Source organism: Symphalangus syndactylus, chromosome 1 (assembly GCF_028878055.3).
Source record: "Symphalangus syndactylus isolate Jambi chromosome 1, NHGRI_mSymSyn1-v2.1_pri, whole genome shotgun sequence".
Classification (NCBI taxonomy): domain Eukaryota; kingdom Metazoa; phylum Chordata; class Mammalia; order Primates; family Hylobatidae; genus Symphalangus; species Symphalangus syndactylus.
Genome location: NC_072423.2, coordinates 152,366,552 through 152,510,730, shown reverse-complemented (window position 1 = coordinate 152,510,730; position 144,179 = coordinate 152,366,552). Strand labels below are relative to the sequence as shown.

At 42.8% G+C, this 144,179-nt stretch overlaps 1 protein-coding gene and 1 long non-coding RNA gene across 2 annotated transcripts; one reads left to right on the top strand and one right to left on the bottom strand.

The window, feature by feature from the left end:
* Window positions 1-67,604: 67,604 nt before the first annotated feature.
* Window positions 67,605-70,005, top strand: CLDN23 (claudin 23). Its single transcript, XM_055288881.2, has 2 exons — window positions 67,605-68,995; window positions 69,850-70,005. The coding sequence occupies exon 1, from the start codon at window positions 67,926-67,928 to the stop codon at window positions 68,835-68,837; it is 912 nt and encodes a 303-aa protein (XP_055144856.2). The 5' UTR covers window positions 67,605-67,925; the 3' UTR covers window positions 68,838-68,995; window positions 69,850-70,005.
* A 7,678-nt stretch (window positions 70,006-77,683) lies between these two features.
* LOC134731947 (uncharacterized) lies at window positions 77,684-123,713 on the bottom strand. The gene is made up of 3 exons (XR_010114677.1): window positions 123,578-123,713; window positions 89,841-90,045; window positions 77,684-77,744 (listed from the first exon to the last, which is right to left on the bottom strand). It is a non-coding gene; the product is annotated as an uncharacterized lncRNA (long non-coding RNA).
* Between the last annotated feature and the right edge of the window lie 20,466 nt (window positions 123,714-144,179).

Below are 144,179 nucleotides of genomic sequence, written 5' to 3'. Positions count from 1 at the left end.
AAAAAATGTCACAGATCTAGGGATGCTTAAGTCTTACCCAGTGACCTGCAAGTTCTTCAACAGACAGACGGGAAATTGAGAACCAGGATTATAGCGCTTAGACCCCTATGGACTGAAAAACTGGCTAGTTTGACTTCTTTCTCAATTCTTTTCACAAAATAGTAAATGACAAATAAAAATCAGAATCTGTTAATCTAAGAGGCGTGTCCCTCTGTGATGTCATATAATAAATGGTGAGAGATGGAGAAGTTGGGAAGGAGTGTGGAGGCTTCTATCTTAGGCCTGAGAAAAGTTTCAAAACTATTATGCACTCAGGAGCAGGAGTCATTGTTGACTGGCAAGTGGTAAAAAAAAAAAAAAAAAAAGAAGATAGATAGATAGACAGATGCATAGATAGATATATAGACAGACAAATGGATAGAGTTGTTTTCATTGGCTCTTACAGGTTATGAGTTCTTGAAGAAGGGGTGGAAGTTAATAAAACCTATACGTATCCATGAGGGTTTTTCCTCCTTTACTTTTATAGGCAGGAGATTCTCTAGAATTGTGTCCACCATGGCTCTAATTAATGAGAACCAAAGATGTCCGATGTAATCTGTTTGAGCAATCATAATAGAACTTTTAAACCATCTTTCCTTTTACGATTCCATCAGCAGCCCTTGCTTGAATATCAGACTGATGCGCTTGCTAATCAATAACTCATTAATAATGATAATGACCACAAAGACTTAAGCTGTCCCTTAAAGTAGGAGCTGGATGCCAATGTGGAATCCTGAGGACTTTGTGGATTGGTTAGGTAGGTAGTTAAGTGAAGAATTAGTGAAGAAAATTGTGATCAAATCCTTCCTCACATTTTTTACCAAGATCATAAAACGGAAGAAAACTAAATTGGAATTAAAATAAGGCAGTGATTTTCTCATGTGCTCTCATTGAAAAGGAATGTTTGTCATCTGCGTGCTCCTAATAACAAACATTCATTGAGCACCTATGGGCAAGACACTGTGGGCCTTAGGATCAGGATGAGTCTGCTGGTGGCTCCATGCAGGAGGCAGATGGCCATCCAAACCATGCTGAAAGAACAGAACGAAGACACCATCACGGAGGCAAATGGTAGAGACCAGTGTCGTACCACTGAACAGTGGGCTACAGGGAGTCCAAAGATGAGGATGCTACACTTCTTACTCTCAGAGAGCTTATGGGACTATGTGACCTAAGAGAATTTAGGTCAGCTTTTTAGCATCACAGGAACAGAAAACTAGATGAAACTCACTGTCCCTATGACTGCTGTAACTTTTGTGGCACCTACAGGAGGTCAGCTTGAAAAAGGAAATTGCCAAATCAGGAAGGAAAAAGGGCTGCTTGCTGATACAGGAGGTAGAAAGAAATTATTAGACAGATAGTAGGGGCAACAGAGTCCCCATTGAAATGTCCCTTTTAACAAAAAGCAGCCTCCAAATCATTTCCTTTCTAACAGCAGCCTGAAAAATTGAGCTGCAGACAAATAAGCAAGCTGACAACTGGCACGGGTAAATGCCAGCAGCTGTGGCAATAGAAAAGGGTTACCTGGGGGCCAGGTATGTCCAACACGGAGGCTTCATCTTCTCTTTTTTTTTTGTCACCACGTGTACAGTAAAGGAACAGGCAACATGGCACCGGCCAGGTAGAGAATCATCTGCAATGGCACACCAAGTCCTAACCAGTTTTTCGCACCTTATGCAAATGAAACACCTGGTCTGACCAATCTTTCGTGCCCTATGTAAATCAGACACCACCTCCTCAAGCTCATCTATAAAAACTCTTGCATTCCACTGTGGAACCGTCAACTCACTTCTCCAGCAAGCCTCTCTGCTGCAGAGATCTCCTCTCTTTCTTTTGCGTATTAAACTTCCATTCTGAACCTCACTCTTGTATGCCTGCGTCCTAGCTTTCCATGGCCATGAGACAATGAATCTCGGGTATTTACCCCAGATTATTACCCCAACAATGCCACTTCATTGTTAGTATATATATATATATGGTAATAAAATAGCTAGCACTGACTACTTACCTTGAGCTGTATATCATACTAAATTCTTTATTACATATTACATTTTTTAATGTAGTAACTCATTATTACATTTAACCCCTATAGTAGTCTTACGAGATAGATATTATTGTCATTTCCAGTATATAGATGAGACAACTGAGCCTCGGATATAGTACTTTATGTACCAAACGTGGCACAGCTTCCTTCAAAATCTGCTCTCTTGCCCCTTCTGCTGTTCTGAATATTATTAAGAATCACAAATATGTTATACAACTAAAATAAAACCATCATAAAGCAGCTTATATAACCAAAGGCTTCTCGGCCTCCATGTACTAGCTGCTTTTTTTAAGCAATATTAAATGAAAGAATGTTCTAATAAAATCAGAAATGTCATATAATCTTCCGATGCTCCTAAAAATGGAATTTGAATTATGGCCAAACTATTAATAATATATTAAACTATCCAGAGAAAGAAGGCAAAGATAGAAGTGTGACTTGCTTTTTGTCTGGATAGATAAGATCATCAGACCAAATGAAACCGTACAAACCACACATCAAGATGTTTGACAAGCTCTTCCTGACTCCTCCAAAATGTAATTTTGGCAGCAACTTTGGACAGAACATCAATTCAAATACACAAATAAAAAGACATGGATTATCACAAAGAGGACAGCCCAGAACTCAAATATTTTCTATTGACATTGAAAATAACTTAAAAATTGGTGATTACTCTGGAAACGTTTGCATTGTGGACCTTACTTTCTCTGTGTAATTCCCTCTGTGAGGAAGCAACTAGCAAGGGACCTAACTGGGTGTAGAAATCAGGAAGCTGTGCTGAGGAGGTGACATTCAAGTTTCTCATCTTAAAGGAGGATTAGGAGTTGGGGAGGGAGGGTCTGGGAGAAGGAAGAGTATACACAAAAGGCTGAAGGCAAGAGAGTGCGCGTGAGGTGAAATCTGCAATCGTTTGGTGTAACTGGAGGTTAGTGTCTGAGAAAGGGCGAACTGTGGAGGAATTTATCCCTATGGTGGCAAGAAGCTATTGAAGAGTTTTGGTAAATGTTAAGTGTATCTACTGTTTCCCAGGCTTTATTTAAGGATTCATGAAGTCATGTTGGTAAAATCCACTTGCAGCCCTTAAAAACTAGTACTAAAGAAATACCAGGGTGTTTACATGTTTTCTTGCAGATGACAAATGCAAAACACCATCCATAAGGTTTTTAGGAAAAAAACTCAAGGATTTCATTCTAATTGTGAGGAGACTCCCAGACATGTCCTCATGGCTAATCCCATGAAGCCCAAGTCATAGATCAAAAATCTACTACTTTAAATGGCAAATATGCACTTATTTATAAACAGCTTTGACAGAATCACACTTCCAAACATGCATGTGCTTATTATTCCCTGTAAAATGACAAAACTATCACCTGATTGTAAATTAATTCTTCCGGAACATTCCAAACCTACCCAGGTAACAACTACTAAGGGTTCACAAAACATTTTCAGCTATTGATTTCCCAGGCACACCACAAGCAGTGAACAACAGCAATGATCTACGAAGCCACTGCAATGAAGCAAAGCTACAGCAACTACTAAGTGCTTGAGTGAAGTATGGAAAAATTCACTGTTGGATAAAAAAATTAAACCTAGTTTCTGGACCCAGTAGGTCATACTGAGTTACATGTTACATGATTAAGTAATCATGACTTTGCCAAAAAGTTACAAAACAGGAACAAATGGCTCTCATCCCTCCTTATCCTCTTCTAGTCTGAGGACAGTGATGAATGGTTCTGACCACCTCTCTCTGGAAATTATCACTGCTATGCCTTGTTAAAGCAAACTAAATATGGCCTGAGAAGGACTCCATACTTCTGTATTTGAGTCCTTGTGGACGAACTGCAACCTACCTTAGTGGGCAGACAGCATCGAAACCCTAACTTAGGATTATGCCCTGTACCAATAGCTGAGTCTTGGCCAATCTCAGCAGCCACACTTCAACCATGCATACGCTGCTGAGTGTTCAAACTGTGTTCAAATAAGGCAAATGCCAAGCTGTAACCAACCCAGTTGTTTCTGCACCTCACCTCTGATTTCTATACGTCACTTCCCTTTTTTCTTCTGACCATGAGGTATCCCTGGAGCGTCTCTGAATCTGCTGTAATTCTGGGGGCTGCCTGATTCGTGAATTGTTCATTCCTCAATTTAATTCCTTTAAATTTAATTCGGCTAAAGTTTTTCTCTTAACAGCCCATTTATCTATTCAACACATTTTATTGAGCTCTGTTCTGGTCACTATGCTGGGCAACGGAAGAGAGAAATTAATAAGACTTAATTCCTGCCTTTGAATTTCTCACAGTGAGATAGTACAGGCATGTAGATTTTTTAAAAAATGCAATAGAGAGTAAGGACTAAGAGAGCCATTGGAATATACAAGGCCTTATTTGTAACTGTGAGATATATGTTGTCCCCAGAACCAGGGTCACAATAAAAAATAAACAGGAATTCCCAGCTGCAAGCTCTCACTGAACAGTCTCTTACCCAGGACAACAGTTAATCTTTAATAGGAAAAACAGGAAGCATCCTATTCAAAATCCTGCTTGAAGGATGCAGGCTGAATATTCATTAGGGTGGGGGTGAAGGCTGAGGGGAGCAGGAGTGAGAAAATAGCAGGAAGCCAGGAACACCCGTGGTATGAGAATTTCTTGAATTGTTGAGATGTGTTTCCTAGACAGCTTCCACGGAGTAGGAGGGCTGTTGAAGATTTTCTCTTGTTAGACGTACTGTAACAATGGCGACTAGTTTAGATCATAAAATATTCTTTAGTTCCTGACGATTTTCAGTTCACAAACTCCATATACACTTTACCATTAAGGCATATGAGAGTAAAAGCATCACTGGCTTTCTGTACTATCACCTACAGTCAGATTTTTAAAAATACAGAGGCTGTATGAAACCATAATTATGATGTAGTGTGCAGCCAGGGGAGCTAACAAAGAAGAACATGCTTTCTTCTTGCTCTTTTTGTTGCTGTTGTTATTAATCCACTGCTTTTCTGCTATTGACATTGGGCCTGGCTAAATGGTTGGTGGACAGGTAAACCTAGAGGCAAGCTTTCAGAGAGGGGATCATATATATACAGTAGTGCTAAAATACAGGACAAGAAAATAGTTCTAGAAAATGAGGGTTTGTCTTTTCTTCTCTATTTCTCTGAAAGAGGAAGGAAGAAATGCATATTAGCAGTGTAATTAACAGTCAGATGTCTTGCTGAATTAAGACATTATCCCTGAATGCAGCCCCTCTAAGGGACAGTCAGGAAATTTGCAAGGTGATCTAAAAAAAGGATTTTATTAAAAGAACTGAAAAATACTTGCTGGCAACATTTAAGTAGAAGTTAAATGCATTTGGCTGAGCTGCATAAAGGAAATCGATGTTCTCTATTAGCTAAATTTGAGGACATTCACGTCTGCTTTCCCAGCCCTTGAGAATGTATGAGGTCCAACAACCCAATTCTTTCAGAGTGAGTCACAGCTTCTCGCTTTCCTTCTTCCCCTCCCTCCTCCTGCCCACTCCGCCTCCAGCCTTCATCCTCCTAACTCCCAGACAAATGCACAACCATCTGTGTTCAGGCTCCTTCCCTCACATCTTCCTAGGAGAATGGGAGCGGCAGTCTGCCTGCCTCACAGTACCACTCTGACACTGGTCACTCCTTCAGAGTCTCTTATGGGTGTACAGAGGACATACAACTCCAAGTAAGGGGACCGGGGGGTACACATGACGCAGATGACACTTCCTATTCTAGTATCACCTCCTACTCCTCCCCAGAAAACAAAGGTGAAGCCTTGAGGGGGAAAATTAGTCATAGAGAGTGAGCAGGAGAGGCATTGTGGGTGCTGAGTAAGGTGGAGAAAGTGAGAAGAGGGGGCTGGGCACAGTGGCTCATGCCTGTAATCTCAGCATTTTGGGAGGCTGAGGTGGGCTGATCACTTGAGGTCAGGAGTTCAAGACCAGCCTGGCCAACATGGCAAAACCCCGTCTCTAATAAAAATACAAAAATTAGGGCTGGGTGTGGTGGCTCATGCCTGTAATCCCAGCATTTTGGGAGCTCAAGGCAAGTGGATCACCTGAGGTCAGGAGTTTGAGACCAGCCTGGCCATCATGGTGAAACCTTGTTGCCACTAAAAATACAAAAATTAGCTAGGCATGGTGGCAGGTGCCTGTAATCTCAGCTATTTGGGAGGCTGAGGCAGGAGAATCGCTTGAACCCAGGAGGCAGAAGTTGTGGTGAGCCAAGAGACAGTTACTGCACTCCAGCCTGGGCCACAGAGTGAGACTCTATCTCAAAAAAAAAAAAAAAACTTAGGTGGATGTGGTGTAACACGCCTGTAATCCCAGCTACTGGGGAGACTGAGGCAGGAGAATCACTTGAACCTGGCAGGCGGAGGTTGCAGTAAGCCGAGATCACACCACTGCACTCCAGCCTGAGTAACAGAGTGAGACTCGGTCTCAAAAAAAAAAAAAATTAGCTGGGCATGGTAGCATGCACCTGTAATTCCAGCTACTGGGGAGGCTGAGGCAAGAGAATTGCTTGAGCCTGGGAGGCAGAGGTTGCTGTGAGTCAAGATGGTGCCACTGCACTCCACACTAGGCAACAGAGCAAGACTCCATCTCAAAAAAAAGAAAGTGGGAAGAGGGCATTATTCATTAGATTTGATGAATGCAGATCTCAAAGTGTGTCACGTGCACATCTTTCAAGGCACTCCAGCTCATTGCCCCCTTACCATTCTATGTGACTCCCCTTCGCACCTTTTCTAAACAAGAGGCACCTAACTCTTTGGAGGGAGAATGGATTGGTCATAGACCCCTATCGCCATTAAAATAAACATACATGACACATTTCGAAAAAAAAAAAAATTCAGTGTTGGCCCCCCATAAATGCTTTCCATTTTCATTATCCTCTTCACCAAGTCAGAAATCCATCTTAGAGCGTCTGACCAAGTTACCGTCCAGCCCGTCTTCCATTTGAACTCAAGGGTTGACACTGGGGTGCTCCCTGGTGCCACACTACCTCGAAATTCTGAGCTATCCTCTTTTCATCCTAAAACCCAAACACCTGTGCTGCTTAGTGACTTTGCCCTTTATACAGCACTTCCATAGACATTATTCTATTGGAACCCTCTAGAACTAGGTGTGATTGGTCACCCCATTTTTGAGATAAGACCTAAAACATTAATGCACCTTGCCCAGGGCCATGCCCTTAGGGAGAACAGAGCTGGAACCCCAAAGGCATCTCTTGACTCCAAAGCCCTGCTCTGTCTTCTGTTCTTTGCAGCTTGTTTTTCTGGAGTCTTAAAAGTTTAACCCCTCTTGACTGGGCTCTAAAAATGTGATTCTGATCCAGGTATTTACATGTGAATTTAGGAGCCCAGAGAGTTCCTTCTTCAGGGTGAAAACTACGTAAGAAAAAAAAATCAAAGCATTCTTTGGCATTTCGTGGCATAAAAATAAATACTTTAGGTGTACACACCCTTCCCTTTTGGCAGGTTTTACATAAATGGATTATTCATGGATTCTTCAGCATTCTAGTGAGTCCTGGCTTGGTGCACTGTTCAACACCCCATGATGGGCTACTCATCTGTGGCCACTCCATCTCTAAAAACAGGGATCCCAAAGACCTAATCTTAAAGTGGTCAGGAGCGTTGGATATGAGCTTAACAGTTGGCAGACAATTTGTATGTTGCCCTAGGTAATATTTCTCTGTTTTTTTCTTTTAAAGCATTTTGTAAGAAAGTAATTTCAAATAAATCATTTCATGTATCTGGGATGCAGTTTCCCCATCTATAAAATGGGTATGACTCTGGCCTGCCTTTCTGTATAAAACAGAGGTATTCAAAGATCTACCAAGTTTCTCAGCTATTGGTGTATCAGGGTCCTAGGGCTGCCATCGCAAGATATTGCAAACAACAGGAATGTATTGTCTCACAGTCCTGGAGGCTAGACATCTGAGATCAAGGTATTGGCAGAACCGTGCTCCCTGTGAGGGCACTAGGGAAAGATCTGTTCCCCGCCTCTCTCCTCACCTCTGGTCGTTCCTTGACTTGAGGCACCCTAACTCCAGTCTTCACATGGAGTTGTCCCTGGGTACTATGCCCCCTCACTTGCCATTCCTTTTATAAGCACACCAGTCATAATGAACTAGGGGCACACCCTACTTCAGTGTGAACTCATCTTAACTAATTATATCTGTGGTGACCCTATTTCCAAATAAGGTCATGTTCTGACATATTGGGGGTTAGGACTTTTTTTGAGACTGAGTCTCTCTTTGTCACCCAGGCTGGAGTGCAGTGGCTCAATCTCAGTTCACTGCAACCTCCACCTTCAGGACTCAAGCAATTTTGTGCCTCAGCCTTCCAAGTAGCTGAGGATACAGGTGCATGCCACCATGCCCAGATAATTTTTTTACTTTTAGTAGAGACAGGGTTTTGCCATGTTGGCAAGGCTGGTCTCGAACTCCTGACCTCAAGTGATCCATGCGCCTAGGCCTCCCAAAGTGTTGGGATTACAGGCATGAGCCATCATAACTGGCCAAGACTTTAATATGTAAATTTTAAAGGGGATAGAATTCAACAGTTCCGTATTTACATATACAGATGCTCCTAGACTTACTCTGGGGTTATGTCTGGATAAACCCACTGTAAATGGAAAATATTAAAAATTGAAAGCATGGGCTGAGCATGTGACACCTGCAATCGCAGCACTTTGGAAGGTCGAGGCAAGAGGATAGCTTGAGGCCAAGAGTTCAAGACCAGATTGGGCAACATTGTAAGACCCCCCCACCACCTCTACAAAATTTAAAAAAATTTTAAACAATTACCCAGGTGTAGTGGCACACATCTGTAGTCCCAGCTACATGAGAGGCTAAGGTGAGAGGATTGCTTGGGCCCAGGAGTTGAGGTTACATTGAGCTATGATTGTGCCACTGCACTCCAGCCTGGGCAACAGAAAAAAAAAAAAAAGAAAGAAAGAAACAGAAAATGTGTGTTTGACTCAAAGTGTTTTCAACTTTTGTTAGGTTTATCCAGATATAACCCAATCATAAGTTGAAGGCTGAACTAAATGCATGTCATTTTCACACTGTTGTAAATCAAAAATTTTAAGTCAAAACAATTATAAGTCAGGAACTGTTTGTACCTATCTGAGGACAGAAGCAACTCTACAGCTGTCAGTAACTCAGGTTCCATAGCAGGAGGAATAATGACAGCTTTCGTGTGTGTATAGATGATGCATATATGTGGACCAGCCAGGGTTACAGCTGGAGTCAGAGGACTGTGATGTCAGTTCCAAATCACCAAAGAGGTGAGCCAATGCCTCTGTGGCCTGAGAAACACATCTCTGTGGGCTGGTAGCCAGCACGAGAGAAGCACAAGCTGTAACAGCAAGAGGTTTACGGAGTCCCCGTGAGATGGTGGGAGAAGCTCCTCAGGGCTCTCACAGGGGCCCCAGTGCCTCTACCACCATCAAAGCTGACTCTAGCCCTGCAGTGCCCTTGGTGGACACAGACGCAGGGAGGCTGACTCACTCACACTCCAGTATGCAAATCCAAGTGCCAATGTATTCACTTCTACCAAGGGATGTTTCTTTCCAGCAACGAAAATGCCTCATTCCTTACCAAGGGTCCAGAGCCACTGCCTCCTGACATTAATCAGAAGGATGCGTCATGAGCATGGAGTGAAGCCAGATGCAGCACGACACAGTGGCCTCATTTACCCCACTGTGGTCAAGGCTTCTCAGTGGGTGGCCCACATGAGGGTGTTGCTCTCCCCGGACATTGGTGGGGAACTGCCACCCTCTACCTTCCCTCACCTAGCCCCCAGGCTCGACACCCATTTATGTTCATATAGCCTTTCACACAAAGGCCATAGTGAGATCTCAAAGCTCTCATTCAAATATGCCAAGGGAGCCAGGGAAGAAAGGGGAATGGTGGTCTCTGATAGTCCCCAGCGAACTAAGAAGAAGCCTCCCATTTGCCTGAGAAAATTAGGAAACCCTGCCCCTTCCCCTCTTCCATATCCCCCAGCAATCCCAGGCCATACCCCAAATCCACCCCTTGTGTCACACCTCAGGGGTTCACACCTCAGGGATCACACTGCAGGGGTTAACACCTCAGGGAATCACACCACAGGGGTTTGCACCTCAGAGGATCACACTGCAGGAGTTAACGCCTCAGGGAATCACACCACAGGGGTTTGCACCTCAGTGGATCACACCTCAGGGAATCACACCTCAGGGGTTCACACCCCAGGGGAATCACACCACAGGGGTTCGAACCTCAGGGGATCACACCGCAGGGGTTAACACCTCAGGGAATCACACCACAGGGGTTCACACCTCAGGGGATGACAGCTCAGGGATCACACCTCAGGGGTTCACACCCCAGGGGAATCACACCACAGGGGTTCGCACCCCAGGAGATCACACTTCAGGGTTCATACCTCAGGTGATAACACCGCAAGGATTCACAACTCAGGGATTCACACCTCAGGGGAATCATATCACAGGGGTTCACACCTCAGGGGATCATACCTCAGGGGATCACACCACAAGGGTTCAAACCTCAGAGGATCACACCACAGGGGTTCACACCTCAGGGGATCACACCTCAGAAGTTCACACCTCAGGGGATCACACCACAGGGGTTCGCACCTCAGGAGATCAAACCTCAAGGGTTTGCACCTCAGGGGATCACGCCTAAGGGGTTCACACCTCAGGTGATCACACCTCAGAGGATCACACCTAAGGGGTTCACACCTTAGGGGATCACACCTCAGAGGATCACACTGCAGGAGTTCACACAGCAGGGGTCCACATTTCAGGGAGGGTCACATTTTGGGGATGTGGGTCACACCTCAGGGGATCATCCACTCACTCTAAGGAGGAGCACAGCTGTGGGAGATTTCTTCTCGAATCCAGGCAAGTCGGAGGTCACAGAAATTCAAGGACCACCTAATGCAAGGCTACAGCACCTTCTTCTTTCCTACCCAAACACACCCAAGCACACACACAATAAACATACATATGCACCACATACACACATATCAAACACAAATATCACACGCACCACACACACCACACACATCAAACACAAATATCACATGCACCACACACAAACCACACACACCACACACAAATACACATATACCACACACACCACACAGCAACACAAATGCACACATACCACACACACCACACACCAGACACACCATATACACATACCACACACACATACACACCACACACAGTACACACACACCACATACACATATGATATACACACATCACACCCACATAAACACACACACCGCATACACTACATACTGCACACACTACATACACACACCACAAACACACCTTGCATACCAGACACACCAAATACACACACCACACACACACACAAATCACACACACCACACAAACACACCATGCACACACATACACCACACATCACACACAACATCATACACACATACCATAAGCACACAGCACACACACAAAACACACAGCACACACAAACACACAGCACACACACACATCTGCACTCAGGTGAGCCTGAGAAGCACATGAGATGCCCTCTGTTCCAAAGCTGAGCTGTTAGAGCCCCTCTGGGTAATGCTAAGGCTGTCCTCCAAAACACTTCTGCCTGCTAGGATTTGGAAGAGAATCAAGAATTAGTTTAATAATTCTTCTAAGAACACATTTTCAAAAAATAATTATGTATTTGCACAAACACAATGTGTGTACAAAGGTGTACATTGGAGCTTTTCTTATGTAACGGGAAAGAAAGCGGCCTTAGCGCCCAGCATTCGGAAATGCTTAAATAACTTATATTTTATCCGTCAGTGAAGTACTAATCAACTGCTTTTTAAAAAAACGTGATTTTGCAGATTTTGCAACGTCCTTGGAAGATTCCCACAAAATACTTACTAGGAGAAAAAAAAAAGCAGCATATAAAACTGTAATAAAATGATGAGATCCTCCTAAAGGTTAATAGTCTTTTTATTAGGCCATTATTGCATTGCTATAAAGAAACACCAGTGAATACTGGGTAATTTATAAGGAAAAGAGGTTCAATTGGCTCATAGTTCTGTAGGCTGTACGGGTATGGCGCTAGCATCTGGTCAGCTTCTGGGGAGGCCTCAAGGAGGTTTTATTCTTGGTAGAAAGTGAAGTGGGAACGGGTACATCACATGGTTAGTGCAAGAACAAAAGAGAGAGTAAGAAGAGGTGCCTCACAGTCTTAAACAACCAGATCTCACAATAACTCACTCACTACCTCAAAGACAACAACCAGATCTCATGAGAATTCACTCACTATCTCAAAGGCAGCACCAAACGACGAGAAATTCGCCTTCACAACCCAAACACCTCCCACTAGGCCCTCCTTCTAGAATTGGGGATTTCAATTCAACACCAGATTTGGGCAGGGACAAATATCCAAACTATATCAGTATTTATCCTTTAATGTTGCTGTTATGAGCATCTTAAATTCCTTCCTTGGACTCTTCTATATCTTATAATTTCTCTATAATATTCTCTACATTTATAATCAGAAAAAAATAACAATAATCAAAGCATAAGGAAAGACCCACTGCTTCCTCTTTTCTTTATACCTCCCCATCCCTACCCTAGTCCTCCAGTGGTGGAATTTTCGAACTTCTTTTTCCCATGCTTAAACAAAAAGTAAGCAATCGTGGATCTGAAACCAAAGCCAGGTCAAATGTATTTTTCCTCAGTAAAAGAAGATGCTCTGGCTAAATTTCTCTCCTCTTTTCTTGTCCCACCACCCTACTCATTCTTAACTCCAACACACAGAATCTTGAAAGAAGCTGCAAACAGCAACCTGGTCTTTGACTGCACAGTAATCCTCTAAGGTTCAGATCGTCTCATCCAGAGTTAAATTCTAACAGAGAGAGAGAGAGAGAGAGAGAGACTGATCCAGATTCAGGCTTCCTAGATGCAGTCTAACCAACTGAGGCAGCAATGAACAAGGAATACAGGCTCTTTCCCACATGTTTGGAACCCTGGCCCAGAGCCCTGAGCAGTGCATTCCATTTATCCTCTTTGTGGGCTGAACAGATGAAATTGCTTTAGCTGAAGGAAGTGGCACGAATTTACTTATTTATTAGATCTGCAGGATACATCCATCACACCGACCTCTGGATCAGCTCAAATCATGAGACAAGCACACACTGGAGCAGACAAAACAGCACAGACGTGTTCATGCACCCAGACCAACAGGATGGCAGGGTCACCCTCTGTTAGTGCACGTGGCAGTGGGGGAGTCTGACCAGGGTGGGGCAACTCCCCATTCCTAGAGATGTGATTGATTGTTTCACAACTTAAAAGGGATCACACAACTAGAAAGAGGAAATGCTGGTTATTAGAACTCCAATTTCCATCTTCCCAGTCCCTTCTTCCCCGCACTGCAAGACTGTAACTGAGGCTACTGCTGAGAATTTAGCAGCCTGCTGGCTCTAGCCAAGTACACAGTGCGAAATTCATCCAATACATCGTTCCTAGGACAAGTTATCTTTATTCCTCTTCCCCTTGGCCTCTCCCTGAAACCCTGCACTGCTCCCTGCCCCTCCTCTCACAGACAATAAACCATTTAACAAAGAATGTAGCTTTGTTCCATCTCACCTTTTCTGATAAGTCTCAGGCTGCAATGCCAAGGGGCTCATCTCTGATGAATATTAACATTAAGCTTCTCTGTCTCCCAGCACCAATCTCTTCTTTCAGATCTCAGAAGTCAGCCTCCCCTCCCTGCCTCGCTGCTCCCCTCTTCCCCTTTCTCACACCCCCATAATAGTCTCTTTCCTCCCTTGCTCGCCTCCTTTCCCAGACAGAGGCAATGTGCTAACATGTCCCCACCTGAGACAAAGAAAGGAGGCTTTGTTATACCGGCAGGAGCCTAAATATTAGCATCATTTAATTACTGCCATTCTCCCAAGCCAACTTCTTGGCAGCAGGCTCCTCTTGTTAAATAGGCTTTTAAGTTTTCCCAGGGAGGCTGCATTGGAGATAATTTGTGAATGGAGACTGGGGTGTTGCTGCTGGTATAAAGAGGTGACTTCAAGGTAACTGGGTCTTCAAAGACAAGCAGGGAGAAAGGTTGTGTAGTTCCTTTAGGCTCAGATCATCTTTTGGAAATGGCCACTACTCTCAGATTCAACGTCTTGGGCACAAACCAGTGGACTGCATTATTAACGGGCCCAGATTCAATTCTTTTTTTTTTTTTTCCAAACACAAGGAAAGCTGTGTCACATTCATGATGCCAGGACTTGTTCTCTTGGTTGTGTGCTCAGGCGAAAGACAACTTGACTTTAGTCTGCTGGAATGTGCCTCAGCCAGGGGTGCCCAGTTGACCCTAAAAAGCATCAGGACATTTCAAGTCCTGAAAGGTCACTTCATCTGTAGAAAAGAGCAAAGTGATGACTGGGCGAGGTGGCTCACACCTGTAATCCCAGCACTTTGGGAGGCCGAAGCGGGTGGATCACCTGAGGTCAGGAGTTCGAGACCAGCCTGGCCAACATGGTGAAACCCCATCTCTATTAAAAATACAAAAATTAGCCGGGCATGGTGGTGGGCATCTGTAATCCCAGCTACTCAGGAGGCTGAGACAGGACAATTGTTTGAACCCAGGAAGCAGAGGTTGCAGTGAGCAGAGATCACACCACTGCACTCCAGCCTGGGCAACAGAGCAAGACACAGTCTCAAAAAGAAAAAAATGATAAAGGGTTCCCCACCTGATGTGACAGCATTTCTGGCAAAAGTGGCTGGTTCCCACTCGGTGCAGCAATTCTGAATTGCTGCATTTGTTAGTGCATCTCACAATGCATTCAAGGCATCTCATCATAGCTCTAACTTCACCTGGCCCAATCACGACCCTCTCATTTGCTTACGATAGTCTCATGAAAAGTGTCTGATTGTGGATTTCTTTGTTTTTGTTTCATTTATTTATTACACTATTCTTAATAGAGTCAATTTATGACTGATAGCTGGATTATTTATGCATGGTGCAGAAATTCCTCAAGAATCTCAAATACAATAACTGGTCCTGAAGCAAGAAATCCTGTTCCACATTATCAGTATACTTTCCTTGTCTTTAAAGTCGGCTTGTGGGCCAGATGCAGTAGCTCATGCCTGTAATCCCACCACTTTGGGAGGCCGAGGTGGGTGAAGCACTTGAGGCCAGGAGTTCGAGACCAGCCTAGCCAACATGGTGAAACCCGATCTCTGCTGAAAATACAAATATTAGCTTGGCCTGGTGACGTGTGCCTGTAATCCCAGCTACTCAGGAGGCCGAGGCTGGAGAATCACTTCAACTCAGGAGGTGGAGGTTGCAGTGAACTGAGATTGTGCCACTGCACTCCAGCCTGACCAGAGAATGAAACTACGTCTTGAAAACCAAAACAAAACAAAAAAAATTACTAAGTTTATTTCGCATTGTCAAAACTGTAAAGATCACACTATTAATATTAATTGCTTGCCTTGATTATGCAATTCTGCAGTACTTCCAGCTCATTTTTTAGTTGTTCTGTCGTGCTCAATTTTGGCCACTGGGATTGGGGGAAAAAAATCAACTCATTCTATTTGCCATTCCCAGTATTATAGGACAGGAAAGAATGAGCACCTGCATGCCTGCCTTCTCTACATAGATACTAATTTTTATAGAAAGTTAAAGGTAGTTGTATCTTACAAGCCCCAGCATCAGAAATCACTTTTACAGCATCAACTGGTTCTAAACTCTACAATAGCTAATGAAATCATGGCAACAACCAAGAAAACATGTGGCAGGATCAGAGCGATGTGTTCAAATTTGCATTTAAGGTGAACTCTGCAGAAAGAAATTAATGATCATGTGGCCAAAAGAGAGAGAGAGAGAGAGACAGAGTACATTTCACCACAATGACAAAACATTCTAATCTTTTTAAATCTTTTTAAAACATGAAACAGCTCATCTGTTAGCCTACTTTTTTTTTTTTTTTTTTGAGATGGAGTTTCACTGTTTCCCAGGCTGGAGTGCAATGGCATGATCTCAGCTCGCTGCAACCTCTGCCTCCCTGGTTCAAGCGATTCTCCTGCCTCAGTCTCCCGAGGAGCTGGGATTACAGGCGTGAGCCACCATGCCCAGCCTAAACTATAAACTATAAACTAAGTTTCTCCCAAAGTTAGTTCAGCCTACACCCAGGAATGAACAAGGACAGCTTGGAGGTTAGAAGCAAGATGGAGTCACTGAAATTAAATCTCTTTCACTGTCTCAGTCATAACTTTGCAAAGGCGGTTTCAGTACCAAAGTTGAGTTTCTCCAGCCTTCTTCTCCCAGTTGGCTCTCAAACTGGGAGAAGATTACAACTTGGCTTAAAAGTTTATTGCCTGAGTAATACAATTAGCTCAAGAGAGGGAGAAAAAATTAAAGATACCAACACTAAGGATGTCTTCCAAGAAAATGATGTAGTCAGATCACCCTACAAATGAAGGCCACAGTTAGAGACCCACTCATGAGCACAGAGCTCTAGCAATCAACTTTTTAGAGCCTCAAGCATAAATAAAAGCAGAAAGCCAAGGATTACCAGACATTTGAGGAAACCACAGACAAAGACTTAAACCAGTTTTTAGAAGTAACTTAGCAAATAAAGACTACACAGGAAATAAGAAAAACATCATCTAATTTTTTTGTTGTTGTTCAAGACGGGTCTCACTCTGTCACCCAGGCTGGAAAGCAGTGGCGTTATCATAGCTCACTGCAGGCTGGAACCCCTTGGCTCAAGCGATCCTCCCACCTCAGGCCCTCTGAATAGCTGGGACTACATTTATTTACCACTATGCCTGGCTAATTTATTTTCATTTTTGTAGAGATGGAGTCTTACTTTGTTGCCCAGGCTGGTCTTGAACTTCTGGCTCCAAACTATCCTGCTGCCTCGGCCTCCCAAAGTATTGGGATTATAGGCATGAGCTACCATGCCTGGCTTAATTAATATTAATATTCTCAGAGAGACAAGACAATATATTGAATCTGTAAAACAAAAATAAGATGATACACACAATGGACATTTGGAATGCATACATTGTACTTTATTCTACAATTGCTTTTTTTTTTTTTGAGATGTAGTCTTGCTCTGTCTGTCGCCCAGGCTGGGGTACAATGGTGTGATCTCGGCTCACTGCAAAACTCCGCCTCGCCGGCTCAAGGGATTTTCCTGCCTCACCATCCTGAGTAGCTGGGATTACAGGCACCCACCACCATGCCCGGCTAATTTTTGTATTTGGTAAAGATGGGGTTTCACCATGTTGGCCAGGCTGGTCTCGAACTCTTGACCTTGTGGTCCACCCACCTCGGCCTCCCAAAGTGCTGGGATTACAGGGTGAGCCACCGTGCCCAGCCTACAATAGATTTTCATACCACAATGACACTGAGTAGTCACTGCTGTGCACTGTGATGCATCTCACAAATAGGATGATAAGTGAAGGAAGCCAGGCACAAAAGGGCACATACCCTGTGATTCCACCATAAAACATTCACCTAGGGCCAGAGGTGTAAGAAGTCAGCATGGTGGTTACTCTTTGGAGGCAAGGTATGGAAAACATCTGACAAATTTCCAACATAAAAAGAGAAATAAAAGAGGTTTTATACAAAGGATCAAGAATCAGAATGGCCTCAATTTCCTCAACAACAACTACAAGCTAGAAGAGAAGGGAGCAATGCCTTCAAATTTCTAAGGGAAAATGATTTCCATATCCAGCCTAATTATTAATTAACTGTGAAAAAACACCAAAGTTTTTTTTTTCAAATGTACAAAGTCTTTAAGGATTTACCTTCTATGTAGAGAAAAACTCATACCACATTTCCCCTCTACCCACACTACCACAACAATCATCAACACAGAAGAAGACTTCTGTAACAAATATGTGCACACCAGCTGGGTGTCCTCCAATTTAGTTCCCACACTGTCTACCCAGAGATAACGTCAGATCCCACAGGTTGGGGGCTCAGTCCACAAGACTGCCCCTCCTCCAGCTGCAAATCCAGGTCTCTGCAAATTCTTTTTATTTTTATTTTTTTATTTTTTGAGATGGAGTCTCCCTCTGTCACCCAGGCTGCAGTGCAGTGGCATGATCTCCGCTCACTGCAACGTCCATCTCCCAGGCTCGAGTGATTCTCTTGCCTCAGCCTCCGTCCCAGCTACTTGGGACTACAGATGCCCACCACCACACCCAGCTAATTTTTGTATTTTTAGTACAGACAGGGTTTCACCATGTTGGCCAGGCTGGTCTCAAACTCCGGACCTCAAGTGATCCACCCACCTCAGCCTCCCAAAGTGCTGGGATTACAAATGTGAGCCACCACGCCTGGCCTCTGGAATTTCTCATCAATGGGCTTCAAGTTGGTGTTCCCACCACCTCCTCTTTGGGTTGGATTAATTTGCAGGAGCAAATCACAGGACTGAAAGAAACACTTACTTACATTTACTGGTTTATTATAAAAGGTATTACAAAGGATACAGATGAAGAGATGAGTAGGGTGAGGTATGACAGAAGAGGTGCAGAGCTTCCATGCCCTCCCTGGGTGCCACCCTCCAGAAAATTCCCTGTGTTCAGCCACCCAGGAGCTCACTGAACCCTGACTTCTTGGATTTTTCTGCAAACTTCATGTCAGCAGGCCTTCCCCAGGGTATTGGATGGGACCCTTTCTGGGGAGAATCTTAAGACCCACATCAGAAAGGTGGGGAAGATTAGAGTCTTGCCTTGGGGCACGTGAAAGGAGGGCAGGAGAAGGTTGGAGAGATTCTGTTTCCTGAGGCCTAACACAAACCAGAATTATAACAGATGACTAACAAGGGTTATGGGAGTTATGAGCCAGGAACGGGGGAGAAAAACCGATATAGATCATAACACCACACCTTCCTTTTACTCTTTTCTCAGGAAGCTGTTGAAAGCTAGATATGCCAGAAATATACCCAGAGAAAGGAAGATACGAGATCCACACAACTAAAGAGAGAAAGAAGCAATGATCATTCCCAAATGTTGGCCAACAGACAGCATAAGGCGACAGGTATACGGCAAACCCAGAGAGCCAGAAACCCAGATTGGCACAGGTTCGGAGGCTCTGACAGAGCTGTCTTCAAGAAGACAAATTGGCCAGGTGTGGCGGCTCACACCTGTAATCCCAGCACTTTCAGAGGCCGAGGTGGGCGGATCACCTGAGGTCAGGAGTTCAAGACCAGGCTGGCCAACATGGTGAAATCCCATCTCTACTAAAAATACAAAAATTGGCTGGGCATGGTGGCATGCACCTGTAATCCCAGCTACTTGGGAGGCTGAGGCAGGAGAATTGCTTGAACTCAGGAGGCAGGGGTTGCAATGAGCCAAGGTGGCACCATTGCACTCCAGCCTGGACAACAGAGTGAGACTCTGTCTCAAAAAAAAAAAAAAAAAAAAAAAAAGAAGACAAATTGATAGAATACCTAGAAAGGAGAATTACACAATTAGGACAAGTTTAGGGTTAACTGTGTATAAATTAGATGGGTGTATTATTGTACGTATATATGTTTGAATCACATGTTCATATTACTATATCTAATATATTATAAACATTATAAAATATAAATAAGAAAAGAATGAAATAAAAATAAATATAAATAAGAGCTCTATGATTTTCTTCCCTCTCCTTGCAGGTGCGCTGGGCGGGACACAGGCTGGAAGCGCTCAGGGGGCATCTTGTGCATTTCCTGTGTGTGCCCCACATTGTACCCACAATACAAGCAGTGCCTTCCTTGTATTCATTGATCAGATAAACCAAGAAGAACCATCAGGACTTAAAGACATGGACCACAGAAACTGGGAGAGAAGGTCACACGTTGGTAGACGCCAGCCTCCATTGTAATAAGTCCTGCTGGGTACCCCAAGGTGGGCCCTGGGAAGCTCATGCCAGCATGAGGTCCTGGAGCCTGGAGTTGGTGATCAGAAAATTATCAACTCCTGGAAAAAGCAAAGGCCCTCAAGACCATCTCAATTAAAGTTCTCCTTTTACCAATGAGAAACATTTACACTTTACAATCTTGCCTGTCTAGTTCTACATCCATTTAACATATCTGCTTTTGATGGACTCCCAGATAAATGCATGAAATGTAAATATAAAGAGATCGTGTGTGTGTTTAATTTCCTGTCCCAATTGTCTTCCACTGCCTACACAGGCTGCCAAGTCTCTTATTTGCTGCCATTTGGGATGTGAGGTTTCTCTTCATCAATTCCTCTACAGTTCCTGTAAGAGCTCTGAGCCAGAGCTGGGCAGTTTGTTCAGAAAACTTTCTCTCAAATATTTTTAAAGTACTTCACAGAGCCCTTGTTATCTAATAGACAGGCCAAAACATTGACTCCAGGCATATTTTCCTTTCTGTTTCATCAAAGGAAAGAAAAGATGAAAAGCCTTTTTGTAAGTACTTATTCCCTATTAGGAAATTGTTTAAGTAAATCACTTTATTCAAAAATATTAGAGGCGGTCTGCCTAAGAAAGTATATTTCAGTGGCTAACTTTAATAAATGCTAACTTACAAATTGAGCTCATTGGCCATAATTGCTTCCAACAGTAGGCACTAAACACAGACATTAGCATAATTGTGATTATAACTCCCATTAGCATTTGTAATGTAATTATAGCCAACTAAAGTGCCAGGATGGAAAGATTCTACTAAAACTTCTCTCGCAAAAAAATGAAAAGTGCATGCCCTTCCTCCAGGAGGTAGCATCACGGGGAGAGGATGGACTGGCTCTGTGGCGAGGCCCTTAATCTCCCAGCATCTCACTTTTGCAACAGCAAAACATTTTGTGATTATGCAATATACGTGGCAAGGATACACTGCTGGAAGAAAACTGTTTCTGCTTAAGATGGAGTCAGATTTTGACTTAAGGTGGACACATTTTGCTACCTGCCTGAAACCAGTATGAACACACAAACAAGAACAGCAAAATGTAAGGCCAGGCGTGGTGGCTCACGCTTATAATCCCAGCACTTTGGGACGCCGAGGCGGGCGGATCACGAGGTCAGGAGATTGAGACCACGGTGAAACCCCGTCTCTACTAAAAATACAAAAAAAAATTAGCCAGGCGTGGTGGCGGGCGCCTGTAGTCCCAGCTACTGGGAGAGGCTGAGGCAGGAGAATTGCTTGAACCCGGGAGGCAGAGCTTGCAGTGAGCCGAGATTGCGCCACTGCACTACAGCCTGGGCCACAGAGCAAGACTCCGTCTCAAAGAAAAAAAAAAAAAGAATAGCAAAATGTATTAAATGACAGTTTGCAAGACGTTGGTTATCAGGCAATGAAGGACAGTGACCTCGAAGAGATGGGAAACAAATTAGGGGAGCCCTATTCTTGCCCCAGCTCAGTGTCTTGAGAGAGTTTCCAGACTGTGGCACAGGAAGGGAGAACCCTTTAGAAGCTGGTGGACTCCTTTAGGTAAGAAGATGGAAATGAGAGTTCAGGGATAGCAAGGTAGCTGGAGTTTACAGGACAGAGAACAAGTAGAGACAGCTGTACAGACAGAGAATCCTGGGATCTGGACGGGGTTCTGTCAATATTCAGCACAGTATTGATCACGACAGCATGTGAAGATACTACTCAATGCCAGAGGGGTGAAAACATCTGAAAGGATTAGAGAATAGCACCCAGCGTTCACCAAGTGTCAAGACTATTAGCTGTTCCCTCCCACTAGCCAGCTAGGGAGAAAACAAATTTTTGAACACTGGGTAGAATACTCATGAACATAGTGTCTTAGTGGTGGGAAATAATTAGCCCCAGACCAAATACTGCTCCAGATCCACCTTACAAATTATGAAATCTAAACCTGAAGGGCTCAAACTATACCCAAGCAATTTAATTGCATCCCAGAGAAAAGCTTAAGAACAGCTATAGGAAAGCAAAGTATCACGTATCCAAAACCGGTAGTAACCACAATGGGTGGTATCTGATAAGGATTATCAAACACTGAAAGTATAAGGAAAATATAACCCACGATGGGGGAAATAATTTAAAACTGACTTGGAACTGACACATATGTTATCATTAGTAGACGAGGACATTGAGCAGATATTATAACCATATTCCATATATTCAAAAAGTTAAGTAGAGAAAAATGATTTAACAAAAATACTCAAATTGAACTTCTGTGAATAAAAAACTATAATATCTAAAATTAAAAAAATTGATGGGATTAATAGTAGATTAGACACAGCAAAAAAATAGTTTTGCAAATTTGAAACCATGGCAATGGAAACTACCCAAAATAAAAACACTGAGAGGAAAAACAATTTTTTTTTTTTTTTGAGATGGAATCTCACTCTGTTGCCCATGCTGGAGTACAGTGGTGCAACCTTGGCTCACTGCAACCTCTGGCTCCCAGGTTCAAGCAATTATCCTGCCTCAGCCTCCTGAGTAGGTGGGATTACAGCTGTGTGCCATCACACCTGGCTAATTTTTTTTTTTGTATTTTTTTAGTAGAGAAGGGGTTTCGCCATGTTGACCAGGCTGGTCTTGAACTCCTGAACTCATGTGATCCACCTGCCTCGGCCTCCCAAAGTCTGGGATTACATGTGTGAGCCACCACGCCCATCTGAAAAAGAATTTTTAATTAAAAGATGATTAGTGAATTGTGAGACAACTTCAAGTGGCCTAATATACGTGCAGTGGAGTTGCCAAAGGACAGGAGAGGCAACAGAACAAATATTTGAAGAAATGACAGGTGAAAACATTGCAAACTTAATTGAAACTAAAAACTCACAGATCCAAGAAGTTCAACAAACCCCCAAGCAAAAGAAACATGAAACAAAAAGACACCAAGATATATCATAATCAAATTGTTAAAGAAATCAATAATAAACACAAAATATTACAGCAGCCAGAGGAAAATAATAAGATGTTACATAAAGAGGAAACAAAAATAAAGATGAGAATAGATTTTTTTATAGAAAACAATGTAAGCAAAAGACATCCTTAAAACATTGAAAGATAAAAACTATCAAGCTAGAATTTTACACCAAGCAAGAATATCTCTCAGAAACAAACATGAAATAAAGATGTTTCCAAACATAGAAAAACTGAAAGAATTCACTAGCAAATCCACACTGCAAGACATTTTAGAGTCTTTAAGGCAGAAAGAAGTAAGCAGATTCACAAATAAGGAACACCAGAAATTGTAACCATATGTGATTTTTCTTATTAAATCTATTTACAAGATAACTGAATATTTAAACAAAAATAAGAACAATGTAGTTAAACTTTATATGTGTAAGTAAAATATATTGCAGTGCTAGCAGAGCAACCAGGAGGGGGAAATAGACATATTCTATTGTACGATTCTTTTTATTTTATTTTTATTTTTATTTTTTTTGAGATGGATTCTCGCTCTGTCACCCAGGCTGGAGTGCAGTGGTGCGATCTCAGCTCACTGCAAGCTCTGCCTCCCAGGTTCACACTATTCTCCTGCCTCAACCTCCTGAGTAGCTGGGACTACAGGCGCCTGCCACCATGCCTGGCTAATTTTTTGTGTTTTTAGTAGAGACGGGGTTTCACCATGTTAGCCAGGATGGTCTCAATCTCCTGACCTCAGCTCTGTCACCCAGGCTGGAGTGCAGTGGCACGATCTCAGCTCTGCAACCTCCACCTCCTGGGTTCAAGCGATTCTCCCGCTTCAGCCTCCCAAGTAGCAGGGATTACAGGTGCCCCCCACCATGCCCAGCTAATTTTCTTTGTATTTTTAGTAGAGATGGGGTTTCACTGTGTTGCCCAGGCTGGTCTCAAACTCCTGACCTCATGATCCACCCACCTTGACCTCCTAAAGTGCTGGGATTACAAGCGTGAGCCACCATGACCAGCCTCTACTGTATGATTCTTACACTTAAAGTGGTAGATCACATAAAAGAAGACAGTGAAAATTAGAATTATATGCTCTATACTATAAACTATATACACTATATTTTAATACTAAAATGACAAAAAGATTTATAGCTAGTAAGCCAATAATAAAAAAATAAAATTATTTTAAGAATCAGTTAATTCAAAAGATGGCAAAAATAGAAAAAATTGAATAAAGAACAGATAGGACATCTAGAAAACAAACAGCAAGATGGCAGATTTAAACCTAATCATATCAATAATCATATTAAATGTAAATGAGCTAAACATTCTTGATTAACTGCAGAAATGGTCAGATTGGATTAAAAATCTAGACCCAAAAAATGCTGTCTATAAGACATGCTCTTCTTGCTCTCCTGGCCCCCATCCACACTGGCACCAGGGAAAGGCCATGTAAGCACATAGTGAGAAGGCGGCTGTTGGCAAGCCAGAAAGAGAGACCTCACCAGAACCCAAACATGCTGGCACCCTGATCTCAGACTTCCAGCCTCCAGAACTGTGAAAAAATAAATTTCTGTTGTTAAGTCAAAAGAAGAAGAAGAAGAAGAAGAAGAAGAAGAGGAGGAGGAGGAGGAGGAGGAGGAGGAGGAGGAGGAGGAGGGGGAGGAGGAGGAGGAGGAGGAGGAGGAGGAGGAGGAGGAGGAGGAGGAAATGTTCTTTATATATTAAAACATGGGTAAAGTAAAATAATTTAAAAATTATTTTTAATGATACACCATACTAATACAATCAAAAGAAAATTGGAGTGGCAAATTAGTAACAGTGGCACATAAAAACAGAGCTTCAAACTACATAAAGCAAAAATTGTTAGAACTACAAAGAGAATAAAATAAATCCAAAATTATACTTGGCGATTTCAATAATTAGCTCTCTGACTGACAGAAGTAAAAAGAAAGTCATCAAGCTTATCAAAGATTTGAAAGTCACTATTAAGCAACTTGACATAATTGACATTTATAAAACACTCCACCTAGCAACAGCAAAATGCACATTATTTTCAAGGGCACCCAGAGCATTTGCCAAAATAGACAATATTCTGGGCTATAAAACAAGTTACAATAAATTTGAAAGTGTTCATGTCATACAAAGTATGTTCTCTGACCACAGTGGAAGTAAATTCAAAATAGATTATGAAAAGATCTCTGGAAAATCCCAATTATTTGCATGACAGAAACTAAGTAATACTAAATTATATACTTGTAAATACTAAATGGATTAAAGAAGAAATCAAAAGAGAAATTAGAAAGTATTTTCAGTTAAATGAAAACGAACATATCGAAATTTTCAGGACGCTGTTAAAGCAGTTCTTAGGGTAAATGTGTAACACTATATGCCTACACCAGAAAGAACAACGTTCTGAAATCAATTACCTCATCTTCAACCTGAAGAAACTAGAAAAAGGAAGACCAAATTAAATCCAAAGTTACAAGTGTTTGGACTTGCTCGTTAATAATAGCTTCTTTAACCTCCTTCTGGAATATTCTATCATCTGTGCCATCTAATCATTGGTGTCTGTTGATTTTCTTTTCCCATGCAAATGATACAGGAGCCAGAGATAAATTATTTAGGCAAATAGTGAGGGTAAAGGGTCTGCGGTAAGGCTTCCCTTCTAACACAAAGTAGCCCAAGAAAATCTTTTTTCTATCAAGGAGCAGCCTGAAAAATTAAGCTGCAAAAATAGATAATCAAGCTGGTGGCTTGCATGCGTGAATGCCAGCAGGGTACCAACAGAAAAGGGCTACCCGGGGGCCAGGCACATCCAACATGGAGGCTCCATCTTCCCTTCTCTTTATTACCACGTGTACAGCAAAGAAAGAGGCGACATGGCTGCGGCCAGGTAAAGAACCCATTCAGGGGTGGGAGAAGCCAGCTTTTCACACCCTATGCAAATGGCACACCTAGTCCTAACCAGTTTTTTTGTGCCTTATGCAAATGGCACACCTGGTCCAACCAATCTTTCGTGACCTGTGTAAATCAGACACCACCTCCTCAAGCTCTGCATTTCGCCGTAGACTGGCGACCCGTTCAGGACCCCTCTCTCTGAAGGAGAGAGCTCTTCTCTTTCACCTATTAAACTTCTGCTCTTAAGCTCACTCTTTATGTCTTAATGCCCTAGTTTTCTGTGGCTGTGAGACAACGAACCTTGAGTGTTTACCCCAGACAACGATGCCACTTCACAATTAGAGGTTTTTTATATCACAAGTAATTTTGGCTTGTATCCTGAACATTTTCAGTATTATGCTGGGTCTTGTTTCTATCTGCCGGTTCTATGGCTCTTAGAATTCTGGTGTTGCTCCCTGATTTCCTACTGATATTTATTTTGCAGGGTTTTCAAATAGCTGTTCTTGCACTCTGTCCAGGTTTCAGAGTTGGGCTTAGTGGGAGGTAAACGGAGGTGTGTATTCATTTCATATGGCAGGCAGAATTCTAAGCTGGGTCCCAAGAGTCCTATCCCCTGGTTACATGTTCATTATGAGCCCTTTCCCTTGAATGTGAGCAGGATTTGTGGGTACACTGGAATACCACTCCCATAATTATTTTGCTTTATATGGCAGAAGAGATCTTGCAGATGTAATTAATATCACTAATCAGTTGACTTTGAATTAATAAAAAAAAATTATTCTAGATGAACCTAATCTAATCAGATGAACCTTTAAAAGAAGTCAGAGAAATTCAAAGCCAGATAGATGTCAGCCTTGAAGATGCAGCCTCTGTGAGTTCTCCAGTTCCAAGGAAATGGATTCTGCCAACAGCCACACGAGCTTGGAAGAGAACCCTGAGCCTCAAATGTGACCCCAATTGATGCCGGATTGCAGACTTGTAAGAACTGGGGCAGAAAATCAAGCCAGGTGTGGTGGCTCACACCTATAATCCCAGCACTTTGGAAGGCCGAGGCAGGCGGATCACTTGAGGTCAGGAGCTCTAGGCCAGCCTAGCCAACATGGTGAAACTCCATCTCTACCAAAAACAAAAATTAGCCAGGCATGGTGGTGCATGCCTGTAATCCCAGTTACTTGGGAGGCTGAGGCAGGAGAATTGCTCAAACCTGGGAGGTGGAGGTTGCAGTAAGCCGGGATCGCACCACTGCACTCCAGCCTGGGTGACAGAGCAAGACTCTGTCTCAAAAAAAAAAAAAAAGCAATAAAAGAGAACTGAGGCAGAAAAGCCCCTGAAGCCTGCCAGGACTTCTGACTTACAGAAACTGTGGCTCAAGCAATGATGTTGTATTAAACTTTTTATTTTTTTTTTTTTTTAAAGACAGGATCTCACTCTGTTTTATCCAGGCTGAAGTGCAGTGGTACAATCTCAGCTCACTGCAACCTCCCAGGTTCCACCTGGAATAGCTGGGACTACAGGTGCACCCGATCCCAACCAGCTATTTTTTGTATTTTTTGGTAGACGCAGGGTTTCACTCTTTTGGCTAGGCTGGTCTCGAACTACTGACCTCAAGTGATCCACCTGCCTTGGCCTCCCAAAGTGCTGGGATTACAGGTGTGAGCCACCTTGCCCAGCCAGTATTCTATTTTTATAGCAGTTTATTACAGTGCAAAATTTAATAGACTTTATCCTACGTGAAACTGTGTCTTAAAAAAGAAATTCTAGGTACTCTATGTATGAGCAAATGTTATCCTCTAGGTGTTGATTAATACTCAATATGCTTTCTAATAAAGCTCTTTGTTGATTTTCCTTCCTCTGTATTCCCAATATAGAATTAGGGAAATAACTCAAAGATTCAGATCTCCTCAGCATCAACTTTCCAGCAGTGTTGGATCTAGCACCTCGTCTCCCTGCAATTACAAGCTGCTTCATTACTTCTTTTCCTTTGCCCTCTTGGTTCATCAAGCTCACTGAGTTTTATGAAAGAAAAGCTAATCTTGCTATATAATTGCATTAATTATTGCCACATGAGCCACTCAGCAGGGACAAATAGCAAGCCTGGTATAATGAGTAAACTAGAAGAAGTAACCATTTATAGCCACTCATCAGATAGGCCAAGGCAAAGTCACCATGAACCGATAGGTTGTTTTCTCCAAAACATGACAGCTATCAAAAGAAAGTGTAACTTTCATTTAAGATACGCAAGGTGGCCAGGCGTGGTGGCTCCTGCCTATAATCCTGGCACTTTGGGAGGCCAAGGCAGGAGGATCACTTGAGCCTAGCAGTTCAAGGCCAGCCTGGGCAACGTAGTGAGACCCTTGTCTCTACAAAAAATACAAAAATTAGCCAGGCATGGTGGCACATGCCTGTGGTCCCAGCTACTCGGGAGGCTGAGGTCGGAGAATCACCTGAGCCCAGGAAGTCGAGACTGCAGTGAGCTGTGATCACAACACTGTATTCCAGCCTGCGCAACAAAGTGAGATTCTGTCTAAACATATATATATATATATATATATATATATATACATATATATGCAAGGTGTCATATCCATTGAATCTGCACGTAGGGACATAGACAACATTGAAACAATGCAGCCTTTTTTTTTTTTTTTTTTTTTAGATGGAGTCTCGCTTTGTCGCCCAGGCTGGAGTGCAGGGGCACAATCTCGGCTCGCTGCAACCTCTGCCTCCCAGGTTCAAGTGATTCTTCTGCCTCAGCCTTCCAAGTAGGAGGGATTACAGGCACCTGCCATCATGCTGGGCCAAGTTTTGTATTTTTGTAGAGATGGGGTTTCACCATGTTCGCCAGGGTGGTCTTGAACTCCTGACCTCAGGTGATCCACCAGCCTCGGCCTCCCAAAGTGCTGGGATTACAAACGTGAGCCACCATGCCTGGCCACAAAGCAGCATATCTCTTGCGATGCTTCTTGAGGGAAAAAACAATCTGTAATCAAATTGTTTAAGAAATATTAATTACAAATAAACCCCTTCTTAGAGATGCACAGTTAATAAAGACGACCCAGGTGTATGCAGGAAAGAAAACTGTTTCACTTGAATTTCAGTATCATTCCAGAATTTCCCAATCTTATTTGATACATATTCTGTTCAGGTTTTAGAGTTGAGTTCAATGGAAGACAAGAGAAGATGTGTGCTTCCTTCACACAGTAGGCAGAGTCATTTTGGAAGCAAGCCTATCAAAATGCCTGGAAACTCAAATGTTTCTTCCTAGAAAATATTTTGGGAAATGTAGAGCTAGAGATTTAAATTATTTCCATGTTTGTTTATCCTGTCCCCTCTTTCGGGTGATATTCCACTCCAGGTCAAGGGTTGATAATATGTCAAGTGGTGAGAAAAATTCCAAACATAGCTAATGGAAATTGCCACCCCAACTTCATCCCCAGCTGATGTCAAGCACTGATGCAGTCCGTGGTCTCTGCAGATAAAAATGCATCCTCAGTGACTCAAGAATTCCAGGCATTCTGATCAGTTGTGTACTGTCTCCCCAAAGCATTCAACAGACATTCTCCAAGCACCTATCTTGCGCTATGCTCAGTGCATTACCAGCAAGTATCCCAGGCAGGGCACTCATTTTGCAAGCTCACAAAAAGTGTGGTCATGCCAAGTAAGTGTCCAGGAGGGATTATAACTAGTGCACTTCTGGGGAAGAAGATGAGCAGCCAGCCTGGAAGGTGACAGACAGTCCCAGCACAAAAACCCTTCAACAAGGTCATGAGGTAAGAGGTGCCATCTCCCAGGCAGGGCTCTGGATGGGCCCGGACGGATGGCGTAGCAAACTCACTCCCTAAAAGCAAAGGAAATTTGTGACAGGCATCAGCCCCTGAAAAAAAATGTCTTCAAGTTGACAGCAGAGCAGGAAGTAGGAAAGGGAGAAATGGAAGAAACTGAAAGAATAAATAACTTTCCACTTTGCATTGATTCTAAGATGTAGATTTTTTTTCACCTTTGAACAGCTCTGAATTCTCTGACATTGGAATAGATCGAAAGCATCCTACAATCACGGCTTGCCAGGCGCCCACGTGACCTCATTGTCATTGCGGCATGTGCAAACTTGTTCACAGCTGTGGCTGTTGTCATCACTTCAGCAGGATTATGTGCACTGTTGGCACTTCATGTGCCGAGTTTAATTGCCATGTAAAATGCCTCCGGAAAGATTATAGTATGATTCAGCATTGAAAGGAAAACTTACAATGTATTCAGAAAGGTGAGGAGACAGAGCGGGTGGGGCAGGGGGGTGCACACATTTGTTATTTGTGAAGTGAATATTCATGACGGGAGGAATGCTTGCAATTCCATATTCTCTTGCAGAACAAACCAAGTGCTTTACAATCTTGCTACTCAAAGTGTGGTCCACAGACCAGCAGCATCACCTGGGAGATTGATCGAAATTCTGAATTTCAGGCTCTGCCCCAAACCTACTGAATCAGGATCTGCATTTTAACAAAGTCCCATTGATTTGCACGCACATTAAAGTCTGAGTGCCCTGCTTTAGTGAACACAAAGTGAAGCTAATTCACACCGAATTATCGAGCTATAAAAAGGGAATGCCCAGCAGAAGCCAAGCAGTGCAGCTGAAGGCAGAGGAAATTGTCAAGCCCTTTAGAATCCATGAAAGAAATTCCAATGCAACAAGAGGTTGGTGTGGCCAATTCACTCATCAGGCAGGCCTGTCATTAAGACACCGTGTCATAGTCTCACTGACAATGATTTTTCCTCTCTTTGTGGCACATCACCTAATGATGGAGCTTAAAATGAAGGACATTTTAGATTCAATTAAATATGGCAAGTGGTATTTCTCCAGGGCACTGTAAGAGATTAAAATAAAGGCATCTCCATCAGTGAGGCAGAGGTGGGAGGCAGCAGAAGAGGGACAGTGCCACTGCAGTCCAAGCGGGAGAAGGAAGGACACTAGGAAAGTTCAAGAGTCACCCAAGACCTGGCCAGGGCAAGGGAGGTACACATGGGGGCTGAGGTCCCTGTGACATTGCTGGTTGTGAACCATCTTGCCTGCATACTGCAGGTTCTAGAACTACCTAAGACCTCCAACTAAAAATAATAATGTTAATACTCAATTCCTTATTCTTTTCAAATAATTGTTAAAATTATTATTATTATTTTGAGGCACAGTCTCACTCCGTCGCCCATGCTGGAGTGCAGTGGCACTATCTCGGCTCACTGCAACCTCCACCTCCCGTTCAGTAATTCTCGTGCCTCAGCCTCCCGAGAAGCTGGAACTACAGGCCTGTGCCACCACACTCGACTAATTTTTGCAATGTTAGTAGAGACGGCATTTCCCCATGCTGGCCAGGCTGGTCTCAAACTCCTGACCTCAAGTGATATGCCCGCCTCGGGCTCCCAAAGTGCTGGGATTACTAGCATGAGCCACTGTGCCCACCCTCAAATAATTTTATAGCCATTACTTTGTACTTCTTTATTCAATAACTCTCATTGTGTTTTAACCCCTCATCATCTCATTGAGCCCCAAAACAAACCTTAGGGAGAAGCAGCGTGAACTGAAGTCTGAAGTGTGGGCAATGCTGTCGTTTTCCCTGTAGAGATGGGGAAATATGTCTGGGATTATCCTGTTGGTAAATGGTGGAATTGGGATTAGAATTCCAGAATTCTGACAACACTTTCATTTTTTATTTTATTAATTAATTAATTTTTTGAGATGGAGTCTCACTCTGTCACCCAGGCGGGCATGCAGTGGTGCGTTCTCGGCTCCCCGCCTCCCGGTTTCAGGTGATTCTCCTGCCTCACCCTCCTGAGTAGCTGGGACCACAGGAGCGCGCCACCACTCCAGGATAAATTTGTATTTTTAGTAGAGTCCGGTTTTCGCCATGTTGGCCAGGCTGGTCTTGAACTCTTAATCTCAGGTGATCGGCCTGCCTTGGCTTCCCAAAGTCCTAGGATTATAGGCGTGAGCCACTGTGCCCAGGCTGTGACTATACTTTTGAAGTTCTAACTAGGAAAACATCTGGAGCAACTTCATTACCACCAGGTAATGGCAGAAGACCTGACTCTTCCCTGGACCTCTTCTGATACCATCCTAGTGGGGAAGTAGCGGGACATGTCATTTCTTCCCGTAGAGGCAGGAAGCTGGGCTCCCTATGTGGCCTCTGCTGACACTGCAGGGATGGAGTTCATCACGGGAGGGGAGATAATGTCCCTGTTCCCTACTTAAACTTCTGTGACCCCATCCTGGCTGGGAGGTCAGGATGCCTCATTCCAGTGTCATCAGGATGGAAGCCAAGCCTCCCCATTCAGCCTTGCAAGGAGAGAGTTTTTGGTGGGGTTTGTCTGGAAAAGAGCAGTGATTTTCCAAAGTTTTCCATCTTACTAGCTTGTCTCTTTCCTTGTCCTTTAGCTACAGGGAGCAGGGTTTTGTTGGTGCCTTCTTGCCTCTACCACTTGGGACTTCTGGGTTACTGGCCTCATCAGCTCCAAATCTGAGATATATGAGGCAGCGAGAGAGAGAGAAAGAAAGAGAAGAGAGAAATCAGGGCATCCTGGCTAACACAGTGAAACCCCGTCTCTACCAAAAAATACAAAACATTAGCCAGGCGTGGTGGTGGCCGCCTGTACTCCCAGCTACTTGGGAGGCTGAGGCAGGAGAACGGCATGAACTCGGGAGGCGGAGGTTGCAGTGAGCTGAGATCACGCCACTGCACTCCAGCCTGGGCAACAGAGAGAGACTCCGTCTCAAAAAAAAAAAAAAAGAGAAACCAGGGCATTCACCACTGTGTTGTTCCTCGGATCCTGGGGTTTCAAGCTGGTCTGCCTTCTTTTCTTTACCTCTCAGAGTTTTACTGTCTTTGACATGCAATACCCATGATGTCCAGTTCTTTTTAGTGGGAGGTATAGGAAACAGTGTGTCTACTCCATCTGCCCAGAAGCAGAAATCCTGTTTTCACAAAAGAAGTTTAATTGGAGCAGAGCCTTGGCCGTTTCTTTACGTGTTGTCTGCAGCTGTTTCCCTGCTACAACGCAGAGGTGAGCAACTGAAGGAAATCTGCGTAGAGTCCTCCTCCACAGCCTACTTCTTTACAAATTGCAGATTTTGGTTGCCTCTATGTAAAGCTATTCCATTACAGCAATTCTCCGTACTTTTAACACTTCTGCTAATTTCACATCTGCTGAGACGGAAAGTTTCTCACAGCTCCTTGAACATATCCTGTCTTGGAGGACAGGAGAGATTACAGCAGGATCTCTGCTCAAATAACCTCGTTTCCTGACCCCTGGGTTCCATCCTTAGCAACAAATGGCAGACTCTCTAAGTCCCTCTGTGGTGGGTAGAAAATGGTTGCCCAAAGACATCAGGTCCATGAAACCTGTAAATGATACCTTACAAAGAAAAGTCTTTGCAGATATGAATGAGTGAAGGATCTTAAAATTTGGAGATTATCTTGGATTATCTGAGTGTGTCCTAAATGCCATCATGGTGGTTTTTGCTGTTGTTGTTGTTGCTATTTTTGAGATGGAGTCTCGCTCTGTCGCCCAGGCTGGAGTGCAGTGCTGCTATCTCGGCTCACTGCAACCTCCAGGGTTTAAGCAATTCTCCTATCTCAGCCTCCCGAGTAGCTGGAATTACAGGTGCCCGCCACCACGCCCAGCTAATTTTTGTATTTTTGGGTAGAAATGGGGGTTTGCACGTTGGCCAGGCTGGTCTCGAACTCCTGACCTCCGGTGATACACCCACTTCAGCCTCCCAAAGTACTAGGATTACAGACGTGAACCACAGTGCCCTGCCAAGTTGTGTGTTTTTTGTTTTGTTTTTGTTCGTTTTTTGTTTTTTTAAAAGAGAGAGATTCGACACACAGAAGAGGAAGAACAGCTCTACCAGATTTCAAACTTTCTACCTCTAGAACTGTGAAATACGTTTCTGTTGTTTTTAAGCCTCTGAATTTGTGTAAAATTACTAAGAAATTAACCAAATTAACCACCAACCCTCTGTTCATTTTGACACCAGTAGAGCAGACGCTTTCATAGAACTCCCACATCCCACACAAGACGCAAGTCAGAAAAAACAAATCTCTACTCAATTGTCCTGCTTCTGTTACCTGGGGTAAGAGACTGTCTGAGGGATGAGTTGGGTCTCTTGCAACTGCAACAAAGTCAATGTCCCCAGATGCTCTGAAAGACTCTTCTCAGAGGCCCCAGGAACCTTCCTGCAAACCAAGGCTTCCTTCTAGGCACCTTGTTTACGCCGATATGACCAATTCTATCTGTGCAAAAGCTGCCTATCCAGTTTTTAATACAAGTTGCGCTGATGTCAGCTCAAGAAGAAGCAATGACGGGAGGCACTCAAAGGCGACTCTCAGCAAAAACGATTTCTTAGTATTGTGACTTCCAGAGTACAGTTGCTGTCTATGAAAAGTAAGTTAGTATGTTTTATCACGCTTCATCCTAGGAGGTGGATGCAGTATGGTTCTCAGTTTTGCATATGAGGACATTGTGGCTTGGAGAGCTTAGGGCATTTAAACAGCAAAAATGGCAGAGGCCCTGAAAGATGTGCCCTGGTATTTACACCACATCTTAAGGGATTTCTTAAAGATCACACTGCCTTCCTAAAGGAAGCCTAGGCAAACCCTGTTGGAGGCATTGCTTGTAAATCACTGTCCATTTTCTTTATTCCCCTCTCCTGCCCATCTCTGCCACAATGCAGTGACAAAAGACCGTGTCTTGGTACACTGCATGTCACTCCCTGAGATTTGCTGACACCTGGAGACAAATGAGAGGATTGCACTGACTTTGCATTAAAAGGTAATAGAGGCCAAGCGCCGTGGCTCACGCCTGTAATCCCAGCAATTTGGGAGGCCAAGGTGAGTAGATCACTTGAGCTCAGGGGTTTGAGACCAGCCTGGCCAACATGGTGAAACCCCATCTCTACTAACAATACAAAAATTAGCCAGGCGTGGTAGCGCGTGCCTGTAGTCCCAGCTACTTGGGAGGCTGAGGCAGAAGAATCGCTTGAACCTAGGAGGTGGAGGTTGCAGTGAGCCGAGATTGCACCACTGCATTCCAGCTTGGGCAATAACACAGCGAGACTCTGTCTGGAAAAAAAAAAAAAAAAAAAAAAGTATTAGAGCTGCTTGCAGGAAACCCCAGACCCAGGAAAGGCCATATCACCCCTGGAGAAGGCGATGAAGACCAGGACATAGAGCACTAGGAGGAGGTCTGCAGAGATCCCAGCAGCCCCTCTGGTCCAGGCCATGTGGTCAGGTGCACCGACTCCTATTGCACCTTATTGCCCTGAGGGGTAGGCTGATGAGAGGCCTCAGGTGTTCTTTGTTCTGGGCAACGTGTAATCGGTGATTATTTCTAACAATGCAAATAGTAAAACTACCTTAGCCACTCACTGGGTAACCCTGAGCAACTCCTTTAGTTACGAGTCACCCTAACTAAATTCTTATTGATATAATGCATATTTATATTAATTTTTTAAAAACCATAAAACCATACGCAAAACCAAAATCTCTTTGGTAACAATTGGGCCTGAAGTCGACTATGAGGTATGGGCTTTTAAGAGATTGAAGTACCAACTCTTTCCGGTAGGTGGAGCCAAAAGATCAGACCTGAAGTGCATTTCAGTTCAGCCCTCCCAGGCTAGGGGGTACCAGCATTTTCTAGCTCTTAATAAGCTTTACATTGTCGGGGGATCAGTGAAGAAGGTTATAAAGAGCCTGTATTCATCCACCCCATTCATATGTCCCCCACATTAGCAGTCCTTTTATTCATAACGTACTCTCCGACCACGACCACCACATTATGAATAAATGAGACCTACCACCTGCAACGCCTGGCCTTTCTCCCTGTAGCCATCACCTCTCCAATCTTTCTCCAATCTCAGGCCTAAAATCGTCAAATCGGGGTATCCAAATGCCATAATGTTCCCCCTCACAGATGCTACTTCTCTCTCAACCTTGCTTATGAAAAAGGAAAGAAACTAATGTCCGTTGAGAATCGACTATATTTCAGGCATTTCCACATGTCACTTGATCCCAATAATAATGGTAATCATCGTAATAGCTGCTGTTTTGGGACATTTACTATGAGCCAAGTGCCATGTTAAGTACTTTTATATATTATCTCATTTAATTCTCTTACGATCACTGTAAAATGGCATTATCATACCCATTTCACAGGTCTGGAAACTGAAATTCAGACAGCTTGGTAAGCACAGGATAGCGCATGTTGGAAGGCATATCAGGATTAATTTACATTTCATGAGCATCTCGCCCCTAATTCTGTTGTTTTATAGTCTCTCACTTACACCAGGGCTTTCTCTCTGGGAACACAGGGGCAAGAGGGGGAGGGCAGCTGTTGAGGAAGAGGAGAAAGGGAAGAGGACTGGCGCTCCTTCCACTATGAAGGGGAGATATGCTCAGGGTACCCTGTTCTAGATCCTATCTAGATGATACCTCTGACCTGCATCACCTTATCTCCCTCCTCCTTACCAAAATAACCTAAAACTTTTCCCATAGAAACAAATAGTTTTGGGTTTTTTTGTTTTGTTTTATTTTGTTTTGTTTTGCTATAGCCCTACTAATACCATTATTCAACTACTTAATAGGTTAAATAGGATTTTTCAACTACACTGGGAGTTGATCTTCACTAATAAAACTATTTTTACAGGAATGCCATTTAGGCTCCAAGTAAATGTCTTGCAATATTTTAGATTATTAAATGGCATGTACTTTGAATATTTGCATCCCAGAGTCAACAGATTTTGCAATTATTTTCCCTTAGAACGTAAATGGATGGTTATGTGAATGGATGGGTGGATGGATGGATAGACGGGTGGATGAATGGATAGATCGGTGGGTGGATGGATGGATGGATGGATGGATGGATGGATGGATGGATGGATAGATGAGTGGATGGATGGATGGACGCATGGATGGATGGATGGATGGATAGATGGATGGATGGATGGATGGATGGATGGATGATGGATACATAGGTGGATGGATGGATGGATGGATGGATTGATGGATGGATGGATAGATGGGTGGATGGATGGACAGATGGGTGGATGGATGGATGGATGGATGGATGGATGGATTGACGGGTGGATGGATGGGTGGATGGATGGACAGATGGGTGGATGGATGGATGGATGAATGGATGGATGATGGATAGATGGGTGGATGGATGAATGGATGGGTGGGAATCTGGGCAATAAATAGAGTCAGTTAAGATATGGTGCTTATGAGACTAATGATTTGTTCCCATGTAGACCAATCAATTTTCATTCATTCCTGGAGCAATTTACATGTATTCCTATTCTACTAACCCACCTCAGAAATGTATACTATCATTTACAAAGGGAATTATGTGAGAGTATACAGATAGAGTAAAACAACTCATCTGTACTACTATAAAAGTAACTGAAAATTTATACCTTATTATGATGGATCAGTAGCATCTGTTTACATTCTAGTTTTCAGAACTTCCATAGCATCCAGTTCACTCCTCTATTAGTTCATCTACAGCACAAAATGAATTGTAAACATCTACTGATCCACTGTACACCAACTAGAATGGCTATTATTTTTTAAAATGGGAAACAACAAGTGTGGGTGAGGAAGTGGAAAAACTGGAACCTTTGAACATGGCTGGTAGAAATGTAAAATGGTGTTACTGCTCTGGAAAATAGTTTGGTTCCTCAAAAAGTTAAACATAGAATTGCCATATGACCTAGCAATTCCAATCCTTGATACATATCCAAAAGAAATTGAAGCAGGGTCTAAACAGATACATGTATAACAATATTCACAGCAGCTTATTTACAATAGCCAAAAGACAGAAGCAACTCAAGTGCCCATCAACACATAAATGGATAAACAAAATGTGGTATACACATACAATGGAATATTATACAGCCACAAAAATGGATGAAATTTTATATATGCCATGGGGCCCTTGAGAACATTATGCTGAGTGAAATAAGCCAGATACAGAAGGACAGAAGGAACTGTATGATTCCACTTATATGAGGTACTAATAAATAGTATACTTACAAATGGCTAAAATGATAAATTTTACAGTATGTACATTTTATAATACTACAATTTAAAAAAATCTATTTATGTGCCTAACTTCCTCACTGGATTGTAATTTCCCAAAGTATTGGATCTCATTCATTTTTGTATCCTCAACTTCAAACACAGAACCTAACACATAGCAACTAAAATAAATGACATTGGCCGGGTGCGGTGGTTCATGCCTGTAATCCCAGCACTTTGGGAGGCAGAGGCGGGCAGATCACCTGAGGTCAGGAGTTCGAGACCAGCCTGGCCAACATAGTGAAACCCCATCTCTACTAAAAATACAAAACTTAGCCAGGCATGGTGGCAGGTGCCTGTAATCCCAGCTACTCGGGAGGCTGAGGCAGAAGAATCGCTTGAACCTGGAAGGGAGAGGTTGCAGTGAGCCGAGATCGTGCCATTGTACTCCAGCCTGGGCAACAAGAGTGAAACACTGTCTCAAAATAAAGAAATAAATGACATCAAATTAAAAATATAAAAATACACAGAGAAAATCGTCAATTTAAAATTCCTTATAAACACATGAATATGCACACGCAAACAAGAACTGGAGAAACCCAATCTATTGGATGTCTTACTGTCCGCATTTGTAAAATTTCATTCGCTCCACACATACATAATGAGCATGCCCGCTCTGCCATGCTCTGAGATGTATCACTGAAGAAGACAAAGCTTCTATCCTTACAGAGCACACATCGTACAGACAGGAAACATGCTAAATGACATAAATCATAAATATAGGCCAGGCATGGTGGCTCACGCCTGTAATCCCTGTGAAACTGCCTCTGCAAAAATTGTAACTCAGGAAATTATGACAGTGAAAGAGATCAGACCTAACCGACTCCATCTTGCTTCTAACCTTTAAGCTGTGCTTGTTCATTCCTGGACGTAGGGTCAACTAACTTTGGGAAGCAATTCAGTTCGTGGGTTGACTCTGAAACAAAATTGATAACAGCCCTTTCCCGAAAAGACTCCCTTCTTGCCTGGGAACCAGTCTGCCTTTGCAGCACTAACAAATTAGCGACAAGATTAGAAATAACGGTTTAGGGATCATGCAGTGTCTGGCTTCAAGAGTCTGAACCTGCACAAATTGCTCCTAGCGATAACATCACTATTGTAAAACCTAAGATCAGTGCTGGAGATATTTAGCGGACCCTACGCTAGATGGATCAGCTGATATCACCCAGACTGGTAATCTAGCCCAACCAGTCCTGCCATCCCACCCAGGAACAGAAGACAGCAAAAAACACTCACTTCGACCCCCTGTGATTCCATCTCCAACATGCCCAATCAGCACTCCCCACTTCCCAAGTCCTTACCCACCAAATTATCTTTAAAAACGCTGATCTTTGGGTAATAATAAAACTGCTATCTCCTGCACAGCCGTCTCTGCATGAATTACTATTTCCCCATTGCAATTCCTATGTCTTTTTTTTTTTTTCTTCGAGAAAGAGTTTCACTCTTGTTGCCCAGGCTGGAGTGCAGTGGCGCCATCTCGACTCACTGCAACCTCCACCTCCCAGGTTCAAGTGATTCTCCCGCCTCAACCTCCCAAGTAGCTGGGATTACAGGCACACACCACCGCACCCGGCTAATTTTGTATTTTTAGTAGAGACAGGGTTTCACCATGTTGGCCAGGCTGGTCTCAAACTCCTGACCTCAGGTGAATCACCTGCCTTGGCCTCCCAAAGTGCAGAGATGACAGGCATGAACCACCATGCCCAACGTCCCCATCTTGATAAATCGGCTCTGTCTAGGCAGCAAGCAAGGTGAACCCATTGGGCTGTTACACCAGCGCTTTGGAAGGCTGAGGCAGGCAGATGGCTTGAGCTCCGGCATTCAAGACCAGCCTGGGAAACGTGGCAAAACTCCGTCTCTATTAAAAAAACAACAAAAAAGTAGCCAGGCTTGGTAGTGTGTGCCCGTGGTCCCAGCTACTCAGGAGGCTGTGGTGGGAGGATCACTTGAACTTGGGAGGTGGAAGGTGCAGTGAACTGCACTCCAGCCTAGGTGACACAGCAAGACCATGTCTCAAATGAAAAAAGAAAAAAAAGTAAATATAACCCCAGGTTCTGGAGGGCCATAGGGAAGTGCTGGAATGGTATGAGGGACTCCTTTTGCACAGCCCAACAGGGAAAGTCTCTGAGAAGATAACATCTGAGCTCTAAATGATGAGACAGGACCACAGGGTTACAACCTCAGGGAGCAAATTCCTAGAAGAGGGATGAGGGTTTGCAACGCTCTAAGGGAAGAAGCAGCACAGCATGTAAGAGAGATAGAAAAACCGTCACTGAGGCCAGACCATGGTGGGTGAGGAGGAAAATGAGAAAGACTTATGTGCAGAACAAGTCAGGGGGCCAGGTCATGTTGGACCGCAGGCCAGGTCAAAGAGTTGGTATACTATTCTAAGGGTAATAAGAGCTTTCGGGCTTTTCAAGCCTGATCTGACTTATGCTTTCAGGAAATAACTGTAGCTTCTGTATGGCTACTGGGCCATCAAGGTACAAGATACTGGCAGGAACCCAGATGAACGGTGATGGTGGTTTGGATTACAGCTTCAGTCACGGAGATGATAAAGAGTGGCTGGGTTCAAGATACATTTTGGAAGCTGCCCAGATAGAACCTGTTGATACACCGGACATGAAAAGAAAAAGAAAGAAGTCAAGGGTGACTTCTAGGCCAGGTGCGGCGGCTCACACCTGTAATCCCAGCACTTTGGGAGGCCAAGGTGGGCGGATTACCTGAGGTCAGGAGTTCAAGACCAGCCTAGTCAATATGACGAAGCTCCATCTCTACTAAAAATAGAAAAATTAGCCAGGTATGATGGTGGGCGCCCGTAATCCCAGCTACTCGGGAAGCTGTGGCAGGAGAATCACTTGAACCCAAGAGATGAAGCTTGCAGTGAGCCGAAATCGCACCATTGCACTCCAGCCTGGGCAGCAAGACTGAAACTCCATCACAAAAAAAAAACAAAAAAAAAAAAACAAGGGATGACTTCTAGTTTTTTGTCTGAGCAGCTAAATAAAAGAGAGGTCCATGGAGGAAGAAAAGGAAGACTAGGGAAGAAGTGGGTGGGATGAAGACAGGGGAGAAGTTCAGACGGACGGTTTGCTTTGGATCATGTTAAGTTTGAGGTGCCTCTTACAAATCCAAGTGGACAATTCCATATGCAATTCTGGAGCTCAGATGAGAGGATAAGGGTCTTCAACATACGTATAAGATGACTTGATGGACTGAGCAGCAGGGAGAGAAAGAGGAGAAGATATCCCAGATCAAAATCCTGGAGCACCCCCACATTTAGAAATCCACCAAGGAGAAGTGAACTAAGGAGATAAGTAAAAGAGTTGCATCAGTGGAGGAATTCCAGGCAACAGTGCAATCCTGGAAGCCTGGAGAAAACTACATTTCCAGAAAAGCAGGGTGTTCAGCTGTGTCAAATGCTACTCTGAGGACAGGAAATTGACAGGAATTGACCATGAGATTTAACAGATATGGAGGTCATTGTGGAACTTGATGGGCTAGAGCCAAAGAACTAATTGGAACAGGATGATGACAAGAGTCTGTGAGAACGGAGGCCTAATATCAAGTCTTTTCAGAGGACATGCTTTGTTCAGACGCAGAGCCCTACAGCAGTAGCAGAAAGGGGATGTGCGATCCACAGATGAAATTTTAAAGATGGCACCGTGCACAATATTGTATTATCTCAATTTTTACAATCGCACCATGCTACAGTTATTATTGTCCTCATTTTATGCATGAGAAACCTGAAACAGAAGACTGAATTCCCCAGGCATCAAAATTTTTAAAACCTAAAGAACAGCAAATCCTATTATTACCTGAGACCTGAACTGTTTCCATGAGACCCTCTTGTCTCCTGATAAAATACAAAAGCAAAGGTTAAGTAGTTTTGTCTTCCTGTTTAACAGAATGATGCAGTCGTATGCCAAGCAGCCTAAGCGGCCTTATTTTTATCTTTCTGTTACTTGTTGACTTCGAAACTCTGATTAAATACAGGAAGCTTCCTGTCACTTTTGAGTCACTGGTCAGTATCTGCCTTGATCAAGCTTGAATTTGGCTTCCAAGCTGGCAGTCTTTCTTCTAGCTATACCTCTCAAATCTTTCATCCGACATGATGCAACAAGTTTTTAGGTCATCAAAAGGTATTTTGCTGTTATTGTTGCTTTAACTCTTAAAATTGGTAACCTTAGTAGTACTCAAGATTTCAAGATTTATCAAGGCTGGCACAGTCTAAAATAAAGTCCTATTTTGTCTTAAACCATGACAGATTACCCTTAAAAGGAATAAACTCAATCATTTATTTTAGTGAGATTAAAAGACATATATTTACTAAGTGTCTGCTCTGTGCCAGGAATGGTGTTAGAGGGAGGCTGGTAGAAAACACAAAATAAGCTGGGCACAGTGTCTCATGCCTGTAATCCCAGCACTTTGGGAGGCTGACGCACGTGGATCACCTGAGGTCAGGAGTTTGAGACCAGCCTGGCCAACATAGCAAAACCCCGTCTCTACTAAAAATACAAAAATTAGCCAGGTGTGGTGGTGCACACCTGTAGTCCCAGCTACTCGGGAGGCTGAAGCAGGAGAATCGCTTGAACCCAGGAGGCGGAGGTTGCAGTGACCTGAGAGCGTGCCACTGCACCCCAGCCTGGATGACAGCCCAAGACTCTGTCTCAAAAAAAAAAAAGAAAAAAGAAATGAAAAGAAAACACAAAGTTGCCAGTGCCCTTGCAGTGGTGTGACGGAGCAACCACGGGAGACCCTGGGAAAACCAGCCCAGAGAAATCTGCCAAGGGGTGAATAGTACCTATTTTGTATGAGCTGAGAAAACTCTATCCTTGAATTTATATGCAAACAATCGATTCATTACATGCACTGAAGGCAATAGCATTTTTATTTATTTGCAATTGTCCTAGAATTAGTTTTTAAAAAGCATGTTGAAAGTTCTTATAACTTTTTATATTAAATAATATAGAGTTATTTAGAATAAAATATACACATATGCTATGAATACAACTAGTTATAGTAAATTGTTTTAAATTCAGATAAAATTATTATGTAAATTATATAACACATTAGCATACATAATCATACTACATGTAATATTCTATTTATATTAAAGTTTTAATTTTAGATAATAAACCTAATCTGTTATTCTTAGAAAAATATACTATGCCACAAACTGTTCATGCTAGAACTGCAGCTGACCACCACTGCCAAATTCAGGTCCCTCTCAGGTGGTATCTGGCTGAGGAGGGCAGTTGTTTTTTGGGGAGGGAGTCTCGATCTGTTTGCCCAGGCTGGAGTGCAATGGCACAATCTTGGCTCACTGCAACCTCCACCTCCCAGGCTCAAGCGATTCTCCTGCCTCAGCCTCTTGAGTAGCTGGGATTACAGGCACCCACCACGACGCCTGACTAATTTTTGTATTTTTTTTTAAATAGAGACAGGGTTTCACCATGTTGGCCAGGATGGTCTCAAACTCCTGACCTCAAGTGATCCACCTGCCTCCGTCTCCCAAAGTGCTGGGATTACAGGTGCCTGGCTGAGAAGGGCAGTTCTTAATTGCTCTGCACAACTTGCTGGTGTGCACTCAGAAATAGTCAACAGAGGTAGAGTATGACAGCCAGGAGGCGTTTTACACAGCTTGTGTTGCAGAGTGGTTGGGCCCAGTGTCTACTTTGCTGGTTCTGTAAGAAGCAGTGTACAGAGAGCTGAAGTCATTGACTCCACGTTTCTGATTTTTCTTATGGCATATTCATACCCAAGGAAGATTCCTCGAGGCCACCTTCTTTCTCCCTTTCTCTGTCTCTGCTTTAACCAGAAATTCTTTTCCTTTAGCTCAAATTACCAACATTTAAAAGGGAAAGATTCTAGGAGGAATAACCATAAAATAATTTAGGGCTAGCAATGTATGTATGTATTAGTCTGCTTTCACACTGCTGACAAAGACATACCAGAGACTGAATAATTTATAAAGAAAAAGAGGTTTAATGGACTCACAATTTCACGCAGCTGGGAAGGCCTCACAATCATGGTGGAAAGGGAAAGGCTAGTCTTACATAGAGGCAAACAAGAGAGAAAGAGAACCAAGTGAAAGGGGTTTCCCCTTATAAAACCAAAAGATATTGACAGATTTACTACCACGAGAACATGGGAGAAACCGCCGCCAGGATTCAATTATCTCCCACTGGGTCCTTCCCACAACACATGGGAATTACGGAAGCTACAATTCAAGATGAGATGTGAGTGGGGACACAGCCAAACCAATGTACATTGGATGTGTGAATGTATAAAATTCCTTGTGTCCCAAATGGAGGGCTTTGAGAATGCTAGGATGCTGAGTGGTGGAAGTTTTCCTCTGCCCTTGGGAAAAGAAGGCAGGCTTCAAAGGCAACCTTAGCTTCTTCACAAAAATGCCCTTTGCAGCTCCTGTTTCCATGGGGATGGAAATATGTAACTGAGAGTTGTGATGGGTTGAATTGTGGCCCCCTACAAAGGTATGCTGAAGTTCTAACTCCCAGTACCGCTGAATGTGACTTGACTTGGAAATAGTGTCCTTGCAGATGTAATTAGTTAAGTGAAGATGAAGTCAGACTGGAGTGGCGGGTCCTTACTCAAATATCACTGGTGTTCTTCTACGAACAGGGAAATTTGGACCCAGACACATAAGGAAAAGGCCATGTAACGAAGGAGGCAGAGACTGGAGTTATGCCGCTGCAAACCAAAGATTGCCTGAGGCCAAACGAGGCTGGAAGACACAAGGAAGGATCCTCCCTTAGAGGCTCAGAGGAAGCACAGCCCTGCTGACACCTTGATTTCAGACCACAGCCTCCAGAACTGCGGGATAATGCATTTCTGTTGTTCTAAGCCACTCTGTGCTACTCTGCAACAGCAGCCCTAGGAAACAAACATGGATGTTTGAATGCCAACATTACACAAAAGCAATGTGAGAAGTCAAAGGGAAATAAAAGTCCTGAGCTGTTATACAATATCCTTGTGTTTCTTATTCTAGAGGGATGTTAAAAGTGTTCTTATTTTCCACCACCTTATCGGACCCTATTTATCTGTTCAGATGGAAAAATGGATTTTGGAGATTGTGGGGTCAGTCTCCTGACTCTGTTCTAAACTCTGGGAACCAAAAAGGACTCACCTACAGTCCACACAGCCTCAGTTTTTGTAAGAAATAAAATTTTAGCTAAACTCGGGACCACACAACAGATCGGTTGGGCTTGTAAAGTTGTCTTTTAGAATATGGTTTTCCATTACGTGAATAGCAATGAAACTGCTGAGTCAGAAACTCAAGCAACCTCTCCTAAACCCTATCCCGGGTTTTGTAAGCACTCACTGGATTCTGGGAAATCACGAGACAGCAGTAAGCAGAATTCCATTTTACCATTTCTTAGTCATGCAAACTTGGGCAACTTATTTAACCTTTCTGAGTCTTAGTTTCAACATTTGTAAAAAGGACATTTGTAAACTCCTAATCCACAGATTAAGTGTCAGCAGAGTTTGGACCAAGGACCCAAAACTGAAAACAAGAAGTGTCAAGCGCCCCCACGTTTTCAGGCAGGCTTTTGGCCATTTCCACAAGACTTGCAGAGTTATCTCCAAACCCATTTGCTGCCATTGCCAAATGAGCCAATTACTCCTCTCAAGATATAAAAGAGAATATTAAAGATGTATTAGAGAGCCTGCCAGGGAGAGTGTCCTTGTGGAGGGTTGCTGGGGTGCCATGCAATTCACCTAAATGGGAGGAGGGAGGTAGGGAAAGGGGTGCCCTTCCACAACCCACCTGCTTCAGATCAGAGAGAAACCAGAAAATATTAGAAAATGTTGGAAAACTTAAAGTGTGGAGAGTATGCATGGACTGGTGTCTCATTCGTGGTTTTTGTTTTGCTTTGTTTTTTAGAGACAGGGTGTCACTCTGTCACCCAGGCTGGAGTGCAGTGGCATGATCATAACTGACTGCAGCCTTGAACTTCTGGGCTCAAGCAATCCTCCTACCTCAGTTTCCTGAGGAACTAGGACCACAGGTGTGCACCACCATGCCTGACTAATTAAAAAAATAAATTGTAGAGAGGGGATTTGCCATGTTGCCCAGGCTGGTCTCAAACTCCTGGCCTCAAGCGATCCTCCCACTTCAACCTCCCAAAATGCTGGGATTATAGGTGTAAGCCACCATGCCCAGCCTCACTTGTGTTTTATAAAAAGTCTGAAAGCCAGAGGCTGTGGCTGAGCTTCCCTGGAGGCAGAGGGAGGAGTGGGCTCTAGGAGGAGCTATAAGCACCACACCAGGGGCATCGCAGGGGCTATGACTCCATGGGCCAGATGGCCTTGATCTGGGCCAAAGAAAGAAAGAAGGAGACTCCATCTGAGAAGACCATCTTGGGAGGAGGGGAGGTGGCAGCAGTAATCCCCACCTACAGGGAGTCAGAGTGGATAGAAGTTGAAGAGGCCAACCCAGGAATGATCATTGGTTGGGCCCAATGGGGCTGTCGAAGATCCCCACAAGAGGGACCCAGGAGACACACCGTCCATATGTGGCCATGTGCCACACTTGCGTGGGCAGAATAGCACTGCCCCAGTCAGAGACAGCCTTTTCAGCCCCTCAACGCTTCTCCTCTCTTCCCTTGAACCCCAAAGGAGCACAGTAAGTTTGGGGAAAGGACTAGCAGAAGACAGATGAGGGGACAGGAAGGAAGTTAACTGTGGCCTGGCCATACTGTAGACCTCCTGGCTGGAGGCAGGATGCGTCTAAGGAGAGGAAACACTGTGGTGAATTGGATGTGGGTTGGGGCTTGGTGCGGTGTCTCATGCCCATAATCCCAACAATTCGGGAAGCCAAAGCAAGAGGATCGCTCAGGGCTGAGAATTTGAGACCAGTATGGCCAACATAGCAAGACCCTGTCTTTATATGTTTACTTTTAAAATACGTTTTAAAATAAAAATAAAAAATAAAAGGGTGTTGGCATTTCAACTACGTATTAGATTGTTTAATATCTGAAGGTGATAGGTAAATCAATGAACTCAGAAATTCATCCAAGAACAGAGAAGAGCAATTATTGGAAAAATACATGCCATGGTATTGAGGAAGAATCAGGCTGGTTTTCACTGTCTCTCTGCAGAGCCCACCTTGTACATATGGCCCTGGGACATAGTGGGAAAACCGGGAGGCCACGCCATGGCAGAAGACTGTAGAGGGATGTCTCTGCCCTGCTCTTCCTAAGGAATTTTTGCACTTTTTCTTATGGAGCCTGGAGGTGGATGATGAGTGATGGTGGCCAAACTGGTTGCGCAGAGTTGATCTGGCACCTGCTGTTGTTGAGCTTTGAAGCCTCTGCCAAATACAAGGAGGGCATAGGAAAAGTCACATTTCACGCCGCGTTGCAAAAGAATAGGATGAGTTGATGTGAGCTAAGTACTATGCACAATGCCTGGCACCCAGGAAACAGTATATGGAAGGTACAGCATCTTCATTTTACTATAGACAGAATGGACGCTAAAATTCATCCAAATCTTTTATTGTCTCTATAATCTGGAATTCCACTCTCTGATTAATAAAGTTGTCTTTAAGAAAGTGGTTTTTCGGGCCGGGCGCGGTGGCTCACGCTTGTAATCCCAGCACTTTGGGAGGCCGAGGCGGGCGGATCATGAGGTCAGGAGATCGAGACCACGGTGAAACCCCGTCTCTACTAAAAATACAAAAAATTAGCCGGGCGTGGTGGCGGGCGCCTGTAGTCCCAGCTACTCGGAGAGGCTGAGGCAGGAGAATGGCGTGAACGCGGGAGGCGGAGCTTGCAGTGAGCCGAGATTGCGCCACTGCACTCCAGCCTGGGCCACAGAGCGAGACTCTGTCTCAAGAAAAAAAAAAAAAAAAAAAAAAAAAAAAAAAAAAAAAAAAAAAAGAAAGTGGTTTTTCATTACGGAAATGAAAATTGTGACTAACAAACTGAAGTCCAGCCTCAGTCTCAGGAAGATCCGTTATGCAAAGGGACCCTGCCTTTTGCAACATACAACACACAAACCCACAGCGGGTTCCAGTCTCAATGGCTCACTTGTCTGACAGGACCTTCGCTCAGAAAGAAACAGTTGTCAGGTTCATGTTGTGGCCTAGCAAGAATTTGGAAAGTTCCGTAAAGGAAAATAATGTAGACAAATTTTGAACCTGCCCCAGGTGTGTTGATTTGATGCCAAACCATGGATAGGTAACTTGATTCAGCTGAACCTCACCAAAATAATGCTGGAAAACATTACTGCATCATCCTATTTATTTATTTATTTATTTTTGAGAGAGAGTCTTGCCCTGTTGCCCAGGCTGGAGTGCAGTGGCACGATCTTGGCTCACTACAACTTCTGCCTCCTGGGTTCAAGCGATTATCCCACTTCAGCCTCCTGAGCAGCTGAGATTACAGGTGTGCACCACTATGCCTGGCTAATTTTTGTATTTTTAGTAGAGATGGGGTTTCACCATGTTGGCCAGGCGGGTCTCAAACTCCTGACCTCAGGTGATCCACCAGCCACGGCCTCCCAAAGTGCTGGGATTACAGGCATGAACCACCACGCTCGGCCCATTACTACAACACTCTAAGAAATCACTAATAACCATGTCACTACGGAGAAGCCGAAACCTTCCTATTCTATTTGACGTGTACTAATTGAAAAAAGGCACTTTGATTGTTGTAACATAAGCCTATCATCCACTGAATGTAGAGTCCATAATTATTAGAATCTATTTTGATGAGCACCTGCTTTGGGGGATGAAATACTCTATATGAGGCCTCTTTCTATCTAATATAGGGCTCTATCTTTTCAAATGGTGATTTGGTGGCAGATGACAGTCAACATGTCTCTGAATCATCATGAGTTTTTAGCATTTTACAAAACTGGTTTGCAGATCAAAACTAACATCACTTTGTTACAACAGTGGTGCTGTATAATAAAAAGGAGGAGTCATTTGTAGAGTTGAGAAAACTTTTTTTAATAATTTAGATTTTAGGGTGGGCACAGTGGCTCATTCCTGTATTCCCAGCACCTTGGGAGGCCAAGGTGGGCAGATCACCTGAGGTCAGGAGTTTGAGACTAGCCTGACCAATATGGTGAAACCCCGTCTCTACTAAAAATAAAAAATTTGCTGGGCATGGTGGCACGCACCTGTAGTCCCAGCTACTCCGGAGGCTGAAGCAGGAGAATTGCTTGAACCCAGGAGGCGGAGGCTGCAGTGAGCCGATATCACACCACTGCACTCCAGCCTGGGAGGTTGCAGTGAGCTGAGATTGTGCCACTGCACTCCAGCCTGGGCGACAGAGTGAGACTACATCTCAAAAATAATAATAATAATAATAAAGTAAATGATTTAGATTTTAATTCATTCGACAACTATTCAGTGACGGCTATTACATGCCCATAGATAAGTGTTGCAATAAAAAGCAGCAATTTTTACATTGCTATTTTTTAAGGAAGGCATTTTCTGACATTTATAAGGATATTCCAAGAATATTTTCATGTATCTTGTTGTTTCACAGCTCAAGCTATGGGAATGAAAATTTTAATCTGAGTTTCTAATTATTTTCCCAAGACAGCTTGAGAGAGGGGGAGGTAACTTCCACCATCTCCTAGGTAGGTGGTAGGTAACTAACCCTGCAGTGCAGAACCAATGCTCTGAAAATGACCAGGAAAAACGCCCCAATATCTACTGCCTCTTTCTAAGTGGGAAGATGGGAAAAGAATATTAGAAGAAAAAAATCAAAGTGGATAATCATGAGAAAATTATAACAGTAAAAATAAAACATGAGAGAGAGGAAAAGCAGCAGCTCTATATGATTATTTTTTAAGTTTTCTTATGGCAGTTGGTTGCTTTTATTTTCAAATGGGTTAACCTGACATTCTATTCACTTTGAATTTAAATGCTAGAAGAGTACATTTCAGCCAAAAAAAAAAAAAAAAGCAACGTGAAATTTTCATTGTTATAAATGAAAAGTTGGCCAGGCATGGTGGCTTATGCCTGTAATTCCAGAACTTTGGGAGGCTGAGGTAGGAGGATCACCTGAGGTCAGGAGTTCGAGACCAGCCTGGCCAACATGGTAAAACTCCGTCTCTACTAAAAATACAAAAATTAGCTGGGTGTGGTGGCACGTGCCTATAATCTCAGCTACTCAGGAGGCTGAGGCAGGAGAATCATTTGAACCTGGGAGGCAGAGGTTGCAGTGAACCGAGATCATGCCACTGCACTCCAGCCTGGGCAACAAAGCAAGAGTCTGTCGCAAAAAAAAAAAAAACAAAAAACAAAACAAAACATATATATATGAAAAGTGACCATAAACATCTAGGGAGCTGCAGGTGGAAAGAGAGAACACCCAAACAGATAAACAAGTGTCTAAAAATGCTGGCAACTGAGCAACCAAACAAAAGGCATCAGACCTCACCCTGATCCATTATCAGATCTCAGAGTCATCTATGGAATCTTTCTCCCTGAACTTTCTAAATATCCAAAGCCAAATTCCTCCCCTCCCATGTCCCCGTCCCTGCCCTCCCCATTCACACACACCCTCTTTTCCCTGTCTAGCTGAGAAACTTGGCTTTCGCCATGCACCCAGTCCCCATGCTAACCACCACCCCCAATACCACATTACTTTTGCTCTTTTCTTCTGGAATACTGACGTCCAAGTCTAACATCTGTCACGTGATACGCCGCAATTAAATAGTCTCCTAACTGCCACCCTTTCTCTCTGTTCTGCTACAGAGTGATGGCTCAAAACTAAATCAGGGTATGGCATCACCTGGCTTTAAAACCACTCATAGTTCTCTCACCTGCACAATAAAGACCACACCCTCCAGCGTGACATTCCAGTTTTTTCTGAACCTGCCTCGGCAGCATCACAGTGATGGCGATGGTGAGATCACACACGCACATTTATACATTTATACTAGGACACACTTCATGATCCTCAGGAGTTACTCTTCCATGTTTTAGCTCCCACTGTTTCCTCTGCCTGGATCGCTTTTCTCCTTTATCTGCCTGGCGAAATCTCGTCCTTCAAGGACCAGCTCCCCAGCTCCGTTACTTCCTGGAAGAGAGCTCATATCGAGCTAGAGTTAAGAGTGGTTCCTCCTGACGGCCCAGCATAACAAGGCAGAACAAGTGTGTGTGTCTAAGGGCAGGAGTGGCTTATGCTACTTAAGAAAATCAAAGAAATAAGAGGACATATTTTTAAAATAACAGAAATGGAAGCAAACTGAATGGATTTTTTAAAAGTTTGCTGGAATGAGAAGAATGAAACGTGTCACAAAATAAAGAGACAAGATGATTTCAGGTCCTTTTTTATTTTCAGATGGCTTCACTTGACATTCAATTTCACTTTAAGGACTGGAACAGCACAAGCCAGGCTTTTATTAAAAAGAGAGAGACAGTGCGCCATGTATTTCCATATTAACTAGAAACAAGTAATAAGTCAGGGGTTTAAAAAGAACCTGATTGCCTTAATATCATCAACAGTGCAACCTCTGAATGAGGATGTGGGCTAGTAAAAATAAAAATAATGAGTAATACTTTTTTTTCTATTTACTTATCTACAGGGATTAAAAGGATTAGATAGATGATGGATTGGAATGTTAAAACTCTCAGGAAACATATTTCCCTAGTTACAGATACAAACAATGAAGAACACTTGTCTTTGTGTCAAATTCTAATAAATGATATTCAGGTATATTACAAAGAAGTTGAAAGGCTTATTTCAATGCCAAAGGGGAGCTGGTGAAGTAAACTGGTTGTAATCTATTAGAGTTCTCCTTTCCCATCTTCTGCAGGGAAGAAAATACATCAGTTCATTTTCCAAGTGCAGATCATCTCCAAATGTCATGTGCAAAATTATGCTTACCTGTCTGTTAAGATAAAATGAATCGGCAGTGAAACTTACATTACGTTAAAGAGACAACAGCAAAGATGAGACAAGGTATAAATTCTGAACCGTCTAGCTAAATATTATAGGAGGTGTCCTTTTCACTTTGTAGGTCCTAGCTGAAACCTGTTGCAAAAAGGGTGGTGGAGAGTTAGCTGAAATCAAGATTCCTTGAAAGGCAATCCAAAATGGATTTGCAGAATGAGGTCTGCAAGGACAAAAGTCAAATTGAATCATGTCCTTTTATCACCTGGCTGGAGACTGGTCCATACCCCCTACCATTTCCTTGATTTTGTTTACACTACGACATTTCTGGGCCTTTGCTACTCCTGTCTCTGCCTGAAATGTCCTTCCCCAACTTTCTCTGACTCATAAAATCTTATTGATCCTTTATGACCCAGTCCAAATGTCACTTCAGTGACCCTCCCACTTTGGCCCCATGTCCCTGGAAACAGCCCTCTGCATATACTTTTATTACACTGTTTATCTCTTGATATCATGGCTGTTTCCTCCTATGCCTGTCTCTCCCTCTGAACTCAGCCTGTTCCATTTTTCTGAGCACCAAGCTCAGTGAGCATTCAAAGAATGCTTGATGAAAGAATTACTAAATTAATGCATAAATGGAGATGAGATTGCTGGCCTCAGACCTGCCCATGTCACCCCCTCTCTTAAACTCTCTAGTCCCAGTTTCCAGCACCCCTTTGTTATAAGGCAAGGCCATTAGATGATTTCTAAAATAACTACAACTCTGGGATTCTAAAGCAGTTTTCTTCTGTATCAGTTAATTATTGCTGCATGACAGTCCATCCCCAAAGTTAATGATTGACTATTTATTATTTCTCTATCATTTGATGCTCTTGTGTGGGCTCACTCATGAGACTACATTCAGCTGGCTGCAGTGCATGGACCAAAATGGACTTGTCATGAGCCTTGGATAGAGCTGGCAGCTGGGTACCTTGGTCCTCTTCTAAGCATCCTTTCATCCTCCACACACTAGACTAGCTTTTTTACTTGGACAAGCTCCAATGTGTAAGCAACTATCAAGCCTCTGCTACGCCATACTTGCTGGTGTCCCACTGACCAAGGCAAGTCACATGGCCAAGCCTAGTCATTGAGGGGTGAATTAGATTCAACCTCTTTCTAAGCAAAGTGGCAAATAATTTGTAGTCATTTTTAATCTACCATGACTTCATTGAAATCCTATTAATTTTCTTGTCACCACCATTGTAAACAGGATCTTTTTTCCATTTTGCCTCTTCCTGTCAATATTTTTACCCTTCAATGTAGGCCCTTATCTAATTTCATTGGTTAGCCCTTCCACCTAAATGCTTAAAAAATAGTTCTGAACTTGCTGGGAATGCTTCTGCTATTAAACCACTTATAAAGTTGATCATTGATTTAAGTAAATATTCTCTACCACTGAGGGAAATATTCCTTTATTTTATTTCACCACAGGTTTTTGTTGTTGTGGTTGTTGTTGTTTTAATTAGTCATTCATGCTGAATGTTAACAAAATAGAATCTTAGAAGATCGAAAAACTATCTATCAGGTACTATGCTTATTACCCAGGTGATTAAATAACCTGTACACCAAACCCCCATGACATGCAATTTACACATATAAAAACCTCCACATGTATCCCTGAACCTAAATAAAAGCTTAAAAATTGATTTTAAATTTCACAAAAAGAATCTGTTAGTATTTTTTAATTTATTAACATAACGGGTTATATGAATAGATTTCTCACTACTGAGCATTTATTCTGTTTTTTATACAGATCCTCCCTCTCCTGCCTCCCACCCTCAGCTGTCAAGAGATGACTATTCTGCATACAGACTGTCAATGGATTTCAGTCTTCCAGTTCCACTTCTTCCTCTTCCCCAGCTGTTAGCATCTAGTTCTGTGCTGTCCAAACCAATGACAACATGCCACCTGACGCTACTGAACACTCCGAATATGGTGAGCCTGAATTGAGGTGTGACACAGTGTAAAATACATAGACTTTGAAGGCTTAGTACCAAAAAAGAATGTAGATCTCTCACTAATAATTTTAATATTGAGTACATGTTGAAATGAAACCATTTTAGATATATTGGATTAAATAAAATATAGTATGAAAATTAATTTCACTTTTTTACCTTTTTTAATGTCACTACTAGAAAATTTTAAATTATATTACATACATAACTACATATATCTCTATTGGACATCACTGATCTAGAGGAATTATACTCTTTGGTTGTAGATATTCCTAAGATATTTTGATATTCCTATTTAAAGACAGTTGACCAGGGACATTGGCTAACGCCTATAATCCCAACACTTTGGGAGGCCAAGACGGGTGGATTGCTTGAGGCCAGCAGTTCAAGACCAGCCTGGCCAACATGGTGAAACCCCTTCTCTACTAAAAATGCAAAAAAATTAGCTGAGCATGGTGGCGTGGTGGCATATGCCTGTAGTCCCAGCTACACGGGAGGCTGAGGCACAAGAATTGCTTAAAGCCCAGACGCAGAGACTGCAGTGAGCTGTGCCACTGTGCCCAGTCTGGGCAACCGAGCAAGACTGTCTCAAAAAAAAAACAAAATAAAATGGAGATAGTTGAACTTACTTGTGATCCATAGTCAGAGTTGTGACCTGGCTTTGTTCTCACCTCTCTCTATACATGCCCTAGATAATCCCCTCTCCTCTGGGTTTGACCACATGACTTAGCAAATGCAAGCAGAGGGTTAAAAACTGTTTGTGTATTAGGGTTGCCCTCTCTTGTTGCTGGAACCCCGAACTGCCAAGCGAAGCAGCCAGGCCAGCCTTTTAGAGGATGAGAGACCACAAAGAAAGAGAGGCCATGCTGTCTGACACATCTATTCCAGCCAACCCTAGATCCCAGCTGACATCAGACCCATGACTAACCCCAGGCAAGACCAGGAGAAGTGTTACCCAGCCCAGCCAGAGAATCGAAAGAAATAACAAACCATTGTTGCTATGTCACAAAATTTGGATATAATTTTTATACAGAACAGGCCAACTGACTCAATGCTCTATGTCTTTAAGATGGAAATCATGCTATGTGTATGGTGAGCACTGGCCATCCTCAATCTAATTAGTGAAATTGATTGCCAACTTCTCTAGAGTCTCTTGCAATTTTATTTTAAACTAGCCAAACCTGTCACTGGTATGTCATTTCTTACCAATGTCCTCTCCCTTACTTTCTATCTTCCTTATCATGCAGTTCAAAATTCACATACTTTACGGGTTTCTCTCAAGCAACTTCCTTCTTTGCCAACCAGTGACAGATAGGCACTCTTGCCTCCACGAGGTAACTTTTATTGCCTGCACAATAAGTAACTTTTCACAGGTAACATGACTAACAGGTCATTACCTCTCCCACGTATCTTTCAGCTGACGCATCCTCTAAATCCAGCCCACCTCCTCCTAATGGGATCAGCAGGTATTCCCCAGGCAAGAGAGGGAGCACGTATCTTCCAATTAATCTGGTATTTAGAGCAGAGTCGGCAAGCAAGCAACATCATCACTAGAATTTACTGTTCATGAACTGCTCTCTAATAGAATCAATCATCTAAGAGATTTAAAACCTATTTAAATCAAAACACAAATAACATGTGACTGGGGGCTGATAACAGAACAGGGCGTTGACTGGCCACTGTACGTTTCTTAAAGAAGGCTGCCAATTCCTAATGTGTTTGCTTTCTTTTGATTTTCTATCTTCCCCATTCTATCCACTGTAATTTGTATCTTTTTCACAGCTTCGTTTTATCATTCCAGTTTGAAACTTCACTTCATATCGTCCAATTACATGTAAATATTCTGCGGGGTGCAGTAGCATGCACCTGCAGTCCTAGCTACTCAGGAAGTGGAGGTGGAAAAATCCCTTGAGCCCAGGAGTTTGAGCCTAGCCAGGGCAACATAGCAAGATCCCATCTCTAAAATACGTAAGTAAAATTAAAATTAAAAAATTCTACTTTCAGAAATATTCAGTTACAATTTCAATGACTGAGAAAAATATTTTTGGCTTGGTGCAGTGGCTTATGCCTGTAATCCCAGCACTTTGGGAGGCAGAGGTGGGCAGATCACTTGAGGCCAAGAGTTCAAGACCAGCCTGGCCAACATGGTGAAACCCCATCTCTACTAAAAATACAATAATTAGCCAGGTGTGGTGGCACACGCCTGTCATCCCAGCTGCTCAGGAGGCTTAGGCACGAGAATCACTAGAACTTGGGAAAAGATTGCAGTGAGCTGAGATGGTGCCACTTCATTCCAACCTAGGCGATAGAGCGAGACTGTGCCTCAAATAAAAATGTTGCATTGTATGTTGACTCTTTAGCTTATATTCCATAGGTACAGAAAACTAGATATACCTAAATATTGCCTTCTCACATCACTAACAATGTCATCAATACAAATGTACTGCTCTCTGCTATACTCTTGAAGATTCCCATTTTTATTATAAATTTCAGAAACACTAGATGATGAGTATAAGGAGTTTGAAACTCAATATTACTCAAATATACATTAATCCAGCTCTGTTAGTATTAATAAAAAATGTGATTTTTGGCCGGGTGTGGTGGCTCATGCTTGTAATCCCAACATTTTGGGAGGCCAAGGCGAGCAGATCACAAGGTCAGGAGATCGAGACCATCCTGGCAAACAAGGTGAAACCCCGTCTCTAGTAAAATACAAAAAATTAACTGGGCGTGGTGGCACGTGACTATAGTCCCAGCTACTCCGGAGGCTGAGGCAGGAGAATCGCTTGAACTTGGGAGGCTGAGGTTGCAGTGATCCGAGATCATGCCACTGCACTCCAGCCTGGGTGACAGAGCAAGACTCCATCTCAAAAAAAAAAAAAAAAGATTTTTATATGTTATGTATTTTATAAAGGTTTTCTTACCCATCCTTATGGAAATCCTACTGAGTAGAAACTAACCACTTCATTTTACTTTGTTTTTTGAGACACAGTCTTGCTCTGCTACCCAGGCTGGCACACAGTGGCGCCACCTCAGCTCCCTGCAGCCTTGGCCTTCTGGGCTCAAGCAATCCTCCTTTCTCAGCCTCACAAGTAACTGAGACTACAGGCGCCCAACATCAGACCCAGCTATTTTTTTTAATTTTTGATACAGACAGCTTCTCACTTTGCTGCCCAGGCTGCTCTCGAACTCTTAGGCTGAAGGGATCCTCCCATCTTGGCTTCCCAAAGTGCTGGAATTACAGGTGTGAGCTACCACACCTGGCTTTCATTTTACTGTTGAAGAAAAAAGGCTCCCAGAGTTGGTGCTAATTACCTTCACATCATCAGTTCAAAAGTCACTTCTGTCTGCACCAGGGTACTTACATTAGGAAAGTAAGACGTTAGACTACATGCTCTCTAACGTCCTTCCAGCCTCAACATTGGCTTATTTGCACATACTATAGTAGGTGTGCCCAGTTCCCTATCGTTGGGCGTTTTTCCCAGGTCTCTCTGACACGTAACAGGGTCAGGAATGAAAGTATACCTGTGCAATTGTTAACATCATATGTTGTTATTGATCCAAATGAACTGAAAACCTGATAAAATGCCTAACCCATGGCATCAAGCTTTGCAAACAAATGACAAGTTTGGCAAGTTTAACAGGTTCCGTTTTGAATGGTATCTACAAGGTAGAGGTGGCAGAGAAGGCTGAGCTGAGGACAAAATGGTCTTTCTCAAAAGCATATGCATAGAAAGTCTCATTTTATGAGGTTCATTTTATATCTACTAGACTTTAAACAACTCTTACATCAACCATAAAGCAAGCAATATGCATTTCTTCATGTGTCTACATGATGTACTTTTGAAATCAGTATGTATTAATCAATGTTAATAATGAGTAACTCCTCTATTTCTCATATTGTAGCTGTTTCAGTGGAATTTATCCCATTTCTGTCTGGGTAAAACATAACTGAGAGCAGCAGTGAGACAGGATAAAGAACTTTCCAGTTCAGGTTTATAGTGCATTACACTCTTAGCAATGACTGGTGAAAAATCACATGTCCATCCTGCTAGTCAGAGTATGACAATGTATTACCGTTCAGGGAAGGGGAGACTATTATGCCCTGAAAATATGGAAGGAGACACTTGCTTTTATACTCCTTTTTCTTTCCCAAGTCCAGGGGATTCATCAGTCAAAATGGCTTGTTAAATTAATTAGTTTTTACTTTCTCCAACATAGTAAGTCCTGTGGGATGGGGCAGTACTTCTCTTACAAACCACCACAGTTTTATTTGACATCTTTCGGCTAAAGTTTTCCCTTTTATATAATTTAAACTTTCTTTTATTTATTTAGTATCATTATTACTACTATTATTATTTTGGAGACAGAGTTTCGCTCTTGTCACCCAGGCTGGAGTGCAGCGGTGCAATCTCGGCTCACTGCAACCTCTGCCTCGCAGGTTCAAATGATTCTCGCGCCTCAGCCTCCCATGTAGCTGGGACTACAGGGATGCACCAACCATGCCCGGCTAATTTTTTTGTATTTTTAGTAGAGACAGGGTTTTGCCGTGTTGGCCAGGCTAGTCTCGAACTCCTGACCTCAGGTGATCCACCTGCCTCAGCACCCCAAAGTGCTGGGATTATAGGCGTGAGCCACCGTGCCCAGCCTAAACATTGTAATTGAAGTTTATGAACTAGAAATATACGATGTTTCCCTGTGTTACTAGGTTCAACATATTTTGGACAGAAGTTCAGAATTCCAATAGCATAATATTGTAAACATAAAATTAGGCCATTCATAGAGTTGCCTTATTTGCTTAGTGACCACAGAAAAGAAGAGTATTCAGCCGGGCGACAGAGAGAGACTCTGTCTCAAAAAAATAAATAAAAATAAAAAAAAAGAAGGGTATTCAGAGTTCCAGGAAAAAAATAAGAAAATCTGTTTGTTAATACTTCTAAGGATGCTATGCTCACCAGTATTAGTATGATAATATTTAAAATGACCTTTGGAAAGAAGAAATAATATAAAGATGAAAAATCAGGCTGTCTGGTTTTTCTCTTTACCAATATACAGCATATTTGCTGAATGTATTCTTCAAGTTCAAAGTCAATGCCATGTGTGAATTTTGTTATGACTGATTTGTATGTTGAATTTCGTCATTGCTATTTGTTTCCATGTAAAGACTGTTTCTATATCATGTTTAAACATAAAAAATACTTACAAATGTGGAAATATACCACTCCATTTTTTCCTGGAATATGTGCACATCATTTATTCTGCATGTATTTCTGTGAATGGCCTGTCATTATATCAAAATAGGATTTAGCTCTGTTCACATAAGACTAGAGCTAGTTATGGCCATAAAAGACTAGAGCTAGTTATGGCACATTCACAATTATGGGAGAAAAAATGCGTGCCATAGGAATGCGAGATTTTACTTCAAAATTAGAAAAACGGAGACACTTAACTGATCATGATTTTTTTAAATAATCTTTTTCATATGTTTAAAATTATAGAGAAATAAAATGTGTAAACTGTCAAAATAAAAATCAATTGTACATTCCATTTTTCCTTCTAGTATTTTTGTATACACAGATATTCTTGTTAACATTTAATTGGTTTCATACTGCCCCACTACTTTATAATCAGCTTATTATAAAGGGTACTCTAGGCTGGGAGCGGTGGCTCACACCTGTAATCCCAGCACTTTGGGAGGCTGAGGTGGGTGGGTCACGAGGTCAAGAGATTGAGACCATCCCGGTCAACATTGTGAAACCCTGTCTCTACTAAAAATACAAAAAATTAGCTGGGTGTGGTGGGGCACACCTGTAGTCCCAGCTACTGGGGAGGCTGAGGCAGGAGAATCACTCGAACCCTGGAGGTGGAGGTTGCAGTGAGCCGAGATCACACCACTGTACTGCAGCCTGGCAACAGAGCGAGACTCTGTCTCAACAACAACAAAGGTACTCTAGTGGATATCTTTACACTAAGTCTTTCTACGTACTCTGTTTATTTCCTTGAAGCCAACGCCTAGAAAGTTAATTCAGAAGCCAAAGTGAAGGTTCATATTTAAGATTTTTAAAAACAAATTGCAACATCATGCCTGAAATAAATGTTTATCTACTTTACCTCTAGTAGTGATTTTTTTCCGCAACTCTGGCCAAATTTGGGTAGTATTTTTCCCCCTACATGATTCCAATTTAAGAAGAAAAAAATGGTTTCTCTTTGTTCTATTTGGCATTTTTGTGAATAAAAGGGTCATTTAATTGATCACCTTGGAACTTGATTAAAGTCTATTTTCTTTTTCTCTGTGCATATTCATCGACCAATTTTCACTGCAATACTAAGATTTCCTATTGATTTGCCAGATAGATGAAACATCAACTTCTTTTCCACAACGTAAACTAATAAAGATTTGTCTTAATTTTGTGTGAGGCATGTTGAAATCAAAATATTTTAAACTGTCATGTAGCTAAATCTGTCAACCTTTTTCTCTATCATTGCCATCTTGGATGTTTTGCTTAGAAAACCTTTTCACTCCTGCAGCTTTATCTCCACCTCCACTTCCTTCTAATTCTTTTACTATTAGTTTTTGTTTTGTTGTGTTTTGTTCGTGGTTTGTTTTGTTTCGTTTTTGTTTTTGTTTTTAGAGACGGAGTTTCCCTCTTTTGCCCAGGCTGGAGTGAAGTGGCACGATCTCGGCTCACTGCAACCTCCAACCCCCATGTTCAAGCAATTCTCCTGCCTCATCCTCCTGAGTAGCTGGGATTATAGGCACCCGCCACAAGCCCGGCTAATTTTTGTATTTTTAGTAGAGACGGGGTTTCACCATGTTGGCCAGGCTGGTCTCGAACTCCTGACCTCAAGTGATCCACCTGCCTCGGCCTCCCAGAACGCTGAATTACAGGCATAAGCCATCGCACCCGGCCAGTATTACTTTTTACATGTAACTAGGTAATCCACCTAGACTTTGTTTTTACATATTTTGTGATTGTATATGGATGAACTTAGGTTTTTTTCTTCTTCCAAAGCTAACCAATTGCCACAATACTATTGAGTTTTCATGCCTTTCTCTATGATTTGAAATCTCACTTTTCTCGTATTATAAATATATAACTAAGGTCTACTTTTTGGCTTCAACTGATGATACTTTTATTATCTACCTTCATATTCTAGTGCTAACATAGAATTTAAGTTATTATAGCTTTAAACTACATTTAACAGCTGCAGTGTGCAGACCCTTTCACAACTGCTGTTTAAAAGTTTCTTGATGTGTTTCATTCATTTATTTATTTATTTTTGAATGAACTTTGAAATCACCTGTCCAGTTCCTGTCTGACACTTTATTGGGATTGGATTGGGCCTGTACATTAATGTGGAAAGCGTTACCATCACGGCAGTACTCAGTTTTTACAATTAGGACTTTGCCCATTGGCCATGTGGTTTTCTCAAAAGATAAATTTTGCTAAAAACAAAACAAACCCCTTGTGACTAAAAATAAATAAATAACAACACAAACTGAAAATTATCTCAAAGACCTCAATGAATTTAGTCCACGGTACGGTAAATATGTTTGCCCTGCAGTAGACAGGAAGGGCCAGGGTTGAAGAGAAGCAAGCACGGCAAGACAGAGGCAGCTGCTGATTCCTAGAACAGCCCCACCCCAACGCCCACCCAGCATTTCCCTCTTCTCAAGGGAGGCCACTGTGAATCTACGCCAAGAAGGATTTGAAGCCACCAGAAGATAAAACAGAAGCATATTTTTTGAAACAGTGGCATAGTATCACAGGATGCCTTCTGATTTTTGTGAGAGGGTGGTAAGTTGATTCCTGTTTTAGTGGCCATCTAAAGTCGCCACACAGGAAATGAAATAAGACAAATTCAAAATGTTGTATACTCTCACGCCTGTAATCCCAGCACTTTGGGAGGCCAAGGCGGGCAGATCACTTGAGGTCAGGAGTTTCAGCCCAGCCTGGCCAACATGGCAAAACCCTGTCTCTGCTAAAAATACAAAAATTAGCCAGGCATGGTGGTGTGCACCTGTAATCCTAGCTACCGGGAGGCTGAGGCAGGAGAATCACTTGAACCCGAGAGGCGGAAGTTGTAGCGAGCCCAGATTGCTCCACTGCACTTCAGCCTGGACAACAGAGTAAGATTCCATCTCAAAAAAAAAAAAAATGTATACATCACAGCAGCATTCACAATAACCAAAAAAGGTAAAAGCGACCCAAGGGTTCACTGATGGATGACTGGATAAACAAAATCTGGAATTTATCGACAATAGGATATTATTTATTGCCATAATAAGAAGGAAGGAAATTCTGACATATGCTACAACATAGATGAATCTCGAGCACACTATGCTAAGTGAAATAAGCCAGTCACAAGATAACAAATATTGTATGAATCAATTTATATGAGCTGTCTAGAGTAGTCAAATTCAGAGTGACAGAAAATAGAGAGGTGATTGCTAGGGGCTTGGGGGATAGCAAGGATGGAGAACTGATGAATGCGTATAGAATTCCAGCTGTGGAAAATGGAAAGAGTTCTGCAGGTTGGTTGCACAACAAGGTGAATGAACCTAACACTACTGACCTGTACCTAGGTGACCTGTACATGTAACATGGTTAAGATGGTAAATTTTATGTGTATGTTACTATAATTTTTTAAAAAGTGATGTGTGCTATATTCTTCTATTGCGTTACTATGTAGGAACTTTACAAAAATTCTTTCATTTATTTAATAGATATGTATTGAGTACCACTAAGACCTAGGCACTATTCCAGCAGCTGAGATATAGCCACAAGCAACATCTCTGGTCTTTGAAACTTACAATGCAGGGTAGGAAACAATATAGATAAGTCAGTACACAAATATTAGAAAACGCCTGGCAGTGATAAATTCTATAAAGAGAACAAATTAGAGGGAAGTGATACGGAGCTAAGAAGAGTGCTATTTTATACTGGATGTGAAAAGTTATTGATTTATTTTCTACAATATTAGGCACTCACAGTTGGTAAAACAGCTGTTGGACTACTCGCCAACAAGAAAAACTAACACAATATTAAAGGGGCTTTGTTCAACTCAGGCTGTTTTAATCCTATTTAAAAATAAAGATCATAGTTTTTTTCTTTTTTTTTTGAGATGGAGTCTCGCTCTGTCGCCCAGGCTGGAGTGCAGTGGCGCAATCTCGGCTCATGCAAGCTCCGCCTCCCGGGTTCACGCCATTCTCCTGCCTCAGCCTCTCTGAGTAGCTGGGACTACAGGCGCCCGCCACCATGCCCGGCTAATTTTTTTTTTTTTTTTGTATTTTTAGTAGAGACGGGGTTTCACCATGGTCTCGATCTCCTGACCTCGTGATCCGCCCGCCTCGGCCTCCCAAAGTGCTGGGATTACAAGCGTGAGCCACCCCGCCCGGCAGTTTAAGTTTCTTCACAGTTTAATTTTTATTCTATAACCCACTGAAGTCGATTTACCATAGGATGGTCATCAGTGGAGTTCATTTCTCACTCCTATTCACAATTCTCATAGTACAACATTGTAAACAAAACTGTCTTATCGCTTAGCAAACACAGGAAAGGGTGTTCAGAGTTCCAGGAAGAAAAAGAGAAAATAGCCTTTGGAGAAAGTAAAATAAAGACCTGGCAGAGGGAATCTGAGGATATCTTATCATGGCAAAGTGATCTAGTGCAGGGGTCCCCAACCCCTGGGCCACCAACCAGTACCAGTCCATGGCCTGTTAAGAACTGCGCCGCACAGTAGGAGGTGAGCCGCCGGCCAGTGAGCATTACTGCCTGAGCTCCACCTCCTGTCAGATCAGTGGTGGCATTAGATTCTCAGGGGAGTGTGAACCCCATTGTAACCCGCACATGCGAGGGATCTAGGTTGCCTGATCATCCGAGGTGGAACAGTTTCATCCCGAAACCATCTTTACCCCCACAACCCCATGGAAAAATTACCTTCCATGAAAACTGTCCCTGGTGCCAAAGAGTTTGGGGACTGATGATCTAGTGGACCCTCTGTCCTGGCCAAATTTGCTAATGTGACTCTCCAAGATGAAGCTGTTGCAGAAGGTTGCACCTTTGTGCGAGGTGGTAGCAGGGGCCTAGCGTGCAGGCAAACAGGGGACTCAGCATCAGTCCCTTCAGGATTCATTGCTGGGGGCTCACTATTCATTTCAAAACCTGCAGCATAGTCAACAGATTCTTGCATTACCACCGGGCCCTTCTTCAAAAAAGAAATCTGTGGTAGAACCTGGGTATCCGCTTACACAGCCAGGTCCTAATCTCAGCAATCATTCATTCAGTCACTGCCACACAGTGACTCATGCTTTATTTCTCCCTCAGACTTCAGATAAACTCAGAAGGCCAGGGAAGAGAGATCAGCTCTATCCCCAGATGCTATGCTTAACACGGTCACTTTTTTCTCTATTTCCGCAGAAAGTGACCCCCACAGGCCTACGCTTATTTGTCATAAATATCTGAAGCGATCCCATACCCGTATGGGATAGATTGTTTTCTATGCTAAGGAAAAAGAAACATTCAAACAAATCAACCTGCTTACTGAGATGTATGTCACAATCTGTTTTGGCCAGATGGTCATTTGTTGGAAAATTCTGTAGGTACTATGTGGAAGAACACAGGGCAGACAGACATAAAATTGATTTGTTGAGTGGCTGCAGTGGCCTAGGCACCAAGATGTGTTTGGAGGACAGGACAGAACAAGATCTATGTGGTCCCTGCCCTCAGAGAACTCCCAGACCAGCTAGAAAACAAGATGATCCAAGGACTAAGGGACCGTGGTAAGTGCTGTGAAAGAAGGGGGGGTCATGGAAGTACATGAAAGGAAAAATTAACTTAATCTAGGGGATGAGGAAACCGTCCCAGAGAAAACAGCACTTCCGCAAAGATCTAAGGATGCACTGGAGTGGGGAAGTGATAGGCAGGGCACTAGGAAAAGAGAAGGGCATTTGCAAAGGTCTAGAAGCAAAAGGGCACACAATGCTTGGGGAAAATGTGGGGGGAAATACAGTTTCTTTGGGTTATAATGTGAGGAGATGAGGGGGAAGGGAGGGAGAGACGGGGCTGGAATGCAGGGCTGGGTGGGACGGGAATGGTCTTGTAAATGGTTAATGCAGGCCAGCTGTAAGGGTGGTGTGGCTAATAAAAAGGGAGCCACAAAGCCCGGTGCAGGAGACCAGTTAGCAGCTTAAGGAGAAAGATGGGAGAATGGCCTGTACTGGGAAGAGGCAGTAGAGAAGAAAGAGACATGGAAAGATGAAAGACAGATTTAGGAGGTAGAACACCCAGGACTCCCTTCCTTCACACAGGTAAATAACACCTGGGCTTCAGTCATTCCACAGAGATCTAAGCAAAAACGAAACTATTTTGGAAGAGGATTCAAATCACATGATGCATTTATGAAGTGGCAGTGTCGCACATGATACCTTTGATATTTATGAGGGATGGCAAATTGATTCCTGCTTTAGATAGTCAATCACCACACAGTCAATGAAACAAGACAAATTTTAAATGATGCATAGGCCAGGCACGGTGGCTCACACCTGTAATCCCAGCACTTTGGGAAGCCAAGGTTGGCAGATGACTTGACGTCAGGAGTTCAAGACCAGCCTGGGCAACAAGGTAAACTCCCGTCTCTACTAAAAATACAAAAATTATCTGGGTGTGGTGGTGGGTGCCTATAATCCCAGCTACTAGGGAGGCTGAGGCAGGAGAACTGCTTGCTTGAACCTGGGAACCGGAGGTTGCAGTGGGCCGAGATTTCACCATCGCCACTCTAGGCTGGGCAGCAGAGCAAGACTCCATCTCAAAAAAAAATTTTTTTAATTAAAAAAATTAAAAGTGATGCATATATCACTATTTCATGAATCATGCAACAGTATTATTCACAATAGCCAAAAGATAAAAGCAATCTAAGTGTCCTTGGATGGATGACTGGATAAACAAAATGTGGTATTTATGTACAATGGAATATCATTCAACCTTCAAAGGGAAGGACATTCTGACACATGCTACAATATGGATGAACCTGGAGGACATTATGCTCAGTGAAATAAGCCAGTCACAAAAGGATAAATACTGTCCGATTCCAGTTATATGAGGTACCTAAAGTAGTTAAATTTATAGAGAGAAAAAAGTAGAATGGTGATCACCAGGGCCTGCGGGGGAGGGAGGAAAGGGGAGTTAGTGTTTAGGGGGTACAGTGTCAGTATGGGAAGAGGAAAACATCCCAGGGGTGGATGGTGGTGAGGGTATCACAACAACGTGAATACGTAATACCAATGAGCTGTACACTTAAAGATGCTTACAGCAGTCAACTGTATGTTACATGTATGTTACCACAGGTTTTTTTTTCTTAATTTAAAAATATTCTTTTTAAAAAAGCAGTCACTGTCATTCCTAGTGTTGTCCATTCTGGAATATTCAAAATTGTTTAAAACCAATGCTAAATTAACTTGAATTTTAGAAATAGTTTTAATTTTAAACAATTATAAAGGTAATACATTTTCACTGTAAAAATAATAGCAAATACAAAAAAGTGTTATTAAAGGATAATTTTTAGGAAAAATGTGAACATCATGACTTTCACACAAATATAAAATGAATATGTGTGAAAGATGTTATATAACTCATTATTGAATAAGGAAACCAGTATGATGTTAAAACCAAAGAAGCTAGCCACTTGCCTGCAGTCCTATCTACTCCAGAGGCTGAGGCGGGAGGCTCACCTGAGCCCAGGAGTTTGCAACCAGCCTGGGCAACACAGTGAAACTCCCCACCCGTTTAAAATAAATAAATAAATAAATAAATAAATAAAAGAAAAAGGAAAAAAAAAGCAAAGAACAAAAGGACACACATATACAGGCAAACAGGAATGCTAAAATGGATTTACAAATCAATGCCATACTGGTCAGTATCCACTGGACAATAATCATTCCACTGGGACAAACTCATTAGCCTTGATGTTGACAAAAGTCATCTGCAATACTACAGGCTTTCTATAATTTATAGAGTTGTAAAATAACCTACAGAGGAGGAAAGACCACAGGACACTGTAAAATTAAATAAACCTGCAGAAAACGCCAAGCAGGACATCCAGGAACACTCGTCCCTCTTTCTAGTCCCCTTGAAAGTCTCACAAGGCTGAAAAAGGAAAGTAAAACCCTCGTGTAACCCTTCTGCCCAGAAATACACTGGCACGGACTCCTTAGAGACGAATTTAATCCAGAGTGTGGAGACTTTATTAAGGAAATAATCAGGTGCAACGTTCTGGGACACGCTCCTGGACTGGGTGAGCTTCTGCACACTCACCCAGCGCACCTCCAAACCCCCGGGAGCGCTCGGCACCGCCCACTTCTCTGCGAGTGGCTGCAAGTTGCAGAGCAAACCTGGGGGCCATCGGGAACCCTCCGGGAGTAGAGGGCGAAGCTAGCTATAAGAGAAGGGTCGACGGGCAGGGACCGGAAAAAAATTCTAGGAACCGAGATCCGCAGAGCAGCAGGGAAGCTGCGCAGTCACCGGGTCCCGCCAGCGCCGCCTCTTTCCCTCCCCGCCCACCGCCCGCCTGGCCCCGCGGGGCGGCGCGAGGAGCCAGGGGCGGGGCGACCTTTGCTCCGGCCCAGAGCAGTCCAGGTCAGGCGTGGCCCAGCAGCCCGGCTGCAAGGTGCGGTGTCCCCGCCGCCGCTCGGATCCCCATCGCGCCTGCCGCGGGCGAGGTGGCCCCGCCGCTTCCTGCGCGCACCTCGGGTCCCTCCCTCCTGGGCCGGGTTTGGCCACGGCGGCCGCCCCTGGGCGCCCGCGCCCGGACCCGCGGTTTCGGTCAGACCCGCCCGCGGGCTGGTTTCGATTAGGGCCAGTAGGAGGGCGGAGCGGCTGGGACGCGAGGAGGGAACTAGCCTAAGTGGGGAGGGTCCCCGCGCAGGAGACAAAGAGCGTCCCTGGAGCCATCAGGACGCAGGAGCCCGACCCGGAGCCCCAGGCGCCCGCGCTGACTTCGCGTCCCCGGAGCCCGGGGCACGGCAGGGAGAAGACGACGGCGGAGAAGGCGACAGCGGAGAAGGCAGGCAGGCTGCAGGGGCGCCGTCGGCGCGGCGGGCCGGGATGCGGACGCCGGTGGTCATGACGCTGGGCATGGTGTTCGCGCCCTGTGGGCTGCTGCTCAACCTGACCAGCACCCTGGCGCCCGGCTGGCGGCTGGTGAAGGGCTTCCTGAACCAGCCAGTGGACGTGAAGTTGTATCAGGGCCTGTGGGACATGTGTCGCGAGCAAAGCAGCAGCGAGCGCGAGTGCGGCCAGACGGACGAGTGGGGCTACTTCGAAGCCCAGCCCGTGCTGGTGGCGCGGGCACTCATGGTCACCTCGCTGGCCGCCACGGTCCTGGGGCTGCTGCTGGCGTCGCTGGGCGTGCGCTGCTGGCAGGACCAGCCCAACTTCGTGCTGGCAGGGCTCTCGGGCGTCGTGCTCTTCGTCGCTGGCCTCCTCAGCCTCATCCCGGTGTCCTGGTACAACCACTTCTTGGGGGACCGCAACGTCCTGCCCGCTCCGGCCAGCCCGGTCACGGTGCAGGTCAGCTACAGCCTGGTCCTGGGCTACCTGGGCAGCTGCCTGCTGCTGCTGGGCGGCTTCTCGCTGGCGCTCAGCTTCGCGCCCTGGTGTGAAGAGCGTTGTCGCCGCCGCCGCAAGACGCCCTCCGCCGGGCCTCGCCGCAGCAGCGTCAGCACCATCCGAGTGGAGTGGCCCGAGCTGGCGCCCGCCATCAAGTACTACAGCGACGGCCAGCACCGACCGCCGCCTGCCCAGCACCGCAAGCCCAAGGTCGGCTTCCCCATGCCGCGGCCGAGGCCCAAGGCCTACACCAACTCGGTGGACGTCCTCGACGGGGAGGGGTGGGAGGCGGCCGAGTCCCAGGACGCTCCCTCGTGCAGCACCCACCCCTGCGACACCTCGCTGTCCGCTCCCTCGTGCAGCACCCACCCCTGCGACAGCTCGCTGCCCTGCGACTCCGACCTCTAGACGCCTGTAGAGCCTGGGGGGCGCCAGGTGGCAAAGGACTCACCCCCGCAGAGGCCCGCCTGGCTTCGAGTTGGAACCCGGACACTTGCCCCTCACTGGTGTGGATGGAAATCTTCCTTTCGTGGGACCAAACAGGACTCCTTGGATGATTAGTTCAGGTTGGGTTTGGTTTTCTTCTTAAAGAGTTTAGTTTTCCTCTCCAGAGGGATCAGGGTCCTCTTAGGGAGTGACAGGCTTTTCATATTTTTTTGCTGAAGAATATATGGAAAGGGTGGCATTTGCCTCACGTGGACCAGGGACAGTGTTGAAATCAACAGTGCTCAAACAATTTCACATGTTGAAACGACAATATTCTAAAACACTGATGAATCTTGCATCAATATAATTATTGGGTTTTTTTTCTTTTTCCTGCCGTGTAACTCCTTGCCATGCAAACTCTCAAGAGGCCAATATATTCCTGACCATGTTTGAATGAGCCTCTTAAAGTAAACTTAGAGCCATGCAAATGCCAGCAGCTTAATGGATTTCATGGAATGAAGTAACGTGATTAACTCATAGCTACATATCATTGCATAAATGGGATTTATCTTTTTTCTCACTTATTTTTGCTGTGAAAGTCGAGGGCACGCAAGCGTTTCTCCTCCAGAAGCCAGGAGGAGAATGAGGGTCCAAATGCTGTATTATTCCACCCTTTGGACACCTCATCCAGCACGCAGAGGACTGTAGGTTTAACATTTTGTACAAAATGGAAGCTGTTAATCACATTAAAGCACATATGTATATATCTTTTATTTATAAATAAAATTTTAAAACAATAGTTTCAGTATATCCACAAAAGCTCTTTTGTCTTCAGTACAACCTTTGGGAGTTTAAACATTCATTACTAACAATTTCCTGGCTGCCTCGGCACTTGTGTCTGAAATCTAGCACTCAAATCATTGTACTTCTTAGCATAAGGTTACTAAAAAAAGCCAACAGGCCCCACTTAAGTCCTTGATTGCTTTGTTTTCAGGTTCATGCCGTTTCTGTGCAAAGCCAAGTCTATTCTTGAGAAAACGAGAAGCACCAGTTTCCACTTGAGGTGAGACTGGAAATCTTTTCCTTTGTAGCAGCGGTGCTTAGAATCACAGGAAGGCAGCTATGTGTTCCATGAAGGGGACTGGGTCTCCAGCAGGGCTGGCTTCAACTCCAAGTGGTTGATTGAAGGGTGCCTTTAACTGAACTGAATCTCATCTTTAAAACCTGCCGTTCAGAGGTAGGAACATTCATTCAGTTCAGCAAGCACTGATAATAGCTATGATGGGACTAACAATAGCACATGCTGCCTGTTAGAGTGGAAGGGATGATAGAGATCCACTTCCCTTGCCATTTGGTACTGGCATGACTTGTTTCTCTCTTTCTGAAGCCAGGCTTTAACGTGTAGGCTGTATCACTTTGGAATCTCTTTCAAATGCAGATTCTGATTCAGTACATCTGGAGTGAGGTCCTGAAATGATTTCCTAACTGGCTCCCAGGAGATGCCAATGCTGCCGTCTCAGGGACCACACTTAGAGCTGCAAGGCTTTCGCTGGGAATGTCTCACTCGAATTTCAATCCCAACTGGTGGCTCATATTCAGACCTTTGAGTGCCTGCTACCGAGATGAGCTTGGGGACTTGCTCAAGGGTACAGAGCCAGAAAGGAGAAAGTGCAGCAGGGCTCTTTTCCACTAACACCTCCGAAGGCAGCAATTAGGGACCTGAGAAGTTAGCACCTAGCAGACACCATACAGGTGCTGGGCTCCTGGCAAATGCTGAGTCTGGGCTGCATCATAATTCTATCTCCAGGGAAGCTTTGGCAAAAACACACAAAACTGATGTTTTGTGTGTTTTGCTTTTCTACCCATCCCAATGATTCTCCACTGCCTCATATGCAAAACATTTCCTGCCTGAGGATTAGGATTCGGTTGCTGAGAGTTAAAACTCTACTTTTCCCCTATCAAGAGAACAAAGCCAAAACTCCTCCTTTAAAAATACAAACTCCTTTTCACTATAGAAATGTTCAAGACAGCCTGTAATCCCAGTGCTTTGGGAGGCGAAGTGGAAGGAATGCTTTGAGGCCAGGAGTTCGAGACCAGCTTGAGCAACATAGCTAGACCCCGTCTACAAAAAAAAATTTTTAAATTAGGCATAGTGACAACATGCCTAGAGTCCTAGCTACTTAGGAGGCTGAGGCAGCAGGATCACTTGAGCCCAGGGGTTCAAGGCAGTAGTGAACTAAAAGCACACCACTGCATTCCAGCCTGGGCAACAAAGTGAGACTGTCTCTTAAAGAAAAAAAAAAAAAACCGGGCACGGTGGCTCATGCCTGTAATCCCAACACTTTGGGAGGCCGAGGCAGGCAGATCACAAGGTCAGGAAATCAAGACCATCCTGGCTAACACAGTGAAACCCCGTCTCTACTAAAAATACAAAAAATTAGCCGGGCGTGGTGGCGGGCGCCTGTAGTCCCAGCTACTCGGGAGGCTGAGGCAGGAGAATGGCGTGAATCTGGGAGGCGGACCTTGCAGTGAGCCGAGATGGCGCCACTGCACTCCAGCCTGGGTGACAGAGCAAGACTCCGTCTCAAAAAAAAAAAAAGGTTCAGGACAGCATGGAAAGAGACTCCTGCATCAGTCTAGGATCCACGTTTGCCCTGTGGGTCATTCTCTGCCACAGCAAGTCTCAGGAGTTGCTGCTGTGGGCAAGAATTTATCCTAAACTTGTCCTAAACTTACCACTGACCAGCCCAGCAACTGCACCACAGAGAACACACTCAAAGTACTTCTATCTTGCAACAAGCCCTTCTGACCAGACTCATGTTTAATCCTCCCAATCCCCAAAGGAAGTATGAGTCCCCATTGAATGGATGAAGTCTTTTCTAGATTACTCAAGTGATGCTAGGAGGATGGTGAGATCTGTGAAGGTAGGGCAGAAACTGCTTTAACACACCCCTGCTCTACCTGTTTGCCAGTCTGGCTCTTATCTGGACACATGCCCTCACCAAGGAGGGGTGTGGCTTTGAGCATACAGCTGGTTCTCCACAGTGGAGGCTGTGGGAGGTGCTGTCAGGGTGCTTTGGCAACCATCCTCCCCTTCATTTTGTAGATCGTTCACGCAGTATGTTTTTGCGCATCTGACATTTTGCCAGCATATTTGTGGGCACCACGGAAAACAATACCATCCAGGCCCACTCTGTGTGGAACTTCAATACTCTCCAGTGATCATCATGTACAAATAAAATGAAAAAGATTAAGCCAAAAAGCAAGGGATGGAGGAAGAAAGGTGTTTTTTGTTTTTGTTTTGTTTTTTTGGAGACAGGGTCTCACTCTGTCACCCAGGCTGAAGTCCAGTGACATGATCAGGGCTCACTGCAGCCTCACCCTCCCAACCTCAATGGATCCTCCAGCCTCAGCCTTCCAAGTAGCTGGGACCACAGATATGCATCACATCATCACCCAGCTAATTTTTTTTTTTTTTAACAGAATCTCACTATTTCACCCAGGCTGGTCTCGAACTCCTGAGCTCAAGTGATCCTCTCACCTTGGCCTCCCAAAGTGCTGGAATTAGAGGTGAAAGCTCCCACACCTGGCCAAAGGTGATATTTTGGGAAAAGTGGTCAAGAAGAAGGAGGTACTTGGGCAGATAACTGAAAGGAGAGAGAGAGGAGCCTTTTAGGCAGAAGGAACAACTTCAAGTTTCCACTAGAGAAAATGTGAAAACAGGCGGGCATTGCAGTCTCACTACCAGCTAGTTTTGCTTCTCTTTCTAGAATCGGGTGTAAGGCCAAGAAGCAGCTGGTGTTACAACGGAGTAACCCTGAGTCAATCTTGTCATCTACTCTTTGCCAGGCTAACAGATTCTTTCAGAGAGAATACCATCTGGAAGAAATTCACCCTGTCTTCTAGAATATTTCTGTAAGCAGACAGGGAGGGTCTCTGGGGATTCTAGGAATTTAATCAACTTGAGCAACTTGAGCAATCAGCCTGTTTGCAGCCTCGTGCCCTGCAGTCTGTTTCTTCCTAGACCCTGCGTGGTCACCCAGCAAGTTAAAAGCAGCTCCTGACAGGCCCCAGCAACTTTTAGATGAACTCGGTGAACTTTCCTCATGGCCATTCTATAGTCTCCACCCCGGGGGAGCAGCAGCTTCACCAGCAACCACATGCGACCTATGTGCTGGCATGAGGACTCACTGCATTGGTGCCACTGGGACCCCTCCTCTGCATGCGACACACCCCCTCCTCTCTCCATTACCCCTTAAAACCCTCCTGTCACTTTCCCTCTGGGAAACACTGCTTTGAAGAATAATCCCAGTGCCCTTCTTCCTTGTGCCAAGTAATAAAACTCCTATTGATCACACACCTGTGTTCTCAAGGAGCATGGTTTGTTATTCATCGGACAAACAAACCCTGATTTTTGGGGGGGTAACATTTCCAGAATCAAAAATAAGCAATTTCTTTTTTTTCCTTTTTTTTTTTTTTGACAGGGTCTCCCTCTGTCACCCATGCTGGAGTGCAGTGGCATGATCTTGGCTCACTGCAGCTTTAATCTCCCCGGTTCAAGTGATTCTCCCACCTCAGCCTCCCAAGTGGCTGGGACCACAGGCACACACCACCATGCCTGGCTAATTTTTTGCATTTTTTGTAGAGAGGGGGTTTCTCCATGTTGCCCAGACTAGTCTCGAACTCCTAAGCTCAGGAGATCCACCTGCTTCAGCCTCCCAAAATGCTGGGATTACAGGCATGAGCCACCATGTAAGCAAAAAATAAGCAACTTCATGTGTGAATAATCCTCCACTAAGCAGGACTGAACACGAAAATGAGGTTTCATTTGTTCAAATCAAGGAAAATATAGACAGAGCTTAGCAGGGGGGACAGTGCTGACAAGGGGACTTGATTCTTCAGTGGCATGTGGAGAGAATGGCTTAAGACTTGATTGAACCCATTTAACTCTTGTCCTACTGGTGGCCCAAGTTATACTGAGGCTCTGACATGGTGAGCCAGCAGCCCCTCTTGTAAAGCAACATGGCCAATAATCTGGGTTGAGAGCCTGGGAGGGCAGGAGATGCCTTTCACAGGTACCAAATGCCTCTCCATTGTTTTGCATAGAGAAAGTGACATGGAGCCTGAGGCCACTGACGCTTTTCCCCCACCACCATGTTTGCTGTTCACAGTGGCTCCCAAAGAGCTGCCTCTCACCACTGGGCTGAGGGAGGCTAGACAAGGTCACTGCAATTTTTCTAGAACTTTGATGATACCAGTCTCCCAAGAGGTAAGCCTTGCCCTTGCTGGGCTTCTTCTGTTTCCTCATCCGCAAAACTGGGAAGAATGAGTTAGATATTTTCAAAGGGACTCTCTAACTTTATTCTGAGGGTGACAGTTAAAAATTAAAGGAGGCTGAGAGGAGAGAAATAAAATTTGAACAGTGGAGCCTGAGGAAGCTGACTGTAATATTTTTTTAATAATAATTTTTTGTAAGTTCCAGGGTACATGTGCAAGATGTGCAGGTTTGTTACATAGGTAAACGTGTGCCATGGTGGTTTGCTGCACAAATCAACCCATCACCTAGGTATTAAGCCCAGGATGCATTAGCTCTTTTCCCTAATGCTCTCCTCCCACCATCCTCCTCCAACACATCCCAGGGAGTGTTCCCCTCCCTGTGTCCAGGTGTTCTCATTGTTCAGCTCCCACTTATGAGTGAGAATATGCGGTACTTGGTTTTCTGTTCCTGTGTTAGTTTGCTGAAAATAATGGCTTCCAGCTTCATCCATGTCCCTGCAAAGGACATGATCTCATTCCTCTTTATGCCTGCATAGTATTCCATGTTGTATATGTACCACATTTTCTTTATCCAGCCTATCATGGGCTTTGGGTTGATTCCATGTCTTTGCTATTGTGAATAGTGCTGCAATGAACATACATGTGTATGTATCTTTAAAATAGAATGATTTATATTCCTTTGAGTATACACCCAGTAATGGAATTGCTGGGTCAAATGGTATTTCCAGTTCTAAATTTCTGAGGAATCACATACTGTCTTCCACAATGGTTGAACTAATTTACATTCCCACCAACAGTGTGAAGGTGTTCCTATTTCTATGCAACTTCACCAGCATCTGTTGTTTCTTGGACTTTTTTTTTTTTTTTTTTTTTTGAGACAGAGTCTCACTCTGTCACCCAGGCTGTAGTGCAGTGGCCGCTTCTCAGCTCACTGCAACCTCTGCCTCCCAGGTTCAAGCAATTCTCCTGCCTCAGCCTCCTGAGTAGCTAGGATTATAGGCACCTGCCACCACACCTGGCTAATTTTTGTATTTTTTAAGTAGAGATGGAGTTTCACCATGTTGGCCAGGCCAGCCTCGAACTCTTCACCTCAGGTGATCCACCCGCCTCGGTCTCCCAAAGTGCTGGGATTACAGGTGTGAGCCACAGTACCCAGCTTTGTTTCTTGACGTTTTAATCATCACCATTCTGACTGGCATGAGATGGTATCTCATTGTGGTTTTGATTTGCATTTCTCTAATGATCAGTGATGCTGAGCTATTTTTCGTGTGTTTATTGACCACATATATGCCTTTTTTTGAGAAGTGTCTGTTCATATCCTTTAAATTAGCTGGGTGTGGTGGCTCATACCTGTAGTCCCAACTACTCAGGAGGCTGAGGGGCAATTTGAGGGCAAACTACTCAAGGATTGCCTGAGCCCAGGAGGTCAAAGCTGCAGACAGTCATGACTGCACCACTGCACTCCATCCTGAGCTGGACCAAGTGAAACCCTGTCTCAAAAACAAAACATAACAAAAACAAACAAAAGCTAATTATTAGTCTGAACCCAACAAACTCTATATTCTAGTTCCTGGTTTCTCTGAATTCCATCGGTATTCCTCGGTAGTTAAAATAGTAGAAACAGTACTTCCCCCTCACCATCCAGGACCATCACCCACTTGCTTCCTAAAGAGAATGAATGTAAAGTGCTTAATCTAACTCTTAATTGCTAGAGACACAAAAAGTCAAGCGTTGTGTGGAGCTCTTTCAGCTTAATGCACGAACCAATTAACTCTTCTAAAGCGTCTTGTTTTTCCAGAAGAAAACTCAAACCTATTACTATATTACAGAAGTTGAGTTTCTAGAAGGAAATTCAGATTTTACATCTGCCACAGGCTCACTGCTCCATCTATTGGGTGTAGAGAAATTAAGTGAGAAACCAACACGTAATGTAGAGATGATCACAATAGAAGAATCTTAGAGTTAATAACAAGACATTTCTACAAATAGATACAGTTACAAAATTGATGTATGAAAATCTATTTGGGGACAGGGATGGCTAGGAATTATTAAATATAAAATCTTGAGTATCCATCTACAAGATCAAGTATTTCTGATAAAACAGACATTTGGATGTGTTTTCTAAATTCTTGAATGGAGAAAGCATAACAGGATATATTAAACTAGGTTCTGGTACGGTAACGCCTAGGCATACATTTACAGGAGACCAAAGATAGGGAAAAAAAAGGTGTAGTATAAATAAGCCAGGGATGGAGCAAGGGGAAGAGGGTACATATCTGTTATACAGGGATGTGGCTGCATATAGTCAGCAACCTTCCCAGGAAGAGGAAATGGCAGGTGTTTCTTGGATCCAAGTAGGAAATGAGACCTGCAGAGCAGAAGAGTGGGGCTGAGGGTAACATTTCTCACAGAGCCTGGGGAAGTCAGCTGAGCTAGCTGGAACACAAGCCCTGAAAGGCTGGTGGAAGGCTTAAGGTCGAAAGGAGGCCAAGGCACTAACTTAAACCTGTCCAGAGAAAGTGGGCATCCTGTAGTACATCATTTGTACATGCTTTTGAGCCTGATTCTTTCATGTCATTTTATGCATTTTGTGCATAGGGAGAGATTTACTTACAGCAAAATTATCAGTGAGCTTGGCTCTTGGGAGAAGATAGTAAGATTCATTCCGTGCATGACAAGTTGAGAGTTCTGTGAGGCTGACATGGTTTCTCTGAGATACAGCTGAGCCTCTGGGGCAACTTAATGATGCTTGCTCTGTCCACCAGCCACAGAGGCAGTGATGGACTTAAGTGATGGACAAGGTACATACAAACACAAGTAGTGAGGTGTGGATATATATGCATACATATTTGTTAGTTAAGAACCATTTCAGGCCAGGTGCAGTGGCTCATGCCTATAATTCCAGCACTTTGGGTGGCTGAGGCAGGCAGATCACTTGAGGTCAGGAGTTAGAGACCAGCCTGGCCAACATGGTGAAACCCCATTTCTACTAAAAATACAAAAAAATTAGCCAGACGTGGTGGTATGTGCCTGTAATCCCAGCTACTCAGGAGGCTAAGGCAGGAGAATTGCTTTAACCCAGGAGGCAGAGGTTGCAGTGAGCTGAGATCACCCCACTGCACTGCAGTCTGGGCAACAGAGCAAGATACTGTCTCAAAAAAAAAAGAACCATTTCAGAACAAGAATTCTAGTAAGCTTAACTAGATAAGTTTGAATTTATGAAATCATTATCACTACCATTACTTTTGGTCAAACAGAAAAACAATCAAAAGTTTATATATATTTTTAAAACTATGTAACTTAAAACACTTAAAATGTTTGGCTTCAGGACCACTGCAGTCTATTTATCATACCAAACTATTTTTAAATAGCCATATGCATAGTTTTAACCAAAGTTATATTCTATAAGGATTCATGTGGTAGATCAAAGTGGTGAGTAAATGGACTAGAAATATTTTCCCATGTAAGTAGGTGTATCTGGAATTATTTTAATATTTTGAGTCCAACTAAATTGTAGGTTCAGCAAACCTACAAGTTGCAGATATGGAAATGGATCTGGTGGAAGTGGTAGAAGGTGCACACATAAGGCAGGAAGTAGCCAACAGGGTGCTTCTAACAAAAGAGAAACACAAAAATTAAAGCTGTTTAAGTGATTTCACCATATTCTTTTTTTTTTTTCTTTTTTTTTTTTTATTATACTTTAGGGTTTTAGGGTACATGTGCACAATGTGCAGGTTTGTTACATATGTATCCATGTGCCATGTTGATTTCCTGCACCCATTAACTCGTCATTTAGCATTAGGTGTATCTCCTAATGCTGTCCCTCCCCCCTCCCCCCACCCCACAACAGTCCCCGGAGCGTGATGTTCCCCTTCCTGTGTCCATGAGTTCTCATTGTTCAATTCCCACCTATGAGTGAGAACATGCGGTGTTTGGTTTTTTGTCCTTGCGATAGTTTACTGAGAATGATGTTTTCCAGTTTCATCCATGTCCCTACAAAGGACACGAACTCATCATTTTTTATGGCTGCATAGTATTCCATGGTGTATATGTGCCACATTTTCTTAATCCAGTCTATCGTTGGACATTTGGGTTGGTTCCAACTCTTTGCTATTGTGAATATTCTTTATTATTATTGGCACAAGAATTACTCCCCCTCGTGAACGCTAAAGGCAAAACGACTGGGTAGGAAGACAGCAGTATTAGCAATAAAACCACATCCTGCCTCTGCCTTAAGCTGGTACCACAGGGCTATTTCCACTCCTGTGCAGCTGGGGGACCTCTATGTCAGGGTATATCCAGAGGAAGCCAGCCTAACTTTATACACCTGCTACCCTTCCCCTCTACCCACTCAAAGCTTTACGTAAAACTCAGGGTGACCTAATTATTAAGGAGCAGAGCCAATTCTTTGGCCTAGGCCATCAGGAATGAAAAAGCAAGTGGAAGTACATCAGATTTCTGGTTTAGTTTTAAAACCAAGTGGTGAAGGTAACAAATTCCCCCACTCAATGACCCCCCATCGGGAGACAGCAACACAGGGTCTTCAAAAAAAGCACCTTCATTTGCTAGTGTCTAGATTCAACTCTGGGAGTCAAAATTCATTTTCTTTTCCTATTTAAGATGATGCGACTAGGGGTCATAACTGCTTGGTCTTCTAGCTACTGAAGTTTTAGGAAGAAGAGATTTTAAATTGTGAAGTCAGTGAGAACTACTGACTATAAGATTCCCGTTCCAAATCTTTTTCTTTACTAGTTGTGACCAGATTCAATACTGAGCTCACTGTCTCTTCTATTCTTTTTTTTTTTTTTTGAGACAGTGTCTCGCTGTCGCCCAGGCTGGAGTGCAGTGGTGCGATCTCGGCTCACTGCAGGCTCCGCCCCACCGGGGTTCACGCCATTCTCCTGCCTCAGCCTCCAGAGTAGCTGGGACCACAGGCGCCCGCCACCTCGCCCGGCTAATTTTTTGTATTTTTAGTAGAGACGGGGTTTCACTGTGTTAGCCAGGATGGTCTGGATCTCCTGACCTCGTGATCCGCCCGCCTCGGCCTCCCAAAGTGCTGGGATTACAGACGTGAGCCACCGCGCCCGGCCTGTCTCTTCTATTCTATAGCTTATAAATCTTAGATACCATTGGAGCTGGAGCTGTAGAATTAGAGGAGGGTGGTTACAGAAGAATTGGATATTACAGTTGCTCAACTGACTGCCCGTGACAACACCTTTCCATGAAGACCCTATTTGACAGGGTATTTCTTTTTTGTTTGTTTGTTTGTTTTTGAGACGGAGTCTCGCTCTGTCACCAAGCAGGCTGGAGTGCAGTGGCGCAATGTCAGCTCATTGACACCTCCGACTCCCTGGTTCAAGCGATTTGCCTTGGCAGGATATTTCTGTAACCAGCTGCAGCTAGTATTCGAGTACGAACATGACAGTATCAAGTTGTAACAGGACAGCTTTCTCCATATTCTTTGTGTTCCCTAACAACCCTACGAGGCAGAAAGTGCTGTTTCCACTTTTAAAAGGGGGAACACCAAGGCAGGTCATATAGTTTGTCCAACCTCCTTCACCCCTGGCTATCGTCACAACGTGATCTATTTAAATTGACGGAATCAAATCTAGATCTAAAGCATCAAATCTAGATCTAAAGCATGTTCTCTGAGACAACACACAAATAGTCTAGCCCTTTGGAGCTCACTATCCTACTGTCTGTTCTAAAATAGAATCAGGGCCGGGCACAGTGGCTCATTTCTCTAATCCCAGAACTTCGGGAGGCCAAGGCAGGCAGATCACTTTTGAGGTCAAGAGTTCAAGACCAGCCTGGCCAACATGGTGAAACCCCGTCATTACGAAAAATACAAAAATTAGCCGGGTGTGGTGGCACGTGCCTGTAATCCCAGCTGCTCTGGAGGCTGAGGCAAGAGAATCACTTGAACTCAGGACGTGGAGGTTGTGGTGAGCAAAGACTGCACCACTGCACTCCAGCCTGAGCCAAAGAGTGAGACCCTGTCTCAAAAAATAAATTAATTAATTTAATTAAATAGAATCAGAGAGCACATGAATTTTCTGGAGTCCTCATAGTCTATATCTGTTGCTGATAGTTAGATATTTCATATTGTTCAGTTTAAAGAACCCACAGTGATAATAAGGTAATAATTTATAGGATGAAAACTTGAGGAATATTGCAGAATTAGATATTAGTAAAAATAAGTCAAGTGTGGTGATGAATAAATTACTCCAGCCCATGTTACCAGATGCATCCAGACAGTCAGCAGGACCATCATAAACTTGCCCCATGGAAATGCATGTCTGAGCATCCTTACAGGATGTAATGGTGCCAAGCAGACAACAGCTCCAGTGCATGTGTTTGCATCAGCCTCGTAGGACTCCCTGGGACATCTAAGAATCTGTCCTTCAGGGTCTGGGATACAAATATGGCCACATCCTCCATGGTCTTTTGAGCACCTGTTACTACCTGTGGAATATTCCCACCACCCCCCTGAAAAGCATACTGAGTTATTAGGTTTCTTAAAGGTCTTCTGCAAACTTCCTGCAAATACATTATCAGAGTTATGGAACCCAAATGTTTTCCCCAAATGAGATTGCTCTTCAATTTAATTCCTTTTACTCAACTAGATACTGAATGACTGGAGATTCTTTCTTCATGGATAAGGATGGTTTTAGAAGCCTAGGAGTTCAGACGTTGGATGGCTTAAGAAAAACTGAGGGGAACTCTGACTCATTCAGGGCCGCATTGTGAGTTCTCTTTGCCCCTCAAGTTATACCTGGTAAAACACTTAATTGTGGTAAACACTCACAGATTCAGTATTCTGACATGCGATGGCTTTCATCCACATGAATTTGTCTAGGGACAGTTAGTATGATCATAGTAAACACTAAGGAAATTCATACCAAGCACTCAAAGCTGAGTCAGCGTGCCTGGACAGAAGCCTGAGAAGAGAAGATGGTGGCAGACCTGGTCTGTGGCAGGACTGGGAGGATCACTCTTTATCTGAGCCATCCTGACAGGTGCATGTGCCATCATGGAGGTGCTCCCAAGAAACACGTTCCTCCCCATTCCCACAGGCAACAGAGCATGGATGCAAAGCAGATGTGGCGGAGGAGGAGCGGGAGGAGCAGGAGTGGTGGTTGGGGCTGCTCCTTCAACCCCGGGATCCAAAGCAAACAGCTGCTTCAGCAAGTCAGTCCAGTAGGTTCCAGCAATGGGCATGTGCCCCTACTGTCCCCCTCCTTCAGAAAATCACGTCATGGCTGTGTACATACCTTTTTCTATCTCACAGGAAGAAAATGTGCAAATGACTCAAAGCCTAGATCCTTAGGTTAAGTGTGGTACGTTAGCCTATCATCAACTCACAGTGAATTTGGGCAAGGAGTTTTTTCCTTTCCAGCCTACTAAATTTAGCCATTGGGAAATTTCTAGAACATAGACAACTTAGAGAGAAGGCCTGAAGAATTGTGGGTTGGGACCACTTGCCAGTGCAAACATAAAGATGCCCAGGATTTTATCCTAGAAAAACACACTGAAAAGAGTCAGGTAAAGTGGATCTCAAAGAATAACCCCATAGAGGAAGGCTAGCTGGCCACCCCCTGGTTCTCTGCCAAGATGATCATTTTCTTTATACATGGCTCTTTCAACACCGAGGAGGCTGCTGCGTCCTCTTGTTCCACAGCACATGAGCGGCTTTGTCCATAGTCACCAGGTAGGACTCGTAGGCTCCTCTAATCCCGTTGGTCCAGGATTTGTTTAAAGAGTGTGTTCTATTTCTATTTCTTAGAAGACTCAGACTACCTGGGCGTGGTGGCTCACGCCTGTAATCTCAACATTTTGGGAGGCCGAGGTGGGCAGAACACAAGGTCAAGAGATCGAGACCATCCTGGCCAACATGGTGAAACCCCATCTCTACTAAAAATACAAAAATTAGCTGGGCATGGTGGTGGGTGCCTATAGTCCCAGCTACTCAGGAGGTTGAGGCAGGAGAATCACTTGAACCCAGGAGGTGGAGACTGCAGTGAGCCAAGATCACGCCACTGCACTCCAGCATGGGCGATAGAGTGAGACTCCATCTCAAAAAAAAGAAAAAAGAAGAAGACTCAAATTTTGCAACCCTAAGAAAGAGTCAAGTTCTTATTAACTGATACTGAACAATCACCTACGATGGGGGAAAGCATAGGTACCATTTAATTGTGTCTTTTGTGTGCATATGGTGGAAATGCCATGTAAAGGTTTGCTACTGCGCATTCCTTCCCAATTGTATGTTTAATGATGTTACATTGGTAGGTTGAAATCTGGCATCGTGGGAGTATTTGCACCCTGATAATTGGCAAACACTACAAATGGGGATTTCATTTTTGTTTTTTGTTTTTTCATTTTGATTTCTAGACCAGGAACTGGCAAACAACGCCCCTTGAGCCAAACTCAGCCTAATGCCTGTTTTGTAAAGTTTTAGCAGAGTAAAGCTATGGCCATTCACTCACATGTTATCAATGGCTAATTCTGTGAAACAATGGCAGAGAATCCACCAAACCTAAAATATTCACTATCTGGCCTTTTGGAGAAAAAGTTGGCCAGTCCCTAGTCTAGACTTAAAGGAAGTGGTGAAGTATTAATGAGGCAGACTAAATATATGTGTATTGTGTCTATAACCATTAAATTTTAAATACCATAAAAAATTTAGGAAATATCTCCATAGTATTTGAAATCTATTATCCAGTTCAGCAAAGAAGTCATTTATGTCACTGATGGACTAATTCCCACAAGTCTTCATTGCTTCACTTTCATCTCACTTGTTTATGGAAGTAAAATCATCAAAAAACTTCATGTCAAGAACATTCACACACTGACTTCATGCACTGCCTAATCAGATAGTAATCAAGCACTTATTCATCGCTTCTGTTAAATCTTGAATTGTAATCATAGATTGGCTTCTGATCTAAGAATCCAAATAAAAAAGCAGTCTGTGAAAATCAGTTAGCTATATTAAATTTGTAATAACAAATACAATGGCCAGGTGTAGTGGCTCACACTTGTAAACCCAGTACTTTGGGAGGTTGAGGCAGGAGAATTGCTTGAGCCTAGGATGTGGAGATCAGACTGGGCAATACAGTGAGGCCTCATCTCTACAAAAAATTAAAAAATTAGCCACGCATGGTGGCGTGTACCTGTGGTCCCAGCTACTCGGGAGGCTAAGGTGGGAGGATTGCTTGAGCCCAGGAGGTCAAGGCTGCAGTGAGCTATGATTGTGCCACTGCACTCTAGCCTGGGCAACAGACTCAGACCCTGTCTCAAAAGAAAAACAAAACAGGCCGGGCATGGTGGCTCATGCCTGTAATCCCATCACTTTGGGAGGCCAAGGCGGGCAGATCACCTGAGGCCAGGAGTTCGAGACGAGCCTGGCCAACATGCTGAAACCCCATCTCTACAAAAATACAAAAATTGGCTGGGCATAGTGGTGTGTGTCTGTAATCCCAGCTACTCAGGAGGCTGAGGCAGGAGAATTGCTTGAATTTGGATGGTGGAGGTTGCAGTGAGTTGAGATTGCGCCATTGCACTCCAGCCTGGGCGTCTCAAAAAAAAAAAAAAATGAAAGAAAGAAAACAAAACAAAACAAAAAGCAAAGAAAATAATATTGTGTATTTTCTTATTTGTACATTGTGTTACATATCCTTTATATCAGTAAGCTTAATTATAAACAGTTGTGGGTATATATGTGCACACATTTTTTTCCCAGAGAGCTGACTGTTAAACATTTTCCAGCACATCACTAGGTATTATAGTAAGAACTCAAATATTAACTACCAGGGATGTTGACAAACAGGCAAAGCATGAAAGCGGGGCTGGAGTAGCAGAATGAGGATGCTGATACCCCCGGGTCTTGATGTGCTATAAAATTCTTCCGACATACTGGGTGTTAGAGTGGGAGAATTTCTTTAGTATTTCCTCACACTTGCATATGGAGGAACTTCCATAAAATTACACTTCTGTATACTCCCACATCCATGAAGTTACTCCTACCCAGGAAAGGAGAAGTGACTTAGAAATTATTGGAAATTATTAAGATGGGGCTGGCCATATTTGACCCCTCTGTTGGGCTCTGCCACCTGCAGAGAATGTGCGCCTTCCTCTGGAGTTATAAATTTAGCCTTGGCACCGCACAGATTCAAGGTTGAAAGCTCAGGGTCACAGAATGTTCCCTGAGCAATGCTACACTGGTTCTTAAAGGCATGCACTCTAGTTCTGAAACAGAATTTTGGAAGCTTCCCATTTTTCACTAGAAATTTCATCTGTATTTTCTAGCCTCAATTTTCAATATGAAGACAAGATTAACATGCTCAAGGAAAAACAACACTGACACTGGCACACTCGATGTCAAGATGAGCTGAAAACTACATGCTGATGGCTTGGCAGAAACCCTGCCATCTATAAACAGGCCTGGATAGCAGAGAGCACAACTTTTCTACATTTTCTAATTTCACATACTACAGTGAGGGAAATAGGACAAAAGGAGTAATGGCCAGAGATGTGCTAAGGTGTTTCCAACATACAGAGGTCCATTAGGAAGGAGGAGGACCTTAGCAGAAACATAACCAAGGAATCCAAGAGAATGTGACCTCAGTTTTAGACAATATTTATTGTAAAAGTCTCAAATCAAAATTATATATACATTTATGCTTCAGGACAGGTGAGTCACAGAAGATCATCTGGATAAATACATATGCTTCTTAGACTATGGTTATGTGGCCTGAAGAAGGTAAGGCTCTTCCTACCAAGAAATATACTTGGATAGAGCAGAAGAGAGTTCAACTTCCCAAGGACAAACACATTTAAGACTTCATCCACCCAAAAGTACATACATGCTTCTCTCAGGATCATATGCAATCAACCTTGGCCTTGAATTTAAAGGTACAAGAATCTCACAGATGCCTGTTTGTTGATCCAAGACACCAAGCTTTCAATCTGCTGCTGTAAGAATTTTAACATTATCAGCTGTACTAGAAGTAGAAGAAAAGTAGTGACACATTACTTTGAAGCTTTACTTCACACTTTCTCCTTTAACTAAAGGTGTTTTCCCATCTCCTATGTCAAAATCTACTTATCCCTAAAGTCTGGACTGTGTATGCAGAAGAAAGCTAGTTGATCACCTTAGTTCCCCCTCCTTCCTCTGAACCCCAACACCCTAAAACTCATCTTTGGAACTTTATTGCCTTACTTGGTTTCAGAGTCAGCTCCTCTCCCACCTCAACCGAAGTCCTCTCCATGCTTCATACACAGTAGCTGAATGTAATTAAGTGTCCCAGTGGTAAAGAAACACAGGAGAAGGTGAGATTATATGGATTGGGTCTCTGGAGCACCTAGTTCTATAGTTTATAGATGACGTCATTTTAAAGACATTTAATAGCAACTGACCCTCAAACAGAACAAGGAACATTATAACAGCAGCTTCCTTATGGACAGAATAGTCGCTTCTATACTAGACTTTCACATGAATCATCTACATCACTTTTATCTGTTACTGCTAAGAATAGAGCAGGAGCTAGGCTTTGCCTCGGGTATTGAAACTTACTTGTAACTTGACAGTTGGTGCCACTGTAGAGCTGGTGACCTTGAATACAGTCACAGGAGTAACAGCCTGGGGTATTATGACATAGTAGGTTGCTAGGACCACATGACAGAGAGCACTCGTCTACATCTGATTATAGAGAGCCCTAAGTTAGAGAGGACCCAGGAACAATCTTTTCAGTATTTTTGTTCTCTGGAGCCACTTCCCAGATGCTCATTGAATATGTACTATGTGGAAGTCACTGAGCTAGGGACCGGAAGAGAGTCTCTTTCTCTGTAGAGTTCCCACTCACATGAATATAATTTAACAGACACATCAGTATAGGGACCCCAGATGTTTGACTGGTACAGAATAATGATTTATGTTACTTTAGCAACATTTATTGGGGCGTGTCACATGTCAAGCTGGCCAGAGTGTAACTCAGAATGACAAATGTTACTGCCTGGACTTCACTACTGGTGCCATGGGACAACGTGTCCAAGATGATGGAAACAACTTAAGCTTCCCAGGTATAACTGGTAAAATTTAGATCGAGTGTTGTCATTTCTCAAAGCTCGATGGCAGGGACCCTTTAGAATATGAGTCACAGGACCAGGAATGATTTATTTTGGTGTTTGTTGTTTGGCAGAAAGAAATGTGGTTCCTTGGGGCACTGCCAGAAAAACATCATTTCTCCAAAACCATGGGGTTCTAGAATAGAACGATGCCTTCCATCCCAGAAGAATAATCAATGTATGGCTACAAGTCAAGTTCAGTGGCCAGTCAAGTCCTGCAGTGGGCCAGGAATGCTGCAGGATGCCTGCGGAAAGATGCCGCAGGAGCCTGGGCGTATGTATAATACAAAACCCAGACCTCTCCAGGGTCAGGACCAGAAACCAACTTCAGACTCCTAATAGAGAATGAATAAATAAGTTGTTTTATCCAAAATAGGCTTCAATAATTATTCATAATATGACGAAAACTTATTGATGAATTCTCAATATAAAAATCATCACTGAGCATAACTCTCATGTTAATAAACAAGGACCTTTTCTCTTGTATCCTTCTGATATGGTTTGGCTGCATTCCCACCCAAATCTCATCTTGAATTGTAGCTCCCATAATTCCCATGTGTCATGAGAGGGACCCTGTGGGAGGTAACTGAATCATGAAGGACTGAACAGTCTTTCCCACGCTGTTCTGGAGATAGTGAATAAATCATGAGATCGGATGGTTTTAAAAAGGGGATTTCCCCTGCACACGCTCTCTTGCCTGCCACCATGTAAAATGTGACTTTGCTCCTTTGCCTTCTGCCATGATTGTAAGGCCTCCCCAGCCATGTGGAACTGTGAGTCCATTAAACCTCTTTTACTTTATAAATTACCCAGTCTTGGGTATGTCTTCATTAGCAGCATGAGAACAGACTAATACACCTTCCCACCTAAATGGGTAAGACTGTAGGTAGAGCCCATGTGGAGAGAGGGAACTACTGATTAAGGGTAACTGATATGAAGGCTCAGGGTGGCAAGACTTATCTACCCAACAGGCCGAAGCATCAAGACAAGAAATCCTTTAACCACCTAATCACATTTTAACCTAATCACATATTTAACCACATTTAAAATACCTTCCTGTATTTTTATGGATAAGTGCTACAATAGCAGCCATAACCTTTACAAATTATTAATGAATGGTGAAGATATATGAGATTTACTTCAATCATTCCGGCACAAGAATCCCATTTTACAAAGAGGAGAAATGAGACTCGAAGATTTGGAGAAGCTCAGCCAGCAGAAACACGAAAGGATAAACATACAATAGGTTCTAATTTCAGAATCTGTTCTGATGCCCAGTAGTGGACCTTAGACATGGCCATGAAGTAACAAACATCTATTTTTTCCATGACAGAAACCTTCAATTCCATAAGAGAAATATGCTAAATTTAATGTTTTCTCATTAGGCTACATTTGACCAACAGTCCCCACAAAAGAGGATGATAACAGGCATTGGTGAGGATGTGGAGACACTGGAACCCTTAAGTATTGCTGGTGAGACTCAATGGTACAAGCACTACAGAAAACAGTTTGGCGGCTCCTCAAAAAGTTAAACACAGAATTACCATATGACTTAGCAGTTCCACTTCTGGTTTATATCTAGAGAATTGAAAGCAGAAATTCAAACATTAATGAACACCAACGTTGAAGTATCTTGGTAAAGGGATCATGTCTTAGTTGTACTTAGTTGTACTTGTACTAAATACTTAGTGGTACTTAGTGCAGTACCACTAAGTACTTAGTACTTAGTACTTACTAAGTTGTACTTAGTATAGTTACTCATTTGATTTTAAAAGTCTGGCTTATAAAAAACTAGTACTTCGTACTTACTAAGTTGTACTTAGTGTAGATACTCATTTGATTTTAAAAGTCTGGCTTATAAAAACCATTAAAAATAAAATACTTAGGCAATATTAGTTTTTAATGGACAGCTAACAATTTTGCTCTCTACTCACATTCAGTCTGTACCTCACATGACTTGAAGAAAACTATTAAATTGAGAGCAGTCAATCTCAGTAACTAACATGGGAGCTCAGGTTCAGTCAACAGGCTACTTGGGTGCAAGTTTCAGTTGGATCACTCACTAGAAACATGACCTTGGGAGAATTCCTTCCTCTCTCTGAACTTCAGTTTTCTTGTTTATAAAATGCTGCTAGTAAATAAGTGACGCTAAGAAGATTCAGGAATTAAGTGAGCACAAAACCACTTGGCACAATACCCACCACATAAATGCTCATAAACTATTAACTCTTTTGCTCCCTCCTCCCACAGTTTCTTCCAGAAGGATCACAAGGTTGCAGTCAGCCCTCAAAGACTCACACCAAGTGAGTGACAACTTGAACAATGATGATTCTTGGTCCAGGGACCAAAAGTGCATGTGGATTCTACACATTATCTGCGGAAGAGTCTCAAACCTTACTTTCCAAATTTAGGTAAATGCCTGCTGTGAATACATAAGCAATTTATTTATGAATGTATTTATTTTCATATTAAATTCCTGGTAGCTTTCTCATAGTCTGTCAATACACCAAGTACAATGACTATGTGCCGTTCTAAAACAGGCATCATAAAGGTGTCTTCACACTAGAAGGTGTTAGAAATCACTGCTTAGTAGACGCAAGAAAGATAGTAACTTTGATTCCTGTATCAGAACTGATGTGGGCAGATCAGCTTCAACAGAGAGGCTGGATCAGATTAGGCAAAAATTCTGAAGCAAAATCGGAGGGTTAGACTCCTTCCTGAAAGAGATGCAACTCAGCTGCTAAGTGGCGCCCCCTCCAAACTAGTTCACAGTATCTTCACCAAGAAAGAGTCTGCATAAGTTAAAATGGCTTAAAATCGGCTTTCCAATCATAGGGGGCTAACCAAGAGCACCTGCCTGGCCAGGTGGTTTAAGAAGTGCTGGGCGCCGGGCTATATCTTCAGGCACCGCCTTCACCCTTCGCTAACTGTGCGTGTCTGGGTCACCCTGGAACCAGCACTCAGCTCACGCCTGCTTTGGGGTCTGCCTACACCTGAATGGTGTCAATAAGTGCCTCCAGAAAGTGGCTTCCTAAATGCACCTCAAGCCCCCAACACCCTTTCCTGTGGGCTGTTTCTGGAGTTGGGCACCTGTCTGCGAGGTCCGGCGTCTCCAAAAGGCTAAACCTGCTGCCTGTAAAACCCGGCGCGCGGGGCCCGACCCACCGAAATCTAGGCGAAAGCGAATCCCACTCCACCCCGACATTAGAAGGAAGAGCCCAGGTGGGAGGGTGCGCCCCGCTCTCAGGTTTGGAGAGGGCCTCTTCTCCCACCTGCTTGAGGATGCAAAAACGGAAAGACACTGAATTTGTCCGCTGAGCCCACCTCCCCTCCCAGCCACCGGGAGGTCTGTAAAGGGCCGAGAAGCAGGTGGTCTGAGCCCCAGCCATGGATGGCGGTCCCTGCAGAAAGCCCAGCCACGCCCTCCTAGATCCTGGACAACCCGACGCTGCAGCATGGGACAGTAAACACGCCGCGAGGGGGCCCCAGCCGCCGGCCCCTGCCGCGCCCCTCGGCGACACGCGACGCCTGCGCCCTGCAGAGCGCTCCTCTCCCTGGGCGCCCTTGGCAGCCCGACCTACTCACCTGACCTGGACACCGCGACGCTGCCAGCGTGGCCAATCCCGGAGAAAGGAGGAGGACGGGTGTCCAGCGCCCCAGACCCCGGAGGAGTCGGGCGTGGAAGACCTGGCGCTGGTTACCGGCGTCTCCGGGCTGCAGCGGCGCTCGCGGGGAGGAGCAGAGAGGCGCTCCAGGTGCGGGCTCAGTTTCCCTAGGAGCTCTGGGTAATCTGAAAGTAGTTACGAAAATAAATTCAAAATGTTTAAAAGATGAATTAAGATGTTCTAACTCATAAGTGGCAGTTGAACAATGAGAACACATGGACACAGGGAGGGGAACATCACCCACCAGGGCCTGTTAGGGGGTGAAGGGGAATGGGGAGAGAGAGCATTAGGACAAATACCTAATGCATGCAGGGCTTAAAAGCTAGATGACGGGTTGATAGGTGCAGCAAACCACCATGGCACATGTACACCTATGTAACAAGCCTGCGTGTTCTGCACATGTACCCCAGAACTTAAAAAAAAAAAGATGAATTAAGAGCTGTTGTTATAAAAGGCATAGGGTCACGGGTATGACAGAGGAACTGGCAGGGAAGCAACTCTCTCCCTCTAAATAAACACCTAGAAAACTGGTCAACTTCCCATGAAAAAATTGTTTTCAAGGAGATTAATCCCGCAAAGAAAGAAAATAATCACCGTGAGTTTCCACCTGGAGGCATTTACCAAACCTGGCAATAGAGGAGGAACACAGCGGTCTCATATAATTAAGGAGACAGAGATACACAGAGATCAGAATTCAGGCAGCCTGAAGCAGCTGGAACTTGAGAGGCAGAGCACTAAAGAGAAGAGAGCTGGCTGGGTATGGTGGCTCATGCCTGTAATCCCAGCACTTTGGGAGGCCGAGGCAGGCGGATCACCTCAGGGTTGGGAGTTTGAGACCAGCCTGGCCAACATGGAGAAACCCCGTCTCTACTAAAAATACAAAATTAGCCCAGTCTGGTGGCGCATGCCTGTAATCCCAGCTACTTGGGAGGCTGAGGCAGGAGAATCGCTTGAACCCAGGAGACAGACGTTGTAGTGAGCAGAGATCACATCATTGCACTCCAGCATGGGCAACAAGAACAAAACTCCATCTCAAAAAAAAAAAAAAAAAGAAAAAAGAAAGCTACATAAAAGAGTTTAGAAAATCTTTACAGGAGTTTGTTTGTATCTTTGGCTAAATCCCAAGCTGTGCACGTATAAGGTGAGATTTCACGAGACCAGGCAAAGGATGACTACTGAGGAGTTATAAACAACTCACAGATTTTGACACGTTTCACACATTTAAGTTCTGAGCCGTTATCGAACACCTGGGATATTTCATAGCGGCCCAAAAGGCTTCTGGCTCTAAAGTGTTCAGCTGTAGTCACAGCTACTTGAGAGGGTGAGACAGGAAGATGGCTTGAGCCCTGTAGTTCTAGGCTGTAGTGAGCTATGATCATGCCTGGGAATAGTCACTGCACTCCAGCCTGAGCAACATAGACTGTCTCTAAAAAAAAAAAAAAAAAAAAAAAATTTTTAGGACCCCCCCCTCTACCAAGAAGTTTTGTTTATGAATATCTACCTATATCTATCAATATTTACTGTATCCTAAATTAAAGCTAAGAATGTTAAAGAATATTTATTAATTCAATTAAAATAGCAATAATAAGCTGATTACATATTAACATATATAACACATTTTTATGAGTAATCACATTTTCCAAAATAAACTAATGAGAACAGTAGTATTGTTTTACATTTTGAAAGCCTCTTTAATGACATTAATAGAAGACAGCTGCGCTCTCCTGTGCGTTTGCATTCCATCTATTGTGTTGTTTTGGTTCCAGTATACAAAGAAAATCTGGCCTTACACAGATACGCAGTTGGCCGTGGAAAAAGTATTTCAATAGCCCTTTCAGATAATTGCTGATATTCTTCTTTGGTGCCGTTATGGGTTGATTTATGTCCCCTAAAAAGGATATGTTAAAATCCTAACTCCCAGTAGCTCAACACATGACCTTATTTGGAAATACGGTCTTTGCAAATTTAACCAAATTCATAGAATGTGGCCTAATCTGAGATGTCCAATGTCCTTATGAAAAGGGGAAATTTGGGCCGGGCACGTTGGCTCACGCCTGTAATCCTGGCACTTTGGGAGGCCGAGGTGGGCAGATTACCTGAGGTTGGGATTTTGAGACCAGCCTGGCTGACATGGAGAAACCCCATCTCTACTAAAAATACAAAACTTAGCTGGGCATGGTGGTGCATGCCTGTAATCCCAGGTACTTGGGAGGCTCAGGCAGCAGAATCACTTGAACCCAGGAGGCAGAGGTTGTGGTGAGCCAAGATCGACCCACTGCACTCCAGCCTGGCCAGTAAGAGTGAAACTCTGCCTCAAAAAATAAAAAAGAAAAGGGGAAATGTGGATACAGACACATACCTATCTGTGAAGGAAACCAATGTGAGGAGACATAGAGAGAAGGCCATGGAAAGATGGAGGGAGGTTGAGGGCAGAATTATCCAGAAGCCAAAGAAGGTGTGGGGCTACCGGGAGCTGCGGTGGCAAAAAGGAACATCCTTCCCTAGAGGATTCCCAGAGAGTCCAGTCTCACTGACACCTGGATTTCAAACGTCTAACCTCCAGAACTGTAAGCCAATACGTTTCTGTCCTGCCAAGCCGTCCAATTTGTGATAGTTCGTTATGCTGGCCCTAGGAAATTAATGTAGATAATAACACCAAAATCCAAGAAGTGGTAATTTTCTAATGATTAGTTGCAATGCACGATTATAGCTCACTACAGCCTAGAACTACAGGGCTCATGCTGTCCTCCGGCCTCAGCCTCTCAAGCAGCTGACACTACAGGCATACGCCAATGGGCCCAGCCCTTAATAATTCTTAAGCCTTTATTCTAGAGCCAGTAGCCTTCCAGGAACCTACAAAATATCCCAGGTGTTCAGTAATGGCACAGAACTCAAATGTCTCTGAAACCTGTTAAGATCCATGAGTTGTTTATCTTATAGCTCTTCAGTAGTCATTCTTTGCCTAGCCTCATGAAATCCCACCCCATACATGTACAGCTTGGAATTTAGCGCAGGACACATATGAACCTCTGAAACCATATCAATGAACATTTCACAAATGTCGTGTGTTCTCATTCATATGTGGGGGTTAAAAACTAGATCCTATGAAGATATAGAGTAGATTGGTCGTTTCCAGAGGCCAGGAAGAGGAGGGGGCATGAAAAGAGGTTGATTAACGGATACATTACTACAGTTAGACAGAAGTAGGCCAGGCGCGGTGGCTCACGCTTGTAATCCCAGCACTTTGGGAGGCCAAGGCAGGCGGATCACGAGGGCAGGAGATCGAGACCACGGTGAAACCCCGTCTCCACTAAAAATACAAAAAAAAAAATTAGCCGGGCGTGGTGGCGGGCACCTGTAGTCCCAGCTACTCAGAGAGGCTGAGGCAGGAGAATGGCGTGAACCCGGGAGGCGGAGCTTGCAGTGAGCCGAGATTGCGCCACTGCACTCCAGCCTGGGCGACAGAGCGAGACTCCGTCTCAAAAAAAAGTACAGTTAGATAGAAGTAATAACAGTTGATGTTTAATACATCGGTAGGGTGACTATAGTTAACACTAATCTAGTGCATATTTCAAAACAGCTAGAAGACAATAATTCAAATGTTCCTAGCATTAAAAAAAGATAAACACTTGAGATGATGGATAACCCAATTACCCTGATTTGATCTTTTACATTGAATGAATGTATCAAAATATCACACATACCGTGAAAATATGTACATCTACTATGTATCAATAAAATGAAAAGCAAATAGCAGGGCCAGGCGCAGTGGCTCATACCAGTAATCCCAGCATTTTGGGAGGCCAAGGCAGGTGGATCACCTGAGGTCGGGGGTTCGAGACCAGCCTGACCAACATAGAGAAACCCCGTCTCTACTAAAAATACAAAATTAGCCGGGTGTGGTGGTGCATGCCTGTAATCCTAGCTACTTCGGAGCCTGAGGCAGGAGAATTGCTTGAACACAGGAGGCAGAGGTTGTGATGAGCCAAGATCGCGCCATTGCACTCCAGCCTGAGCAACAAGAACAAAACTGTCAAAAAAAAAAAAAAAAAAAAGCAAATAGCAAACAAAAATAAAATAAAATGGATGAGGCAAATTGCTATAAAGCTTTAACCAAATGATAGATATAATTTTTTTATTTGGTGTTATATTTTGTTTTCTAACTGAAATTTGCTGATTTACGTTATGTTCAGTATATTAATCTCCATCTATGAGTCGATTCACCAATACTTTATACTCTTTCATTCTGGACAGCAGAGAGCTGTGTGGGTGTGTGCCTCAAACAACTAAAGAGAATAAATGTTGAACGATGATGTGCCAGGAGATACTAGCCTGAAAAGATTTCACGAACAAGATGAAATTTAAGCAGCAATTTGAAAGAAAAAAGAAGCATGCCACAGAGGATTGTTTATGAAGTAAGTCAAATCTGTGTGAATTTTCCCAGCTATTTGTTTGGCAATATGGCAAACTGAGTCACTTTGAAAGCATCCATCTGTTCTATACATGTAAACCATGGAATACTATGCAGCCATTAAAAAGAATGAGATCATGTCCTTTGCAGGGACATGGATGGAGCTAGAGACTATTATCCTTTGCAAATTAACAGAAACTGCCTTTATCTTTTGCAGAAACAGAAAACCAAATACTGCATGTTCTCACTTATAAGTGGGGGCCAAATGATGAGAACATATGGATGTAAGTAGGGGAACAACAGACACTGGAGCCTGGTTGAGGGTGGAGGGTGGGAGGAGGGAGAGGATCAGGAAAAACAACTAATGGGAACTAGGCTTAATACCTGGGTGACGAAATAATCTGTACAACAAACTGCCATGACACGAGTTCACCTATTTAGCAAACCTGCACATCTACCCCTGAACTGAAAATAAAAGTTAAATTTACGAAGTGTAGCTTACTACTTCGTTTAACAGATTCCCTCTCCTCTTTCTCCTCATTTTTTTTGTGATTGTTGCTGTTTTTGTTTTTTCTAATTTGGTTCTTATTTAGCTTTCTCCTGCTAATATTTGAAGATTAATGTTCAGTTGTTTATGGAACAACAGAAATTATTCCCCAATAAGATCTAGGCAATGAAATGGGAAAAGAAAGCAGCAACCAAGAAATTTAGGGACTGAAATTCTATTTCTTGCTCTGCTCCTTGTTAGCTGTATGATTTTTGTTACGTTTCTTAGACCCTCTGGCATTCTTATGTAAAATCAGAGGGTAGAAATTGGCCCTCTCTTAGTTTTTGTTTTTGTTGTTGTTGTTGTTGTTTGTTTTGTTTTGAGACAGTCTTGCTCTGTCACCCAGGCTGGAGTGCAGTGGCGCAATCCTGGCTCACTGCAACTTCCATCTCCCAAATTCAAAGGATTCTTCTACCTCAGCCTCCTGAGTAGCTGGGATTACAGGCACTCACCACCATGCTTGGCTAATTTTTGCATTTTTAGTAAAGACAGGGTTTTGTCATGTTGGCCAGGCTGGTCTCTAGCTCCTGACCTCAGCCTCCCAAAGTGCTGGGATTACAGGCATGAGCCACCACACCCAGTCATCTCAGATATTTTCAAATGTCAATATTCTGTACATCCCAAACCATATTGTTACAAACATCTAAAAACATGCTTGAAAATCTGTATGGAAGGGATTCAGAGAAAATGCTAGGTTAAGCATGCAATTTCCTGACCTTTCATCCTCCCACCTTTTTGCAAGCACTACCCAACAATTGAGATAAGGGTGACATGCCAGCAGGTGCCCATGGCTGCGGGCAGTGGCCAAGGGCATGCATTTGTTACGCTTTAAGGTGCACACAAATTATCTGGGGATCTTGTTACTATGTACATTCCTTTGAATAGATCTGGGGTGAGGCATGAGTTTCTGCATTTCTAACAAACTCCCAGGTAAGGCTAGTGTCATTGACCCATGTCCCCTCTTTGAGCAGCACAGATCTCCAAAGGGATTCTTGAGTGCACCTGAGGACTGAATTATCCAGAGGATGGGCAGGTGCGGAGACTCACTGCTTAACGTGCTATGTGGAAAGAAGAAAGCCTAGGCTAATGAGATGGTTTTTGCCCCCAGGGAGCCTCCAAGGTACAGGCTGCAAATGCTGAAGTCCAACTGAGAGACTCTGTTGGGTCTCTTTTTTGGTACTCTGAACGTGATCTTTTGGGAGACTGAAGAACCTGGGCTGAGCGGCAGCTGAGAAATGAATTGTTCCAAGGCTCTATCGTTGTAAGGGCCTTTTCTTCTCTCCCCTGAGCTTCGCCCCACAAGCTGCACCTCTCTTCACCCTCAAAATAATAAGGCCCCCTCTCGTCCACCATAAAACCAGTCTGCCATCTCACTCATCATTTCCTACCAGTCCAGCATTTGCCATGGTTCTTCAAAATCCTGACTTTTGTGGTGGCTGAGGGAGCCCACCTTCACGAACACGCAGACACTGAAGAAGTAGCTGCCTCACAGGTAGGAAGCCTGGCCAGGGTAGACAGGTGGTTTCTATGAGGCAGAACTCACTGATAAGACAGGAGAGAAAGTTGATAAAAAACATTACAGAACGCTTAGGAGATGTAATGGAGCAAAAACAAGATGTCCAGAAATTCAAAGTATGATTTACAGATTTATACATTTAATGGAAAGGACAGGAAAAATCTTGATAAATGAACTGTGATTTGGGGAGGAGAAATATAAGAGCTGAGAACACCAAATAAAATACAAGGAAATAGAAAATATGAAAGAAGAGATAAGAATGGAGAACCTAGCCTGGAGTTTAATTTTGTGAATAATAGGAGTTTCAGGGGGACAAAAAGCACTTAATAAGGAAATGGTAATGTTCACATATGTATATATAAGAAAATTTCCCTGGGGCCGGGTGTGGTGGCTGATGCCTGTAATCCCAGCAATTTGGGAGGACGAGGCGGGCGGATCACCTGAGGTCAGGAGTTTGAAACTAGCCTGGCCAGTATAACAAACCCCGTCTCTACTAAAAAATAAAAAAATTAGATGGGTTTGGTGGCAGGCGCCTGTAATCCCAGCTACTCAGGAAGCTGAGGCATGAGAATCGCTTAAGCCCAGGAGGCAGAGGTTGCAGTGAGCCAAGATCATGCCACTGCACTCCAGCTTGGGTGACAAAGCAAGATTCCATCTCAAAAAAAAAAAAAAAAAAAAAGCCATTTGCAGTGGCTCACACCTGTAATCCCGGCACTTTGGAGGCCAAGGTGGGTGGATCACCTGAGGTCAGGAGTTCAAGACCAGCCTGGGCAACATGGTGAAGACCCATCTCTACTAAAAATACAAAAATTAGCTGGGCATGGTGGCAGGTGCCTGTAATCCCAGCTACTCAGGAGGCTGAGGCAAGAGAATTACTTGAACCAGGGAGGTGGAGGTTGTAGTGAGCTGAGATCCCGCCATTGCACTGCAGCCTGGGTGACAAGAGCAAAACTCCATCTCAAAAAAAAAAAAAAAGGAAAAGAAAAGAAAAAGAAAACTTCCCTGAGCTGAAGAGACGTGTTTCCTGTTAGAAAGTGTTCATTAATTCCCAGGCAAAATGAATGAGACTGGATATCCTCGGCCACATGTCACTGAAATTTCTGAACCCCGAGGATGGAGAAAATACAGGCTAAGTATCTCTAATCCGAATTGCTTGGACCAGAAATGTTTCAGATCTCTGATCTTTTCTGATTTTGGAATATTTGCATATGCATAATGAGATATCCTGGAGATGGTACCAAGTCTAAACATGAAATTCATTTATGTTTCATATACACCTGATACACACAGCCCGAAGGTAATTTTCTACATTATTTTCACAACTTTGTGCATGAAACAAAGTTTCTGTACATGAGGTCAGGTGTGGAATTTTTCACTCGTGGAGTCATGTTGGTATTCAAAAAGTTTCAGATATTGGAGCCTTTCAGATTTTGCATACTCGGATTAGGGACCCTCAAGCTGTACAAATGTTAGACAGAGAAAACGAGTTGTTGAATAGGAAGAGAATCCAGGCTAGCACCAAACTTCTCATTTCAGACTTTCAATAGATAGAAACATGGAAGTTTCTATTGATAGTCTTATTTCCCATGAGCTGGGAATCCTGTACAGATGCATCATGTTCAAATATAAGTGCAAAAGAAGAATATTTTTAGGCCAGCTGCAGTGGCTGACACCTGTAATCCCAGCACTTCCGAAGGCCAAGGCAGGTGGATCACTTGAGGTCAGGAGTTCAAGACCAGCCTGGGCTACATGGTGAAAACCCATCTGTACTAAAAATACAAAAATTAGCTGGGGGTGGTGGCACATGCTTGTAATCCCAACTGCTTTGGAGGCTGAGGTGGGAGGATTGCTTGAGCCCAGGAGCTGGAGGTTTCAGTGAGCTGAGATGATGGCACTGCATTCCAGCCTGGACAACAGAGTGAGACTCTGTCTCATAAAAAAAAAAAAAGGAAGGATATTTTTAGACTTTCAAGAATTCAGAAGTTGATCATTCTTGTACCACTACAAAGAAAATCACAAAATGCTCAAAAAGAAAGTAAAGATTAATTCAATTCTAAGATTTAATGACAGGGAAGCAAAATAAAAGTACAGAATACTGGGAACGGAATATATATTCTTGTAAAATGTACAATTTCAATAGATACTGCAAAAGAGTGTGAAGGTCACCTTCTGTCTTCCCCGCCCTGCCTGGGAGACTGACAGGCACGGACTCTTCAATGGGGCCGGGTGTCCTCTGGCTACCATTGGGTACACACACTGAGGAGCCCCACCAGGAGTTTCAAGGAAGGGAAGAGTGAAGTCAGAGTCTTCATTCCCCACCTGGCAAAGTCTCCCAGGCTGGCCATGTGCCTCTCAAGAAGGCCATTGATCCTCTTAAGTAGCCTACTCTCCACTACTCTCTCCTTCCCAATTTTGGCAGCCTCTCCCACACTCTGTTCAATCACACTCTGGAGTGAAGTCTCTGCTGTGGCACATCTAGGCGTCTGTACTCTCCCTGTGGGTCCTACCTCATCACACAAGTGTTAACTGTTCTTTTTTGGGAGGTTAAGGTGGGTGGATCACTTGTGGCCGGGAGTTTGAGACCAGCCTGGCCAACATGGTGAAACCCCGTCTCTACAAAAAATACAAAAATTAGCCGGTGTGGTGGCGTGCACCTGTAGTTCCAGCTACTTGGGAAGCTGAGGCACGAGGCTTGAGCTTGGGAAGTGGAGGTTGCAGTGAGCCAGGGTCATGCCACTGTACTTCAGCTTTGGCAATAGAGTGAGACCCTATCTCAAAAAAAAAAAGAAAAAAGAAACAATTTTCCTATCTGACACTTTCCTACAATTATAGCCCGAATAATATAACTGTAAACTCTGAGTGGTAATAAATGCTTTTGAAACAGAAAAATAAATATAAGGAAAAAATTTTAATGACCTGGAATTGGTGACATTATTACTGTAAGTGAAAAATAATCAAAATGCAAACAAACATATATTTATGTTACCTTCGTGTAAGAAGAAAGAAAAATAAGAACACATACATTTCTCTACTAATCTTTATAAAAAGAAATGCAGGAAAGATAAAACAGGTATCAAAGAAGTGGATTGCCTGCAAGCAGTGAAGGGGAGCAGGAAATGGATAGGAGGAACCTGGGAGGGAATGATACTTTCTCTATGTGCACCTTTCGCTATGGTCATGACATGAAAGCATGTTGGTGGTGAAGGGTGGGAAGAGGGTAAGGATCAGGAAAAATAACCATTGGGTACTATGCTTAGTACCTGGGTGACAAAATAATCTGTACCCCAAACCCCCGTGACATGAGTTTACCTATGTAACAAACCTGCACATATACCCTTGAATCTAAAATACAAGTTTAAAGAAATGTAAAAAGATGCATCAGCTGTTAATATCCATTCTTCGCTATGTGGTATTAGAAGGTAGAGATGCCTAATATTTTTGTATACTCCAAGACTGACTTGAAAAAAGGGTATGTTCTAATCTTGTAATATTTTTAAGCCATACAATAAAAATGAATGAAAATTTAAAAATGAATGAGAAGAAAAACTGTTGCTCAAGTTGACCTTTGAGAGCACTCCTGCAGTCTTCTGACATATCTCCATTAATGTTCTTGTTATTGCTGTGCTTTGAGCATTTCCTCACTTTCTGATGCTACAAGATACGCCACTCTCATCTTGTTTTTTTCTTTTTCTTTTTTCTTTTTTTTTTTTTTTTTAGACGGAGTCTCACTCTGTCACCCAGGCTGAAGTGCAGTGGCATGATCTCGGGTCACCGCAACCTCTGCCTCCCAGGTTCAAGCAATTCTCCTGCCTCAGCCTCCTGAGTGGCTGAGATTACAAGCACGCACCACCATGCCCAGCTATTTTTTTTTTTTTTTTGTATTTTTAGTAGAGATGGGGTTTCACCATGTTGTCCAGGCTGGTCTTGAACTCCTAACCTCAGGTGATCCACACACCTCAGCTTCCCAAAGTGCTGGGGTTACAGGCATGAGCCACCACATCCAGCCTCCAGGCTCGTCTTGTATATTTCCTGCTCAAGCCCTAGAATCAGCCATTTCTCAGGAAGCCCTAGTTCCTTTTATTGGAGAATGGGATTAGAAATCAAGATCTGGATGCAACATATGCCCATTGCACTGGCAGGTTACAGGCCTTCTCAGCTGATAGATCAAAGAAACATATGTGTGTATACTAACCCCTATATATACACATATCTATCAATGTTTCCATCTACAACCATCTGTATCTGTATTAAACTAAATGAATTCATACTAATGTCATGTCTGCAACTCTAATCCATTACCATATGGATCATCCTAGCATTTTCCCCTTGCTTATCTGTAACATCTCACTCCAACAGTGAGAAAACTAGCTCCCACCATCTGCCATGCATTTACTTAATTGCTCAATTCCCCTCCACATGTATTATGGTTTACGTGTTTATTAACATTCACCCCTGCCAGGGTTTGTTTCTTCTTTTTTTCGGATAAAGCAAACAGGAAACAAATAATAAAATGGTAGACCTAAGTTTAACCATACAAATAATTACATTAAATTATACTAATTTGTTATAGTCTGAGTGTTTGCATCTCCCCAAAATTAATATGTTGAGCTGCAATCACCAAAGTGATGATATTAGAAGGTGGGGCCTGTGGAAGGTGATTAGGTCATGAAGACCAGAGCCCTCATCAATGGGATTCATACCCTTATAAAAGAGGTCCCAGAGAGCTGCCCTACCCGTCCCACCATGTGAGCAGGAAAGTGGGCTCTCACCAGACTTTGGATCTGCCAGCACCTGGATCTTGGACTTCCCAGCCACTAGAACTCTGAAGAATAAATTTATGTTGTTTATAAGGTACCTAGTTTACAGTGTTTTGTTATAAAAAACCCAGCAGACTAAGATGTGATCTAAACAAACTAATTAAAAGACAGAAGTTTATAAACATGCATTTTACAAAAAGACCCAACTATATGCTGTCTGTAAGTAATCCACTTTAAATGCAATGATATTGATACACTAAAATGTGATAAGAGTAATGAAAGGATGGAAAGCATATATTATGCAAATACTAATTAAAAGAAAGCTAGAATGGCTACATTCATATCAGATAAATGTCAGAAACAACTAACATTATCAAGGACACAACCTGCGTAGGTGATCAAAATTAATACGGTTCATGAAGGGCAGTGGATGCTGCATGCCTCCAGATAGAATGTCCTGAAGAAGACACAAAATCCCTTCATGAGAATGTATAAGCTGAATCTAGTCACAATAGAATCATCAGAAAAACGCAAATGAAACAACATTCTATTTTTACAATGTCAGAGGGGAATGGACGCCTAAATACTATTGATGTTATAAAAGACTAAGAAAGGCTGTGGGGAGTTGCAGGTCAAAGGAGGCTAAAGACACAATGACAGCTGAATGTGATATTTAACCCTGGCCTGGATCCTCCCTGGAGAGGAGTGGGGAGTCCTGCGAAAGATATTATTAGGTCAACCAGCAAGACATGAATATGGGCCATAGATTAGATAAAAATATGACATCAATAGAAATTTATGAAATTTGTAACTATACTATGCATATGTAAGAGAATGTCACTCTTCTTAGGAAGTGCACACTGAAGTGTTTAGGGATAACGGCCAAGATATACGTACCTTACCCTCAAATGGTTCTGAAAATAATCACACAGGTGTGCATGTGTGTGTGTGTGTGTGTATGTGTGTATACAGAGAGAGAAAGCAAATGAATACAGCAAATGTTATAACATGTTAATAACAGGTAAATCTGAGTAAAGGGCATTACTGATATTCTTTGTACTATTTTATTCTACTAATTATAAAGTGTTTTCAAAAATGTAATAAAAATTGACCAGGTGTAGTGGCTCACACCAGTAATCCCAACACTTTGGGAGGCTGAGGTGGGTGGATCTCTTGAGGCCAGGAGCTCAAGACCAGCCTGGCCAACATGGTGAAACCCCATCTCTACTAAAAATACAAAAGTTAGCCAGGTGTGGTGGTGTGCACCTGTAATCCCAGCTACTCTGGAGACTGAGGCAGGAGAATTACTTGAACCCGAGAGGCAGACGCTGCAGTGAGCCGAGATCATGCCACTGCACTCCAACCTGGGTGACAGAGTGAGACTCCATCTCAAAAAAGAAAAAAGTTATAAAAATTATCCATAACTCAATTCTTAACTTCATTAATAAAATATAGAGGTTAGGAATGGGAGACTCAGGGGGAAAGTGAATGTCTTCTCAATGTCTCAATTGGTGGGGGAGTAGGAATGATGCTGAATCTTTAGAGAGTCAGAGTGACTATTTTAGTATAGTCGAATATTCACAGAGACTTCTAACCCTATGAGTTAAAATATAGAAGATATATAGTAAAATTTGCATTGCTTTATATTTTAGAAGGAGGACACAGAGAGTTTTTTAAATTCATGTCCTGATTAATCTGGAAGAAATTTGAAAAGGAGAAAAGCATGAACAACAATAGATATAATAAATAGCAAAATACAAAGTAAGAAGAAGATGTGAAATCAAATCCTTGAGATACTGGGGGAAATATGAATGGATTGAACACCACTATTAGATGATAAGGACTCTCAGAACGGATTAAGACATAATATCAAACTATATGCTTCCTACAAGACACAAAGTTAAAACTTTTCACATAAAATTTGAAACTTAAGGGATAGGCAGAGAGAAATCATGCACAGGCAAACCAAATAATTTAAATAAAACGAAGTTCAAAAGCAGTGACTTTGACATCAGCTGTAGGAGAGCCACATGAGTTTGCAGGTGATGAGAAATCATTTGATACCTCCCTATTTTCTTTCTACCCCGAGGAGGGTGTGCCACGTTTCCTTAACAACCCAGTCCACCCCTTTGTTCCAGCATAAATGGCATTAATGATAGTTTCATTGGTCATCATCTGGTCTCTCACTAACAGCCTAGTAATTTCCTATTGCCGAGAAGACAGTTCTGATTTTTTTTTTAACGTATAGAAGCGTGCATACGTGATTTTTTTGAAGTTTGTTCTAATGATCTGAGATATCTCTACTCACGCTGGAGAAAAGACTACAGCTGTGAATGGTGTGTTGACTCCACTAAAATTACAGCTGCTTACAGCTTCCAGGTCTTTTCCATAAACCTCTGAAAGCAGAACCCTCAAGGAGACACCTGGAGCTTTGTGGGCTGGCTTTCCAAGTCTGAGTTTTTGCTGCCACCTACAGGCTGAATCTGGGCAGCACACTTTGCCCTTAATGCCACTTTCCTTAGGTTCTACGTTGCATATTGCACAAGGAGCCAAAGTTGAGTATCCAGCCTCCACGAATATGGCAAGTATTCCCAGACAGGAGCTACAGGGACACGTCTTCTACATATCAGGGACAGCGGTAAGGCAATTCTTACCAGGAATATCTTCCGTTGCCGGACCCTGAGATGACCACTGAGCATGGAATCCCAGAATCATGCTATCTTTCCAACCTGGAAATTCACATCACTTCAACTTAATCAATCCTGCTTTTCCTCCTGAGTTAGCAAGGGCCTGAGATGCGCCCTCCCCCAGACTGAACTGGATGACATGATATGATTTCCACATGGAAATCGCAATGACCATCACCACAAACACCCACATTTATTCCATGCATCCTACGTGCCCGCCATCTTCCATTTATTCACAACAATACTATGAGATAATGACTCTCATCACCTCTTTTTACAGACAAGGAAACAAACCGAGTTCCAGAGAAACCAAATAGCTTGTCCAAAAAATAAAACTAGAAAACGATAGATCCTGGGTTTAAACCCAAATCTTGCAGTTCAAACTCAACAACTCTTTAGAGTGTGACATCCTTGATTTATTCATGGACAAATCAACCCCATTGCCAAGGAACTTGAACAACCTCCCTTGAAGAAGGGTAAAATGTGTTACTTTCATGCTGTATTTTCCTGTTGGTATCAATGTCCAACTCCCAAAAAATCTACAGCAATTGACCACATGAAACTACTAAATTCTTTGGAAGAAAAATTAGTAAGTGCCCATACTAAATGGCCACAATAGCTTCAATGAGCTCGTCTTCTTGGTAAATATACTTTCATTCGTTCATTCACTCATCTATTCCAACATGCTCCTGCAGCTGTGCAAGCCACCCAAACCATATCACGATACAATAGAGTAGCTGCATCCGCAGCGACATAAGGGCAACCTGGGGTGTGCAGTGGGTATGATATCACTTAACAGAACTAATCTGAAGTCAGCTTCTGTTTTTCCTTCTTCAGAATCCTTTTTCACAAAAACTACAAAGAATTTATCCACAGACGATGCAAGCCTTTCTTTTCACTGTTGTTTCTATTTCTTTCAAGTTTATGTTTTCAATTTCATTTAAATAATGTAACTTTAAATGCATTAATTTGATTGTATCATACATCACTGACGGAAGGTTCAGGACAGTTTTTTTTTTTTCTTTTCCTTTGCTTGTCTTCACCTTGTCTTTGTTTTTTCTTCACATTCCTCTCAGTAATCCCCACTTATCGAAGTAAAACATATAATAAATATTATGCTTTGTACTACATGTTTACATATCCCTGTAGAGACATATAAATACATACACATTTGGAGAGGAAAGCCCCTCCCCAAATCCACTTTGTATGTGTACTGATACAATTTTCAAGGCTATTGTTTGATAATCTCTTAGCCACTCAGAATCCATAGACTAAAATCCAGGTGCAGTGGTTCACGCCGGTAGTCCCAGCTACTCGAGAGGCTGAGGCAGAAGGATTGCTTGAGACCAGGAGTTCAAGGCTGCAGTGAGCCATGATCATGCCTGGGAACAGCCACTGCACTCAGCCTGAGCAACATAACATTGCCGGTTCACTATGATGTTGTCTGTGAGTTTGTCATAGACGGATGGCTCTTAATATTTTGAGGTATATTCCTTTGATGCCTAGTGAACTCCCAGACTCCACAGACTCAGCTAAAAGGATTCAGAGCCCTCTTACTTCAACCTCTGCCTCATGGCAAGTGATTGAATAAGCCTCTAAGTCAGATTATTCTCCCTTAAAGATCTTCCAGATGAAAGACGTAGTGATGACCCTAGGCAGGTAAAAAACATTTCTGTGTTTTGTCTTCTAGGGTAGGTAAAAAGATGTTTTCTTAAGTCCAAATAATATATCTCCAGCTTCTATATAAACTGATTTTACAGAGTAAATAAATACTTATTGGATCGTCTGTTCCTAAAATTATTAAAAGTTAATTGAGGAAACAAAACCTACCCTAAAAGAGAAAGTCAATGGTGATTCCAAGGAGTGGATAAGAGTGTAATTTCCAAGGCCAGGTGCAGTAGCTCACGCCTGTAATCTCAGCACTTTGGGAAGCCAAGGTGGGCAGATCACTTGAGGTCAGGTGTCCATGACCAGCCTGGCCCACGTAGTTAAACCCCATCTTTATTAAAAGTACAAAAATTAGCCACGCATGGTGACAGGTGCCTGTAATCCCAGCTACTCGGGAGGCTAAGGCAGGAGATTCGCTCGAACCTGGGAGGTAGAGGTTTCAATGATCCAAGATCACGCCACTGCACTCCAGCCTCAGTGACAGAGCAGACTCCATCTCAAAAAAAAAAAGAGTATAATTTCTGAAGTGTGAGCAAGTATATTCAAATTCCAGCTTCACACTTACAGGCTGTGTGGCATTTAGCAAGCCAGTTAATCTTTCTGTGCCTTGGTTTCTATATCATAGACTTCTAAGAATTGAGGTAATACATACAAAGGACTTAGCAAAAGCCAAGGCTCTGGTATGAGTAATAGATTTTAGAAAAATGCTGCTGACCCAGTTTTCAACCCCAGAAGAGATGATTCCCTTGGCTTGACAGATAGAAGTAGAGGGCATGATAAAAAAAAAAAAAACCCTCCACAAACTGGGTATCAAAGGAATACACTTCAAAATAATAAGAGCCATCCATCTATGACAAACCCACAGCCAGCATCACAGTGAATGGGGAAAAGCTGGAGGCATTCCTCTTAAGAATAGGTATAAGACAGGGTTGCCTACTCTCACCACTCCTATTCAACATAGTACTGGAAGTTCTATCCAGAGCAATCAGGCAAGAGAAAGGCATAAAATGCATCCAAATAAGAAAATAAGTCAAATTATCTCTCTTCACAGGTTTAATGATTCTACACCTAGAAAAGCCTGAAGACTCCACCAAAAAGCTCCTAGAACCAATAAACAACCTCAGTAAAGTCTCAGGATACAAAATTGTAGTATAAAAATTCAGTAGCATTCCTATACACCAATAACATTCAAGCTGAGAGCCAAATCAAGAACACAATCCCATTTATAGTAGCCACCAAAAAAAAAACAAAATACCTAGGAATACATCTAACCAAGGAGGTAAAAAATCTCTACAAGGAGAACTACAAAATACTGCTGAAAGAAATCATAGATGACACAAACAAATGGAAAAACATTCTATGATCATGGACTTAAAGAATCAATATCATTAAAATGGCCATACTGCCCAAAGCAATTTACAGATTCAGTACTATTCCTATCAAATTACCAATGTCATTATTCATAAAATTAGAAAAACCTATTTTAAAATTCACAGAGCCTCCCCCTAAAAAAAAGCCTGATTAGCCAAAGCAAGCCTAAGCAAAAAAAGTGCAGACATCATATTATCCAACTTCAAACCATACTATAAGGCCACAGTAACGAAAACAGTATGGTACTGGTATAAAAACAGACATATAGACCAATGAAAAAGAATAGAGAATCCAGAAATAAAGCTGCACACCTACAACCATCTGATCTTTGACAAAGTCAGCAAAAATAAGCAATGCGGAAGGGACTCCCTATTTTATAAATTGTGCCAGAATAACTGGCTAGCCACATAAAGAAGAATGCAACTGGACCCCTTATCTTTCCCCATACACAAAAATTAACTCAAGATGGATTGAAGATTTAAATGTAAGACCTCCAACTGTAAAGGTCCTAGGGGAAAACCTAGGAAACATCATTCTGGACATCAGGCTTGACAAATAATTTATTTCAGAAAACTTCTGTTTTTCTCAGTCCTCCATATGTCCTCAAAAGCAATTGCAACAAAAAAAAATCGACAAGTGGGACCTAATTAAACACAAGAGCTGCACGACAAAAGAAACTATCAACAGAGTACACAGACAACTTACAGAATGGGAGAAAATATTTGCAAACGATGCATCTGACAAATATCTCACATTTAGAATCCACAAGGGACTTAAACAGTTCAACAAGCAAAAACCAACCTTATTAAAAAAGGGCAAAGGACATGAACAGACACTTCTCAAAAGAAGACAAACATGAAAAAATTCTCAACATCATTAATCATCAGAGAAATGCAAATGAAAACCACAATGAGATACCATCTCATTCCAGTTAGAATGGCAATTATTAAAAAGTGAAAAAATAACAGATGTTGGCAAGGCTGCAGAAAAAAAGGGAATGTTTATACACTGTTGGCAGAAACGTAAATTAGTTCAGCCACTATGGAAAGCAGTTTGGAGATTTCTCAAAAAACTTGAAATAGATCTACCATTTGACCCAGCAATCCCATTACTGGGTATATTTTCAAAGCAAAATAAATCATTCTACCAAAAAGGCACACACACTCGTATGTTCATTGCAACACTATTCACAATAGCAATGACAAAGAATCAACCTAAGTGCCCATCAACAGTGGACTGGATAAAGAAAATGTGATACATATACACCATGGAATACTACACAGCCATAAAAATGGAATGAAATTATGTCCTTTGCAGCTATGTGGATGCAGCTGGAGGCCATTATTCCAAGCAAATTAACACAGAAACAGAAAACCAAATACCACATGTTCCTCACTTATAAGTGGGAGCTAAGCATTGGGTACTCATGGACATAAATATGGGAACAATAGATACTATGAACCACTAGAGGAGAGAGGGCAGGAGGGCCTCAGGGGTTTAAAAACTACCTTTTATACTCATTACCTGGGTGATGGAATTGTTCATATCCCAAACCTCAGTGTCACACAATATACCTAGGTAACAAACCTGTACATGTAACTCTTGAATCTAAAATAAAAGTTGAAATTATTTAAGAACTAGAAATACATTTCTGTTGCTTATAAGCTTAAAAAAGTCCAGTCCACCGTTGATGGGCACCTAAGTTGATCTCACATCTTTGCCATTGTAAACAGCGCAGTGATGCTGTTGTTGGTATGGATGGGGATGTAAACTAAATCAGCCTCTGTAGAAAGCAGTATGGAAGAGCTCCCTTTTCTCTGCAGCCTCACCAACATCAGTTATTTTTTTGACTATTTATTTATTTATTTAGAGAGGGAGTCTCGCTCTGTCACCCACGCTGTAGTGCAGTGGTGTGATCTCGGCTCACTGCAACCTCTGCCTCCCAGGTTCAAGCAATTCTCCTCCCTCAGCCTCCCCGAGTAGCTGGGACTACAGGCACATGCCACCCTGCCCGGCTAATTTTTGTATTTTTAGTAGAGATAGGGTTTCACCATGTTGGCCAGGCTGGTCCCAAATTTTTGTCCTCAAATGATCCGCCCTCCTCAGCCTCCCAAAGTGCTGGGATTACAGGCGTGAGCCACCATGCCCAGCCCTTTTGACTTTGTAATCATAGCCACTCTGACTGGTGTCAGAAGGGAAGCAAACACTAAAACGCTGCTGAGTGAACCAGAGACTGGGGTATATGGGCAAAGCAAGGACAGAACACTCAGAGAAGGCTGAAAATCTGCACACAGAAGAAGCCTGGGCCCTATTTCCTGGGTGGCCCCCTGGGAAAGCAGCAGGACCCAGCATCTCTCGCCCCTAAACGAAGGAGATGTCATGAGGGTCAAACATAAATGGCAGTGTGGAGTCATTAAGGAGACAGCTCCAGATGCAGCCTGGCACAGGTGGGCATCAAGACGGGCAAAGATGTGGTCAGAGGCCAGCAGCCCAGAGAGGCCTCGAGCTGGAGAAAGCAGGAAGTGGGGTTATCTGAGAGCCTTTCACTAGGAAACCAGAAGAACTTTGAACATCTTCCAGGTGCCAAAGGGCACAGACGATCAGAGGCCAGTGAGAATGAGGATTCAGCAAAAGATGCCAGGGTGGGCACACAAGCCCCAGGGGCCAGGCCCTTCACCCACTCCTTGGCACTAAACCCCCTTGGAACTCAGATGCAACCAGAGTAGGAAGGAGGGAGGTGAGAACTCCTGGATTAACTGGAGAATACCTGAAGTGGCTAAGATTGCATTTCTATCACCAGTGCAACGTGGGCCCAAAATATAAAATCAGGGATAAAAAATAATTTCTAAAGCTTGAGTTTGAGGCCTGAGAAATTTGTATCTCCTAAGCAAATAAGCACTTACCACAGTACCTGGCATGTAGTAAATGCCCCATAAATGTTACTAATGATCACTACCACCCACACAACCTTAAATAACAAGTCATCGAGGCAAGATGAGAAAGTAGCAAATGATGAAAGGCTCAGAAGCACAGCAGCCATGGAAACACACAGCCCTGGCCTCCTGCTGCAGGGAGCAGGTTGACTGACAGCCCCCAGCCGCTGCTCCTGGCCCTGGGCTGCTCTCTGCCAAGTCCTCCATGACTGGAACTCCTCTATGGGCCCCTCGGCTCAGGAGCTCCTCTCCAGCCTGGCTGCAAAGTCTGCAGAGCTGCACTGCTGCCTGGAACTCCTCGTCCCCTGCCCTCCCTCCTTCCTCCTCTCCCCTACAGAAGCCAGCCTGCTTCTCTGTCTGACGCTCCTTTGCGTGGTCCTGCTTTCTCCCCTTCATCCTTCACAGGCATTCCCGCAGGAAATCTCCTGCACATCTAATCCTGTCTTGGTATCTTCTTCTCAGAGGACTCAACTTCTTCAAGGGACCTCATCCTATTATCCTCACTGTGGGCCAGAAGGACACAGACAGCTTCCATGAGGAAGTCAGATTGCAGGATGAAATGGAATTAGATGTGCTTGGCTAAGAGCCAGGGTTTTAGGGGCACTGCAAGCTCACATGACCTCTGGAGCAGGTGTGGACACAGGCTCTGGACCGTTTGCCCATGGTGGGGGTTAGATGGCAGACCCCGTCAAAGAAGCCAGGCTCTATCTAGCAGTCAGTGGGTGAGCCTGTTGAGGGGCTTTTGTTAGAGGAATGCCGGGAACAAAGGAGATGACCAGAGCTCAGGAATTTACTCTGGAAGCTTCATCTCCCAACGTGCAACGCAAAACCCTGTCTTCTAACACATGAATTCTAAGCTTTAGCAAGTGTGTAAGGAAAGATATCTCATTCCTAACATTACACCGTACAATCTAAGCATGATCTGAGAAACACAAAAGACCTACTGTAATTGCTGCAGAGATGTCCAACTTTTAAAAAGCATCTATGTTGGCCAGGCACAGCGGCTCATGCCTGTAATCCCAGCACTTTGGGAGGCTGAGGTGGGTGGATCACAAGGTCAGGAGTTTGAGACCAACCTGGCCAACATAGTGAAACCCTGTTTCCACTAAAAATACCAAAAAAAAAAAAAAAAATTATCTAGGCATGGCGGTGGGCGCCTGTAATTCCAGCTACTCGTGAGGCTGAGGCAGAATTGCTTGAACCTGGGAAGCGGGGGTTGCAGTGAGCCAAGATTGCAGCATTGCACTCCAGCCCAGGCGACAGGGCAAGACTCCACATCAAAAAAAAAAAAAAAAAAAGCATCTATGTTATAAAAGCGTATCTTACATTTAATTATGAGGAAGAGTCAATTTAGATACAACTCTGAACCTCAGCCTCCTTCTCGTAAAAAGAGGAAAAGATACCAGATGGACCCTAAGATCCGCTGCAGCTCTCCTGGCCTATGGTATTCAGAGTCACTGAACCATGACAAGTGGCATCATTTCAAACTTTACTTTCAACAACTAGAATATGCTAGACTACTTTTATTTGCTGTGCTTGACATCTGGTCACCAAAAAAAGATTTCTAAACAGATTTATCTTTCTCATGACATGAGACTTTTAATATCATCTGTTATAAATAATTGCTGTTGACAGCTTATACTGACAGGTGTTTGAGCAGTTGTCAATAATATGCTCATTTTATTGATTCTTTTCTTCCTTATATATCGTGACTGAAACTTAAGTAGCTCAGAGTATATATTAATTGAGCCATCACTCTTATCTCCCTGATACATGATCACAGAACCAACAAGTGTGCCTCTGATGTCCACATGGACTAAAAGTCACAAGATTGTGAGAGAAAAAAAAGGGCAACAATGCAGACAGGCTAAATTAGTATTAGGTTGGTGCAAAAGTAATTGCGGGCCAGGCACGATGGGTCACACCTGTAATCTCAGCACTTTGGAAGGCCGAGGCGGGTGGATCATTTAAGGGTCAGGAATTCAAAACCAGCCTGGCCAACATGGTGAAACCCATCTCTACTAAAAATACAAAAATAAGCCAGTCATGGTGGTGGGCACCTGTAATCCTAGCTACTCAGAAAGCTGAGGCACAAGAATCGCTTGAACCCGGGCGGTGGAGGTTGCAGTGAGCTGAGATGGCGCCACTGCACTCCAGCCTGGATGACAGAGCGAAACTCATCTCCAAAAAAAAAAAAGTAATTGTGGTTTTTCTCATTAAAAATTGTGAAAACTGCAATTACTTTTACACCAACCTAATAACTCAATGTCACCAAGAAACCCGCAAGAACAACCACAAGTTTCTTTAGAGATGATTCTCAAGATTTCTCCAAAAGTAGAGTGAGATGCCAGATCCAAAAATAGAAGGAGTACGTCAGAGTCTACCTACCTTTCTCCACCCAGCCTCTTCCCCTGCCCGGGTCCGTCACACCTGCACCCAAGCTTACTCTCCTGACAGGAAACAGGGGCATGCATCCTTCTCTGGGGATATTAACACTTAGAGGTTGCCCAATAAAGCAGCACAGTCGCTTCCCAACCCTGTTATAGTAAAGACCACTAGAGACAAGCCTCATGAGATACACAACCTACAATCAGCTCAAAAATATGCCTCACTCATAAATGGCTGGGCCAAACTTGCCAGATATTTGGGGAAAACGAGATCTAAAATAAAAGTAAAGTGAAAGAGGCTGGGCACGGTGCCTCAAGCCTGTAATCCCAGTGCTTTAGGAGGCCGGAGTGGGTGGATCACTTGAGGTCAAGAGTTTGAGTACAGCCTAGACAACATGAGGAAACCCCATCTCTACTAAAAATACAAAAATTAGCTGTGTGTGGTGGTGCACACCTGTAGTCCCAGCTACTAGGGAGGCTGAGGCAAGTGAATTGCTTGAACCTGGGAAGCAGAGATTGCAGTGAGCTGAGATTACGCCACTGCACTCCAGCCTGGGCAACAGATCAAGACTCCATCTCAAAAAAAAAAGTAAAGCGAAAAAGACCAAAACAGACTAACGGAAACCAGAAATTCAGAGAAACAGAGACAACACAGGGAGCATAAGAGAGTTCCATAGAAACTATGACTGTCTGAGAAATAAGCCAACACAAGACATCTATAAAACAAGAACAGTATCACTTTAAAATAAAAATCAAAGAACAAGAAAAGCTTTGACAATTAAAAATCTGACACAACTTTTCTTAAAAAATCAATAAAAGTATTCAAAAATAGTTTTAAAAATCTTTTCAGATAGGTTTTTTTCAACTTTTATTTTAGATTCAGGGGGTACAAGTGCAGATTTGTTACTTGGATGTATTGTGTGATGCTGAGGTTTGAGGTATGAATGATCCCATCACCCAGGTAGTGGAACATAGTATCCAATAGGTCATTTTTCAGGCCTTGCCCCACTCCCTTCTTCCTCTCCTCTAGTAGCCCCCCAGTGTCTGTTGTTCCCATATTTATGTTCATGAGTACTCAGTGTTTAGCTTCCACTTATAAGTGAAAACGTGTGGTAATTGGTTTTCTGTTCTGGCGTTAATTCGCTTAGGATAATGGCCTCCAGCTGCATCCATATTTCTACAAAGGACATGATTTTGTTCTTTTTTATGGCTGGGTGGTATTCCATGGTGTACATGTACCATATTTTCTTTATCCGATCTACTGTTGTTGTTGGGCACGTCTGTTGATTCCATGTCTTTGCTATTATGAATAGCACTGCGATCAACGTGCACCTGCATGTGTCTCTTTGGTAGAATGAGTTGTTTTCTTTTGAATGTTTACCCAGTAATGGGATTGCTGAGTCAAATGGTCCAGATAATTTTTGAAAAGGACAATAGCAGGGGCCAGGTGCAGTGGCTCACACCTGTAAGCCCAGCACTTTGGGAGGTCTAGGCAGGTGGATCACCTGAGGTCAGGAGTTCAAGACCAGCCTGGCCAATATGGCGAAACCCCATCTCTACTAAAATAGAAAAATTAGCCGGGCATGGTGGTGCACACCTGTAATCCCAGCTACTTGGGAGGCTGAGGCAGGAGAATCGTTTGAACCTGGGAGGTGGAGGTTGCAGTGAGCCAAGATCATGCTACTGCACTCCAGCCTATGCAACAGAGCCAGACTCTGTCTCAAGAAAAAAAAAAAAAAGACAACAGGAGGGGAAGGGTAAGTAAATTAGAAGATATTGCAGGTGTGTGAAAGTTGTCAGAATCAAAGTTCAGTCACATGTTTAAAATTCTAACAAACAAAGCCAAGGAAGGTCATAAAAGGAGAATTCTCATTAAAAACATATTGTATTTTTTGGTATACTTTATATGCAGAATTATATATATTAGTTAGAATTTTTAACTCTTAATAACTTTAATTTCTAGTGAAAACCTAGGAAATAAGATGTTTTTTAGTGTCTGTGACATATCAATATTTTGTAGATGTGAACCATTTCACCATTTTAAAAAGCATTTCCCCCAAACATAATTTTTCTGTGTATTAATAAACCCAAATATATTTAGTCTTCATATAAAATTCAAGAAGCCGAGAACAAACTTATATATTTATGTTCAGCAATTTATGTTTCAGTATTTTAACTCACTTAGAAATGACTCAGACATTTTCTGAATATCTATTACCTAATTTAACATAACCTGAAGATTTCACAAGTTTATTTATAAATGTTTATCGCATTGCATTTTCCTAATGTATTTATTTTTAACAATTTACCTAGATTGCCATAGCCAAACTATCAATCAAGTGTGAGGCTAGACTGAAGACCATCTGTCACCTCAGGCAAGGGTCATAACGTGTCTGCACTTCCCGTTCCTCCATACAAAAGCAATGAAGATGGTAGCACCGCCTTGCCCATCTCACAGGATCCTGATCAAGATGAAATAAAGCATAACTTCCATCCATAGAGTACTAATTCCCTTGTAAGTCATAAGCTTCTCTAGGGCAGTGTCTAATTAGCCCAGTACTAAATATATATATATATATATATATATATATATATATATATATATATATATATATATGTAATACTGCGTTCTAGAAAAATAAAGTATGACATGGCCATGTAGTAGAATCTTGTGTATTCATTAGACTGAGTTATTGTTGTTGTTGTTTTGACCAGGGAAATTGTTCATGATGTAATTCTGCAGCGTTTAAGGTGGGTTATCGATCAGTGAGAAGTGACATTCCCCCTCAGAAACACACATATTCCCATACACCTGCTATAATTCCCAATTAAATTAGGCAAAAAGAGGGGAATTAGCAGAAACAAGGAGGCTCCCAGAGAGAGTGAGTGAGAGACCTGGAGAGGTTTGTCCTGGCTCCTGACTTGCCTATAGTACTCAAGGGGCTGGTGTCATTCTCTGTCCAGGTAGGGCCTTGTCAATGTTGAGAAAACAGCTAAACCCTTGCAGTGCAACAACCCTTTTAGACTCAGGCAGGCATTGCCAATCTGGAATAATATACACTGGTAATCCATGCGCTTCCATCTGAGGAAGTATTGGAAAGCATTGGCCTCTCCTTGTTCCTGAACCTGCCTCACAACCTACAAGGCCACCTCCCCATCCAGGTAGAAAGCAGAGGCTGTGTCTAGATGGCCCTGAATGACAGCTCTGCCTGCCATTCTCCACTGTCCTAGAAAGCCCGCCTGCCCACCGTCCACCCCTCTCTGATTTCATCCTCTGTTTCCCAGATGAATCTCAAACTGTGTTAGAGTTTGAGACCTAATGTTACAAATCCATGTAGTCTATGATCTCAGATATTCAAAAATATGGAAGAATCACTGAGGCAGGAGCATCACCTGAGCCCAGGAGCTTGAGGCTGAGAGTGGGAGGACGAAAGGGCAGGTGGGAAGAGAAGACTCTCCCTGGTGGCCCTGCAGCTCCTCTGTGGATGGATTTTACGAAACAGTACAAAGGAAACTGAGGGTCAATAAGTGAATGCCCTGAAAACCACCTGGCAAGAAACTCTTTTAAAGTTTCTCTGTAACCTCAGGGTGATACAGGCCGCAGTTTAAAAATTACTCATTCAGAACTCCAGGACTGCAGGTTCTTGCTAAGCATTCAGTCTGCTGACAGAAGCACTGTTTACGCAGGATGCCAGGGGGACTTGGGAGCAACCCACCTCTAAAGGTCAATGCTTTTCAAAATGGGTTTCCTGGACCACCTGCATCAAATATTATCTAGTGTTTATTTAATATGTTTAACATGAAGATTCCTAGGCTCTGTCTCAAACCAGCTGAAAAGGAATCTTTAGGAAGAGGGTCATGTGAAACTATTTGTTGAAGCAACCTATAGCAACGTATGGGCTTTCTGTTCTTGTTGTTGTTGTTGTTGTTGTTGTTTAGACAGGGTCTCACTCTGTTGCCCAGGCTGGAGTGCAGTAGCCCCTCATCATCACACCCACAGCATTCTGCTTTGTCTAAGGCTTCCAAATGTATTCCCTAGTTTCCACCACACCACGGTAGCCCCTGAAGCTCAGGGGCTGGATCTATGTCTAATTCATCATTGTGTCCACATCCTAGCCACGTGACTAGCACATAGCTGTGCTCAATAGATACTTGTTGTATGAATAAATTCATAGTAAGTAGAAGATACAAAAATGAAGAAGGTGGCTGGGTGCAGTGGCTCACACCGTAATCCCAGCACTTTGGGATGCCGAGGCGGGAGGATTGCTTGAGTTGAGGAGTTCAAGACCAGCCTGGGCAACATGGCGAAACCCCATCTCTACAAAAATAAAATAAAATAAAATAAAATAAATAAAATAAAATAAAATAAGGGAAGAATGTTTGAGGAACTCCCAAATATAGGATTTGTGCTCAGTTACTAATACACTAAGGATCGGATTGGTGGTATGGATCAGCGCAACCAGAAGGTAACCTCCAAATCATTTCTATCTGACTATCATCTATCATCTATATATATATGTAATCTATATATGTGTATATATAATCTATCTATATATGTATATAATTTATATATATCTATATATAATCTTAAAATTATGTAGTGATAGAAAAGGCAGGCTTATGTGATGGCGGATGGGATTATGCCTTCGGCTTTTGGAACTATCGAATATCAGTATGGAAGACTTGAAGACCTATTTGCTGAGGACCCTCTAAGCCTCTTAGAAAACAGTGACAAGAGCTTTGGGACATTTGCTGGGACACCAGATATTCTGGCGCTTATGAACCAAGCCTGGGGATGCTCTCTTAGTGCTGTGGAGTTGGGGTGGTGGTTTCAGCGGAGGACAACAAGGCTGCTAATCTGTTACTCAACTGCCCTTTGGTCCAATGCCTGGGAATTTATCTTAAAGGTCTCAGTAAAGGAAATTGTCAATTAAAGAGTCCGATTACCGACGAGAAGCCTAATTAATAAGTGAACTTGCTCCTGGGCAAAGAATGCTGCCCATCTCGGGGAGAGGAACCCTAAAGCCCGAATTCAACACAGCAGCAGGGAATACAGCAACTGTCAGTTACAGCCACCAGGTGGCGAGCAGAATGCCAAACTCTCAGGGGTGCAAGGCAAACCCACACCCAGGTTCTTCTCCCCTCATAGACTTGGTAACCTCAGAAATTTGTCTGGAGGAGGTATTGGAGTCAGATACCACTGAAACGGTAACCCAAGACCTTAATGTCACCCTTGCCTCAGTTTTGCCCTTAAAATTACACCCAGAAAATCAACTATCTGTTAGGACTGGCTCTTGAGAGCCAATTGCTAAATTTTTAGTCCATCTTTTCTCAACCTCGTGATCAGTGACACCAAGTTGGTAACTTGAAATTGGCCATGGAGGAATATTTACAGCATGGAAATTGGCAAATGCTATAAATGAGTTCTTCAGAGGGTTGGTTGTTAAACATTTACCCAACACTCCTGGGTGAGAAGGAGAAACCGCCCATAAATTGTGCTGGGACACAAAAGAGGAAAGTTTGGCGCTACAATTTGCTTCTGATAAAAACTCGGACAAAGTCGATGTACCAGCTAAAAACTTGGGCTCTGTGTTCAGGATTTAGAACTTAAATCTGTGCTGTGCTATTTATTAGCTGTGTAGAGTTGGGCAATCAACTCTTGGTGCCTGTCTGTTCATCTGTAAAAAAGATATAATTGTACCTACTTACTATGGCTACTGTATAAGTCACCTTAAAATAACTATATGTGTTAGATATTACTATTACTAAAAGGTGATGAAATTATTAATACCATTAATACAGAAATAATTACGACGTAAACAACAGAGAAACACTTGAATTTTAAGATCTTAAAGCCATTTGCCAATCTTCTTGTATTTTTATATTTAATTTCACACCCTGATTTAAATTTATTTCCTGGAAAGTGACTAAACACATTGCCTGGTTTTAATCCAGAACAATAAGCTTTTTACTATCATATATTCTCTTTTGAATGTTTGGGAAGTAAATTATATATTTCCAGGGTTTTGCTCTAAAGGCTTTTTATTCTCTTTCTTTAAATATTTTGTAAATATCAGAAAGTCAGTTGGGTTTCCCAAAGAGCATGCCATTTAACGTGAGTATATCTTAAACTGTCTGGGTCAAACAGAGGTTGCTCAGAAATTGGGTTAAGAGAAGCTCCAAGTCTCCTTCCTCTAATGAGGGGCTAAGAGTTTTTCTCCATGTCTTGGATGGTGGCAGCCTTTGAGAATAAACAGATGAAATGATCTCTCATAGCGACAGATGGAAAGTAGAAAAATCTAGAACAACTAGACATGTGACTTTCTCTGAAACCACAAAGTAAATAAAAGACTCAGCTTTATGTTTTAAAGAGCTCCATCAATTAGGTCTGGATTTTGATTGATAAAAAGTTCAGGGTGTCTGCTTACATAAAATTGTGAAAGACTTTTCTAGAAGTTTTGGAGAAAGTTGGGTTGCGACCTACCCTCTGACATCCTGACACTAAGAGTCACCTGGCCTGAGGCCAGAGGAATGAATCCTCAGTGACCCACCTATGTCACTTCTAACTGGCAGAAATTAGAAAGCTGTGAAATAAATTGGTCAAAGAGGCTGTCAAACTCATTGCATCATCTATACTTTAAAGCCCAGAACTGCAGTGCTTTCTGCTCACTCCAGCCACTTACCTTTTTGACTCACTTATTATATTTTAATGAGCCAATCAGACTCATATGTATTGGTGTTCTGTTATTTGTACGCAATACTATGAGATGTGCTGTTGAAAAATTTATTTTAAAAACTACAACTATAGGGAAAAGAACACTTTTTCAAGGCATAACAATTAAGAGGGCATGCTCTATAAATCTGTAATAAATAATAATTTTCTAAAAATCAGGCCGGGCATGGTGGCTCATGCCTGTAATCCCAGCACTTTGGGAGGCCGAGGTGGGTATATCACCTCAGGTCAAGGGTTCAAGACCAGCCTCGCCAACGTGGCGAAACCCTGTCTCTACTAAAAACACACAAAAAATTAGCTGGGCATGGTGGTGGGCACCTGTAATCTCAACTACCCAGGAGGCTGAAGCAGGAGAATTGTTTGAATCCAGGAGGCGGAGATTGCAATGAACCCAGATTGAGCCACTGTACTCCAGCCTTGGCGACAAGAGCGAAATTGTCTCAAAAAAAAAAAAAAAAAAATCAAATGATACTTTCAACAATGCAGACACACTCCAAGTTTCTCACTCTGGAATGCTTGGGCCACAAGAAAGTGACAGGGTGCTTCCGCAGCACAAAGGATGCACATTGCTATTTTTAGAATTCCTTCTGGTATACGGTCTACTCAGCACCTCAGGGGAAAAGCATGTGACACTCTCAGTCATATGAGACTACAGCTGTCTTGCTGTCATGGTCATACCCAGAACTATTCTGCCACCACCACAGCTGCTGGTGGAGCCCAGATGGGTGTGTCCATGCATAGCCAAGCAGCAACAAAGACAAACAACTGTCATCAAAAAGGTGCCTTTCGTGACAGGCAGAGCAAGGGCAACAGGTCCTGCTAGAGCTTTTAAAATTTTAAATAAATGGATATTTTTAAAATAAATACATGATTGAGCATGTGTAGTATGTAAAAATATAAAGATTAATTTCAAATGTAATGTTTTTATTACTATGTAATCTCACCATCCAGATATAAACTTTATTAACACTTTTGCTAAATTTCCGTCATTCATGCTTTTGCATGTGTGTGTCTGTGTGTGTGTTTGTGGAGAGACTTTTTTAAAAAATTCTCACTGTCTCTACCATTTACTTTGAAATAATTTCTGGCTTATAGAAAGATTGCAAAAATAGAATAAAGAATTCCAATACAGTCTTACCCAGATTCCCCAAATACAAATATTGTCATATTTGCTTCATATCTCTCTAGCTTTCTCTCTCTCTCTCTCCTACGTATATTACTTTTTTGATCTATCTGATGGTAAATTGGCAACCTCATGCCTGCTTCCCTTTAAATACTTCCGTGTGGCTGGGCACAGTGGCTCATGTCTACAATCCCAATACTTTGGGAGGCCGAGGGAGGATTGCTTGGGGCCAGGAATTTGAGAACAGCCTGGACAACATAGCAAAACCCCGTCTCTACAAAAAAGAATTTTTTTTAATTAGCTGGGGTTGGGGTGTGGTGGTGCTCACCTGTAGTCCCAGATACTCAGGAGGCTGAGGTGGGAGGATCCCTTGAGCCCGGGAGTTTGAGGCTGCAGTGAGCCATGATCACACATCGAGCTATGAGGTGCACTCCAGCCTGGAGACAGAGCAAGACCCTGACTCAAAATAAATAAATAAATACTTCTGTGTGTATTCCCTAAAAACAAGACCAGTCTTATATATACCCCCGGATTTGATTTATCAAAACCAGAAAGTTAACATTGAGATTATAGTAGAATTTAATCTACACAGAATTTATTTAATTTCACTAACTGGCTCACGATTGCTCTTTTAGCAAAATAAAAGATTCTGGTCCAGGATCTAATCCAAGAACACCTATGACATTTGTACCCTTGGTGTCCTTTAATCTGAGTAGTTCTTCAGCCTTTCTTGTCTGGCTTTTACACTTTGGAAGAGTACAGGTCAATTAGGTTGTAAAAGAGTTTTGAGTTTTTTGGTGTTTCCTCTTGGTTAGGTTCATGTTACCCATCTTGGCAGGAATACTGCAGAAGTGATGCAGTGTTTTTCTTGGTGCAGGAGGCACGTGCTGTGGTTCTGACACACTACTGATGTTGTTAACTCTGATCATTTGATTAAGGTGTTTCCTACCAACATGCGCTACTGTACAAGTTGCCATTTTACTCTTTGAAATTAAAAGCTATCTGATAGGCAGCAACTAGATACTATGTAAGTATCCTATTAAATCTTTAAAATGGTACTTGTGGCTGGGCATGGTGGCTCACACCTGTAATCCCAGAACTTTGGGAGGCCAAGGTAGGCAGATCGCTTGAGCCCAGGAGTTCAAGACAAGCCTGGGCACTATGGCAAAACCCTGTCTCTACAAAAAAATACAAAAATTAGCTGGGTGTGGTGGTGTGCGCCTGTAGTCCCAGCTACTCGGGAGGCTGAGGTGGAAGGATTGCTTGAGCCTAGGAGGTTGAGGCTGCAGTGAGCCGAGATTGCACCACTGCACTCTAGCTTGGGTGACAGAGCAAGACTTTGTCTCAAAAATAAAATAAAATAACATTTTACTTGCTATTTTTACCATCCTTTGATGATTCTTGCTGAATCAGTTATTATTTTGATGGTTATCAAAAGGCAATTCTCTCATTCCATCATTCCTCGTTTATTAGTTTGCATCCTGCTGTAAGGAAGCACTTTTCATTCTCTCCATCCATTTATGTATGTATTCATTCATTCATTCATTCATTTATATCAATGTAGTTACTCATGGATTCTAATTTTATTCAATGAATGATAGTCTGTTGCGCTATCTTTTATTGTGATGCTCAAATTGTTCCAGAGTTGGTCAGTGGGAGCCTCTTTGATCTGGTTCCTATGTCTTTGTAACATGTCCCTATCATTCTTTGAGCATTTCTTTACTTATTTGCACAGCAAAATGTTTCATTTTTGGATTCTGCCAACTCTCCAAGGAGCTCTGGTTCCTTTCAGTGGAGGGTGGTATTTAAAAACCATGTCTGGGCACTAAATGTGCTCACTGCTACCAAATGTCATTGCTTTTAGACACTCTCAGCAAACAGAGCCAGGTACATGTCTGTGTTCTGAGATTCACATTGATTTCTGTAACTACATATTTAAAACCACATATTTATACTGATATCTCCAATTCCAATCCAACACTACAAGATGCTTGTAGTTTTCTCCCTTCATGTATTTGTAATTCCATTCTTTGATAGTAAAAAAAACCTGGATTCCATTATTTTCTCAATTATAGAATATACATAGCTTCAGAACTGCCAACACATAAGACTGTGAAAAACAAACCTACAAACCTACTAACTACAATAATTGCTTAGTTTTTGTCTTTAACCTGAGGACATAAAGTCAAATTCTTCTTTTCAAAAACACTTGGTTACTTCTCCATGCTCCCTTTCTGGTGGCGACTGTTTATTTTAATTTTTGTTTGTTTTTTTTTTTTTAATTTCGAGACAGACTTTCGCTCTTGGCGCTCAGGCTGGAGTGCAATGGCTCAACCTCGGCTCACTGCAACCTCCACCTCCCCGGTTCAAGCGATTCTCATGCCTCAGCCTTCCAAGTAGCTGGGGCTACAGGCATGCGCCACGACACTGGGCTAATTTTTTTATTTTTAGTAGAGACAGGATTTCACCATATTGGCCAGGCTGGTCTCTATCTCCTGACCTCAAGCAATCCACCCACCGTGGCCTCCCAAAGTGCTGGGATTACAGGCGTGAACCGCCGCGTCTGGACCTAACTTTTAAAATTTCTTTTTATAGTACACCATCTCTTCATTCATGTATGTTGCAAATATTTCTTTAAATTTATTTTCCATGTTTATATTTTGTCTGCAGTACTTAGACAGAACTTTTAAAAGATGCATATTATCAAAAGAAGTAATTTCTTTCATGGCTTTTGTTAGAAAATTCTACTGTATTTGAAATTAGGTAAATATTCATTCTATTCATCTAGTAGTTTTGTATTTTCAATGTTTACAGTTAATCTCCTTATTCCCTTCTGGAATTTACTTAGGTATGTGTTATGAAGAAAAATATAACTTTTTTCCCACATGTAGTCAAGCATATTTCCCAGGACATTTTTGCTGTTTAAAAACTAAATGGCCATTTAAACTAAACAAATATTTCTATTTTTATCATCTGTGTTTTCCTATCTGTAAACTGGGTATAATAATTTCCACCTCATCATTGCATTGCACACAGAAAACATGAACTCGGCTGGGTACGGCGGCTCATGCCTGTAATCCCAACATTTTGGGAGGCCGAGGCGGATGGATCACTTGAGGCCAGGAGTTTGAGACCAGCCTCGCCAATATGGTGAAACCCCAGCTCTATTAAAAATACAAAAATTAGCTCGGCGTGGTGGTGCGCACTTGTACTCCCAGCTACTCTGGAGGTTGAGGCTGGAGAATCGCTTGAATCCAGGAAGCAGAGGTTGCAGTGAGCCAAGATCATGCCACTGCACTCCAGCCTGGAGAACAGAGTGAGACTCTGTCTCAGAAAAAAAGAAAAACAGAAAACATGAACTCAAGTCCTGCCAGACTAGTGTGCTCTTTTTTTTTTTTTTTTTTTGCTGTAGAGACCAGCCTAGTGTGTCCTTATATGCAAGGAAGGCACTTTGAAAAGTGGATTCTGACATCTGATGCCCTGAATTAATGCACCAAAGACAGCTTCAGTTGATTATAACTGACCTGGAGCCAAAATGAAGCACTTTGTGGAAACTGTTCACACTGTGGTATTCTCAGTCTCATTCCTCTGCATCTTGTTTTTCTCCTTTTGCCAGTCCCTGGATAAACCATTCATCAGATACATAGGAAGATAGATCAGCTGCAAGACAAGAAAGGGAAGGAAGCAAGGGACTAGCAAAATATACTAGATTAAAAGAGAAACCTGCGAAGAATTTTACCCCAAATTTCTTCTCTATATGCCCTTTTTTCTTTTTTTTTTAAGATGGAGTTGTGCTATTGTTGCCCAGGCTGGAGTGCAATGGCGTGATCTTGGCTCACTGCAACCTCTGCTTCCCAGGTTCAAGCAATTCTCCTGTCTCAGCCGCCTGAGTAACTGGGATTACAGGTGACCATCACCATGCCCAGCTAATTTTTTATATTTTTAGTAGAGATGGGGTTTCACCAAGTTGGCCAGGCTGGTCTCAAACTCCTGACCTCAGAGGGTCATCCATGCTCCTCAGCCTCCCTAAGTGCTAGGATTACAGGCGTGAGCCACCGCACCTCGCCTCTCTATATGCTACTTTTATTCTCACATTTATTCCTTACACACACACGCATTTGTTCAAGAATGAAATATATTCTGGTGTACTGACTCTTGCCTTTATAGACTTATTAAAAATTGTAGATAGAAGTCTTCACATGCAATCCATAAAACTCCAAGTTTATATTAAATAAAAACTAGAGAATGAGTATACTACTGCAAAATTATCTATTCCATGGGTCAGTTTAAAGGACTAGCTCTCCTGGTACATTTAAATTTACCCAGCTGACAAAATACAAGGTTCACAGTTGCAGAAATTAAAGCTCGTGCCATTTCTGTTTGACAGCTGAACTTCCACTCAGGGAATACTGTAATCAGCTAGTCGACCTTCATGCAGAAGGTATTTTATATGTGGCCTTACTAACTTAATAATACAGCAAAGCTTTACAACATTTTATGATTATGCAGACTTAGGAGAAACCATTGGTTATATTATGTACTCACAGAGTCACTAAATGGGGGTCACTGCAGCTACAGCAAAGGATTTATCCAACACAGTCAACTTTACAGGCATTTTCAGCCGAGGGGACATGGATCCTTTCCCTCCCACCCATCCTCACCTACACAAGCATTTGGAAGAGTCTCTGCCAGGGCCAATGATGCTATTATTAGTGAAGCCTCCTTCTTGAAGGGCCTTGTGGTTCGGCGCCTGACTCAACAGCAGCGAGGTTATGTTCCTTGTATGTCTAATGGCATCAGAACTGTTTTAATGATTTGGGCTCCTTTTTGTTTTGGGGCCAGTTCCTAGCCACCTACACCCTGGAGTCTATCCTCTTCAGAGGATGTAGAACCCCTTCTTATTTCTTTGGAGTTTAAAGAGAATCTTGAGAGGAGGCAGGAGAGAAATGGAGTTGGGGGAATTCTGTCCCAGAGAGTAGCACGGAAGGAGGTGACAGCTGTTGCCAGGCCCTGAAAGAGGAAAAGAGCTACCTAGTAACTAAGGCTTCCAGGATTCTAATGGGCTGATTGCAAATTCTGCCTTGTTGGCCCATGCTCTCTGCCATCTCATTTCCACTTTCACAGCTTTCAACACTAATACACCATTGGAGGTGGTCCCACTGCACCCTATATACCTCTCTTTTAAGCACGGATATTGCAGTGGTTCTCCAAGTGTGAGCCCTAGGCCAGTCATAGCAGCACTTCTTGGCATTCCCAGACTGACTGAATCAGTATCTCTGGGGTGTGGCCCAACAATCCGTGATTTAAAAAGCCCTCCAGATGATTCTGACGCATACGTAATTTTTTTTTTTTTTTTTGAGACGGAGCCTCCCTCTATCACCCAGGCTGGAGTGCAGTGGCACGACCTTGGCTCACTGCAACCTCCGCCTCCCCAGTTCAACCAATTCTGCTGTCTCAGACTCCCAAATACCTAGGACTACAGGCACATGTCACCATGCCCGGCTAATTTTTGTATTTTTAGTAGAGGCAGGGTTTTGCCATATTGGCCAGGATGGTCTTGAACTCCTGACCTCAAGTGATCCACCCACCTCACTCTCTGAAAGTGCTGGGATTACAGACCTGACCCACTGTGCCTAGCCTGATGCATGCTTAATTTTAAGAACCACTGCTGAACTATAATTGTTGATTAACTCATCTATATTCTCAGCAAGACAGAAAGTTCCTTTAGCATACCGATAAATGTATTTATCAGTACACTTAAAGTACAGAATATTATGGCTGAGTGCAGTGGCCCATACCTGTAATCCCAGTACTTTGGGAGGCTGAAGTGGGAATATATCACTTGAAGCCTGGAGTTTGAGACTAGGCTAGGCAACATAGTGAGACCACCTTTTCTTCAAAAAACAGATAAATGAAATAAATAAAGTAAAAAAGAAAAATCAGCCAAGTGTGATGGTGCACACCTGCAGTCACAGCTGCTTGGGAGGCTGAGGCATGAGCATGACTTAAGCCCAGGAGTTCGAGGCTGCAGTGAGCTATGATCATGTCACTGTATTCCAGCCTGGGTAACAGAGCAAGACTCTATCTCAATTTTTTTTAAGTATAGAATATCCAAAATGTACATTGCATGAATAAATGAATGAAACAAATAGACTAGTGCAGTCCTAAGTAAAATGCTCAGTAAATACTTCCAACAGCATCAAGCTTGAGTTATGTGGATGTCTAATAATCTGGAGCCAATGAATTGCTCCTCCCACCCCAGAAATAAAAGAATATCTCTCCATGAAAATAAACATTTCTCTAGCGTTCATTTAGAACTGTAGGACTCAGGTACATTTAAATAAATGTATATTTTTCTGATGGGAAATGGAATGTGGTTCCATTACAAAGCAATTAGGAAATGCAAAGAAAGTATTTTTCAATACATATCTTATTTATTATAAATAAGATACATATATTATTTATTATAAATAAGATATCTATATTATTATAAATAAGATATATATATAAAATCTTACTTCACCACCTTCTGAGTCTTCTTTCCTATGCACCTTTTTCATATATTACCCTCAATTATGATGTTAAAAATAAAAATTATTCTTTTCCTTATAAAAGCAACACAAACTCACTCAAAAACATTAGAAAACACAGAAAAGCATCAAAAGGAAAATAACACTGCCAATAATTTCATTATTCAGACATGTAACTACGTTGAGGGATATCCCTTCAAAGTACACTTGCTGTTACCCCATAAGACAAACTTGCAGAAAAAGCTCATACGCTGGATGTGGCCCAAAAATCCAAAGCTTAAAGTCTGCGCTCTGATTTTCCTTGGCCCCACCTTGACTATTTTAGGATAGGTTAATTTAGGGGGAAAACACTGGAATCTTCCAAGAGTTTGGAGCTCCCGCAGAAAAGCCTGTTCCAAAAAGTATGAAACCATCCTTGCCTTCCTGTAGGATCAGGTTGTGCTGGCACTGGTCTGCTCTCTCTGGCCCTTGACTTTCCTAGGGATTCACAGCCAGAGTCATCCATGAATGCCCATCTTGCTGTGTTTCTTTCTGTTATCCTTAAAATACTCCTTTGAAAATAAATACGCTGTTGTCTCCACCATCTTGAGATTTTCCATTAAACCTGGCTTTATGGGCTGTGACATTTGCAGTCATCACCAGCAGAAGTCAATTCTGTAGCTTTGATGTTCTTTTTTTTTTTTTTTTTTTTTTTGAGACGGAGTCTTGCTCTGTCACCCAGGCTGGAGTGCAGTGGCGCGATCTTGGCTCACTGCAAGCTCCGCCTCCCGGGTTCACGCCATTCTCCTGCCTCAGCCTCTCCGAGTAGCTGGGACTACAGGCGCCCACCACCACACCCGGCTAATTTTTTGTATTTTTGGTGGAGACGGGGTTTCACCGTGGTCTCGATCTCCTGACCTCGTGATCCGCCCGCCTCGGCCTCCCAAAGTGCTGGGATTACAAGCGTGAGCCACTGCGCCCGGCCTTGTAGCTTTGATGTTCTGCAGGGAGAGAGAACGCAGGTGATAAGCTGGGAGACAAGGCCATCTCAAATAAGGAACAAGTAATTAAGGTACAAATAGCAGCTGTTTTTCTTAAATGACTTTTATAATTTTAAAAACGTATAATTATAAGAGATTTAAGGTAAAGCTTATTGTGGGTATTTGTGAAACAGAGTGAAGTATTAAGGAGAAGGGAAAAATCACCCATCCTCCCAAATCTAAAGTAATCTGTTAGCTTTTTATCTTTTTATTTTATTTTTACTGAGATGAAGTCTTGCTCTGTCACCCAGGCTGGAGTGCAGTGGCATGATCTCTACTCACTGCAACCTCCACTTCCCAAGTTCAAGTGATTCTCTTGCCTCAGCCTCCTGACTAGCTGGGACTATGGCACATGCCACCAAAGTCCGGCTAATTTTTGTATTTTAAGTAGAAATGGGGCATCACCATGTTGGCCAGGCTGGTCTCGAACTCCTGACCTCAAGTGATCTGCCCACCTCGGCCTCCCAAAATGCTGGGATTACCACCATGAGCCAGTGCACCCAGCCTTATCTTTTTGAGACAGTGTCTCACTCCATCACTCAGGCTGGAGTACAGTGGCCCAATCTCAGCACTCCGCCTCCCAGGTTCAAGGGATCTTCCTACTACAGCCTCCAGAGTAGCTGAGACTACAGATGTGCACCAGCATGCCTGGCTAACTTGTTTATTTTTTGTAGAGACAGAGTTTTGCCATGTTGCCCAACGTGGTCTCAAACTCCTGGGCTCAAGCAATCCTCCCCCCTTTGCTTCCCAAAGTGCTGGGATTGCAGGTGTCAGCCACTGTGCTGGTTCCCTCTGTTAACTTTTTGTCTTGCATTTGTCTTCACGTGTGTTGAAAAATATTGTACGTAAAACTCACAACCTCATTCCTTTACTAAGACTGCATACAAATTTCTGTATATTATTAGAAAAGTCTTCAGAAGCATCATTTTAGTGACATTTTCTACCACATACTGTGCTGAATCATTTTCCCGTTGTTGCTTTTAATTTTTCTTGGAAACATCTTGTATACATACATTTTTGACCATCTCTTTATAATGTTGGGATAGATTTCTGAGAGTAGAGTTACTTGATGAAGGGATTTGGATGCATTAAAGACTTTAAACAGATATTGCTAATTGCTTTCCAGAGTGCTCCAATTTCCACTGCTGTGACCTCAGTGCGCTGTGACCTATGAGTCCAAAAAAGGCAACCTTTAAAGGGATAGTGTTTGAAAGCATCTATAGCACTAGACATCAAAAATAAAGTGGGTTTACTAACACAATCCCTCTTAGCATCTGTATTTTATAATCCTTTTTTTTTTTTTTAAATGAGACAAGATCTTGCTATATTGCCCAGGCTGGTCTTGAACTCCCGGGCTCAAGTGATCCTCCTGCCTCAGCCTCCCAAGTAGCTGAGGTTATAGGCATGCACCACCATTCCCAGCTACAGTCTTCCCAATGCATTGCAAATCTGTTTTGGATTCCGTAGGGGCAGTTTGGCCTCAGGAACGCTGCACTTCATAGTCTCATCGGTCCATGTTTCAAAGACAGGGATTCCAAGAAGAGCATTTCAGAGGTCCCCAAAGGGTAAACATTTCTGAAGTCAGATTTACCATTTTCCTAGAATTGTGTCAAATCTCCTTATTTTTACAAGTGATTACCCCTGCACAGAAAATGTATCCCTCATCCAACCCCTCGGCTTAAGAACTTGAACATTTAGTTCTTTTGAGTTTAAAAATAATACTGTGATAAAATCCTTGAAGGCCGGTGATCACATGAATGAACTATCTATTAGAATATGCTGCTAGGGAGATAAAAGCAATCCTGGAAGCTGTGCCCCTAATACCATGTATGGACACAGTGTCACAGTCCCAGCCAAATCGTATTATCTCAGGCCACTGTTTGAAAATGCAGCGTTAGTCACAAAAAGAGCCAGGTCAGAACATGTGTATGAATCAGTGTAATTAGAAGAATAACATAATGTTGATAGGTTAGCTCCAGTAATTTTGTAGATGTGGGACAACAGTCTAATGAACCGACATAGATTCAACTCAAACTGTGGAAGAGACCCTAAGCAATTATTGAGTATGTAGATGAGCAATCAAAGATTTAAAGAAGTCCAGCAAGATGCCCAAGATCCCTTGGCTGCTCAGTGACTATCTGAGTCTTTAATTAGGTCTTCCAATTGCAAGTTCAATGCTCTTTCTAGTACTGCATTAGCTCATCTCTGGCCCATGTCCATGAGGTCTTGGCAAGGTCCATGGGGCTCCATAGAAGAAGTAGTTGAAAAAAATCCTGAACACACATACAAAAGACACAGAAGATATCTTTTATTATTCTCCACGTTGCTGCCACTTGCACATCAGTAGTGGAATTTTCTGGTGCATCCCAGAAGCTAAATCCACTTATCATATTCACCTCTCAGGAGGAAATAAAATTCACTTAAGAATTCATTTCCCCAGCCCCTTATTTGTAGCAAGCCCCACGCACGAAGGGCGAACTCCAAAGTGAGATTCTTTTCTGATGAGATGCAAACCACTCTGCAGTAAAACACAGAACCAGGGAACTGTAATTTCCTGACCCCAAACATCATTAAATGTCCGCAATGCCATCACATTAGCTTGTTTTCATGTAATTGTATAAACACAGTTTTGCCAGTTCAAAGCACTTGGAAGTGTTTTATTATGCTTTCTTCCTAGCTGTGCAATCCTGACCACAAGCCAAGGCTGAAAAACAACCTAGCTTATCCATGAGCTGGTGATAATTTAGACTTGTAGGAGGGCAGCTAGACTGAAGCCTTTAATTATGCATCACCATTTCATTTTACTTTAGGAGATAGGGTGGGTCATATTCTTGGATATGGCAGCTGGGAATAAGGAATGAAGGTCAATGTCCTGCTCACTTTCTCCCTCACTGGCTCCTCATAGGTTGAATTTAATTTTAACTGATATTCATTGAATGGATCACATGGGGAAAGTTCCATGATAATCCCTAGGAAGATGGGGAATCAGGCTCATTTCTGGTTCTTTAGGAGTTTACATTGCTGAAGATGATTAGGCATGTAAATAACTTGAACTCTGAGGCCAAATGGCTTAGAGCCACGATGGCCACAGAAGTGTTAAGTGATATAGCAAAGAGGGAAATTAACCTTGTCTGAGAGTTTCTAGAAAGCTATAAGGAAGAGGTAGCATGTGAGCTAGACTAGGAAATGGGTTAGGATTTTAGCTGCTGAAGTGAATTCTATGATGAGGAAATACTCTGAACAGTGTGAGTGAAAAGCTTGTGGCCAGGATGGGCCAGCATGGGGCATGGAGCTGTGGTGAGTAATCTGGTAGTGAGTATCAAACATTACCATCTAGGACCACAAGCAAATCAGCTCTATGCAAGGGTCTTATTTAGTATTGAATTTTCATTGGCCCAAATAGCACCTAGCACATGAGTGCCTGTCTCAGTCCATTCAGGCTGCCATAGCCAAATACCTTAGACTGAGTCATTTATAAATAACAGAAAGTTATTTCTTACAGTACTAGATCTTGCAAAGTCTAAGATCAGTGAGCCAGCAGATACAGTGTCTGATGAGGGCTTGCTCTTTGCTTTATAGATGGCACTTTCCTGCTGTGATCTCGCATGATGCAAGGGGCAAACAACTCCCTTAGGCCTCTTTTATAAGGGCACTAATCCCATTCATAAGGGCTCCACCCTCATGACCTGATCACCTCCTAAAGGTCTCTCCTTTTAATACTATTGCACGGGGGATTAGGTTTCCACATATGAATTTTGAGGGGACACAAGCATTGAGACCATGGCAGTGCCCAATAATGGAATGAAGGAATTCTTAGGAAAGGGGTATTGCTTCAACTGGGTATTGTCATTGCAAATGCAAGGATCCATTCAAATTCTTGCAATCAGTGGGTTTCTGGGGGAGATGGGTCCTTTTAAGAATATATTTGGACAGGGGAGATGGAGGTGACTCTAGAGACCCCGATCATCTTCAGATCCACTCACAGAATGTATGGTCTCTAGCATGCTTTTCTGCATTGTTCAGTTCTCTTTCAGCCTGCTTCTTTTGCCTTATCCAGGTCTGCTCCATCTTAGCTTTGACCTGGAAGTGGACTTAGTGGCCACTCTGATCCCTCTCTCTGAAACACATTCCCTCTGCCCCTACTTTTTGTTGCCTTGCCCATTTCTAGTCCTAAAAGTAGAAGCCTTGCTGGACTGGTCCATTTTTGCATGCCAGGCCAGCAGATGCCCATGCCTACTTCAACCAGCAATGAGGGACTCAGGGAGAGGCAGCAGGGGCTGTGGGCAAGGGAGACCCCCTTGGAAGCAGAGGTATGCTTGCACTCACCATCTCAAGTACACCCACACGGGGAATAGAGTAAAGTTAGCTTTAAGCCAATGGACCAAGAAATTTGAGCTGTATTCAGTAGGCACATTCCTTCATGTCCTCAGACTCTACCAGGCCACTGGCCAGCAGCCTAACCACTTGTGACTCCGAATCTTTTCCTTTATTTCAGTCTTGTGTTTCACCTGAAAACATCAACACTTCATCCTCAATATGGCTCCATCACTCTCTGCCTATGTTCTCCAGGGCTTTCTCATAGAAACCTGTGCTCTTACCTCTCCTAACAGCAGCGAAGTGGGATGTATAATAATAACAGTACTTGCCTATTATGAGCTGAATTATTTCTCCCCCAAAAAAATTCTTATGTAGGCCAGGCATGGTGGCTGAGGCCTATAATCCCAGCACTCTGGGAGGCCGAGGTGGGTGGATCACCTGAGGTCAGGAGTTCGAGACCAGCCTGGCCGACATGATGAAACCCCATCTCTACTAAAAATACAAAAAAATTAGCCGTGCGTGGTGGCACACACCTGTAGTCCCAGCTACTTGGGAGGCTGAGGCAGGAGAATCGCTTGAATCTAGGAGGCAGAAGTTGCAGTGAACTGAGATCATGCCATTGCCCTCCAGCCTGGGTGACAGAGGGAGACTCCATCTCAAAAATAAATAAATAAATAAAATAAAATCATATGTTTCAGTTCTGATGCAAAGTACCTTAGAATATGGCCTTATTTGAAGATAGGGTCTTTAAAGGAGTAATTAAGTTTAAATGAGATCATTAGGGTAGGCCCTAAATCTGATATGACTGGTGTTCTTATAAGATGAGCATATTTGGACACAGACATGTACAGAGAGAAGATCACGTGAAGACACAGGAAGAACACAGCCATCTACAAGCCACGGAGGGAGTGACACCTTCACTCCCAGCCCTCGGAAGGAATCAACCCTGCCAACACTTTGATCTCAGATTTTGAGCCTCAAGAACTGTGAGAAAATACATTTCTGTTGTTTAGGTCACTCAGACTATGGTACTTTGCTATGCCAGTCCCAGCAGAATAACACACTACCTCATGTAGTTATTGGGAAGATAAAATTGATTAAGGCACTTAAAACACTTGGACCAGTACAAAAAGGATTAGCAATTAATTTCCAAACCTCTTAATCCTCCATCTTTCTCTTATTATTATTGCAGAGCTCCTATTTGTGTTGCTACATGTGACCTGACATCAAGCTGACTTTTCCAAACCCCCTCAATGTTCAAAGCAAAGAAATAGAGAGCCATGTTTACCTGCTACCTCCTTCCAGCAACATGCACACAGGAAAGAACCCTAGGAACTAAGTTCAAAGGAGTTGCCTAACAGAAGTTAAATATAAACTCTTAGAATAAATTCAAGGCAGTATTAACAACTAAAAGTAAAATTTATCTACTATTTCTTCCTGTGATCATGGAGGATGGAAATTCTTTTTTTTTTTTTTTTTTTTTTTGAGAGGGAGTTTCACTCTTGTTGCCCAGGCTGGAGTGCAATGGTGCAATCTCAGCTCACTGCAACCTCCGCCTCCTGGGTTCAAGCAATTCTCCTGCCTCAGCCTCCCGAGTAGCTGGGATTACAGGCACGTGCCACCATGTCCAGCTAATTGTGTATTTTTAGTAGAGACTGGGTTTCGCCATGTTGGTCAGGCTGGTCTCAAACTCCCGACCTCAGGTGATCCGCCCGCCTCAGCCTCCCAAAGTGCTGGGATTACAGATGGGAGCCATCGCACCTGGCCAGGATAGAAATTCTTAAGCAAAGTTGTTTATAACACACAGAGGTTCCTCACTGAGTTTTCAGGTATGTCCAGTAATCTGTTGCAACTAATAAACTAAAGACTACATACAGTTTACCTTTTCATATAGTGGCAATCTTGCTCATCTATCATTTTTAAAAATAATTTTACTGCTTTTACCATACAATCCACCCTTTTAAATTACACAATTCAATGATTTTTTTAGTATAATTACAGGGTTGTCCACCTGTCACTACAATCTAACTTTAGAACATTTTTGTTCCCCCTAAAGAAATTCTATAGCCATGCACAATCATTCTCTATTTCTCCTCCCTCTATCTGTAAGCAACCACTAATCTTTCTGTCTCTATCTATTTGCCTATTCTAGATATTTATTTATTTAGTTTTGAGACAGGGTCTTGCTCTCTCATTCAGGCTGTAGTGTAGTGGCGTGATCACAGCTCACAGCTCACTGCACTGCAGCCTCAACCTCCTGGGCTCAAGTGATCCTCCCACCTAAGCCTCCCAAGTAGCTGGGACTACCAACATGTGCTACCATGCCCTGCTAATTTTTTAAAAATTTTTTTGTAGAGATGGAATCTCCCTATGTTTCCCAGGCCGGTTTCTAACTCATGGGCTCAAGAGATCCTCCTGCCTCAGCCTCCCAAAGTGCTGTGATTACAGGCGTGAGCCACCATGCCTGGCCTATTCTGGATATTTTATAGAAATGAAATCATACAGTGTGGTCTTCTATGACTGGCTTTTTTTTTTTTAACCTAGCATGATGTTTTCTGGATCATCCAAGTGATAGCATGTTATTCCTTTTTATTGCCAAATAATATTCCATTGTGTGAATACACCACATTTTATTTATCCATTCATCGGTATATATATGAGTGTTTCCACTTTTTAGCTAGTATAAATAATGATGCCGTGAATGTTTGTTGACAATTGTTTGGATGGATATGTATTTTCAGTTCTCTTGGAACTGGAGGAGTGGAATTGCCCAGTCATAAGGTAACTCTATGTTTAACATTTTAAGGAACTGCCAAACTGTTTTCCAAGTGTCTGTGCCATTTTACCAGCCACGTATCAGGATTCCAATTTCTCTACATCCTCATAAACAGTTGTTATCTTTTACATTATAGTCATTATTATACCATTATTGTGGGTGCAAAGTAGTATCTCATTGCAGTTTTGATTTGCATTACCTGAATGGCTAATGACTTTTGGTATCTTTTCATGTGCTCATTAGCCATTTGGTATCTTCTTTGGAGAAATGTGTATTCAAATCCTTTGCCCATTTTTCCATTGAATTATTTGTCTTTTATTGAATGATAAATGCTCTTTATATATTTTGGATTCCAGATTCTTATCAGATATATGATTTGTAAATATTTTCTCCCATTCTGTGTGTTGTTTTCATTTTCTTGACAGCCTTGTCTGTAGCACAAGAGTTTAACCTTTAGATACAGTTCAGTTCAATTCATTTTTTCTTTTGTCAATTGTGCTTTTGGTTTTGAATCTTAAGAAAATATCTGACTTCAGGTCACAAAGATTGACTACTATATGTTCTTCAGAGAGTTTGATTGTTTTTGGCTCTTACATTTAGGTTTATAATCTATTTTGAGTTAAATGTTGTGTATGGTATGAGGTAGGGCTCCAAATTCATTCTTTTCCATGTCGATTCGCAGTTGTCCCAACACTACTTGTTGAAAGTATTCTCTCTCACATTGAGTTGTCTTGTCACCTTTGTCAAAAATCAATAAATATAAATAAATTTAAGGGTTAATTTTGGTAATCTCAATTCTATTCTATTGGTCTACGTATCTCCTTATACCAGTACTATAATACACTGTCTTGATTACTGTAGCTGTGTTGCAATTTTGAGTTTGGGAAATTAGAATCCTCCATTTTCTTTTTATTTTAAGATTTTTTGGCTATTCTGGGTCTTTAGCATTTCCTAATGAATTTTAGGATCATCTTGTCAACTTCTACAAAAAAAGGGAACTGGAATTTTGACAGGCATTGTGTTGAATCTGGAGATAAATTTAAAGAGTATTGACAGTCGGGCACAGTGGCTCACACCTGTAATCCTAGCACTTTGGGAGTCTGAGGTGGGCAGATTACTTGAGTTCAGGAGTTCGAGACTAGCCTAGCCAACATGGTGAAACCCCATGTCTACTAAAAATACAAAAATTAGCCAGGCATGGTGGCACGTGCCTGTAGTCCCAGCTACTTCGGAGGCTGAGGCAAGAGAATCACTTGAACCTGGGAGGTGGTGGCTGCAGTGAACCGAGATTGCGCCACTGCACACTAACCTGGGCAACAGAGCAAGACTCCACCTCAAAAAGAAAAAAAAAAAAAGTATTGCCATCTTAGAATCTTGTGATCCATGAATATAGATTGTTTTTTCATTTATTTGACTTCTTTCAACCACGTTTTGTAGTTTTCAGTACACAAGTCTTACACTCATTTTGTTAACTTTGTTCCAAAGCATCTTATTCTTTTTGATACTACTGAAAATTGAATTGTTTTCTTAATTTTTGGAATGTTCATTACTAGTGTGTAGAAACACAACTGATTTTTGTACGATCTTGTGTCCTATAACCTTACTGAACTCATAGTTAGTTCTAATGCCTCTTTTTCTTTGGTGGATTCTTTAGGATTTTTTATGTACAAGATCATGGTGTATGGAAATAGAGGTATTTTGTTCCTTTTTTCCCATCTAGATGCCTTTATTTCTTTTTCTTGCCTGGCTAGAATCTCCAGTACTATGTGCCAGTTCATGAGAACAAACATGCTTATCTTATAACTGAAGTTAGAAGAAAAGCTTTTAGTCTTTCTGAAATATTATCATGTTATTAAATATTACGTCAGCTGTGGGTTTTTAATAGATATTCTTTATCAGACTGATGAAGTTCCCTTCCATTCCTACTTTGTTGGATGGTTAGGTTTTTTTTTTTTTTTTTAATTACTACTGCATTTTTAAATCATGAACGGGTTTTAGCTTTTTTATTCTGAAGTCTTTGGTTTTTGTCTTTTATTCCATAGATATAGTATATTACATCAATTAATTTTCAAATGTTAAGCCAACATTGAATTTCTGTGATAAATCCCATTTGGTTATGGTGTATACTTCTTTGTATGTGTGGCTGGATTCAGTTCTCTAGCTTTGTTTTTTTTTTTTTTTTTTCCAGCAATTTCACCTCTACATTCTTTAGGGATATTGGTCTATAGATTTCTTGTCTTGTGAAGTCATTGTCTGGTTTTGATAACATTAGCCTCATAAAACGAGTTAGGAAGTGTTCTAATTTTTGGAAAAACTGAGAAGAACTGGTTCCTTTAATGTTTGGTAGATTTCACTAGTGAAGTCACCTGGTCCCAGTCTTTTGTTTTTGTTTTTGTAAGAAATTTTAAAATTACCAGCTCAATCTTTTTGCTTCATACAGGTCTATTTAGATTTTCTATTTCTTTTTGAATCAGTTTCGGTAATGTTTGTCTTTATAGAAATTTGCCCAGTTTCATCTAGCTTATCTAACTTTTTGGCATACAACAGTGTTTCCATATAACTCTTTTTATTTCTGTGAGGTCAGTAGTGATGTCCTCTCTTTCCTTCACATCTGAGTCTTCTCTCCTTTTTTCCTGATCAATCTTGCTAAAAGTTTTCCAAATTTTGTGGATCTTTTCGAAGAACCAACTTTTAATTTTGTTGCTTTTATCTGTTTTTCTACTCTCTGTTTCATTTATTTCTGTTCTTTATTCTTTCCTCCTACTTCTTTTGCATTTAGTTAGCTTTTATTCTTCAAGCATCTTCAGGTCAAGTTTAGATTACTGATTTGAGATCTTTCTTCTTTTTAATATAGGCATTTACAGCTCTAAATTTGCCCCGTGCACTTCTTTAGCTAGATCCTATAGGTTTTGGTATGTTGCGGTTTTAATTTGTATTTATCTCAATATATTTTCTAGTTTCCCTTGTGCTTTCTTCTTTGATTCAGTTATTAAAGAGTGTGTGGTTTAACTGATACCATCTTCTGTATTTCCTTACACCAATACATCTTGGTTCCACCTGGCTCCTTTGTGCTCTTATTGTCAAATATATTACATTTCTGTATGTTACAAGACCAACAACACAATTAGATACCTATTGTTTCGTGCAATTGCTTTTTTAAATCAGTCATGAGAAGAAAAATGAAGACATGTAATTATGCAGCTTTTATCATTACCTACGTAATTTCCTTTATTGAAGCTCTTTGATGTCCTTGCTCATATATTTCCCTTTCTTGGGTCTGCATAGCTCACTGGTTACTCAAAGTTTGTGCTTAAGCCCGTTAGTTAGATTTTCACCCTTTACTGTTGGATATGTGTGTAGTTCAGAGGTTGCTATCACACATTGGGGAATTCACATTTTGTTTGGCTCTGCATTCACCCAGGGACTAGTAGCTTGGAGTCCCTCTTCAATCACTCCTGAGATGTCTCAGCCTGAAACACGCACACAGTCTTCCAGATAGTTAGGAATGAGAGCAATTTTAGTTTTAAGCCTGGCTTCCTAGGCCTCACCCCTGGGTTGGAGTAGCTTATTTTTCAGCCAGTGTTTGCTCAGAGGTTGTGTTTACACCTCTTGTACCAGTGACACTGTAAACGACTACCCCATTTTCCTAAAAATTATCTTTATCTTTTCTCTTTTTCCCTGCATGTTCACCTCTTACTTAGCTCTTTAGGAATGCAATTCTAACCTGCACCTTCTCTCCACCAGGCACTCGCTGCACTGAGAGCTTATCTAACTATATGTTTGCTTAGAAATTCTAAGGACCAAATGTTGAATCAAACCATGCACTCTCCAAGATTCTCCCCCACCAGGAAATTGCCTCAAGATGATAGTCAATTTACAACCCAGCTCTGCCCTTGATGGTGGCCGCCAGCAAGTCGCGAGTCATGCAGACCCCGCACCTCCTCCTCTCCATAGCATTCACTCCAAGTCCCCCTTAAAGCCTCTGCTTTCTGCCCCCAAAGCTGAAGTGGTTCCCTTAAGGCAGAAGCCTGTACCTCTTCCCCTCAGCGAAGCTCTAGAATAAAAGTCGCTTTCTTTCTATCAGCCCTCATTCATTAATTGGACTGTGCAAGCAGTGAGCAGCTGGACTTGCATTTGGTTACAAGCCTTCTGCCTTGTGTTGATTGGCCTATGCACAGCTTGGGGAAAGCTTTCAGGTCTGCCCAACATCCTGCTCTGACTGGCCTTGAGTGGGTGAAACCTAGTGCACGTGCTCCGCCTTCCCAACTCGCAGAATTGACTGTGATCCCAGAATTGAGTGGGATCCCAGCAGCGCTGTTCTGGGCTCTTGCCCTGGTTCTATGAAACTTCCAGCTGCTCTGCCATTCCACTCATATCCTGGAGCTCCAGCCTCCTTCACTGCTCTCCACACAGTCTCCACTGTTTTGACAACACCCTTAGGCATGCAGTTCTCCAGGTACTGTTTCAAATAAAGTCAGTTCCCTCAGGCAGAGCTCTTCATCCTGACAGCATGCCCTCCCCGCGACCCCACCACCACAGGGCCTTTTTCTAGGAATGACATCCCTGCTCTACAACGGGGCACTGAGGGAGGATAATGTGGCAGCCCTGGTCTTCTTGGTTTGCCTTCCCTAGTATAGAATCTCTGCCCTGTGAGAGAGCTGGCAGAGACAATCAGGCCTCTTATTCGTGGCCTGCTGCAGAGCTTCTGCCCCTTAAGTGCAAGGAGGCGCTAGTGCTGTTAGCTACCCTTGCTTGGAATAGATCTTCCACAATAAGGAGCTGGGGAAGATGAGAAACGCCAGCAGCCCCTCCCTCCTGGTAAAAGAAAAACTTCAGCCGAATTAAATGTAAAGGAGTTTAACTGAGCAATGAATGATTCGCAAATCGGGCAGCTCCCAGAATCATAGCAGATTCACAGAGACTCCAGCACAGCCACACGGTGGAAAATTTACAGACAAAATAAGTGAAAAGATGTGCAGAAATTGGCAGTGAGGTACAGAACAGCTGGATTGGTTGCAGGTCGGTGTTTGCCTTATTTCAACAGTTTGAACACTTAGCAGTCTATGAGCGGTTGAAGTATGGCCGCTGGGATTGGCTCAGCCTCCCAAAGTAATTTTTGTATTTTTAGTAGAGACGGGGATTTCACCATGTTGCCTAGGCTGATCTTGAACTCCTGACCTCAGGTGATCCACCCACCTCGGCCTCCCAAAGTGCTGGGATTACAGGCGTGACAATAGGGCATACTCCTAAGTTAGGTTTTCTATCTTGTCTATTAAGCTAAGTTACAGTTCATCTGCAAGGACTCAAATATAGAGGTACGGAGGCCTTCTCAGGCCATATTTCGTTTGCTTTAACACTCCCAAGGTGAAACTGCAGCCCAGACAGGGTGTGAAGTGGAGCGGGAATCTCTGTCTTCTTGGTCGCATCTGCCCAAGCATGAGGCCCAGAAAAGAGCTTCTGGAGCTATGGGGAGGAGGGGTAGGCAAGGTCATGGATCAAAGGCCACAGACTTTTGCTATTCTTCTTACTAGTGTTTAGTACATTTTCTTTTTCTTTTTTTTTTCTGAGACAGTCTCACTCTGTTGCCCAGGCTGGTGATCTCCGCTGACTGCAAACTCCACTTCCCAGGTTCAAGAGATTCTCCTGCCTCAGCCTCCCGAGTAGCTGGGATTACAGGTGCCTGCCACCATGCCTGGCTAATTTTTGCATTTTTAGTAGAAACAGGGTTTCACCATGTTGGCCAGGCTGGTCTCGAACTTCTGACCTCAGGTGATATGTCCACCTCAAGCTCCCAAAGTTCTGGGATTACAGGAGTGAGCCACCATGCCCGGCTGTTTATACATTTTCTCAAATGACTGTTTCTCCATCTGCTATATGTTTTAGGACAATTTCCAGAGACTTTAAATTATGACTTGTTTGTATTTTGGTTTTTAAAATACTTTTCAGCCAGGCACGGTGGCTCACATCTGTAATCCCAGCACTTTGGGAGGCCCAGGTGGGCGCATCACTTGAGGTCAGGAGCTTGAGACCAGCCTGGCCAACCTGGCAAAACCACTCTACTAAAAATACAAAAATTAGCCGGGCGTGGTGGTGCACACCTGTAGTCTGAGCTACTCAGGAGACTGAGGCAGGAGAAATGCTTGAACCTGGAGGCAGAGATTGCATGAGCTGACATCATGCCACTGCATTCCAGCCTGGACGACAGAATGAGACTCTGTCTCAAAAAAAAAAAAATTGATTAATTAATTAATTTAATTAAATGTTTTTCCCCAGTGAAATGGGCTGTTTTGCTGGGGAGAATTTCAACTGAGCTTCTCTCTGTGTCCCTTCCATTCTGGAAGTCCTGCTCATTTGCCAGTGAGGAATGCTTTCTGGAGTAGAAAAGAGTGGCTGGATCTCTAGTTGGCAGGGCATTACATAAACCCCTGAACACACACTGGGTATGTGGCCTCTACCCAACCTCATTTCATGCCATGATTTCTCAAGCACTGAACATAAAATAAACCCAAGCAATTTGTTCTGTTCTATGTGTACCGAATCGGTTAGCAAGATTTGGCTTTTACTTCTAATGAGGGAAACATGTGGGTTCACTTTTTCAGTTTGGCTTCAGTAAAACATTCCGAGAAAAAGTATTCTACCCATAAGGACCTCCTGAAAACATGAAAGTTTTCACAAATCAAATACATTTGCCCAAGTTGCAGAGTTATATTTATGTGAAAAGGCTGCGCTTAAACAAATTTTAAGAATGCACAACTTACTTTACCTTTCAAATTTTAAAAATATTAGTTTTATAACATAATAATTGTTCCATAATCTCCCAATAAGCCTCTTTCTAGCAGAAATTTTAAAACTGGAGGAAGTATCTTTTTATTTATTATTTTATTTATTTATTTATTTGTTTTGAGACAGGGTCTCACCCTGTTTCCCAGGCTGGAGTGCAGTGGCCTAATCACAGCTCACTTCAGCCTTGACCTCCCAAGGCTCAGGTGATCCTCCTGCCTCAGCCTCCGAAGTAGCTGGGACTACAGGCCTATGCCACTGTGCCTGGCTAGTTTTTGTATTTTTAGTAGATATGGGTTTTTGCCATGTTGCCCAGACTGGTCTCGAACTCCTGGGCTTAAATGATCCACCCACATCAGCCTCCCAAAGTTCTCCTGCAGGCATGAGCCACTGCACCTGGTCATCTTTAAAAGTTTCTGTGGTCCTTCAGACTTACTCAGGCAAACCACCTGGTCTCTCCCATGGGTTGCATTAATCAGTGGGATCACATTAGACCAGGAGTCCTGGACTGTCTAGTTTCATTATGTTATGCAGACTCTCACATACCACGTTTATAATTTTTACCATATCTTCACGTTTTTTTCTATATCTGTGTATCAACTGCACTTATTAAAACTTTTTCTAATACACTTTTAAGTATTTCTTTCTAAATGGGTTCATTTCTAAAGCAAATGTTTTATCACTCATGCAAAAAGCCAATTAATAAACATAATGAAAACAAAAATTAAACATTCTAGCTAGACACTGTTAAAGGCTCTGAACTTGAGGCCTGCTTTCTCTGTATAAAGAGAGCTACGCAGCTGGGTGCGGTGGCTCACGCCTGTAATCCCAGCACTTTGGGAGGCCGAGGCGGGTGGATCGCGAGGTCAGGAGCTCAAGACCATCCTGGCTAACACAGTGAAACCCCGTCTCTACTAAAAGTACAAAAAATTAGCCAGGTGTGGCAGCAGGTGCCTGTAGTCCCAGCTACTCGGGAGGCTGAGGCAGGAGAATGGCATGAACCCGAGAGGCAGAGCTTACAGTGAGCCGAGACCACGCCACTGCACTCCAGCCTGGGTGACAGAGCGAGACTCCATCTCAAAAAAAAAAAAAAAAAAAGAGAGCTATGCAATAGAATAGCTGTATTTGATTAGTGCTGTCATAAGCATTTTATACACGGTATCTCATTTAATATTTATAACAATTGTATGAGGTAGATTGTTTCCCCAATTTACACAAGAGGAAACAGTGATATTGGGTCTGTGTCCCCACTCAAATCTCATGTCAAATTGTAGTACCCAAGGTTGGAGGTGGGTTCTGGTGGGTGGTGACTGGATCACGGGGGTGGATTTCCCCTTTGGTGCTATTCTTGCGATAGTGAGTGAGTTATTTCGAGATCTGGTTGTTTAGGTATGTAGCCCCACGCCGCACCCCCCTCCCCGCCCCACCCACTTCTTCCTACTCCAGCCCTGTAAGACGTGCCTGGTTCCCTTTCACCTTCTGCCATGATTGAAAGTTTCATGAGGTCTCAGAAGCCATCATGCTTCCTGTACAGCCTGCATAACTGTGAGCCAATTAAACTTCTCTTCTTTATAAATTACCCAGTCTTAAGTATTTCTTTTCGTCTTTTTTTTTTTTTTTTTTTTTGAGATGGAGTCTCGCTGTGTCGCCCACACTGGAGTGCAGTGGCATGATCCCGGCTCACTGCAACCTCTGCCTCCCAAGTGCCAGCAATTCTCCCACCTCAGCCTCCTGAGTAGCTGGGATCACAGTTACCTACCATCATGCCCAGCTAATTTTTGTATTTTTGTAGAGATGGGGTTTCACCATGTTGGCCAGGCTGGTCTTGAACTCCTGACCTCAGGCGATCCACCCGCCTTGACCTCCCAAAGTGCTGGGATTACAGGCGTAAGCCACTGTGCCCAGCCAAGTATTTCTTTATAGCAGTGTGAGAACGGACTAATCCTCTGAAGTACAAGACAGAATAAATGGCAGAGGCAGTGGATCAAGCAGCATTAACATAATGAACTCCATCTTAGAAAAAGACTCCATCTTACATTTAAAAAGGCATCATGCCGACAGGGACCAGATGTTCATCTAATCAATAGACACTGCACCCAACCAGATAAGGACAAAACCAGGTGCACTTTTCCACTATTAGTCCTCACCAAAGGACTCTGGAGAGCAGGACTTTGCCATCTCAAAACGCCCATCTTAACAGACACTGTCTTGCTGTCACTTGTGATAAGCACCTGGCATCCACCTCTGAAGTATGTGCCCACATAAAAGACTCTTCCTTGCAAGACCTTGCAGTACATTCTTTTTGTCTACATTGCTCTTCCTGGACTGGTTAACCCTTTCTCTCATTCCTTTTCTCTTGATTTTTTTTTTTTTTTTTTTTTTTGAGACAGAGTCTCACTCTGTCACCCAGGCTGGAGGGCAGTGGCACCATCTCGGCTCACTGCAACCTCTGCCTCTCAGGTTCAAGCAATTCTCCAGCTTCAGCCGACAAAGTAGCTGGGATTACAGGTGCACACCACCACGCCTGGCTAATTTTTGTATTTTTAGTAAAGATAGGGTTTTACAATGTTGGCCAGGCTGGTCTCAAACTCCTGACCTCAAGTGACCTGCCCACCTAGGCCTCCCAAAGTGCTAGGATTACAAACGTGACTCACTGCACCTGGGCTCTCTTAATGTAAAATTTACTTTACTTGATGTGGAATGT

Coding starts and splice junctions, on each gene's coding strand:
- CLDN23 (XM_055288881.2), top strand. CDS start 67,926: ATGCGGACGCCGGTGGTCATGACGCTGGGCATGGTGTTCGCGCCCTGT.